Source organism: Chelmon rostratus, chromosome 13 (genome assembly GCF_017976325.1).
Source record: "Chelmon rostratus isolate fCheRos1 chromosome 13, fCheRos1.pri, whole genome shotgun sequence".
NCBI classification, from domain to species: domain Eukaryota; kingdom Metazoa; phylum Chordata; class Actinopteri; order Chaetodontiformes; family Chaetodontidae; genus Chelmon; species Chelmon rostratus.
The window spans coordinates 22,309,723-22,451,328 of record NC_055670.1 but is presented as its reverse complement, the minus strand read 5'-3'; the positions used below and the strand labels follow the sequence as shown (position 1 = coordinate 22,451,328).

Here is a 141,606-nt window from a genome sequence, read left to right as displayed (position 1 = left end):
TTAAACTAAATTTATGATTAAATACATAAGTCGACTAAGGTGGCATTCAATTAGATTTAAATAAATAACATTCCTGCCGATGAACAACAGTTTCTTCATATATTTATATGATTGCATTAGCAATAGCCATTAATTAGCCTGTTTACATGACAACTCAGAGCAAAGTTTTCCTCTTTGTTAAGTTACTCAGTGAAACTGCAGCCATAGTTCTGCAGTATCATAGCAGAAGCCAAAATGCATTTGAAGAATTAAATGGATGCCACTTCTGCCAGACGCTTTGGAAAGAAAGCAAAGACTCCTGAGAGAGCCAGAGGAAACAGGAGACCGGGAGAGTCCTCTGAACGGAAAGATGTGTGTGTGTGGTTGTTTTCCCGCAGCCTGGAGTTTGTTGCACATCATTCAATCAAGGTAACCACAGTCGATCGCTGGGCCTACATCGGCGCTGAGCGTTGGTGCGGCACTTTACATAGTGGACTACGCCAAACTCGCATCTGCCCTGTGGATTCCTGATGGCTGCAGGGATTCAGTCAGCTGAGGGTGGAGCAGTTTAAAAGCATTAATGAATGACAAGATATCAGTGGGTGTCACTCTTCATCTTCAGATCAGTAGACTTCACTGGTTTCCTCCTTTAAAGCTCTGTTTTCTCTGTTCATCCCATCTACTGTTCGGACAGCAGTTGGTCTAGTCTAGAGTGATACACTTGATTAAAAAGAGCACATTAAGCACCAGATGCATTAAAAATACAAAGCACTTAAACTTGTATTTGAACTATCTTTATGTACAAAATGACCATCTGTGAATTATTATGGACCTGAAGAAACCAGACAGTAATTAACTTTGATCAGAAGCTGAATAAGAATTAGTCTTGGCATCAGCGCAGAGACATCTTGCAGAGTTTCACAGTACATGCTGAAGAACATGGACACTTTGCATACAGTTCAGAGGGAGAGTGTAAGATCACAAGCTACTGCAAACCACAGTTAACCTGCTAAACCACACACATCACTCTCTGGCACCCCCGACATTACTCAGGAGTTAACGTAGCCTCACATATCTGCACTGCTTCAATCAACTAGCAGGGAGCACTGCCAGAGCGTCATCTGTGCAGGCCGTGTTTGCCGACGTGCTGGCCCGAGAGTCTGAACAGAGGCCACCTGCAGAGTCATCACTCGCTGGTCTTTGCACAGCGACGACCACTCCCCCTACTCCAGCCCAGATTGAGCCACTCCAGACGCAGCCATGAGCTATTTCCTGATGTACAGATCTATATTTAAAGACAAGTGGGCAGTAAACTCAGAGAGGGAGAGAGAGAGAGTGGCCAACACTTCTACAAAGGCAACAAACTCCAACACTGTGATGCTGCCAAGCCACAGGCAAAGTACGAAGGCAGGAAGCAAAACTGTTTGTCCCACTATCGTTACTAATCACTCACCAACCGAACACAGAATATACACAAGAATATAGAAGATACAAGATAAATATTAAGCATAAATGATCAATCCATGACTGTTCGGCCTCCTCGTCAGGAGAGATGAGAGGACGAGGAGGTTGTCTATGTGGATACCAACAATGTTTCTTTACAGCAGGCATCTCAAACCGATTCCATAAAGGGCCGCGTGGCTGCAGGTTTTCATTACAATCATGGAGGAGCACATCAGGCCAACCAATCAACATCAAGGGATCACTTAGTTATCAGCTGAAGACTGAGATCAGCTGATTAATTGATTCCAGCCAAGTGTGCTCCTCTTGGGTTGGAATGAAAACTTGCAGCCACACGGCCCTTTATGCAATCGGTTTGAGATGCCTGCTTTACAGCATCAATCAAATCAATCAAATAATCACTATTGCTGGCCTGCACCTGTTGTGCGAGTCCCAGAAACGTTAGAAAATCAAACGCTGTCACTCATGGGTTCATAACATCATTCAGATCCATGAATTTCACCACCTTCTCCAGGAGCTGCATCCGGATGAGCGCCACTGACGGCTGACCAGGGCCCAGTTTGATGACCTGTCGGCCTGTTTACCTGTCAGATCAGTACCTGGATTTCTCTAAAGGACAAAAAAACTACAGCCGCTCCGTCTCAGCTGCAGCAGTGTCAGAATTAGTGCGTCAAAATCAATGAATGGATTTGGCTTACTACAGCAGTACGAACCCAAGATCCACTTTCTGTGACTTAATTTTTAAAAAAGGATCAAAAGTTTGCTGATGTATCTACATCATGATGCCGGTTTGTAAAAATAATGAAGTCATGCTGTGTCAGGTCTGTCTGCAAGAGGACGAGCAAACCAAAATGTCTTTTTCTTTCTCTGCTTCTGGGAATTAAATATAAAATATGTGCAATGAACGTTAATGAACAAGAAATAATGAGTGATGTTGCTAATTATGTTTGCTGCTGAGGTATTCATGAGCAACTTCTGTAGCAAGTAGCAGTGTGTTAGCATTGTCATTGTGTTAGCATGTTGACATTAGCATGTAGCTCGAAGCAAGAAGTGTGGCTGTAGAGTGAAGTTCACAAATTTCAAAGCTGTGAAAACCATTAACAAAACTGAACAATTAAAAACTGTTACACCACCACACACAGGTGTGAGACAATGTGTTGATAATAAACTGTGCAATTATGGTGAATTTACTCTTTAACCACTCAACCAATCAATTAAGCTTCTGATAAGTGACTTATTTTGTGTTGTAAAATTAATAAGAATGAAATGATTGCATGTAAAATGCAAAAATAAAGATGGGCTCAAATCTCTTGAGAGGAGGACACACTTCCGTTGCTGCCTCTTCCTGCTCAGACATAAGTGGGACAATAATCGATACCTGCACTCAATGCTCCGATTCAATATTTCCAAAACCACTGAAGGTGAGCAGCTGCTTTAAACCCTCCATCTGTGCAGGGTTGGCCCGTGAAGCGCCATCACTTTACTCTCCTCAGCACATGATTGTTGCTGAGTCATTACTATGTGACCTGATCCACCTCCGGCTCCTGTCTGAACCTGAATCTCACGCTGTTTAACGCGCTCGCGGATGACCTGCAGAGCTTCTGGTCTTCTGATGGAGCGAGGAATCGGAGCTGGTCCTGTTGTGGAGGAGAAACACCGCAGCAGCACAACTGCGACTATTAATACACTACAACCGAGGAGCCACCGCCTCCGGAGCGGTGCTGCTCCACCTGCACACGATGGAGACGTCTCAGCCTCGCAGTGCAGCCCCGCGCCCGCAGACAGCTCCACACCTGCAGGACGCGCTCGGAGGCATCGCTTTGCGCGGCTGCAACCCCCTCTGCTCAGGCACATGCTCGCCTTTGTTGCACAGCAAGTACCCAAACAGCGACTCAGCATCATTTCTGATGCCAGTGCGCAGTTGCCCACTCAGAAGTCGACGCTTCGGCGCCTGCGTCTCCGACCACCGCGATGGTCGCCTTACCTGCGATTTCAGAGAGCAGTCCGGCGGCGGAAAAAACTAGAAGCAAAGGATGCTGCTGACTAAACACGGCAGCAGCAGCAGCAGCAGCAGCGGATCCTGGTCCATGCCGTAACCCAGCGAAGACGCGCCGCGCAGCCTGCTGGATCTGCGAAGGATGCTCGACTCAGAGGACCACGTGACTGTGGAGGACAACCTGCCTGTCTGAAGGCACTGATGGGTGAACAACAACATGCTGTCCAAGCACTGTGGGCTTTGTGTTAGGAAGGAAGGTAGCTGCAATATTTAGATACCATCATCATCATCATCGTTATTATCATCATTAGGATTATTATTAGTATTAATAGTAGTAGCCAAGTGGTAGAAGGAATTCAAGAAGTAGTAGAAGTGGTAGTATTACTTGGAATAGTACAAACACGATTAAAACAGGATTGTGTGTGTGTGTGTGTGTGTGTGTGTGTGTAAGCAGCATGAATCATGAAGAAGCCTGCATCACATGACAAAACAGAAGAACAGGCACAGACTGAAGACTGTGTCTGCATGAAAGGAGAAATGAATTCATCCCACTCAGTATTACAGCTTTATTATTATCGAGGCTTCAGAAGTGAATTTACTGTCAGTGTGTGGCTTCGAATTCAGAGCACAGAGACAGACGCACAACGCTGGGAAACAAACAGGAAACACAACCAAACACAGAAAACACAACCGAAGCAGCACAGTGGACAACAGAAGAACAAGAGAAACAGCTTCTGTTCTGCAGCATCTCTCTAAATGAAGCTGGGGATATTTTTTCAATTTATCATGTGTTATTAGGTATTAGGTTGCAGTGAACTCTCAGGCCCACCATCCCAGACCCCCCATGGGGCCCTAAAGCTTCCAGTTCACCGTTCGTCACTTTTTTGGGAAAATTTGAATGATTTTGTTTGGGCCTTCATTAACATCCTACTGCGTGCTACTTATTGAGGGGCCTCAACTCCTGGCAGTGGACCTTCCAGCCGAGGTGCTGGGGAATGAGGTGAGCTGGTCTCATGGTTCCTGGGTCGATTCTGACCTGTGGCCCCTCTCTGCCCCCTTTCCACCCTGTCACTATCTGTAAGGTCACATGGTTAACACATGCACTGTCACCTCTCTGCAATCAACCTCTGAACAAAGAAAATCAATAAACATGGTTCTTCCATGATGCACATTCCTGAATAAAGAGTGATTGATGAAATTCTGTGAACCTGCGGCGGACAGGAGGGGTTGTTTGCTGGTGCTTCAGGCACATTTCAAAAGACCAGACATTGCAGTTAAAATCTAACTTTAATCTTTGGCTAATTGGCTTGATAGGCTCATGAAACTGTGTGCATTATGTCCTTCTCGTGAAACCACACATGGAGACAGTTCTGACCCCATTGCTTCTCCACAGCTGTCAAACTTATGAACATTTGTGCTGGCTGAAGAAAATGTATTGTCTATTATTATTAATTAATCTGAATCCTGTACGAGCGTGAGACACTCTGCAGTGCAGCTTCAAAAGAATCAAACCTCCAGCTCAGAAATCTTCATATTCACGGTCAGTGGCCTTTCCCCCCCACAAACAGACAAAGTAAATACACAACTTTTCCTTTTTCATAAAAGTATTTATGCTTGAAATGGATTCTTGACAATGCTAACAGGTTAACAGCATGGCTTCACCTTTACTGGCCTAAAAGGACCAAACTGAACCACTCAACTTTCATTCATTAAACCATAAAAAAATGTAGAAATCCAAGCTTGTGGCTAATAATCAAAGTCTTTATTCAACCTTGTGGCTTGCAAAACCAGAAGAAAAAATATTCTCTCATCAGTGAGAGTTTAAGGGTCCAAAACTCAAATAGTTCCCAGTAACAGGTCACTGAAGGGAAACCTGTGTGGCATCGATAAAAACACCCACATTCACAACAGCGTTGCAGGTTAACTGAATGTCTGCTTGTTAAAACACACATCAGGTCATCTTCCATGCAGAGATGTTCAGTCTGCAGAGTTCTGCATTCGTTGATATCATGTTTGTCTGAATTCTTCAGTTCTTTCTGTCCAGACAATACAAACATTACATTTGCTCTACTGCTCCAACTGGAAACGACAGCTGTCCACAGTCAATTATCCTCAAGTCTGTTGTTGATGTTGCATGTTGATGTTCACCAGGTGGTAGAAACCTGCCACGGATGCAGTCTGACAGAACTAGATGAAACACTGTTTAGTATCTCTGTTATCTTTTGGATGAGATTTATTGCTTCTGAAGTTTATACAAAGGAAACCAGAATATCGCAGCTGTACAGTTATATTAATCTTTGTAAGTTATAGGAATGCAGTTGGCAGCTGAGAGAACACTGGAACATCAAGATCATCCAGAGGAAAGTCAGGAAAAGCATTGACGGCTCTCAGTAAATTCACTAAAGCTATGTTTCGATCTCTGTCAGGCTTTGACAGACAATTTATCTTCTTCGCTCTGATCCCTGATTATCATATTTAACCATCCCGACAACTGAAAGCTGTACACAGAAGAGACACGCATCTAATTTACCAAGCATGCATGTTTTAAATACATGGTGTGAGGCACAGTTAAGTTAAAGTAAACACACAGAAACAGATAAAACACATAGAAACAGAGGGGAGGCAGTCTGCGCATTAATGCACTGTTTCTCAAGCCTGGTCCTGGAGTACCACCGCCCTGCATGTTCTAGATGTATCCCTCCTCCAGCACACCTGATTCAAATGAATGGCTCAGGCCTCAGCAGAGCCCAGTAACGAGCTGAGCATTTGAATCAGGTGTGTTGGAAACATCTAAAACATGCAGGGCAGTGGTACTCCAGGACCAGGATTGAGAAACATTGCATTAATGTATGCAGCTACAGATAAACTGGTATGCAGTATGGCTTCACTCCACTAGATGGAGCCCTAATTTTAGATATAAAAAGGCATGACACACTTAAAGAGCTTTGTGCATGGTGTACTGTGTCTCAGCATTATTTCTAAAAAAGTTGTTTAAAAACTCTAGAAATAAAATTAAATACTATAGGAATCTCCTTTGGAATAAGAAGAATAAAGCCTCCAAGAAAATTGAGAACAAACATTAATGTAAATTTTTACATCTGATCCAAATTGATGACAGAACATTTTTTGATTATTCTTAATTCTTCAGTCAGAGCATTTCAAGTGGTTGCACAGACTGCATCATGGTGTCCGGAAACCCTGTTAATGCTTAAAGCTGGGAGTTGTTTAAAATCTGCAGGATGGACGTTTCACCGCTGGAGGATCAGATCACTGTCATTAAAGAGAGGGAGACAGAACACGCTGCATCACTTATTGTGTTCAGATTTCCTGCTGTGAAGTCCTTTCAGTGTGGTGATGAAGATGATTTCACCCTCCCCTGCAGCAGCACCAGACAAACAAGATGAACGCTCTCAAACATGGAGGCAGAGGGCGGGATTTCGAGCCAAAGAAGGAATAGTGGAGATAGTTGTCGCTCACGAGTTGTGAAACTGAGTCAGCTGTGCAAAAAGGCTGAATGCAAAGCTCCTCACAGCACATCTGATGAGCGTACAGGGAGTGTAATCGCTCGCTTAGAGCTCCTTTCCTAATGTGACCTCAGACAGACTTCCTCAGGTGCTCTTACGGGATGTTTCATTTACCTCCGATCTTGAGGCCCAAGGCCAAATTCAGGTGATTACAGGCCTCGCAAAGAGAAATAACACGTCAACACCACCATACGTTTATTTCACTTTGTTCAACACCTCCCTTCTTCTAAAACACAATGACAGCTCAGTTGTATTCTGAAGTGCTGCTGCACTACTTTGTTTCGGTGGAAAAGCTTGTGTATCCATAAAACCAACCTGCGACGGAGTGTAATGAAACCGTGATTCATCATGATGTCCATGAAGGGCGATGATGATGTTCCTGACATGAATGCATGAAACAAACATAAATGGCGTATTTCCAGCACGTTTTCCACATTGTTTTTAGGTTTGACTGGTGCTCCTTTAATTATTCCATCTTGTTTTGCCTTCTTCTTCTTCTTCTGCAGTGGTTTAATGGCACCCAGCTGGAGAATTAGTGCCACAAGCCCTTTATCTCAAAGAACCTTAGAACTTCTTAGAATATCGCAAAGGTAGTGGATGGAAACACAAACTAATTATTTATTTATTTATTCTTTGGCTGATTGTCTTGAAATTCAGTTAAAATTTGCACTATGTGGTACCACATCACCTGGTGTAGAGTACCATGTATGCAGGCTGAGTCCTTACTGCAGCAGCCGGGGTTCGACTCCAGCCTGAGTCCCTTTGCTGCATGTCATCTGTCTCCTTCCTTTCCTGTCTCTCTCCAGCTGTGAATGGAAACCTACCTATGGGGACGAACCCACAGACAATCATCTCTGACATCTCTGGAGCCTTTCAGACAATTTTAGATCATTGTTTTGGTTTTTCTGGCCCGCAACTGTCCTCTGATCAGCATTGTTTCCAGATGCAGTCGGCAGCTGTTTTCATTGACAAAACTCAGTAATAAGTTCACTGCTCTTAGTTATTCCACCACTGGAAATGCAACACGTGTGGATAAGCTGAAAGAAAAAAACTGTGGCAAATAAAAACAACAGAACAGACGTGTTCTTCGTGCCAATGTGCCACAAGAGGGGACTCTTTAAAAAACATCCATCAAGTAAAAATGCCATAAAACAGCTTCTCCAGTGGTTATAATCGGCTTCCTTCGGAATTTGATGGAGTCTATTCATTTATTTCGTGTACAGATTTCCTGTCTGAGAAGCAAGTCTCAGCTCGCTCCTCCACTTCTCTCTGCACCAACTGCATCTTTATGTGTCATTGCATCTCATCCGGTTGGCGATAGAAACAGCAGAACTGCTTTGTGTTACCTGGACGATGGCTCATCAGCACTGTTAGCATGCTAACTGTTTCCCTATTGAAGGTATAAGATGTCATTGAGGATTTTTGAGTTGTAACATAACACTGCACAGATTGTTGACTGTTTGCAGGGTTTAGACTCTGATGCAGGTGATCAGTTTGAGCCCAGTAGTAGTATGAGTAATATGGATTTATTGCTCTCTAATGCTGCAGATTGGTGCCTTTATCAGGGTAACTCAATGTAAAGTATTCCTTTAAGAATGCATTTAAATGAATTGTAAATGGTGATTTGTTGAGAGTAATGCCAGTACATGTCTGTGCTAGAAAATGGTGAAGCCAAAGCAGACATTTTGAAAGGAAGTTGGCAGGATCGGGCCTGCAAATGTGCAGATGATGAAAAGCATGCCCCATGGGAGCCTGGTTCAACAGAGCCGAACATCTTAAAGGCACAGTCCAACATTACGGATGAATTATGTCAGTCATGTCAGTCTGAAGCATCATGAAAGAAAAGACTGCACTAGACTCTGATCTTAAGTGAGGAAAAAAAAACAGGCCGAGTCTTTGTGGGTGAATATATTATCAGTAAATCAAACCAAACCGCTGAAAAAACTATGTGAAGAAGCAGCTCTGAGACAATGACCCAACCCACAACAAGCAGGGGACAAGCTCCCCCTGAGAAGTTAAGGGGAATGTTGTGGTGAGCCACACAATGCAGGGAGTCGAACAGTAGAAGAGACATAATACAACTTCTGACTTAGCAAACAACATCTGTGTTGCCTCAGCTTCCACAAAGACCCAAAGGGTTTGATCGGTCTAACAACAGAACAACTGAGCGCCCTGTTGAATCGTGTAGCTTAACTGTAAGTTATCAGCACAATACTACAAACTAGACCACGGGAAAGCCCACATTTCCCCCTGGAGAGTCTCAAAGTCATACAACATTGCATGTGCACAAGTCTTAATTCTTATTTCTTTTGTGTTGTAACAATAACATCGTCACATGCTAGGCTGAAAAAAGCGAAAGAACAAACAAAAAGGTTTTAGGAAGATTTGTTGTCAGTGCAAAAAGTGAAACAGATCACCAACAACACAAACAACTACAAGTGTGTGTGCAGCCAGAAGTCCTGAACTGCTGAAGGCAAACCAATGCTGACCACACAACAGTTACACGCGATGTGCACACATTGTGAAATTATTAACAGTTTGTATGAACACAGTGTGAAATATGGAGCCCCAAACCCGAGAAAATGTAGTTTAATTGTTCATTATATAATTAAAAGAAATATAAATCTTTATATTTTTCCATTAATCACCAATCAGCTGGTTGGAGGTTAAAACAAATATGTTTTTTTATTAAACTTCAAAACAGTGAAATCCAACCAGAGTGTATATGGCCCCTTTAAATTTCTTTGTATCCATAAAGTAGCTGCTTATGTCAGTTCAGGCTTAACCAGAAACATTTGTTGACCTCTCTATTTTACGAGTGAACCCAAATTGTAGAGGACATTGATGACAAACGCTGAATGCAACTTTAAAGTGCAACTTTTCCCCCACATGTGAGCCATACATCAAGGCGTCTGCTGCATTTTGACAGTTTTTACTGGGACGGCAGTATAAAGGCCTAACTCCTGCGTAAACACAAACCCAGACGCATCTACATGGAGGAAAACATGGCCCGCTGCCAGAGAGGAACTGTGTAAACAGTGTCAAACTAACCCCCATCCAAACGATGTTGTGCACGGCATGGCACAGCCTCCTATATCTGCTCTGGCTAAACAAGGAGTTGAATTACTAGCCTGTAGCCAGAGAAGTCTCAGAACAGCTTGTATTGTCATGTCAGCCAAAGTGCTGAGAAGAATGACAAAAAGAGCCTACACATATGAAGCTGTCACACAAAAGCTGTTCCATTCAAACCCAGGAGGTGCTGCCATGCCCCTAAAATGGACTTTATACTACATCCTACACACACACCCCACGCTAACCTCAAACACTCCAGCTGCACATGTTGGTGATTCAGCAGTTAAACTCCACTTTATAGGGGGTAAAGTGATTCAACCTTCACCAGACTGGGGGAGTCCCAGCCCAGGCCCCTGCATCTCCAGGAAACCAGGATAATTAGCTCAGCCTTTGCAGCCTAATGTGGTGAACAGATCAGAGCACAGAGGTCGTTGTGGAGCATTCATCTTGCATAGGGGGCTTTCTTCTCCGTCCTCTCTGGACCCCTCCCTTCCCTGCACGTGTGAATTCTCAATATTTCTCAAAAGTCTTCACTGCGCAAACTCAGAGTACATAAAAAAAAAAACGTGCATGAGCTGAAATATGATCTGCATTCAGACGAGAAGCTTCTGCAGGCAGTCACTGGGTTTTAAAACTGTGGCAGCATAATTCATCTTTTTTTTAATACAAAAAATGGAACACACTGCAGCTTGTCAGTTTAGAGATACAGAATCATTCCAGGCAGGCTATAAGGAGGCTGCAGTGGGATAACACAACCCAGCTCCTGCATTGTGAAGGGAGAAGCACAAGAAAAGCGAGTTAAGATGTTTGAAGGTGGAAGACACGTCCACTGTGCCTGCAGAGGGATAAAAGGAAAGTTAGCAAAGCTTTTGAAGGCATGAGACCACATTCTAGACCCCAAAAAGGAGAACAGCGGACCTCCAAAAGTAAAAGACTGCATTGTCACATAATGAGCTGTACATATCAAAGAAGTAGTTCTTAAGAAGCACGAAGGATTTTTCCAGAGTTTCAGCCAACTGGCCAGCATTGGTCTTATAAACCACAAACGACGTGTTGATTTCTCAGTTGTGATTTTAAAATGTACAATATATGAGCCACAGTGCATCCGTCTTGGCAGTGGAATCCAAAGTAGTACTGAATGTTCAAGATGTACTATTCTGTTTTTTATCTAAACACACAGCCATAAAGAGCAGCTACAAAAGCGAGCAATATTATCTACAAACATTTATTCTGAATTTTGGCTTTATTTGTCCGATTTGTCCAAATTAAAATCTGTATGTCTGTGTGTGTGTGTATGTGTGTGTGTGTATCAATTTTTTCACATACTTGTGTACATAATTGTCTATCCTTTACCTTTAATTGTTCAGCTTTGTTGTCATCTGTTATGTCTGTTTCTGTCCATTGAGAGCAATGAAAAAAGCAGAGTCGAATTCCTCGTGTGTGTACACAAACTTTACCAATAAAGTTGATTCTGATTCTGTGGGTTTGAACAATTGTTGGCTGCACAACAAGAGTTTGCACTGACTGCCCTGCCAGCAAGACAGTGATATTCAATAGGGTAAGTGCGTGTGCACATGCCTGCAATCGTGGATATGCATGCAAGCATGTGTGCACACAAAAAGTATGACTTTTTCCCCACAGATGCCATACATCTACATTTATGTATGCATGCATGTACGGTACATGTGTAGACTCCTGAGGGTGCATGCATATCTCCATGCATGTATATATTAAAGTTTGTATATGCATAAACCTTTAGATGGTGGGAAGATAGATGTCTCTATTGATTATTAATGTTTGTTATTATTATTTCTTGGGGATTGAGGGATTAAGCAAAATATGCTTATGTGGTATATACAAGTTTCTGTTATGCATCTGTCTGTGAATACGCTCATGCAAAGATTTAATAGAGGATGCTTCATGGTGGCCAAATCAGATTATACTTGTAAACTGAAGAACATGACTTCACTCCAAACTCATTCCAGCAGAACTCACATCAACTGGGAACACACCAGCAATTCAGATGCTGGCTAACATCACACAATGAAGATGAAGGTAATTTTGCTGAAAAATAGATATTTTGTTTATATATATGTCTGAAAATACTGACATTTCTTCTTATCAATCTCATTGATCTGGATACAAGAAAAAACAACTTGCTGAGCTTCTCTCTCTTCACAAGTCAGTACAAGACGAGGAAAGTGTACTCCATGAATTATTGGCAAGCAGACTCTGCACAGCATCAATGCCTCACAGGTAAAAAAAAAAAAAAAAAAAAAAAAAGACACGCACACATGCACACACACATGCACACAGATGACTGTAGGCAGATTCAAGGCAGGCAAACACTTCTTACCTGCACCAACTACAACCTGACACGGTTGAATAAATAGCTTTTTGAAGAGCTGTCATTACTCACCTGTCAGCTATTTGTAACATTACCTGCCTGAGGTGAGCTCTCCTTCTCCATCACTCAGCTCTATAGCAAAGGCGAGCCGTTCTGCTATAAGGCTCCTGTGTAGCGGGGTGTCTGCACAGGCATGCAGCAGGCGTGTTGCAAAGAACACTTCAAGGCAAACAGATACTGTTGTCAAAGGAGTCAAGGGAGGCTGAGGTGATAACTTTAGTACCGCTGCTCCTCCGAACAGCTTCTTTTGTTTTGTACAACCATGATTTACTTGCAGTTTGAGGCTAAGAGGCCATTTCAAGCCCCTGTTTTAGTTTTTCTTCTTGATAGCAAATGTATCACATGATTCGCCGTTTGCATTGATGGTATTTCTACTGCACAAAGGTGGCTTTGTGACGCTGCATTGTGAAATGCTCCACATAGATTTTCTAAACCATGTCTCTTTTTTTCCTGAGGGAATTATACATCTTTCCTCTTGACTCATAGACCTCAGAGTGATAAATTACACTGGCACATTCCAGTTTGGGCTGGAGGAGACCCCCACACACCAGACACACAGGGGTGGTTTACCCATCTGTAGAAGCGACTGGAATATGTGGGCCATTACTTTTTTCCCCCCTCGGCTGTGGAAAAAAAAGGCTCACATCCCAATAAAAGTGTGACATCACCAGAGTGCCTGCATTTGTTTTATACCTAGTGATTATCCCCGTGTTGCAGACTGTAGCTTTCTCATAAGAAAAAAGGCACCGGCTTCTTCCTCTTTCATTTCAAAGTTTTTGGTCTTGGTTTCAGTTAAAAAATCACATTTATGGTTCCGAGACTCTCTTGTTTTTATTTTAATGCTATCAGAATTGAATGTACGTCAGTAGAATGTATATATAGAAAAGTTTACTGCACAAAATGTGTGGAAACATATCTCATTGTGCAGCCATCAAAGTGATGAAGGAGGGTTGTGGTGAGATGCAACGTAGTAGCCCAAGGGGCGATTTTTATTACATTTGGCCATAATTTCCCATATTCGTATTCCCAGGGACTATGAAGTTCCCTTGACCTCACCCTCGGTGCATTGTAAGGAGAGAAGGCTTTATTACCCAAGCTCTATGAGGCCTGGAGCTTTTCTGCCTCCGTATGCAGAATTGCTCCCCAGCTTGTGGTCACAGGGGTTTGGATGAAACCTTCTTCTGCTATTACACCAAATACTCCTAATTGGACCAGTGCTCTGCGCATAGAACGGTTTAAAATGGAAGTGAAAGTTCAAATCGCTCATATTGCAGCGATGAAATGGAATGTATGATCATGTAAAACCAGTTCTGGTGTTTGAGGGTGGATCCCATTCACCACTGTGAGTGGTGATAGCTGGACTCATACAATAGGTGGGTGGAGTAAGTTCTTTCTTGTTTTCTTCTTTTTTTTCTTACCTGATAATGAACTTGAGAACATTTCTGCGCCTACGCACATCATGCTGTCAGATGAAGGCGTCATCACGGGGGTCATATTTGCAGGATTAAAGACAACCAAGTGTTTCTTAGTAGGTGGACAGCAGATGTGCGTATGACAAAGCAGGATGATAGAAGAACACTGCATTTATTAAAGACATACCCAAGAACAGTCCTCATCCTGTCCACCAAGAGCTCTGACATCCAGATGGACCTCAGTGTAGAGCTGCTACGTCTTTGCATTTAAAAAGGAGTAGGTTGAGTTGGTTCGGACTGTCACATGTACGTCCAAGTGGGAGGAGACTAAGCAGCAGGCCCACAACACAGTGGAGACAGTATGCTATATATTCAGTCTGGCCCCAGGAAGCCTTGGGATCCCCCAGGAGGAGCTGGAAGAAGTGACTAGAAAGACGGGCATGACACAGAACCCAATAAGAGAAAATGGCCGGATAGATTTAACTGGCATACAATTCAACTCACTCTTAACTTGCACACTGTTGTCAACTCATATCGGTTCATCGTGTCATTCTGAGTGTCACACTCAGGTCACATACTCGCTTGCCATCTCTGAAGTTTCCCGCAACAGAAAAGGTTTGGCAACACCTTCCCAGCCCCTGCTGCAGTGATTGGCTGAGCAGCCTCACATCCATCAACCAACACTCTATAAGATACGTTAACCAAAAAAGGAAGTGCAAATGCGTAATCACACATAGAAAAAAGTAGCTTTATGACAGACATATCTAAGAAATATACAGGACTTATGCTAAAAAAACAAGAAGCACATTAAGACGTACAGACATCAGGCTACAGCATGCCACATGTCGGCTGAACACTGCACTCTAAATACCAGCAGATTTTATTCTAGGCAAGAGCCAATCCAAATCTTACTTTAGGGCCTCAAGGACACGTGAAATAACACAATGAGAACTGCTGAAATAATAAAGGAACTATGTTATGACAATATGACTGCTTTGTGCTTTTTTGCAACGTGGAGTCACAGACTTTTCCTGATCTGTTGGTACCTTCACATATATTGCGTTTGTTTCTCTCTCACTCTTCCTGTACGTCTAATACCTCCATGCCTTCGGGACATACTGTGTCAGATTAAGATGAAAAGTCACCTTTGAACTCAAGCATTTCTTCATCTCTTCACATCTGAGCCCCTATCAAACATCAGCACACACACAGCAAGTTGCCTGCCAGTTTCCAATCAGCTTGACAGCCGTGCTGCAAGCCCCGAGGACATGCAAAGTTTAAGCCTATATAAAGCCTCTACTGCACTCACAAGCATTCAAGTTCTATCCTGCTCCATGTGAAAGGCTTCTAGCATGATGCTTTGGCTGGAACACTTAAGGCCTTGCAATTTTTTTTAGATTTCTTAAGCTCAAGTGGAATTATTGCAAGAGGAAAGATTGGGAGGTCAGAAAAGAAACAAACAAAAAAAAAACACTCATTAATTCTTCAGGATCATGAAAATCCACCTAACATTTCGCGGAAATCCTAACCCTAACATTTAGAAGTGTTGTGTGATGCAAAGCTGTGGACCGAGTGCTGGGCCTGCTGACTAATGTGTCAATTGCTACACAGCAGGACAAAATACCTGTGGTGTCATAGTTGTCAAACTTTTCATCCTTATGATAATCATAAAACAAAGCTTCTTCAGTGGTGCTAGCAGCTGCAATTAGGCACCATGCTGCTTGGAGCTAAATGCTAACAACAGCATGCTAGCATACTCCCAATGAGTGCTAAGATGCTGATCTTTGGTCGTAATATTGATAAAGTTCACCATTTTAGTTTAGCACGTTAGCATGCTAACATTGTAGAAGTAGGCTGATGGGGATGTCATTAGTTTTGCAGATATTTGGTCATAAAGCAAAAGTGTTGGACATATTCAAATGTCAGCCCGATGATGGCACTAGAGGTAAAGTCAGGGGGATTTGATGACCTTTGACAACTACAAATGCCTGTTCAAACTTTCAGGGCCATCCATCGAATAGTTGTTGAGATATTTCCGCTTGGACCAAACTGACCAATGACCCGACAGATCAGTATTGTCATTCATGCAAGTATCTTAGCTACAAATATCAGTGACATTGTTTCTGGCTATTGCTCAGTTATTTGAAATGGGTGAACACAGGGAGATAATGGATAGCACTTGCAACACAAACACTTTATACTTTCACCATTTATTATATTTTTCTCATTATTAAAGGCGCAGTGTATAAGATTTAGTGGCATCTAGCGGTGAGGTTGCAGATAGCAACCACCTGCCTCACCCTCCCCTACAGTGTTGCTTCCTGACCACACTTAATTACTGAACACATAAATCAGACTAACTTCTGCGATGGCTGGATGGGTGCTATCACTGAGTATCCCCCAACAGGTTTTCCTTCATCAAGTAATTGTTTTGGGGTTTTTTTGTATTTATGAACTGCCTCGTGGTGAAGTGGTCTCGTGGGTCATATACAGCCCGGAGGCCAGAGTTTCCCCACCCATGCACTAAAGAGTTGGATGAGCTCCTGAGATGTAGTCAGAATTTCCCAAACTGATGCGTCTGTTGCATGATCTCATGGTAATGCCATCCATAGACTTAAACCACTGCTTGGAAAAAAAGGAAGAAAATTGTACATATTATATACATTATAGCTTGTTATAAATGAAAATGAATTAGAGGCCATTTTTAATACAGTTACGATAATATCTTCCTATTCTGTTGCACCAAAATGTTTATTTTACATTAATTTGTGTCATTTAATGTCGGCTCAAAGCAACATTGCTGTACAAGGTTCATTGTCTTCCTGCTCTTCAAAGGAAAAGAATGGCCTGAACCGATGCAAAGCAATCTGGTCGGTGATCACGTGAAGCCAAAGCATATGTGTTTTGGCTTCTTTTCATGCACTGTCCAAATTCAAGAGACATTTTAAAAGGAAACCTTAAACGTTCCAGCATCATCTCAATAGTCACTGTAATTGTAAGAATATTTGGAAGCCATTGCTTGCAGCACTGAAATGTGTTAAATGGCGTTTCTGTCCACCATTCCCCCCTTCTTGTGCCTCTCAGCTCCTCTGTCTGGAAAGTAAACAAAAGTCTGAGTCCGGCGCTCAAAGGCAGGACTTCCATCCCCCTCAAAGATAGCTGGCCAATGACTCATGCTCAGTGGCCTCAGTTTTCCTCACATTTTCCACAAGGTGCAAATCATTTCCCCACAACCATGTAAAACCAAATGTACATGTGGTTAGGCATTAGGCCACTCTGAAGACCTTATACCACTGATTTTCACTGGTGGTTCCAGTTCTTTGGTTGTTCCTGGTCATTTAAAGATCCTATCTGAAGCTAGCTTTGGCAGAATAACGAGGCATTCCATCACATTTGTAGGCATGAATGATTGGGATTGTAATATTTCAAAGAAATCTTAGACCATGATAGATTTATGTATTATCATTCTGTCTAACCTCATCAGGTCTCAATCAGTGCCAAAATCACCTCTCTCCACATTGAGTTCAGTGGATTTTCTCAACATCCAAATAGTCCTCATCCATTTTGCAGAGAGAAGGCGGGTTCCTTCATTACCTCTCAATGTAACATCATAAATATGAGGTTGCCATGATGATCTACAGCACATGACGTGATATCCACCCGGAGACTGACACACACTGGGAGAAGGACACGGTTTTCCATAATACTCTGCAGGATTCTCTGAACTTAATTTATTTCTTTTACCATAAATTAGATCCTCTGCGTACTTGCTGCTTCGGTCCTCCCACATTACTGAGGAAATCCCTTCCCCAGATTGCTCGCTGTTTGCCTGGAGGAGCTTGTCGGAGACTGTGACTGATGACTGTTGTGTTATGACTTCGTTTACTCGTTTGTCACCGGGCATTCCGATTGGTTGCTCTGTTTGAGAGGTTTGTCGGGACTTGTTCAGAGAGCTGCTCGACAGTCCATTTAAGAGCATTCATCACCATCACAAAGTCAGAAGTACGGCGGTCAGGAGGGAGGGGGAAACAGAGGTTAAAATGGTTGCTTCTTTTAAGCTAGTTCAGAGGTCCACTCCCTTAAAGGTGTCTAGTGGAAGTTTTACATTTGTCACCAAAACGCACTATGTGTGCACTCTGGAGGTCATAAATGATCCACAGGGCCATAGTATGAAACTGTTAACATGCGAATGTGTATTATATCAACCGCATGACAAAAAGACAAACAAAACAGGAACCCACTGCACTAATCCAAATGTTTATATTATCAATGGATCACAAGGCTGTTGAGGAAGATGTCTGTTGTAGTAGCAGAACCACAGAGAATTATTGCCCAGTTCTGCTGTCATTCACAGCTCTGCTAAACTTTTGAGCCTACTTTCACTCACTGTTTTCACTTCTGAAACTCGTGACCTTTGCTTCCGGGTGTAGCAGACAGCTTTTCCCAGATGAAAAAGTGCTGATAAATCCACTGTACAGTACCTGCCCAGCATCACATGGTATTCAAAGTGAGCCACTGACACAGGAAATTAAAAGGAGAGTGAATATTGGATTTACATTCATCAGGTGGCCCCGGAACACAACTCCAGATGAATGCTGTTGTTGCTCTCTATCCGCTGAATGTATAGAAAGTCTCCTGCTTTTAGCAGCAGAGAGCAACATTAGCGACTAGCCGGTGGAGCATTTTGCAGCTAATGAGCCAGATACGTTTCTGAGGAGTTGGTGGAAACCAAAGCAGAAGCTAAAAGAACAGCAAATAATTTGACACGTAGCTAGAAACATGACTCCCAGTGAATGCTTATGTTTCTTCTGTTTTGTCATCCTGGATGTGCAACTATGCAGCTGTTTGCCAACACGTTCCCCTTGTAATCTCTATAATGTGAATATTCCGATACTCTCATGGGGCCCAAAGTGTGTTACATGTGTTAACTTTAAATTAATCACTGTTCATCCTGTGAAGTTACTGTCTGAAACATAGTCAGTCAAGCACAGAGAAGCTTATTCTCAGCAAGCAAATCCCTCTTTATTCATGACATAATTCATTTCTACACCAAAATAATTGACAAAGGCGATCAGCAGCAATTGTGATGATTCAGTCATCGCGAAGCGTTCCCTCGGCCTGTTTTCCTCAGGATGCTGTGCCCTCACATCTAGAGTTCAGCAGGAAGACTGAGGAAACAATTCATTTCTCTTTGGGGCAAAGGAAGTCACTGCAGCATACGGCGTTCATATGTGGGCAACGAGGAGGGCCCCCGGTGTAGGTTACAACATTCCCTCCACTCATGCTTAAAGGAAATGTGCTTCATGCTATAAACAACATGCCCCTGCAGCCCAGATGAGTGAGGAATTACACAATCAGAGGAGCTAATAGGGTGGGAACAGTGTCATCCTCAATTACAGCGAGAAAATAAGAATTTAATTTTCCAAACAATGAAGTGTGAAAAAGATTTATACTACAAGACTCACTGCAAGCATTTATATTGTTTTTAAATTAAAGTAGTAATACAGCTTTTGTAATATAATATTTATTGAGCCCTAGTGGGTCATTAATCCCACTGGAAAATAGAGGACGAGGATCGTGAATCAGGAGAATAGATCTGTCCTAATCTGTCTGATTGATATTACAAGATGTTCTATCATTTCTGATGACAGGCACGTGGCTGTTGTTTGGCTCACCAGAACAGATTTACAGCACAGAGGAGTTCAGGAAAATCTGGCTTAATATTGTGAATTCTTGTTTGTGTTGGACATTTTGTATGTCAGACGTGCATTTTGTTCTGTTAAGAAAATCAGATGTTCTTGTTTCAAGTTGTCTCCTGTTATTGTCTCTGCTTTACTGGCCTCAAATGTGTTCTGGGTTTCTGGGGGGCGAGGGGGCAGGGTGAGATGACTTTAGCAGATGAGCCAACACCACAAAACTGCATGTTAGGAAAGAGGAGGAAGTCATCACAGCCTTGGCAGTCAGAGACTCAGGCTCAGTTTTGTGTGGAGGGAGGACTGTTGAAGTACAAGTAGGAGATAGCACAGGGGAGATTTTTCCACTGTAGGAAGTCCACTCACAGCTAACGCCGCCTGGGAGAACTCTGTAAAGGCTTTCTGCCCGTCCAGTCAGCTCTTTCAGGAGTTTCACTATCATTGCGACAAAGCACTCGTCTTATGTGATTTTATTGAATACTGGCATCGCCTGGATCAAGTTTAACAACACAAAACTCAAATACAAACACATTTCCACAATGAAATCTTCTCATCTCCTATATGCTTTGAAAAGGAAATTCATGGTTTATCTCAACTCGCCTAAACTAAACCAGCTCTGTTTATTCTAGCAGTTGCTGGAAAACGCTCCCATTTACGACTGGCCCAGAACACAGCAGACGGGTTTTCAGCTGAATTCAGAATTAATTTTATAAGACTCTGCTTATCACATGTGTAGGGGTTGATGGCTTTGCTCCAACCGACATTATGGACTCCTCACACTGGAATGTACCCTTAAGTCTGCCAATAAGTGTCTCCATGAACGTCCAGAACATTCAAAGGGTAATCATGCATTTGTGGTTAGAGCCTCCAAACTCTGGAACAGCCTGCCTGAAGCTATAAGAATAGATTCTTTTACTTTTTTTATGTAGTAGTTGATATAGTAGTATGTTATAAGACAGCCACCAGTACAGATATGACAGGAAATGAGAGGAGGCACAGATGGGGAATGAAATGCAACAAAGGTCCCCAGCCAGACGTCAACCAGGGATGTTGTGGTTCATCGTCACAGCTCGGGTTCCGTGGAGTTTATCCATAATGTAAAAAATAATTGGCACTTAAAGTCATCAGGTGTCTTTCAGAAGCGTCCAATATTGTTCACTTGATGGTCAGCACCCAGTGTTTACTTTCAAAATGTTAACGTTGTATGTCTCCTAATTCTTCTTACTGATGCTCTCTTATGATGTTCTCTAAAAAAGGAAAGTGTTACATAAATAAAGATATTATTACTATGATTATTGTGATAGTGCAGCTGTGTCAAATATTTACAAAAATGTGGGATATATAGGTTTCTTTAATCTTTATGTGATGTTTGACAGCATCATATACTCTGATATAAAACATGGAGGTCTGCATTTTAAAATAGGCTCCATGTGCATTCCATCTGCTCCAACATTTGTCCTGTCCAGTCCAATAGTTTAGTTTACAAGAAAGTAACGGAGGTAAAAGGAATTCTGTCCTGTGGATTAAAATGTCAGCTTTGAGAAACGTAGCTGGAAACAGCATTAGTTCTTGGTTTCTGGCGTCCACTTCGTCCGAAAAATGGTGCTCAAGCTTGCTGATGGTGTGTGAGCTCTGGCTGCGGGGTCTGTTTATTGCAATATTTTGGCAGGCGTAGCCTTGGAGACTTAGACACTGCTAATTATTTCCATTCTCTGTTGCAGTCCAAAGCTGAGGTTATTTGGGATCACATCAAAGAAGCACCCCTACGTCTGTCAATACCATCAGATCCATGTGAACCAGTCTGACAAAGGAGCACAGACTGTGCAGCTGTTGCATGGTTCGTCTGCATGCATCAACCCAAAGACCAAAAATTTATATTCAAAACAATATTCAGAAATGCTAAACATGCTGTGACTGAGCTTTATCTTTTAAAAGTGTTTTTAGGTATTCTAACGGTGACCTGCCTGTATTCAGCATCAGTGCAGCTGATGCAGTCAACACTATTGGCCACAGAGACATTTTAACATCATATTAGAGGAGGAGAATGTGTGAAATATGCTGTGACGCAGTTAAGGCACAGTCCTAGAACAAAAAAAAAAAAAAAAAAAAAAAGCAAATAGGAGGAGTTTAATATGCTGGGAGGAGATGGAGGAGTGAAATGGAAGGTGATGCCAGTTGTACCATTGCAGAGTTTTTCTTAACGACTTCCTTCTACAGCAGCCTCATCAAAATAAAGTCCTTGGATAAGAAAATAGGCTCTGCCTTCTTAAAACTCTACACACCCTGAGACTTGATCTGGCAAATATGGACTTGAACCCTGCAGACACATTTTGTACCAAGGCAAAGTAGAGCTTTTAGACAAGCAGCTGCATATAAGTATCACACTATAATGAACTACATTAAAATCAATAATTTGATACTAAGAACAATAAAGCACAAAGCTGGAATCCATAGAGTTAACTTTCTGAAGAAGAAGAAGAAGAAGAAGAAGAAGAAGAAGAAGAAGAAACCAGGTCATTTTACTGAATGAGTTCAGGCAAAAACAATAAGTTGCAGCATGTACGTTTCATGTTTCTTTGTCATACAGTGTATGTTAATGTTGTACGTAAATAAGCTTTAAAAAGGAAGAAATATTACATTATAAGCATATGTTGGTTAATTCTTGTTTACAAAATATTAAGTTGTGTCCTAAATCAATGTGGCTGCAGGCTAAATGTTCTTCCATTCAGTGAGGTAAATAAACTGATAAATTCTTATCACTGTCCATGCCCAGGTACCTCAGTCTCTATCCTCTTGGCAACACTGATATTTATAACCTTGACCTCATACTCTGTCACATATCTGACCTTCATTCAGTCTGAACAAAAGACTTTTATTTTTCAGTTCAGTAAAACAACCCAACAAACATTTGTGATGTATTAAGGCAGGAAGCAGAGCTGGATGATTATCGGCAATCCCCCCGAAATCTGAATCGAAATAATCCTCCTCTTTTTTGAATTAGTATTAGTGATGACAGCATAATGTTTTTAAATGTGCCTTTCTGTAACAGGAAACCAGAAGTTGTAGATTGATCTGCTGCCTATGAAATAGGATCACCCAAGAACTTCTTGCAAGCAAAACCTTTATATTATGAACAACATTTGAAATGTTTTTTAATTTTGTATGTTACTGTAAAGTAGCAATGCTGATACTACTTAGATAACAGGATTTGACAAACTCAACCCCAAAGCCATTATCATGTTCTTTGTTTGTGCAATGATAAAACTGAAAACTGAGTGAAAGTACTGTATGTACAGACAGTAGTCTAAGAAAAAGAATCCTTGCCATTAAACAGTACTTTATTCCACATTAGGAGAGATAGCTGTCACCAGTGTTTACAGTTCTTGGTAACTGTTGCACTTTTTAAACATATTCCTCATTGGTTGGCTGGTCACCTTGATCTAGAATGAATGTCTCTACAGCTATAAAACGGGTTGCCATGAAGTAGATAACCCTTCTCACTTTGGTGATCTGCTGACCTTTGCTCTAGGAACAATAGAATTGACAGCAACCTGTTCTCATTTCCAGGTCATCAAACATAGAGTATCCATAGTCTTACTTTATTATTAATATTGTTATCATTTTTCAGCGAAAAAGAAAATAATAGCACGTTTTTCCGACCGGTCCCTGAACGCAACACAGCCGTAACGCTTGATATTGCGCCAATGTATCATGGCGCCTGTCAACAAACCGGAAGTAGACACGGAGCGTCGCACTTTCTAACAAAAGTGGACCAACGGTTCTTTTTCGTTGTTGTTGTTGTTGTAGCTGAAGTAAAAGACAAGCCAGTGTGTTTAAAGTTAGTTTGTGAGGACGAGCTCACAGTGATGAAGAAGGCTAATCTCGAGCGTCATTACAGCTACAAACATGCTAATCTGGATTAGCTGCGAGGACAAATGTGCTTAACCAGAATCAGAGCTCTTTGGTGGAGTTTGGATGCGCAAAAAGCAACTTTCTGACAGAGACACTGCCTGCAGACAGGCTTTGTTTGTGAGTGAGCTAATAGCTAAGAAGCTGAAACCTCATTCAGAAGGAGAAGTTGTGAAGTAGAGCCTTGTTGCTGCTGTTGATCTGTTAGCACCAGACAAAGTCAGACTGCTCCAAAGTGTCAGTTTATCTGGAATAATTCATGGAGATGAAGGAGAACTGACCTAGAACTCAGTGATAGCAAGTGTCTGAATGATTTGGCCTTACTACGACCTGCTCACCTACTCTCACTTGGTTCTTCTCAAGATTGACTGACTCAAACCTGGAAAATCAGATGTGAGCATCATCATCATCATCATCATCATCACTACCATCTGACATCAGACGCAGTTCCAGTCAACACAGAGGTTAGTGTGATATATGTTGTCAATAATTTAGTATGGCCAGGGGTGCCACCAAGGGGGGCCCAGGAGTGCCAAGGTCACGCTAATATAATTGCTTGCCCCCCAAATGAACCCCGTCCTCTCCCTAATTGCGTAATAACCTCCTCAGGTGCTGCCCATTCACTAGTGACTGTGGTGACTAGTGACGAAATGTTGCCATTTGACGACCTTGGAATGAAAACGGTGTGTGTACAAAATGAAATATTAGATGGCTTGTCATGAAATTTACAGATATTCAAGGTCAGTTGTGGATAAACTTTCTTGGCTTTGGTGATCCTCTGACTTTTCCTCTTGTGGCACCAGATGGTTAAAGTATTCATAAAGTATCCTAACATCTACTCAATTTTCAGGGCTGTCGGGACTTTTTTTTGTGTACATTTTAAAAACTCAATTATCACAGCAACATAAATTGTTATTAATTGGAATTGGATCAGCCCTAGTACACACATTCATGGTCCCAAGAGGACGAATTTTAATTGGTTTGACCCCTGCTTTTCATCTTGCGGAAGCATTGCATCAGAACTTATTTTTGTCCATTACCTTTGTTATTTACCAAATATCTGCAAAGCTAATGACATTCCCATCAGTTTCAGCTGTACACCGTGTTTAATGCAGTCCAGCAAATGCTAAACGAAGATGGTGAAAATGGTCAAGGATATACACTTTAAACTTCAACATGCTAACATGATCATTGGAAACACGTTAGCGTGCTGACGTTAGCATTTATCTTAAAATCCCACTGTGCTGCTGGCATGGCTACACTCTGAGTCTTGTTTGGTTGTATTGCAGACCAGTTTAGTCTGAGCAGAATCATTATGTATCTTAGTGTACTCCAACAGCTGGAAAATTTATGATGAGATACTTTTTTCTGCAGGTTAAACTTTAAGAGAAAATTATTGTGGTGATATGTATGTTGATATCCAGCTGGAAATAGTCCCCAACAGATGTATACACTTGTGTCCCATTTTTACATCTTAAGTAGGAACACTGGCTTGCAGCTGAGAACTACACACAGGGTGGGTGAAGTCAGAAAGCACTGAGAGATGAACTGCATTGTAGGTTTTGATCTTTGCATGCAATTTGTTGACAATAACAAAACCACAAAATATCACCAGCCCTGTCATTTCAGAAAATGTCAGTCAGTAAATAAATGTTTTTGTCATAGATATACTGCAGCCCACACAGTCTGCACAAATAGCAAGCTGCAGTGGTTCTGAATGCAGAGTAATGCTGTTTACTTTCCAACCAATCAGTTGCAAAGACAGCCTGTATACAGAGCAGCAGGGGACACACCATGATTTACACAAACTGACTCCTAGAGCACCTTCCCTCCCTTTGGCAACATTCACTTTAATGACAAAATCTTTGGCAAACTGCCGATAACTGGCACTATTTGCAGTGCCCTGATGTACCTTTTCCTCCGCTGTTTCAACAGAAAATACAACTGATGCTTCTTGTGGGTCTTGTTTCAGAGGGATTCTGAATTGGCTGACATGGTTTGTGGGCAGGGCCAACAAGAAAACAGCTGTCTTTCTCATTAGCTCTGCTCCGGTCTCTCGAACTGCCCCTCTCTCTCTGTGCACGCACACACACGCACACGCACGCACACACACACACACACCCTGTCTGATGGAAAGCCAATCACCTGATGCTTTTAACACCTTCTGAACATGGCGCACAGCTGTTTCCTGTCATTAGGTTCAGGATTAGCTGTTTGTGGCAAAAAGAAGGTGAAAAACCTTGGTGTCATTTTAATGAGTTGAATACAGATTAAACTTATTTTAAATGAATTTGCAAATAGATTTAAGGATATATATTTAACTTTGTGTTTGGATAGTTTGTTGAGCTACAATTAAAAGCTAACATTGAGGTGTACACAGTTACTGTGTACGATTAGATTACTTATGCAGGATTTCTAATCTCTCTGTTAAGATTTTAAAGTTGATTGTATCCAGAACTTATTGTTCCTGACCACGATTAACCACAACTGAATGAAACAGAGAAAAGTTTCTCCTCGGAGAATCCTTCTGCTGGTCTTTTTTTCCTCATACATCTGTAATTTTCCCACAGATGAATCAATGGCGTCTTTACGAGCCACTTGAGTGACTTAGAGATTTAAACTACAGATTCCTTTATGTCTTTTGGGGCGGGAGAGGAATGGCTCATTCCCAGAAGTCTCATTTGACAGTGACAGACTCAAATTGGCAGTTTAATCAACTTTATGTGTCTGTGGCTTAATCTTGCATCACGTTGGATTTGGCAGTACATGGCGTGTTATGTGTCAACAATGACAGAGAAATGTGCTGGAAATCATGTATTATTGTACTGTATGGATTCATCATTGATGATATTGACGAACACAGTATGCATCGAATAAATCTGGCACTCAGTGATCTAAAATATTGCTCTCTAATCATATGTAAAACTGGTATTAGCACTGTAGGCGGATTCCATGATCTCGCCACAAGTCAAGAGGTGTTGACCTCAGATTTCTTTCTAAATTTACACTCTGGATTCTCTATCATGACCACCTACAATCATGACCACCCACAGTGACTGTCACAAACAGTTTCAGTTTGCATTTTATCTCCCCTTCTACACATTTGACTTACGACAGTGCAACTAAAGAGACACCACCGATTTTATAAGCAAACACATTGACAAGAAACCAAAATCTCTTGACTGCAATTTCTCTTGAAGAAAACAATTGAGTTATAAACTCTATTCTTACTCTTAATTGCCCAGTAAAAAGGGATTCTCAGCTTACTGTGTGTCTTGTTTGGTGCCCCAGAGACAGCAATAAAACAGCACTTTTATGATCTTGCTTAGCAACCACTTCTGAAGAGAGACAAAAATCAGGAGCACTTTCAAACATACAAAGCCATTTTTCCTTATCTGTTCACTGACATCTTTTACCGTGAGTCAAATTTAGGTTTCTTGCATTCAGAGATAGCAAAAGCAAATCACTGGAAAGTATGAGAACTTGCGAACATGGGTGTAGTTCTCCCACAGCCACAAAAGCCTGTGAGAGGATGGTTATGGGAGAGGGCTGACAAAAGGGGGAGGAAAATTAGGCTGGCCAGCATTCTTCTCATTTAAAGCTGTAACTACACAAAAAAGCACTCACGCAGTCTGGGTTGGGTCTGCTTGCTGCTTACAAGGAGGGGTACTCTTGAATTCATGGTGGTGCAGTGATAATCTGAGCATTTTTTTTCCCTTTTTCATCCTTTTTCCCCTCGCTTTGCGCACAAGGAAGGCTCATGTCTTTCTTATAGACATGATGAGCTTTGTGCATTTAAGGACTTTCCTTTTTCTGGTAGTCTCCGTAGCTCAGGTTTTGATTGTCACATGTCAAGATGGGAACAGTGGTAAGTGAACCCCTCTGCTGTTTATTTTAATGCCTAACTGCTGTTTGGTATAATGTGTGAAGGTGGCTGATGGTTGCCTTTTGGACTGACTGAACATTAACTTGCACTTTTTTGTTTAGGCTTGTACAAGCAGTTGGGTTTGGTTGCGCAAATTCTGTGTTTTTATGCAAGTGGTTTTTGACTACTTTAATTGACTACTTTAAGTGTGCTCTCGACTAAGCCAGAGGCTATTATAGATAACACAGATTTGTCAGATGTTGTTAAATTCCCGCGTCCTGTGTGGATTCGCTGTGCCAGAGTGAATTCTCCTTGTGCATGACAACTTCATTTGTTCTCCTGTTTTGTTAAGAGTTGCTGTTTTTTTATTGGATAGCAGCAGGAAACAGTCCTGTGGACATCTGTCAGTGATTGCAAGTGATGTCACCCTCAGGCACTGAAAATGAGCACCTTTGCGGTTTTGCATTACCCCTGGACTGCTCCGCCACTTTGGAACATTCATTAAGTGTTACCACAACCCTTTTCTTCCCCTGTCGCACTACATCATACATCTGCAAAAAGAATTTCAGCACCAGAGCTCACGCAGCACTGAGCGAACACAGGCAGCATGTTAATGCAGAGCAGATGTGAGGAGACATGAGAGGGAGAGATGCTGTTGGATTATTTGAGTCACTCGGTGAACTGTGGGGCCGCTGATGTCTTCAGCCGGCAACAGCGAGAGCTGGAACACCTGAGTGTTCTTGTTTTACTTGAACTGCGCCTGCTCCCACTTTTTTTTTTTTTTTTTTTTGAACTGGAGTGTTTGATCTGTTGTGTCGTCACAGGGACTGTGTTGTTTCTGCACATGATGTCATGGGCCACACTGTGCACTGGAAAGTTCACTTGATGGGCCCCTGATGGAGTGTGGAGTTAAGCAGTGTAGCACAGACAGTATTGTTTATTTTTTTTAAAGCTGTCATTCCCTCTGGATAATTTAAGTTTTTCTTTCATTATGTCATTAGCTAAAATAAGTTGACTTTACTCTTTAAGTCCTTCTTCACACAAGGCGGAGGCAGTGTGTGTTAATGTGGCACAAGATAGAGCACCACCCTGTGGTGAATGCAGCATAGGGCCCAAAACATGCCTCACACTGTGCTTAGCTAAGAATTTAACACTAATAATAATGACAACACTGCAGTTAAATTCATTGTTATTGAATTATATGGACACAGACTTAAAAGGGATACTTTTCCTGACCATGAAAGAAACCCTGTAGCTCTCTGCTGTTCTGACATGACCAGGGAAAAGTACTTTATGTAGATGCATGTTTGTCTCATGTGGTTTAAAAGCTCGTAGAAGCTCTGTTTTAAGCAGTGTCCTTGTTGAGGAACTGTCTCTGTCCATATTTGTGCATGTGAAACAGTACAGGGATCTTGCAGGCTTCTTTCCATGGAATGGTGGTGGGTGAGGCGATTGCTTTTCGACCAAATAAAAACAGTGGAAACTTTATGGTTTTTTGTGGACTCAGGGAAAATGTGGTTCACCAGCACTTTGAGACAATGCACTTGTGTGTTTGCAGGGGCTTTCAAGACTTGTTCCACACAATGACCAGTTAGTATATGAAGGTTTTTTCAATGTGCAGATTTGTTGACATTTTACACTCGGGCTATGTAGCTGTTTGTTTAGCTTGTATGCTTGAGTAGGAAAGATGTCACTCAACAATAAGGAGCTGTAAGAGCAGCACTCAACAATTTATGCATCCAAAACAACCGTCACAAATACTGAGCCGCTCACAGCGCTTACAACATCGAGTGGCACTGGATATTGCATATGGCCATGGCTACAATTACTAGTGTTGCTCCATTTAATTGGGACTTTTATATGGAAAATTGCAACTTCAAATTGAGTGTGGTTGAATGTTGATGAAACTGCATAATTGCAAGCAGACTCATTCTCTCAGTAAACTTTCAACACCATTTTTAGGTCTCTTTTGAAAAATACAAAGAAGTCAGCAAAAGTCTGTGTTGAGGCCATTGAGGCCATTGGAAAGATTTCTGTGGGACCAGATTTTGGTGGAATTTACAAAATCACAAATGGTCCTTTGAAGACTGAAAACACGTTTAAAACAAATGTTGAAGCATTTCAGTCAGTGCAGTTGTTCAGCTCTAGATGAAAGTCATATGGCTGCACATGTGCAGAAAGTTTGCTTTGCAAAAGAACATAAGTTGGCAAATGAGATCAAGGAGCAGACTTTAAGCTCACAATTGGAACTGGTGACGCCAACGTAGATTACCAGGATGAAAATATAGCACATCCCTCGTACAACACCTACAGCCTGTACTGGAAGAAGCAGAAGTGTTCAAATGATATTTGGAGTAGGGTTTGGAGGTTTGAACATGGAAAAAGGGGAAAAAAAAAGAGCAATAGATCACTGACTCCAGTAACAAAAAAACAGTGTGTGTGTGTGTGTGTGTGCGTGTGTGCGTGTGCGTGTGTGCGTGTGCGTGTGTGAGAGAGAGAGAGAGAGAGAGTTGGAGCACTACTCCTCCCAAACGCTGACATAGCTGTAAAACATCTTCAAAGATGCCACTTAGCGCCTTGCATCAAAGAGACTAACCACTCAGACACTGTGGATTTAGTTTGTCTCATCATCACCAGGTATTCAGTGTTCATCACAGCCAAAACGCAAATCAAGTCAAAACGTTTTTCCCTCTGTGAGAGAAACACACGAGCAGAAAGCAAAAATCTGGTATTCCAAATCAACAAACCTACATGAGGTCACTCTGTCTTCTAAATTGGTTCCAGTTGTTGTTGCCACATCACTGACATCGCAACAAATGTGCTGTTTTCTACCAAAGCTGAAACGTCCAAACATGTGAATTCAACCAGGTCCACAGACGGCTTTGATTAGAAACACATGCTGCATTTTTGAGCTATGACTTGATTGCACGCCTCTTTTCTTCCAGAGTTGAGGGGGTCGGGCTCACCAGACTGTACATTGTCTTGAGTTACACCTTTTCGTGGACGTTCTATCAGTTGCCTGATGTGTAGCATCTGGCAGCGTACCAGGAATGTCTTGGTGGCACAGACGATGGGGCTGATAGAGTTTTAATGCAGCTTGTGCCTGTGAGGACTTCTCCATGGGAACTACTTATAAACCAAATTATTGCAGTCAGCAAATGGAGGATTGGGGTGGGGGGATGACTTCCAGATGTTAAAAGAGTCGCTTTGGCAGTATTTGGAAAATATTTAAAAAAAAAAAGTCTTAGCCTTCGAGATAGTTGGAAGGGGAGGACGTTAAACGCCTGATGTAAGACATAACGTGTCAATATTGTTTTAGTATGAGCTGAGCTTGGATAGAAGTGGAGATTCCTGGCTCATGGTTTGCCTAAACAGTTTGAGGGGATGTCATTTCTCCAGGATCTTTACACTGAACCTCTGCAGGTTCAAGTTAAAGTAACTATTTGTTCAAAAACCATGCAATTAGGGCTCAACCTGACAGTTCTCCTGCTCCTTGATTGGCACTTACTCACCAATCTGCCCTGTGATCCTCTCAGCCTGTCCATGTGGGAGGATGACAGGACGCGGCGTAAACACGACGGGCTGGGTTTCCCTAAGCGCTGTAATTTCATTCTCATTAAGAATGTGCCAGAACTGCTGCTCGTGCTAGAGCTCAGCCGCTAAAGTCACACGTGACATGCTGTAATTGAACACATAAAACTAATTTCAGGTTGATATTTGTGTTGTTCACAGTGTTTATTGCAGCCCACCAATGCAGGAAAAAAGTTCAAAATTAAAGGCCAGTTTCACAGTTTCCTGACAGAGGGTACAGTTTACTTGTCAAGAGTCAGGTCAACTTTATTTGTATAGCCCAATATCACAAATCACACATTTGCCTAAATGAGTTTTACAAGCGGACTCAAACACCCTCCATCCTTAGACCCTTGATTTGGACAAGGAAAAACTCCCCCATATTCCATTTTTCCCTTAAACCGGGGAGAAATGGAAGAAACCTCAGGAGAAGACTGTGAAAACAGTGGAAAAATGTCTCTGTGGTTCTGTCGGGAGCTTTCCAAAGTTTGAGAAAATAACCAGTTTTAATGAAAAGTCTGCATGAAAAGAAGTGGGCCTATAGGAGGCAGGGAGGGTCTGAAGTACAGTAAGATGCTATCTTGTTGCATTATGGGAAATCCAGTGTTTCTGTAGCTCAACCATACCAAAGTCTAAAAGCATGTGTCAGCCTCTGCCACTTCAGTTGAACTGTTGTTCCAACTTTATGGAAGTGCAATGCCAAATTGCTGGACCACCTTTTAATTGTTCTTTAAAGCATTGCTAGTTAGTCGATGGGTGATTGTGAGTTGTCATGAAATTTAGACACGCGTCGTCTTTCTCAGCAGTTGAAAAGTAAAACTGTCCATCTCTAAATGCCGAAACTGTCATGTTAATGCCCCCGAGAAGGCCAGCCATCAGTGGTGCACGGCGCGGTCTGCCTGTACAGTGAGTGTTGACACAGCTGGTTGTAGTTTTTCCAGGAGATCAGGAGGACGTTTGCCCTTTGGAGTTTATCCACTGTAGGTTGGCAGGTCTTAGTGTAATATAGCACTCCCCCAGAACATGTTCTCTGTCTCTCCCCTGGTGACTATTTCAAAGGCTGCTGTAATTGGTTCAAATCTTCCAATTTCATGAGATGTTATGTCCCACCTGGGAACCTTTCTCTCTGTGGTCAAGTGCTTTGGGCCAGGTGATGATTCAGCAAAATTAGATGTAAGCTGCTGTTGAGTGAATTTTCTAATTAAGCAAAGAAGACTCTCATTGTCAGAAATTAGCAATGGTTGTCATAATAGGAAATGTGTTTATGAGTCGTTAAGCTTTAGAGAGACCTGAATATGTGAGTGGCAGAAGACTTTGATTTAAATCTCATGTCATTTTAATCACAACTACCACCCATATTTTTTTGAGTGAAACCTTTTCCCCATAAATTCTTAAAAATGTGACAGCGTTGTCTGTCAGATTCTCAAGCGCTGCGCTTCCTCGTTTAAACGAGTCTAAATGCCACAAAATGGCGACTGTCAGCCATAATTGCAGGTTGTGGTCCAACCTAAATTCTAAGTTGTAGCTAGGTTGTGTATATTACAACTGCAGAGGGTGAACAAGTGGAGCTACATGGGTGTCGGTGGGTGACAAGGGTTAGCAATGTGGCCTAAGTTATGTTTAGGCTCTTAACAACTTGTTGGACAGCTGATTGACTTGATGGTGAAATGCCTCATATAAGTGCGGTGAGATGCCTTGAGGTCACTTTTGAGCCCGGGTGGTCCTGTTGTAGTGGAGCTGAAGCAGTGGGAATTACATTGCTGCAGTCGGCTAAAAGTAATAAATTGTATGTTTTCTTAAAAGTGATGATTGTCTAGTTAGGAGGTGAACCAGTGTACTGTGTGTGATTAAAGGTAAAGGAGTTGCATCATTATCAGCGGGCTCAGGCATGCTGTATCAAGGCTTCTCTCAGAAAGAGGCAGAACAGTGGCTTTCTTCTACTCCGGGCTGATTGTGATGGATGCCTTGACTCAGTTGGACCATGTGTATTTTGGACTTCCTGTTCACTGTCAAGACTTGTTTGATGTATCTTTTGTACTCTGGGTTTCTATACCAGTTCAGTGGAATACAGCCTTGAAACAGGGAGGTTCACTGGAAAAATGAATCATGAATTATAATGAATGTACAGCGGTCTTCAATCGTACAAATGTAGACGTTCTCCAAGAGGCTCATGTTCAGGAGGAAAATATGTTAGGTTTAGCGGAGTTCCAACACACATAGCGCTGGAGTCTTTACCGTGCAACGCTGCCAGATCTCAGCAGAGGGTATGATATTTCTTGAAATGTCATTTACTATTAAACTCCTCACTGCATGCAACGCAGATACACGTATTAGCTGGGAACAGCATCAATTCTCTGAAGCGCAAAAGTAAGGCCAAGGAGATTTTCTCGTTGGATCATCGTCTGCTGCATGAAAATAGCCGCAGACTAAAAACATGTCCAGTGTAAGTAAGTTATTCAGCGGAGAGAAGGGTGCATTCTCTTCACACAATACGGGTCTATGCTGCCCTTTGCACAGTGGCCGCAATGTCCAGTCACTGTTCCCGAACAAACACCCCTCACACAGAGCCAGACCAACGAGACGTGGAAATGTCTGCTTGTAGTCTGTGACTCATGGCTGCCGCTGAACCTCGATGATTTCACCAGCTGGGTGAAAATGCAGCTGCAGAGAAGCGCCCGAGAGAGGCGTGGATTTTCGAGAACGAGTTAAAGCCGCAAAGCTGACGTTAAACATCGGACGACTTAGTTTGCATTCAAATTGTCAGCTAGGAGGCTTCACTCGTCAAGCCGTAGCTTTTAATTGTTTACGGTACTTTTGTGGAAAGTTAGAGACATTTCAGCCAGAGGAACAACAAATCCAAATGCTGGCATGGTAATTTACAGTCCGCTAGCTTTAAAATGATATCCATATGAATGACATCAAATACCAGTGCTTTGTGTTTCTCTAAGTATACGTCAGAATTAAAGCAAAGCCACATGTTTTTTTTTTTCCTTAAGAAACACTATCCTGCAGAATACCCTTGTAGTGGCTGTGGTGTGTAGACATTTTGGCTCAGGCTTCAATTCATCAGCCACAGCAGTTCAACACCAGCAGATACCTCCAGTTTACAGAGCGAGAACTGTGCATCAAGTCACTCTTTATTTACCTGGGCTAAATTAAAGCTCTATCTGCAGGCTTCGGTGTTGATTTCTGTTTAATCTGCGGCTCCCTCTTTTTTCCACGGCTGTCACTGATGTGGCCTGGTACTTTAAACATGGGATTAGACTGGAAAGGGGGAAAGTTCATTTCCTCATAATTTTATATCTATTAGGAGAGAACGGGGGGCGGATGGGAAGGAAAGCACAGAGAATGAACAGAGGGCTGAAAGAGGAAGGAGGAGGAAGAGAACAGGGGTGTCGAGGCGGGGAAAGAAGATAAGAGCTGGAATCTATAACGAGAAGAGTGAGAATGTGGTGTGGATGAAGTGGCAACACGGGAAGCCTGTTTGGAAGGACTGTTTGGTACTCGTCATTAAGGCCAAATACTTCTCTCTAATCTCGTTCTCTCCCCCCTGTACTGTACATCGCAGTAGACTCGTCCAGCTCCGGCACAGGAAGTCATATTGAATTGGAATTTCCTCTGAAAAGCACATGTTTCAGCTCTGGTTGTTGTCATTTGTGATTTGCGGTCAAACAATACGACAAACATGAGATCAAAACATAATTGGCTGCCTTCCCCTTTGCTCTCACAAGCAATCAAAATAATAAGTTAACTCAGAACAATGTTATGGACAAAAGTGAGTTAAATGCGCACTGTTGCCAACGCTGCTAGCTGTTAAACATGTTCACTTTGCAAAAGGGCTTTTATTTTTGTAACTGTTGAAATTAGGTCAGCTGGCGATTTGTTAGCCCTCGAGAATTGAGCTATGATCGTAGCCGTTCCTCTGGTAGGACTCTGCCTCTCGGGAAGACATTTCCGAGGCTCACACAGCTGTTGATGACATGTTGAACGAAGTATGCAACTGTTACTGATAGAAGAGAGGAGTTTCAGCAAACAAACTGCCGCAGATCTGCCAAGAAATAATCCTCTGCTCGGCACTGACGACACTGCGAGAACACGCTCAGGATGCCTGAGAAACAGAGCTGCATGGGCTCATGCAGTTTGGTGTTTAGCCATAATGTCACAAGGACATATTGCACTCATACTTCTCTCATTAGAGAAATACAGATTACTGTGTGTGTGATTTAACTACATTTAAATGTGGATTTAATTTCCTTCACAAAAACATGAAATTGTTTGAGGTTATATGGAATTTTATGATTTGATTAGTCATTTTAAAAGTCAGAAAAAAATACGCCAGACTGTGTCCTTGAGCTGTTTATGCACAGCTACATTACATGCAGCTGCATGCAAGCACATCTGATTAAGACCATGATGATCCACCAAATAAAATAATGGCAGAAACATTCAACTCATAAATTACTCACAATTAAAGTGATGGACTAAAACTTATATTGCAACTAAACAGCAGCTCCTTGTGTTATTGTGGACTAGGTTAGTAACCAGATGTGCATCATGTGCTGATGTTTACTTATCGACATGGTTGCCATTGGTTATGTTAAAATTTCATTCACAGTCCTCGCTGTCATCTGATGAGACTGTAACACCACGTGACTCAGATTTAGTCCACGTGGTTCAGTGACCGTACAGCTGCTGGTGGGAATTTGTACGAAACGTCTGCTTTTTTTTGTATGCCAAGCTGCTTATTGTAGAGTGATTCTGGTGGTTTTTAGAGCTTCACGATACTGGGTTTTACAGATACTAATATCAGTATTTGAGAGTTTTTCATAATAACACAGTTTACTTTTCACTTTCAAGGATTGTGACCGAGACATGTACTGTTGAAAGAGTCTCTGCTGGACTAACTGTGCAACAGAGTCGCTGTTTCTGCTTCACAGCTTTTACAAAAGAGCTCCATGTGGCCGCGGCTTTAGGCCTCTGTGGCCTCGCTGAGCATCATAACCGCGGCCTCCTGACCTCATCACCTCTCTCTGTCTGTGTCTGTCTCCAGCATTTGCAAAAATACAGGCCGCAGTAAACTTCAAGGGCTCCATTTAGCATTAAAGAGAAAGTCATAAATTCTGTGAGTCCCCCGGGCCTTCAGCCTGGGTGATGTCACTGCAGTGAGGGGCCTCACAGTGTGGACCCCCTCTCAGGCACTTCCGTGTCAGTAATCTAGCCAGTGTTAACCGCATGCTTACGCTGGCTCCTGGACAGCATGGCCACTGCATTATTTACTTTAAATACAGATGAGTGTTCTAACGGTGGCCTGTAGAGGAGCACAAACAGCCCACGCTGTCATCCCTATATGTTTTTACTTAAGCTCAGCAGACTTTAACTGCTGCTGTTAGAATAATAGCTGATGTGTTGACTATCCAAGCAAAGTAATAATAGATGCCTCCTGCCTGGAAAACTATGAGAACAGTTGATGTAGTTCACCTGGAATTAAGTCATGGTTTCCATTTCAGAGATGATACAGGACTGACGCCAAATCAAGCACATCTCATAATGTTTTGAGGAATTTTGGGCCTAAAACATCTGCTCAGACGCTGTTTTCTTTACGGATTCAGTCTCTGCTTCCAAAGGCCTCTCCATAACACTGGCTTTGTGTCTGAGTTTCAGGACTGTAGCCCATTTATAAAATTGCATCCCTGTAAATACAATCATGTGACATAACTTTCAGTCAGCTATCTCCCAGCAGTCTTTTGGACGGATTGTGATGCAATTTTCTGCATTGAAAAACAATTGTTATGCCATTTATCCCTTAAAATTGTTAAAAGCTGTATTAGTGTGCTCCGGAACTAATGTCAGTAGCTGCGTTTCCATTACAGTTGTTCGCAAAATAAAAGCGATATTTCTGAAATGTCAGCAAAGTTCGAATGCGACTTGCAGGTGTTTCCATTGAACAGTGTTTTGCGAACCAGCCGAACTTCTCGTAAGTTCTTGGACGTCCCACGAGATGTGTGTGTGTGCTGTGCGTCGGTAAAACTTAACACAAAGCCTTACAATTAAAGAGCACATGCTGAAGGTGAAATAAAGAAATTATCTGTTGACTTAGAGATCGCTGATTTTAATGGCCTATTATTGATCACTTTGTTATTACGCGAGGCTCACTCTGACAGCGTCAGCTCGCTCTGACAGCGTCAGTTAATGCTGTGCACGCGTGTCTCCCACATAGCTGAGGTGCACACACTCATCACAAGTTCATCTCACGATTAATGAAAACGGAATGATTAGATTTTGCAAAGTGCGCACAGGACGAGATCAGAATGACAGCTGGAACAGCTGGAGTGTTTTTGTCTGCTACTTATTGAGATCCAGAAAACATACAAACACTACAAAACTGACAAGACGTTATATCTGACTGCATGTGGCCGGCCCGAAACGGGGAGTCGGCTGACCTCGGAGACGTGTAAATTCGAAAAAAGTGTTTCCATTACACTTTTGCGATACACCTAAGTATCGACACGTCTGAAAAACCACCTCATGAGAGCGTAAAAATGTTTTTGCGATATTTGAGAGGATTTTCGAAATTTAGGTGTTTCCATTGCCGTTTTTTTATTGCGATATTTAGGATTTGCGCATTTCTAGGGGCAATGGAAACGCAGCTAGTGACAGGGGGGCTTGTGTGCACACGCTAACTAGCTTGTTTAAAAGGAGTCCTATAGTGGTACTAATCGCTCATGATGTAGTCAGTGTTGGAATTTTAACTTATCATTTTGACATTTTAGGATATTTTAGAGAAAAGCATCACCTAAAACTCACAATCTAGTGTAAATATAAATAATGTCAAGCTTGTGACCTCACACTTTGCAGTCCAGCTGAAAATGTAAATATTTATGGGAAACATCCTTTGCCTGAGTGGCTGCGCAGATGATGCGGTGCGCGCTGGCGTCGTGGCCTAGCAGTCGCATCACTTCTCCGAGCCTTTAATGATGAGCGAGATAACAGGAGCAAGGGGGAAAGAAATGAAGAATAAATACGTACAAATAGGCACAATAGGAAAAGAGAAGCAAAAAGTACAGAGCAGAAAGGGGGAAAAAAACAGAGGAGTGTGGAGGAAAAGTCCAAAAGGAGACGGCGTGCTTTGATAGGGATAAGGGGAAAGAAAAGGAGATTGGAGAGCTTGACGGGGATATGAGAAAACACAGGCTAATGCGGAAGATTTAAAAAGGAGCCTGAGGCAGCCATTTGGTTTTGGGGAGGGGATGCAGCATCCTGAAACTGCTGTAGCACTGAGGTCAGACTAAATGTGGAGGCAATAAGTCTCGCTTGCCTTTGGGGTTGCTCCTCACCACAACTATAGGACACCCCATTAAACAACTGAAAACCCTCCCCCCACTTGACAAATGATCATGGTTGAACATGTGTGTTCCATCTTTTGGCCTTTAGAAGTCAGCTTTTAGATCATTAGAAATGTTTGAAACTAAAGTTGTGGTGATATGCTGTACTCGCTGTGTACTTCATGACACTCGATTGTGTTACACTTGTTGGATTTCTGTGACTTAAGCTGCGACTTTGTGCATGATGGTGTTCTCCCATGAGTGCGATGGCGCTGCTGTGAGGATTCAGAAAGCTACAAGACTGCACAAGGGAAATGGTTAACAAGATGATGTGTTAATGCAACCACATGCGATTATGTTCCTGTATGACATATTCAAAGCTAAATGAAAAGGCAGAAGGAGACAGAGAGGCTGTATTTGAAAAGGCCAACAGATGTGTAAAGCACTGATGTGAGCTGCAGACAGTTTGGTTAACAGTGCAGGGTATGCATCTGTATGCTTTGAACTGTTGGTTGACCCCCTAAAAAGAAACACTCACAAAAAAATCAGATTTTCTCATTTATTCTTGTAACTATCTGGCCATGCTCATCATTTCAGAAATCATGCTGAGCTTATGAGAAAATTAGTGTCAAAGCCTTCTGCCACAAACTCAACATAATGACGGCAAATGGAAGCGTTTTTGTGCATCAAAAAATGATTGAATTTAAAATTTTTCTTTCCAAAAACTGTGTCCTCAGTTCTCTGGATAATCTGCAGAGCCCGCTGTCAGCGACGAAAACTGTCGACTTTGAGGTCTGTGGACTATCAGGAGGAACTGGGACACTGTTTCTTTCCTTCCTTTGAAAAAACAGCAAGCAACACTTAATTCGCCTCCATTTTATCAGATTTTCTAAGGACTGAGACCATGAAACCTCAAGAGTTGATGAGAAATGATTTGGTGATTTTTATTGACCTGAAACAACATGTGGTGGTTTTGTTGTTGCGTTGCGTAGCTGAAAGCTGACACATGACCAGTGCATAAGCAATCCTTTTATTTTGATTTTGATAATCAGACATTTTTTTCCACAGTTGGTAGGATCTTAAGTTGTAACAGATGCGTCAAGCTGTTGGTGGAACAAAGCTCAGAATGCAGAAGATGTGTTGAGAAGACACGGCAGATACATCTACAGAATTCTTCTTCATGTCCACATATTATATTTCACTTGCATTTGTTTTTTTAAGTACAACGGCCAGGAACACTGGGTTTCATTGTATTTCTCTGCGTTTCAGTCACGCAGCTAGAGCGTATTGCGCTGGAAACAGCTTGCCTCTGAGCTCCTCAGTGTACAGAATCCACAGTTTATTCTTTCACATCTGGCTATGTGCTCAGTTGATGTAAAACACCAGGACGCTCTGACCCCTTGTATATGTTAACGCTCTGCTCTGGTAAACTGGAATCTTTGACGTCATCCATCCTTTTACTGCATAGCTGCTTTTACGTGGACCGGCCGAACGTAAAGTTGTAAATTGATATAAAGTTTATCAGAATCTTGTGAGTGTGTCAGTGGAGATCAGATAATGGTTGTGTATCCTACACTGATTGTGCACATCTATATTTGTGCTCTAGGTCGCACCAACAGGAAAAGCCATACAGTACCTTTTGTGTGCAAGCTACATTTCGTACAGTAAAGGGGAGACAGGCGGTGCAGCACTTTGTCCACGTTCAGTGTCAGTGCGTGTTATTCAGCTTGATCAATGTGCGCTGGAACCATCTTAAGAGGATATGAAAACCACATGTTTGACAGTTTACCAGGACTTTGTGTAAGATTTGATTTCAAATCAAACAGCTCCACCTGGTAAAGTTAAACAGTTATTTCTGGTGCTTTGCTCTCAGAGGTAATTTCACATTAACGTACAAGCAAAAAACCTCATGTTCCTCCATGCAGTTATACACTCTCATCTTTTTATATTTTATGAAATGTAAAGTTTTTGTGTTACAGAAGTCACTTTACAGTGAAACTGATGAAAGTCATCAGACCGATAACTGTGCTTTCCTATAGTTGTTTAAGAAAGTTTAAGAAAGAGAAGATGGATTGTACAGTTTAAACATAATTCTTTCTGTTCCACTTTTGTTATAATGCAGTCTTGCAGAGTATGATGATGATATTTACTGGACAGCAGTCTACTGTAGTCACGTGTCTGCAACATACTTGATGCAGAAAAGCAGAGAAAACCAAACAAACATGAGGTAACCTAAACTCTATCCACCATAAAGCCACACTGTTAATAAAGTGTATAAAACAAAGAGAGACCAGCAGAACAATGGCCTGGGAAACGTGTTGAATCAGTGTGTAGACCTTGTCTTCTCTGCAGTAGTTTTTCACATGAAGTTCATTCTGAGCACATTTGATGCCCGACCAGGAAACATCCCCCACGCTTTTGAACTCTGACCCTGCCCTTGGTGAGCGCCTCAGGCCAGGCCAAAGAGACCCAGCCTTTGACGTATGCAGTGGAAAACATTGACAGTTTAGTAGCTTCGCACTCTCATTTCAACAGCTTGTGTTTTCTAATTATCTAATTACGGCAAATTATCCGTTTTAGAGCACGCCATCTGTCGTACACCATATTTACTTCATAATGTGTACAAGCACATGCTGTAAATTGCGTTTTCCATGTGGCGTGAAGACGCAGAACCTGTTTGATTGGTCCAACAGTAAGCACGAAGGATCGCTCTTTCAGCTGTCACAGTATTTTATGACAATGGCGGCGAAGGATGCTTGAGAATATGAGGCCGCAGGCACGATCCTTTAAAATCGATCTTTTAAATGCCTGTTTTTGCCTCTAACGGCTGATTCATTTGAACTCATAAAGGTTCTGTTGTAGGTTCCATGTTACAATGCAGATCCAGACTACAACAACCAGTTCTACTGTAAAACTTATAAGATGGCGATGAATCAACTCCAAGGCAGCAGAAAGCAAAGAGCCAGTCAGCCAGATAGATAAAGAGTGGAGGAGGGGGGATGTGTAATTTGGCAGGACCACAATCCTCCCAGGGCTGAACATGGGATGGGAACAGCTCATAACTGTGGTTGCCTCTTTAAAGGAAGACCCGTTGGAGATGGGGCCTGTTGATGGAAAAGCCTAGACATGTAATCAGCAAGCTACTTATTCATTTCAACTTTCCTGGCCCGAGCTTCCTACCCCTCCCTCGAGATACTGAGCCTCGTTTGTGGAAGCTAAGGTGAAGAGCATGTTCAAACTGGAGCGTTATTACAGATTTCAAGCTCTGTCAGCGTAATACAGTAAATCCTTCAGAATATTAAACAGACAGATCCTTTTTTTTGATATTGAAAAAGCAGAAAGGTTGAGGGATAATCACCTGGTGTTGATTCACATTGAAGCAAAACAGTGTGTTGACGTGCTTTTGACCCATTAGAACTCAGGCTTTGGGCTGATAGGGCAAGTGCCTTGTCTGATGTTTATGGAGCGGCTGCTTTTATGGACAACGTCGGTGGACCAATCCCAGGTTGAGCTAAAGGTCCTTTACAGAGGGAAGATTTATGTTTGGCCATGACACCGAGGGTTTTAGAGCAGGAAAGTGCAGCTGCTGCAGAGCCACCCCTCAGCAGCTGTAACTCATCTGCATCTGGACTGTGAATCAGGCTGCGTCCTCACGGTATTAACCATGTCAGCCAGAGCGAGTCTGTCTCACTGCAGTGAGGAACACGAGTGGAAACAAACGTCATTTCATAAACTCATCATCCAGTGGGCACTGTCTTTGTGAAGATTAGACCACGGTGGGGCCGTCATTGTGGGTCCGCACTTGGACCCACTCATCTTTTTTTTTTTTTTTTTCCATAAGGGAAATGAGAATTCCAGTTTTATGTGACTCATTGTTTCCATAAGGTCATTTTCTAACCCCTCGGCTTGTTGCTACAGTAGATTCTCCCCAAAGACAAAATGCTATGAGTATTTCCATATTAGCCAAGGAAAATCCATAAACTATCTACCTTTTTTTGTCTCCTCACATTTGCCAGCTACATTACATTCCTGGCGAGGTAAAAGTAGGTTTCCCAGGTTTTTCCTGGTTGGGACGTGTGCCACGACTAAACAGAGAGGATGTTCGGTTCTTTGTTATCTGGCTGATGTCTGGTGAACTGTACTTAATGATAAATGGTTCAGAGTAGACACATGAGTCATGTTGAAGAGCTCCAGACTCCATGTTTTAAACCAGGAGAGGAAACCGTCTGCCCTCTTAGCTGACTAGTGGAAAATCCAGACCCAGCAGCCACCGTCGGGAAGGGAGCATGCCTTCTCGCCGTTGTCACGATTAAACTGCTTTTACGGCGTCTGTGGAAAAGTGTGGAACCTGCAATGAATTAGCTGAGAGGAGGGGAAAAAGTGAACGTCCCTCTCCCCTTCCTCCTCCTCAAGGCCTGCGGTGGTTTTTTTTTTTTTAAGACAGCTCAGAAAACCACACTTCTCTCCCAGTGAATTTCAAACTCTCCCAACACGCAGCGCTTGAAACCTCTCAAAACCCAACAGGAAGAAAGGCTCTCCAGCTATGTGGCCGGCGGCTCGACCAGACATCCCCGGTGTGACGTTTTCATGTCTCAGCAGTGAAAAGGACTAAAGTAACACGCAGTTTAGCGCCTGTAAAGGTTACCTGAATGAGATGCCAGCAAGAGATATCGTGTAGCAGCGTGTTTAAAGCTGAGGAAACAGCACAAGGACATATCAACAAGAATGTAAATGCAGCCAGTATGAAAGCATTTCTAAGAGAGCAGCTAACCTTGTTCTTGTGAAACAGAAAAAAAACAGATCACTGTAGTAGAAAAAAGGAGTTTGCTCTCCAAAGATTAAGATTCATGGCTATAATGATTCCAAGTGTTCCCACAAATGAAGAGAAATGCACTCTTTCGCTCCTCGGAGTGCTGGTGTTCATTTCAGCTTAGACAGTGTGATTTTACTGGCTGTTAAAAGGCAGGAAATGTCATTGCTGAAATACGTGCGTTTAATGGCTTAAAATACTCTGCGGCTGACAGAACAAGGAAGGCTGAGAAAGTCTACCTGCGGGGTTGTATTTGCTAGTTGGAGTGTTGATCTTCTAAAATATACACAGATAAAAGCTGAAGTCCTCAGCCAACAGAGCTGGTTGGGACGGGTGTGGAGATAAGAGTCGATGTTAAAGTCAGGCTTCTGGTTTATGTCAAAGGGTCATTTTCCATTGTGGTCTTCTGTGTGGGTGACTGTGACTGTGTGACGATGTGTGCAGCATGTTAATGTCTGCAAAGTAAAAATCCCAGAATGCTTAAAAATCCAGTATATGCACATTTCTTGAACATGGAGAGGTTGCACAACGATGTGCAAAAAGACCTACTGAAGTTTCAACAGAAGTGCTAATGCTAATGTTCAGCATTATGGACATCATTTAGGTGTTTTATTAGCATGTTTTTTTATACTTTATTGCATAAGAAGATATCAGTATTCAAACATTCTTAACGTTTGTATCGTGAATGATGAAAAAGGAAAGATAGAAAAGAAAAAAAAACTTGATTCTCTAAGTTTTTTGTACATGCGTGTCTTCCACGCCATTGTCTGCGGTATTACCCAAATCACAGCTAATCACACTTGAGATTAGATGTAATGAGTTTAGGAGTGTCTGATTACATGGTGCATTTGTGCAGCATCCAAGCCTCCAGTTTCCTGTAATTCGAGGTATTTCAGAAGTCTGTGGTGTCTTGTTAAGGCAAGTTTAAATGTAACTTATCACTCACACCGACGTTCGTCTCTGCATTAGCTTTCTTTGAACATGTACCAAGAGGTTTGACGTATTTTACCTGTTTTGTCAGATTTCACAAACTCTAGGGGCCTTTTATTTCATCACTGAATATTAGATCTGTGAATATTATTCATATTTACAGCCCAGGTGTCTGAAATAGGAATGACTTAAAACTTTGTTCGCTCATTATCGATCACTTAATAAAGTTATTGAGTAATTCAAAGGGTCATCGAGGGTGCTTTGGTGTATGACAGTTTTTTGTGCTACTACCAAAGGGGGGCGCCAGAGTTAAACTTTTTTATAGTTAATTTTCATTTATTTTTCTCAAGGTGTTGCATTATATACATTGTAGCTGTTAATGATTATTGCTAAGCTTCAGATTATTTTGCCTCAGTACATATCTTCTTACGGTGTAATTTTCAATAAACACATTTTAAGTACCCTTGACAGAAAATGTTGTTTTTATTATATTTATGTAAAAATATATTGTTATGAGACTTTTTTTGTTTTACTCTCAAGTAATGACATTGGTGCTTATAAAATTCAGTACAGATCAAGTTTTAACCTACACCATGCTATGCTAATGGTGATATATCTATCGTGGGGCATATTAGCTCTGAACACTTAGATGTGGAAAGATATGTACATACAACACAGAGCAGCTAAGATCATCTCCAAATCATACATGCTGTACATGATAGCCTTCTGTGTGTTATATTTAAGCTTGTTTATGTTACCGTTTGCTTAAATTCTCTCTGTACATTTGTCCCGCACATTCAAAGCAGAGCGTATAACCACTCTGAGAGCTTCTGAAAAGCAGTTATATTCCTTGTATGTGTCATCAAACTGATTCTGACCTTTGCTTAAACATCTTAAAGTTACTTCTCAGTTTCTTGTTACAGCTGACTGATCAGGTTTGTTTAGCGCCTGTCAGAATTCTTACAGTCACATCTTTTCATCTGAGTCACAAATGAAATGTAAACAACTGCCCAGCGTTATTTACAGCTGCTTCCTGTCCCAGGCTTGTCTAATACAAACATGAATATGGGATTGAGCCATGTTAAGACACGTTGTCTTGTTGCATCAGGCCTCAGTATTAGCAGACCTGCCCTTTTACCTGATTGTTGCTTCTGTTGTTGACTTTTCGCTTTAAACATTTTGGAACCATCCCCGTGCACAGGTTTGAGATAGTATTCTCCCACTCTAGTTCTTTTGAAATAATCCAAAATTATATGAATCTCCATCGGCAGTTAGTGCTCCTCTCTGCAACTGCCTTTCTCCTGTAGCTGGTTTACCTGACTTTACCTGCAGTGTGAAGCTCAGAGCTGCCACCTGCTGTTTATATCAGGAACAGGTGAAGACATCAGAACCTTGTCTCTGCAGACCTGGGAGAGGTGGGCTCAGATTTCCTTTACATACAGAACTCATGTTAGTATCAGGAACAACCCACAAAGGCCTGGAGCCTCCTTCTAATGTAAATTCACATCTTAGTTCATGTTCATAAACTCTATGCACGTTGAATTTAGCTATTTATCAATATTTTCTGTTGACATTAGTGTAAGGTACCATGGGCCACATTATTCTATGTTGAGTTATTTGTGGTGTACACATTGAACAAAGTCAACTTTCAGCAGTTGCTCCACAGGTGGCTGCAGGTTTGCTGTTTAGAACATGAGTCAAGTTTTGGAGACGCTGCCTCAGGAGGAAATGATCTCATGTCTAACGGCTGGAGACTTCGCTATGAGAAAACGCTTTTCCAGACCTGACAGCGTGTGCAGAAAACATTACACTGCGAAACTAATCGAACAGCGCAGAGAAAGCATAAGTTTGTTTGTGTGGTACTTTGCTGCACACAGCATTGCTTTTTTTTTTTTTTTTTAGATTTGTTTGTTTGGATTATTTATTTCCTGGTAAGAGCAAACCTGACACTGTGGCTTTTTCAGCATTAAAAATGTATAATTTCTTTGGCGATCATGATGCCCTGCAGTGTAATCAAACAGGATTGTAACTCTGCAACTATTCTCCCCGAGGCAGCTGCTCCAAGGAAGAATAAATACATTTCAGGGTGCCTCGTGGTTTAGTGATTCCTCACCTTGCCTCATGGAGAAAAGGCGCTCTCTGAGGTATTCTCAATGGTTTTTGGGGTGAATGTGTCAACCCCGCAAGCTTTACTTTGTGTGCAGTGCATACCAGAATAGGCCTCAGCCCGTTTGACCCTACACAGAAAAAAGGGACCAGAGACAAGAAAAGAGAGGAAGAAAGGGAATAGAAGATGGCTGAATGAATGTTAATGTTCTGATTACCTGGTTGGATCAAGAACATGTGTTTCCTTGCTTGTGATCTTCACTGTTCAGTTCTTTCTGTATGTTGGCACGTGTTCAGTTCATGTTTGATGCTGGCTTAGTATGAACGCTTTGACAAAAAGTACATTTTGTCCTGTCTTGTCTGCACATTCTCTTTAAATTGGCGAATGTTTCACAAGGATCATAATAGAGAGCAGGTGTGTTTGGCAAGCCTTCAGGGGATTGACAAAGGTTTAGAAAATCACTAACAATTAGCCGGTTTTGCTTTTTAATACATTTGGCACAAAGTTGATAAATTAAGCGTGTCCTCCACCCGTGTGTTCCAGGAGATGATGTGAGCTGCACGGCGGACGGCCAGGTGTACACCAACAGGGACATCTGGAAGCCAGAGCCATGCCGGATCTGTGTTTGCGACAACGGTCAGGTCCTGTGCGACGAAATCCAGTGCGATGAGCTGACTAACTGCGAGAAGATGGTCATCCCTGACGGCGAGTGCTGCCCCGTCTGTCAGTCTGACACATCCAGCAGCGGCGGCCAGGGCAGTTTCGGTGAGCAAGCAGCCGCTCTCTGCCGTCATTTGTCACGTTGGGAAGTGGAAAAACGTGTCAGTGCTTGGAAATATGTTCAGTTTGCTGCTTTACATTGTAGGTGGAGGCGCAGCAAAGGACTTCACACACTCACTTTTAACACTGATGAAAGAATGTACTGTAGAGTCACAATTCAGGACGTGAAAAAGAGAGAAAGAAGAAGAGTGTTCACATTTGGAATCAATAATACTAATGATGTCATCACCATGAAATATGTTTTAGCTTTGTCAGGTCTGTGTGTTGCCAGTGAAATAATCTATTTATCTGTCAAAGGCAATGAACAAATGACTTCCATTATCAAGCTGTTGCACATCAATAGACTCATGCTAAGAATGAGTGGCGATTGTGTTAATTGACTGTTTTGCCTTTGTTTACCTTGACTGACCTGCATAATGATGACAAATGAATCTCATTAAAACTGCTTCCTGACACACTCACGATGAATTACGATAGGATGAACAAATAATGTGATCTTTCATGCTTTTTCCTCGATGTAGGTGGGGGCAGGATCTATAAGGTAGGCCACAGTTTTGTGATATTTGCTGATATAATGTTTGCTGATGTCATGGACGATGAGTTTGAAAGGTTTTGCCATCTGTCTGTTTATTCAGGGTCAGAAGGGAGAGCCCGGGGATGTCCCAATTGTGAGTGTTCAGATATAAACCTTTTAAACTGGCTGGTAATATAGTTAAAAAAAGGCACAGTCTAAATGCTGGTAATGACTGTTTGATGATATCCCTGCAGGTGACTGGTATTAGAGGCCGCCCTGGACCTATGGTGAGCATCCTGCTACTTTGTTTTACCCATAGCATCCTCTTTTCACAATTTCATGAAAGCTTGTGGTGTGAATGTTGAGCTACCTGAACTGACACTAGATGGCATAAGAGGACAGCTACCTCCAGCAGAACCTCACCTTAAAAGGACTTCAGCACAGTGGGCTAGTCCCCTGACTCGCTATGACATTTAAAGCACCTCTGTGACATATTTATGTGATCGCAATATCACCACTCTCACACTTTTATTGCTTCATTTTGTTCATCACAACAGGGACCTCCCGGCTCTTCAGGAGAAAGAGGACCTCGTGGACACAAAGGAAGGCCTGTATGTCACATCCACAAGCCTCCACACACAAAAGCACAATTTTAATCATGACTTTAAACCAGATTATACTCAAAGTTTCACACATTAACAAGAGTAGAGTGATCACCATCGCACCTTCTCACCTGGTTTCGCTTAATGTTAGAAATATCAATGATGAATTCAAATGTTGTATTGTTTAATATTTAATTAGGGACTTTTAGAGGGTGTATGGTTTTTATAAACTCAGATATTGTAAAATCATGTGTAAGTTTCTTTGTATTTGAAATCAGCAGCAATATTGTGGGCTGGATTTTCTCATCATGTGACTTCATTACTCAGACTGACATATTCATAGTTATTTTTTTATATATTCTGATTAAATAGCTGGTTTTATAAATATCATCAGGTCTACATAATCCAGTTGACGCTCACTCTGTGCTCTTAAAACAAGCTTTCACTTGACATCGTGACCCGACTTTCTTGCTGGAGCCGTGAGAGTGACTTCTCATTACTCCCCATTCTGTCAAAGTAGCCAAAGCGGTCAAAATAAAAGAAAATACTGCACTGTGTATATATATATATATATGCAGTGTATATCTATGTTTTCACTTCAAGGGCAAGAGACAGAGAGTCAAAGTATAATGTTATGTGGCAAGTTGATGTATAATGTGCTCTGCAAGCAAAAACGAGCAGGTTGATGAATGAATGCGCTCCTCTTGGTGGAGTTACAATCCAGTCGAGAGCAGCATTTCAGCGGTGATTTATTAGTAAATATCCAATAGGTTTCCTGCTGCACTTTACAGCTAATGGTTCATAAACAAACAAAAATGGAGCTGCATCATTTGTATCGAAGGGGAATGACAGGTTCCGCTGGACGTCTTGGCAAAGCAAAGTATCTCAGCTACAGAGACTGATCAATCTATATTTCAGTCTTTGAAAACCCAATAAAAAGTGTTTCACACCAAGTGTTTTCACAGCCACAGAATAATGAATCAATGCCAGACTGAGCATAGTTATAAAATGGTTTTCAACCGATTGAATCATCTCCCTCTCTCGACTCTCTAGGGACTGCGGGGCCCTGCAGGTTATGATGGAGAGCCTGGTGTACCAGGTCAGCCCGGTGAACCAGGACCTCCAGGACATCCAGCACACCCAGGAGTGAGTTGTGCAGGGCGTGCTCTCACAAGCTGCAAGCACAAGTGTTCACCTACATGCATGTGCTAACATGTACAGGAAGAGCAAACACAAGACAGACTACCCTGAAGGATGCGTTGTTGACCAGAATCACCGCTCACACACCCTAAAAGACACATATGAAACCACTTTGTTGTGATGTAGTCATCCTTACACCTTTGCACATGTTGGGATTTTAGGTAAATCATATTTTAGCAGAAACTTCAGCTAGGCTGTGTGACAGAGAGCAGATAATACACACAGAGCCACATCAATGCGTAGAAAACTGATAACGTCTTACCTTGAAAACCTGAATCAGTACTTGTCCTCGCACTCACTTCATGTACGTGTACTGGTGCAGTTAATTTCCCATAATTCTACCTGCATTTCACGCATTTTGTTGTGTGTCACTTGTATCCAGATTTGCTTTTCATTTGTGCCTATTTGCCACACTGATGAATGGCAAATGCATACTGATTAAACACAGTGAACCTGAACCAAAGGGTGTCTGCTTCACCTGCAGGGCCTGGGATCCCAGATGGCTGGAGGGTTTGATGGAAAATCAGGACCTCAAGGCATGTTAAGTGGCTCAAGGGTAAGAGGACGTTAGCAAAAATATTTATAATTTTCTGCCTGTAGCTGTGGCTGAGAACAGTGGCAGCCCACAGGAACATGATTGAGCCTGTTTGCACTGGTTTCATAAAACTTCTACATCTTTAACCAAAGCTCTGAGGAGGGTTGTCAATAAAGTTAACTTGATTTGATTAGCAAACTATGTGCATGAGAGGTTTGGTATTTAAATGTGTTCAGATGTCATAATGCAACTTAATGCATCATCTCTTAATCCTACCCCGTAACGCAGGCTTTCTGTTTTACATTTGTAGTCTCCCAAGCCTTAGTTAATGTGACCCCGATGACGTCACAAGGGTTATTTCTTTAACACTCTCTCCAGAGCTGCAGATGTTTCACAGTTTGAATGGTTCTCCTCATGACGATATTTTTTGGTTTATGTTCAGCCCTCGAAGGAACTTAAACCATCTTGTTTTTAGTTTTATAGCTTGTTAGCTACTGACCTCATATTAAGATGAGTTTACTCTGGTTTTAATTAGAAAGTACATTTTACTTTTTCATTAGCGAGTACACAACAACAGCACATTGGCAGACTTTTGAAATCCATCTATGCCTCTAATTCCATTAGCATGAGGCCAATAAAGACATGAAGAGATGAGTAATCTGGTTTAACTTGTTCGATTGTTTGTACATACACAACAGTCATGGGAAACTTCTTGGTAGTTTTTCTGATATTTACTAAAATAGACTGTTGCAGCCTTTGCTTGTAGTAAGCAAACACATATTTAGTAACATCACATCATCTTGGAATGTTTTATTGTTGTTGAAGATCATTCAGGTGGAGAATGGGCCAGTAATTAAAGCACTATTGTCTGTGCTTTGGCAGACGTCTTCTCATGGATTCATTGAGTCTCTCCATTAAAAATTAATCCACATAATGAATCCGGACTTTGTCTTAGAGACTATAAATCAGTTTAGCTCTTCCCTCCATTGTTGCTCTAACCCCAGTCAGCATGTTTAATTATTTCTGGCGTTTTTTGTGGCTGAATTCTGTGTCATGTTTCTTTTAGGGAGAGGCTGGAACAAGAGGACCTCCTGGGCCAAGCGGCTCACCTGTAAGTCCACAACGTCTTCAACAAGCTTTGACTGACACTGTGCAGTAAACACTGACACTGCTCCATATTTTATTTTAATTTCCTCTCTGTTTATCTTTTAAATGTTTTGTCTTTTTTCCTCACTCCACCAAGGGTCAATCTGGACCGCAAGGACCTCCTGGAGATGTTGGTGATCCAGGGCATATGGTATAACATAATTTTCCTGCACAGTTTGTGTGTCTGGTCTGGTTTAGCTTGTCACAGTGAATTCTTCTGTGATGGATTTCAGAAGGATGGTTTGTGACGGGGTGTTTACAATCTGTGTTTTTCAGGGTTCACCTGGGCAGAGGGGGCCCGAGGGCCCTCAAGGGAAACCAGGTGAAGATGTAAGTCAGCTCTGGGACACTTTATCTCACTGAAACCAGGTTTAAAGTGAAAGGCCACCACACCAGCATTCACTCTTACACCTCTGTTACACATACTGCTTATTCAGCTACAGTAAGACTGTAATCAGCAGGTATGTTCTGTAATCATGAGTGAGTCTGTCCTACAGTTAAACAGGCCTGGCAGCTTTCAGAACAGTGTGAAGTAGAAGATCCTGGAGATGTTTGATGATTAGAAGGGGACAGACACCCGCTGACCTGCACACACTTTGTTTTCCATGCCAGTTTGACAGAAGGCTGAGTCTCCCTTTAATCCACAAAACACGTTTTGAAGCATTTTCCTTTGCCTTTTTTCATTTTTTTTAGTAAAGACAAAATAAAACACTACATGTCAGTGGCATAATGAAAGAACTGGCGTCCTACAAGAAGCTAACAATATGTGTCTGTTTCCAAACATCTCGATAAGTAAAAACAACACATGAAGTGAAAAACAGACTCCAGCTCTGCACCTCAGCGCCTCAGTGTGTGATTAGAGGCTGCTTGTTTAACACAAAGAGAGAGAAGAGATGTGATTTGGTGGCAATTCTTTAAGTTTCACTGCTAAACTTTCTGCAGCCAGATAAGTTTGAAGCGTATAAATGTCATGTCCTCTCGCAGGGAGAAGCAGGCAAACCAGGAAATTCTGGAGAAGTTGGATTCCCTGGATCAGCAGTAAGTTTCTAGACCTCCATCACTTACCTGCACACTCTGAGTGTTTCATTGAGATTACACAGGATGCGAGCCCATGGTGTATGCTGGTAGTAAATGTTCACGTATAACTGACAGTGGCGTTCAATGTCACTTATTTCAGGGATCCAGAGGGTTTCCAGGTACACCTGGGCCTCCTGGACTAAAGGGTCACAGGGTGAGTATAACTTCTCTGAAGCAGTTATGGACATGTTGCTGAGTTAAACTATGATGGACATGTGCTCTTTACCTCTGGCTTAGTGAATTGGATTTTCTCCTTTTCTACATGCTTGATAAAGAATACATGACACACAGAGATAAACGGTTGTATTTCCTGTCTTTGTGAACAGGGCCACAGTGGACTGATTGGCCAGAAAGGTGAAACTGGAGCTGTTGGATCAAAGGTATCAATGATGTGAAATTAAAGGATCTTGAATTTTCTGTTTGGTTGATTGGTTTAATAGCCGATTTTAGTTGGTTAAGTGACACCTGTTTGACTAAAAGGCCTGTAAAACACACTATCCTATAGCAGGGCTACAACCAATCAAGAGCTTTTTCTGTGGTTTTCTAGGGTGCTACAGGCCCCTCTGGTCCAATGGGAGCGCCTGGACCCATGGTAAGTTATATTCTCTAAGTTGAATCTTCTACTGCTTTTGTTTGAAGGTCTCAGTATAGCTAGTGAATGCTTAAGGAGGTCTGACACTCATATGTTACACCCAGCCAGATTATACAGTTCATTATGTTCATGAGTGTACGTGGACTGCAGAACACGCATTGCTCTGATTTCGCTGCCTGCTTTTATCTTGACTGAGGCAAGGCTGTGTCCAGTAGTGTGCTGTAAATAACCGTCTGAGCTTCTTAACTTTAAACTTTTGCTCTGAATGGAGGACAGCTGTAATTTATCACTGCCTGTGTGTTACAGGGTCCTGCTGGGATGCCAGGGGAGAGGGGACGCTCTGGACCCAGCGGTATACCAGTAAGGATGTTATGACTGTGCATCAGAAACGTCTGCTTCCGCGATAGTGTTTTTCTCTCTGTCACAGCTTTTAGAAGTGACAGCATGTCTTTTACTGATATGTGTATTATTTGTTTCTTCAGTGTCGAAACAGAGCTTTTACAAACAGAGTGCCTGACATCTGTGTTTAACTGATTTGTACGTCAGAGTGATCTGATTTTGTTCTTTTAGGGTAAGCGTGGTTCACCTGGTAACATCGGAAAATCCGGTCCAATGGTAAGTCTGCATTCACAGTGTTATACATTACTCTATACATTACATTATCCTTGTGGATTTACTGTAGGCTTCACTGACTATTTAACATACAGTAGTTTAACACAGACAACAATGTTAATGTGGATTTGAGTGGAGCTTAAACTTTGACTAATGTTTGTACATTTGTTGTGTGAATGCACATTTTAGATGTTTGTCTCTAATAATTGCAATTGTTGTTGGTTTAACAGGGCCCCTTGGGTCTCAGTGGCCCACCTGGATATCCAGGAACTCCAGGAATGAAGGTAGAGTAAAACACCTCCTCCTCCTCCAGCCCTATGCTTATATTAAACATCTATTTTTACGACTTTCTCATGATCAAATCAGTCATTTGCCCTTCATGTTCTTATTTGTTGTTCCTGTTTGCTGTTATTTTATTACCTGCTTTTGTTTGAGAGCTCTGTGCTGCGGATAAACTGAACTGCCAGCAAATGATTGTATCAGTGTCACATTTCTAATTATTACCTGCTGATTGTCCTCCACAGGGTCAAGCTGGCCCCACAGGAGTCCGGGGTCCAGAGGGCCCTCAGGGACAGAGAGGAGAGACCGGTCACCAAGGCAGAGCTGGACCAGTTGGCCTCAGGGTTAATGTCTTTGCTTTACACATCACATCCAGCATGTCAATAGGAAGTAATTAATGAGGCTTCTTTTTGATCGGCTGTGATTGAATACATCGGATAGTTGCTTTCACAGGATAGCAGCATATCAAGGCTAACATGTCAGCATGCTCCTCAGTGCTTTGCTTTACTGAGCTTATTGGATACGTTTTGTGTTCAAAGGGACCCATGGGTACAGATGGTGGTCATGGTACCAAAGGACCAGTGGTATGTACAGCAACTTATTCACTTCTTCTAAGGACACACAAAGGTCAAAGGGTAACTGACTCTTTGACTCTTCATAGGGTAATCTTGGTCCACAAGGTCCAGGAGGCCATAGCGGACCCCCAGGCCCACCAGGACCTCAGGGAAGCACTGGTCAGCCTGGTATTAAAGGACAACTGGTAAAGATTTAAAGATTCTGGCTTTTTATGGCTTTTTTAATACTATATAAACAGTGACGGCTGCTTGATGTGAAGGAGACTCACATTTTTTGTGTTACAGGGAGATGTTGGTGTTCCAGGATTTAAAGGAGAGGCTGGACCTAAAGGAGAACCTGTAAGCTTCAGTTACATCTATAGAAAAAACATTAATTCTGCTCCATGAGACACAGAATTTGTATGTTCAGTTAAATATGCATTCGCACTTTAATAAAACCAAAATTCATGTGTTCAATTGGATGTTTTTGGACAAAGACGTGCAATTCAAGTCAAACGGAATAAGTGAGACTTGACTTCATGGCATTTTCTGGCTCATGTGTCAACTCTATAGGGTCCGCCAGGCTCCCAGGGAGTGATTGGACCTCAAGGTGAAGAAGGCAAGCGAGGACAACGTGGAGACCCCGGCTCTGTCGGCCCTCAAGGTCCCGTCGGTGAGAGAGTAAGTCATGGTTCTGCCTCCTACTGTAGCCTTCATCAGTCAGAGAGGCACTGGAAGGACAGGGGTCATCTAAGTGGATGAGAGAAAGAAAAATTAATTACTTAGGGGAAAAAAAAACTGAGACACCATGAATCACTTTCAGGAAGTGAGTGAGTGTGTGAAAGTGGAAATGCTCCCATTTATGCAGGGAATATATTGACTCATGGAAAGAGGCAAATTGCACCATCACCTCAAAGCAAGAAGGTTGTGGGTTTGAATCCAGTCAAAGGGACTGCAAGGAGTCTGCATGTTCTTCTCATGTCTGTTTGGGTTTCCTCTTGGTGTTCTGGCCCCCGGCCACAGGCTGAAACAGGTGAACTGAAGAATCTAATCTGCCCATAAACTGGTGGCTACCTCCGAGTGACCTGCACAAAACAAAACCAGAGTAGAAGATGGATGGACGGTGGTTTTATTTGGGAGAAACATCCAGATGCAAAATTTTCTGTTTATTTCATGTAGTAGTCATTCGAGTTCATGTAGTTTAGTCCTTACGAGCATCAGTAGAGAATCTGTTCATGGTTTGTTTAAGCCGTTTTTCTGATTGTATACACCTGTGACCCATGTTTTGTGTAAGACGAAAATACGGACAAGATGTCGACTCTCACCGTTGATCTTCTTTTCAGGGAGCTCCTGGTAACAGAGGATTCCCTGGAGCTGATGGGCTGCCAGGACCTAAGGTACAGGATGTTTCATACATGTTGTCTCATTGGTCTGCTGCTGTATATTCTAGCAATGATTCATACAAATGTGACAAGATTTATTTATAGCAGCACAGTAGCTGAAGTTTTCATCTTTTCACACGTTTCAATCAGAAAGCTGAAAGTCTTAACATCATTTCTGTTTCTAAAGGGTGCTCAAGGAGATCGTGGAACGTCTGGACCACCAGGGCCGAAAGGCTCTCTAGGAGACCCTGGGCGTACAGGAGAACCTGGTCTACCAGGTGCAAGGGTAACACTGCAGAGCTTGGCTTTCCAATTTTGATATATTGTAGCATTACTCGTCATCATTATTCACTAAGTATATGTTCAGACCCACATTTCTATTGTTTACATGTTTTATCTCTTCATCAAAGGGTCTTACTGGTACCCCTGGAGTCCAGGGAGCAGAGGGCAAGCCAGGACCACTGGTAGGTTATAGTGCTCAATCACATTCATGACTGGACATCAGAGTTAGCTTTAAGGTTATAATAAATTATAAGACATTGAGTCAGAGTGTGGTTTACCTTTGTTTAGGGAGCCCCAGGTGAAGATGGTCGTCCAGGCCCCGCAGGCTCCATTGGAAACAGAGGGCCCGCAGGAATCATGGGAGTGTCAGGCCCCAAGGGCTTCAATGTAAGGCTGCAGAGTCACTGTGAACTTTGCATTAATAGTCAGTCATATCGGTTGTTTGTCTCCTGTTCAAAACATGTTTTTTTTTATACTCAAAGGGGGACCCAGGAAAGACAGGCGAACAAGGATCTCCAGGGGTGGCAGGTCAAAGAGTAAGTACTGTCTATGAATGAAAAACTGTGTGGTAAACTTAGTTTTATCATCAGCATGGCACCTCTTAAACACAAAACATGCAGGTGACTCATAGATCTTTATAGCAAGAATCCAGAACATATTAGAATAATAAGAATTCTGTCTGTTCTATTGGCTTCAATACTTACTGCATTTCTGCATTGTTTTCTGTATTATATTTCTTTTTTGTAATTCCACAATGATCCACGGAGGTCATTTGTTGGGTAATTCAAAGTTAAAAGCCAGGCTCACCTTTAGAAAATCAAGCGTACTGGTCCCAGCCAGATGTGTAACGGGCAGGTTTGTTAATTGTCACTTTGTCTTCAGGGTCCTCCTGGGAAAGATGGAGAAGTTGGCCCTGCTGGCCCCCCTGGTCCATCTGTAAGTGTCTGATTTCTCTGTTGTTGCTTTAATTTAATTTTTTTGTCCAGCCATCACACATGACCGAGACGTTTCTGTTTCCTCTCAAAGGGTGTCGCAGGAGACAGAGGAGAGCAGGGACCTCCAGGTGTGAATGGATTCCAGGTGTGTAATTGTTTCTGGCTGGCAGTAAGATTTGAGAATGTATCAAAAGAGTGAACCAACGCTGGCTTTGATACAGCAGATAAGAGAAGATGTGGCAGTATTAAAGATGATTAGACCTCAGTCTGTGCTGAAGAAGTGCTCAAGTGTTCATACTTGACTGTGTTCTTAGGGTTTGCCTGGAAATCAAGGCCCTCCTGGAGAATCTGGAAAACCAGGCGACCTGGTGAGTGTGACAGAAGCTGCTTTGGTCTAAATTACCCATGACTGAAGCATCTTTTTTGTAACTTACTTTTTATTATTGCTGCTGTTCACTCAGTTTGGACTCAGCATAAAGAAAACCGTTGTTTGTTTCTTTCAGGGTATCCCAGGAGAACTCGGTGCTGTGGGTCAAATTGGACCAAGGGTAAGTGAATTTCACTACGCTGACTACTTAGGCGGTTAGTGAAGTTGAAAACCCGAATCAGACTGAAACTAATGCTTTTGCTTCCCCAGGGAGAGCGTGGGATCCCTGGGGAGAGAGGAGAGCTGGGTCCCACTGGTCTGCAGGGACCTAAGGGTATCCCCGGTGCACCTGGCCCAGATGGACCAAAGGTACTGTGCAGAGACATGACCTGCATGTTCAGCACATATTTCTGACCATGTGATAGTGAAAGCAGGAAAATGCCACTGAGTGCAGAACAATTAAACGCTTTGTCAGACAGATGCGGTGGAAAAGACCTGGATGAATATTCTGATATGATAAAGAGATATTAGCTTCTTATATGACCCAGTGGTTATTTGGTGTTTAGTGTTTTAGGGAAATACACTCTTTAATGTTTGTAAGTAACAAACCTGCTAACCTTGGGGTTTGTCACTGAAGGGTAGCCCTGGTCCTCCTGGTGCGCTTGGTGACGTGGGTCCTCCAGGTCTTCAGGGAATGCCAGGAGAGAGGGGCATCTCTGGCCCCCCTGGCCCTAAAGGTGACAGAGTAAGTTCATCATTATCTTCTTTTTTTATGCCATTCTTACATATAAAAATAACAAGAAATATAATTTCAGTACACATGCTTGACTACAAAATGGTGCTGGTGGAAATATGCCCGGTAACCTTTGGAGGATGGGATGCGCTCCTAAGATGTGATCAGTATAAGCTGTCAGTCAAGTTCGAACTGAGTGTCACTCCAGAATGTTTCCAACTTGAGTGCTGATGCCTGCATATAACAGTAAAAGAAGGAGCCTCACACATGTTTTGCTGTTTGTATACAGGGCACAGTTGGTGAGAAAGGATCAGAAGGTACAGCTGGAAACGATGGTGCAAGAGTAAGTACAGTATCTTTCACACACTGTAACACATCCTGTCCCAGTGAAACCATCATCACGAAGGTTTAGTTGACACTTGTAGGACAGCAAAACAAAACAACTGATGGTGTGTGAGTGCAAATTGGAAACTTGTCACAGCTTGTTCAGAGAAAAGTGTCCACTGACTCGACTGCAACAGTTTGTGGTTACAGCGATGAGCGGAGATTCCAACCAGATTTGTTTTCTGTCAACAGGGAGCCCCCGGTCCTGTCGGCCCGCTAGGACCTGCTGGACCCAGCGGTGAGAAGGTAGAGTCTTTCTCTTCTTTCTAACACAGAGTTCGGTTTTAGGACAGCATCAGATCCCAGGATGCTGTTCACCCTTCTGCTTCTTATTTGCTCAGCTGCATCTGATAGCATCTTCCAGCTTGTTAAGCACAGTCTTTAGCTTCTATTGTCTTTGCAAAAACAAATAAATACTGGAGTTGTGGGACGGTACAGGCTCAACTAATACTTGTAGAAATGATTGTCAGCAAACATGTGCTGTCTTTGCAGGGAGAACCTGGACCCAGAGGACCACATGGACCCCCAGGATCCAGAGGAATGCCAGTAAGTAGACCTGTTCAGTGACTGTTCAGACCATGTTTATAGTAGTGATAGAGAGTGGCTGGTGGTTATTAGAGTGCTTAAATGTAATAATTGATGTCCTATGATAGGGATCAAGAGGTGACCCTGGTCCCATTGGTGCAGTTGGATTTGCTGGACCTCCTGTAAGTAGCCATTTGTTGTCACGTTGCTGTATTTTATTTCCTAACAATGATTTACGGCTCTACGATACTCAGCTAGTTTAAATGAATTCTTTAAAATATTACCATCATTTTTACAGGGTCCTGATGGCCAACCTGGAGTCAAGGGAGAAGTTGGAGAACCAGGCCAGAAAGGAGATGCTGGATCCCCAGGACCCCAAGGCTTGGCCGGCGCTCACGGACCTCCTGTGAGTTGCACTCGTAAAGATACCAGATGAAAAATTCTCTTGAGAAATTTGTTTACGCATAGTTGCCCTGATACTTTTTTTGACAGGCTACTACTACTACTGAACAGTGTCATCGTTCGTTTCTGTAATTTAAATTTTAGTGTTTTAATTCCTGCAAAACCATTTATCATCTGTGCACTGGATGTCTTTAAAGCTCCAGAGATGTTAGCTTTCAATTCTTGCAAATGTGCTGCATATAAATGCTTTTCTAATGAAGTTTGTTTTTTGTAGGGGCCAATTGGCGTTGCTGGACTGAAAGGCGGAAGAGGAACACAGGGCGCACCGGTAAGATATTTCCATAATTCATAAGTTACATGAAAAGGTGAAACTAGACTCATTAAGAATTATTCTGTGAGCACAGGCAGGTAAATCACACCTGAATAGTTACTTCAAACACTATATTCTCTTATGTTTTATTGCTTTCTGTTTTATAACTTTGTGTAATGTTCTGCTTCCAGGGCCCCACTGGTTTCCCTGGATCTGCAGGAAGAGTCGGCCCACCAGGCCCAACTGTAAGTATATATTATGTATATGTACATAACCATGCTGTGTCACTTTTTTCCTTTTTCAAACCTGGTGATTTTATGGCTTATATTTTGCTACCTTTATGAAGCAGTTTGTAACCTGGATTTTGTAAAGCGCTTTATATATGAGTTCAAATGAAACATGCTGAGACCTTAAAGCCACATGCTGCTCTCTCATGACCACTTTCATTCCTGCCAGGGTCCAGTTGGAGAACCCGGACCCCTTGGCGCTCCAGGGAAAGAGGGTCCTGCTGGTCTTCGTGGAGACCATGGACCCCCTGGAAAACAAGGAGAGCGGGGACCAGCAGGACCGCCCGGCAGCCCAGGAGACAAAGGAGACTCTGGAGAGGACGGACCAACGGTAAACTGATGTTATTCTTATATGACATTACATTTCATCTGCCAGATTAATTTACACCTAAACCACAAATTAAATCTAGTCTAAACTGGCGTTTTGTTAGCAGTCAGTATCTGATGTAGCTACTTTACTAAAACTGGTGAAATTATTCTGTAGGTAAACAATATAAAATAACGTTATGATGAAGAAAAAAAGTTTTGTAATTGAGGTTCCTGATCAAAACTATACTGACTCCTCTTAAAGACTTGAAATACGTTGTAAGGATGTTGATCAATGTGGCGTTACTGCAGACCAGACATTGCATCATGAACTCCCCCATCTAAATTATCTGTGCGCTGCTGTCGGCTTTAGGGTCCTGATGGTCCTCCAGGCCCAGCTGGAACTACAGGACAGAGAGGCATTGTGGGTCTTCCTGGTCAGAGGGGAGAGCGAGGAATGCCTGGACTTCCAGGACCTGCGGTCTGTATCATTTAAGTCCTGATTCTGACGCATATGAACCTTTTTCTTGTCATGAGTTTGAACACAAATCATATTAAATTTTGACTTCTTCTGTAATCAGGAAGTTTGACTTCAGTTTCTCTACAGTGACAGTTCATCTATATTTTGATGAGTGTGTGTTATGGTCCTTTCAGTGCTGCATTGTGAGTTGGCTGTTTCTTTTTTTGTAGGGTCCACCAGGAAAACAGGGATCCGCAGGACAACCTGGAGATAAAGGACCCCCAGGTCCAGTTGGTGTTCCTGGTGCTAATGGACCTCGTGGTGATCCTGGTCCCGATGTAAGTACAAGTCATGGTTCTGAAATGATCATTACCCAAAAGTGTCTCTGATGTTGACACTTGTCTTAATGTTTTCTGTCTGGTCCACAGGGCCCTGCAGGATCTGATGGCCCACCAGGCAAAGACGGTGTTCTTGGACAAAGGGTAAGAGACAAAGAGAATGAAGATGAGACTCGTGTGTTGTTTTACATTTTGCATGTGACTGACAGGTGTTACTTTTCTAGGGAGACCGAGGAGACTCCGGTCCAGAGGGTTTGGTCGGTCCTCAGGGACTTCCTGGCCCTCCGGGTCCTGTCGGTGCCCCAGGTGGTGCTGGAAGGAGAGGAGACGCTGTAAGTGGACTCCTTTGATCTTTGCTCCTCAAAGAAGTGTGTGTTCTGTGTTTTAGTCTGTGTGTCAGTCCATCAGCAGGCTGAGGCTGAGACCATGTGATTAGATTCAAACCCAGAGGGCGAGTTTGGAACGTGAATGAAGTTAATATTAAATGACAGCAATGATGCGTTTGGGTGTAACAAGGAGCTCGGGAGTTTTTTAGTGCTGGCAGTGGTCTTTGTTCCCTAAGGGCCCTCTAACGATTTGACCTATTTTTAGGGCTCAAGAGGACCTGTTGGTCCACCTGGCTCAGCTGGAAAGAGAGGATTAGTGGTGAGTCTTCAACTGAGAACATCTTGTGGTCATACAGTAAACTAACATACCCAAACACATCGTAGACTTTTTCTATTTTCTTATAATTTTGGTGAACATTACAGCTGATTTAAGCTTATAACCACACTGCAAATGTCCTCATTTCATGTGTTAAATCTGTGTAATTCAGGGACCCCAAGGACCGAGGGGAGATAAGGGTGACCTGGGTGATCATGGAGAGAGAGGCCAGAAGGGACATCGAGGCTTCACCGGTTTGCAGGGTCTTCCTGGTCCTCCAGTAAGTTAAAGTGGAGCCTGATAATCCAAACTCAACCTGTGGATGCAGCTTTACTCCACTGTTCAAACGCATTCACTTGACTGTTAATGGTTTCTGGATCTTTAAACACGTTTTTTCAGCTAGCCACTAGCCACACGTGCATTATCTCTGTTTCACCTCGTCTCAAAACTTTGCCTTTTGCTTCTAAACTTGTATCTAAATGGACAGAAAGCATATTTCCTATTCTATATTATACACTGTATAATATAGAATAGGCACATAAACAGAAGTCAGATTGTGTTTAATGGAGAAATGGTCTCCTGCTGTATGTAAACCTTTAAATTTAAAGTGCAAGTTATACATAAGAGACTCATGAATATTTACTTGTTGCTTTTAGGGTACAACAGGTGAGCAGGGCGCTCCAGGAATCTTTGGACCAAGTGGGCCGAGGGTAAATACTACAGTTCACTTTGTTTCAGGAGGAAAACATGATTTCCTCTAGTGTGTCTTTTTGTAATAATACAATAATACACTGATTACAAAACGCACTGAAGGCTAACCGTCTTTCCTGGAATGTGATTCAGGGTCCTCCTGGACCTATCGGACCTCCTGGAAAGGAAGGATACATCGGACAGCCAGGGCCGATGGGACCTCCTGGAACTCGTGGACTCAGTGGAGAAATTGGACCAGAGGTATTCTGAACTTTAAGTGAATTGAGCTACTAAAAAGATTGCAGGATGTTTAGTTAAAATCAGTCAGTAGAACATCCGGCTGTTAAAGTCTTTCAGACAGATGTTTGTTAAGAAGGGAACCAGGTGCAGCTTCTGTCTTATTGTCTGTACAGAATTTTGATCAGTAAAGAAAAACAAAAAACTCTAAACACACAGGGCCCTCCAGGAGAGCCTGGACCCGCAGGCCCCCCTGGTCCCCCAGGACCTCCCATGGCTGCTATGGATGACCTCTTTGGCGGCCCTCAGGATTACGACTCCGGCCCTCCTCCTCCTCCTGAGTTTAGTGAGGACGAAGCTCTGCCCAACAGCAACTCCTCCACCATCGTGCCGGTGGACCCCGGCGTTCTGGCCACCCTGAAGGCCCTCAGCAGCCAAATCGACAGCATGAAGAGCCCCGACGGCAGCAGGAAACATCCTGCCAGGACCTGTGACGACCTGAAGAGATGCTACCCCATGAAGAAGAGCGGTGAGTGCCGGTGAAAACCACTGAGCGAGAGGAATGTTCGGGAAGATTTCACACAGCTGCAAGAGGCAGAAAATGTCTTGCATGTGTGCAGAATGAATCTTCATCACACCCTTCTCTATCTTTGTCCTCTAGTTTATTCTGTTCATTTTCCCAGCGCTTCTCTTTAACCTGATAAATCTAGAAATACAATCAGAGCACGATGCAGCTGAACTGTACCTGATTTATCCTGCTGCTGCAGTCATAGCAGCAGTAGAATACATCAATCACATCCTGATCATTCTCTTGTGCAGGGGAATACTGGGTGGATCCAAACCAAGGCAGTGTGGAAGACGCCATCAAAGTACACTGCAACATGGACACCGGAGAGACCTGCATCTCTGCCAACCCGCCCAGCATACCTCGTAAAGTGTGGTGGAGCTCTTCCAGGAACAAACCTGTGTGGTTCGGCGCTGACATCAACAGAGGAACACATGTGAGCCACTACATTTTTAATGATGGGAGAGAGGGCGAAGCAGGCGCAGAGAGGTTTTTAATGACAGAAAGAGAATCTGGTAAACAATATGTTGTGGTAATTGAAACACTAAGACAGACTGGGTGAGAAAGGTGTCTGCAGAAAAAGCAAATGTTGGCATAAAAACTGTGAAGAGCTCTTGTATTGTCAGTATTCTCAGTAGTGCATCTGGTCTTGCTGCTAAGTTTCGTGAGGCTCTGTCCTGATTGCCTTATTTGTTTCTCCAGTTCGCTTACGGCAACAAAGACCAGCCAACGAACTCCGTCACAGTTCAGATGACTTTCATCCGCCTGCTCTCCAAAGAGGCATCTCAGACCATCACCTACCACTGCAAGAACTCTGTGGGCTATAAGGACGAGAAGAATGGCAACTTTAAGAAAGCTGTAATCCTCAAGGGCTCCAACGATCTGGAACTCAAAGCAGAGGGAAACAACCGCTTCAGATACACAGTGGTGGAGGACTCCTGCTCAGTAAGTCCCCACATTTCAACAGTGACGTAGCTGTTTTACACGATCATTCATCATTAACTGCAGCAAATCCCATGAAATGAACAAAACCAGCAATGAGTTAGCCTTCCTTCAACACCTTCTGAGATGTAAACCTTTAAAAAAATTGGTCACATAGTTTCATTTAAAGTCGCTGTACTGTTGTTTTTAGCCAACAAAGCTGCTCTTTCAGCTCTTTGTTTTGGTTTTATTGCCAACAGCTTTACTGTTTTACGTCACTCTCACCGCTCTCATCAGTTTCAAGCAACAACGATCGTATCTGAGAGCCCGACTGTGCGCTACCTGGATGGCACACAGACAAAGTTAGCGATTAGCTGGTGAACATAGTGAAGCATTTAGCAGGTAAAGAGCCACATATTTCCCTCAGGAGCTGGTGGAGACCAAAAGGGGACACCAAGACAAATTATGTTTGAATGTAATCAGTGCCGATGTCGTGCCGTCTGTTATGTTAAGCTCAGACTCGCTGATGAGGTTTTAATAGTTTCTGGACAACAATGGAGCTCTATGGTGCAGAGCAATAAGATGTATCATGATTTTGATACACAGACAATACTTCCAGAAGAGTTGTGGTGCTGTGTGTGGTCACTTGGGGGCAGTGTAACAACCTACGAATGTAACATTGACATGTTATCACATTATTAAGTCGATACGGAAAATGTGATAGCCAGCTCTACTTTTAGCTGTTTCTGTCTCCACCAACTCTTAAGGGAAATATCTGTCTCTTTTGCAGGTAAATGCTTCACTAAGTTCCCCAGCTGGTTGCTAACTTTAGTGGACGCTGTGTAAAACATAAATCAGGCATGTCAAACTCATTCCATAAAGGGCCGTGTGGCTGCAGGTTTTTGTTCCAACCAAGGAGGAGCACACCAGGCCAACCAATCAACATCAAGAGATCACTTAGTTATCAGCTGAAGACTGAGATCAGCTGATTAATTGATTCCAGCCAGGTGTGCTCCTCCTTGGTTGGAACAAAAACCTGCAGCCACAGGAATGAGTTTGACATGCCTGACATAAATAAAGCAGAGTGTGATAACTTGCTGATAACATCTACTCAACAGAAAACAGCACAAAGACAATATATTTAATGTTTGAGCTCATCTGCTTCATTGATTTTTGTAAATATCTACTTATTCTGAATTTGATGCAGCATTAGTTTCAAACGTTGGGACAGGAGCAACAAAAGACTGGGAAAGATGTGGAACATTCCACAGGTAAACAGGTTGATTGGTAACAGGTGATAGTATCATGATTGGGTATGAATCATCCCGGAAAGGCTCAGTGGTTCACAGCGAGGATGGCGGGAGGTTCAACACTTTGTGAACACATGATTGGATAAAAGAGATTAACACATGAGCTCAGGAACACTTTGTGAAACTTGTCGGTAAACAGTCGGTTTGCAGACGACGGTGTGGCTCAGAGTTGACATCAACAGAGAAACACATGTGAGCTGTTCCGTTTTTAATGAGGCCCACAACCGGGTCGTTTGCCAGTGATTCATTCTGCTTTTATTGAAGCTTCACACAGCATCCCAGCTTTTTGGGAATTGGGGCTGTGGGATAAATTCATTGTTGGTTTTGGTCTTTTCTTGGGATTTGTCGACTATAAGAAAAATATAAAACAAATGCAGAGTGTCTGAAGTTACTATGCAAAGAAGTCAGTGTCTAGATGAGATTAATACCACACATAGCAAAGTCATTAAAGTACTGTTTACCGTTTCACTGTGTTGCTCTTTATTATAGAGAACAATAATGTTTGTCACTGAACTGCTTTTTGTTTATCTTTTACAGCAAGCAAATGGCAACTGGGGCAAGACAGTGTTTGAGTACAGGACACAGAAAACAGCAAGACTTCCTATTGTAGACATTGCCCCTGTGGACATTGGTGGCCCTGATCAAGAGTTCGGCGTCGATATCGGGCCAGTGTGCTTCTTGTAAAATCGTCAGCAGGGATGCATCGAGGAGAATCCTGAGACTATTGAACTGACAGCTGACCCGATCAGCCACGTTGTACATACGAGTACTGAGGACATTTCTGGCCCTGTGGCAAGATATTTATTGTGCCTTTCGACCCAGTTCAAGACATCGAAGAATTGTAAGTTAGAATGAATGTTTGGAATTTGCATAAAAAAATTGGTAAAATCAGAATCATTCCTGTCTTTTGTATGTTTGACTTCAAGCTTGATGCATTTCGAGGCTCGCTGTGGTGCAGTTTGGTCCAACGAGACCCTTTCATTTTATTTTAAGACACATTACCCAAAGATTTAATTATAACTGCTGTTTATAGGCCCAGAAAAATCCCGCTGAAGCTACATCAAATGTCCTTCCACTACTACCTTTTACAGATTTGTCTATTCATTTTTTGTTTTAAATGTTTGAATATAAAACAACATTGTGGTGCTATTGAGGAACCAAATACAGCCGATGATGCGTTTGCTGGCGCAGGTATTTTCTTGAGACAGTTTTGATGAACCTAACGTCTGTATCCAGTTATTCTGAACTCTGTACCGACCACGTGCAACATTAAAGTCACGTTAAGACTGTCGATTCCTCAGTGTTAGCTACCTCGTCACCGAAACTGAGAAACAATGACACTACATGTAAATCTTTTTTCACAGGTGCTGTTTTGTACGTAGTGTGATCCTTGTGCACTTCTCCGGCTGCACGGTAGGGCAGGGTTTGGGGATACCAATAAAGATCTTTCCGTCAACGGCGGAGAGACGAATGAGGTGTCATGCGAGTGGTGATTTGTAACATTTTTTTTTCCTTCGATTTCAGTATCGTACAGTAAAAAGGTAGCACAGAATATTCTATTTTTTATGCATGTCAGTTCCCCCTTTTCAGTATCCTGGACTTATATGCTCTTGAAATCCTTTTTTATAATCAGTTTTATAGAATACGGTGGCTGTGAGTGCCTGTTTGCTTTGTATTTCTTGCTATGCAACAAATTAAACAAAATGCTTCTTAATCCCCCCAAGTTCTTGTCATATTAATTCAGGTTTAGTCAGGTCCTGTATGTTTGTCATTTTTCACGCAAACTCATTTTTAGACATATTTTCTAGTTTACAAAAACATTTCTGTACTGAACACTCAGTTGTTTCAAATGTAAGCTGTTTTGAATTTTCATGAATGTGCTTTCAGGTAATGTTATTGTGACCATTTGGTTCATATTTGAGTATATTTATTATAGAGTTGTAACTTTTGCGTGGCTTGACTGCCTGCTAACACACCCGAGGCAGAGAGGAGGAGGAGGAGGAGGAGGAAGGGGCTTTCCACACTGGAAGCAGATGCGTTTCATCCTTTGAAAATAAATATTGAAAATACTTCTCTCTGCCTGTTCTTGTTTCAGACGAGTCCCTTAAAATCTTTGTACTGTAATGATTTCAGCCTCAACAGGCTGTTAAGCTCGCAGGCAAAAAACGCAGAAAATTGAAGATGAAGGTGAGAAAATGTGATGTCGGACCACAAATTTAACAAATGTTAAGTGAAGAAACTGCTGACAGCTGCACTTTCCACTAAAAGCCAAAAAATAAATACAATTCCAAATCACACAAGTATCCACAGCATGACTGAGTACATGCCATGCTGGTCCCTCTGTACGGCTGTGTTTAGCCACAGCAATGCTAACATGCTGATGTTTAGCAGGTAGAATTTGCTATCATAATAACATAGCTAATTAGCTCTTGAGACATAGGCGTCACAGGGTTCTGCAGGAATGAACCAACGTATTGGACAAGTTAAATGTTTGACCTGATGATGGCGCTACATGAAAAGCCAGGGGATCACCACAGTTATTCAGTTCAGCCTGGGGGGAATATACATGTGTGTGCCAAATTACATAGCAACGCAGCCATTCAGATATTTCAGTCTGGACAGGTCGACCAATGAGCTTACAGCGTGGCCAACAACAAAGTCTCTGAGTTAAAGAGAAAAGATTTCAAAACAGAAAAACTACAACAGCAGCTGAGACAAACACAAACATCATGACAATCAATGACAGAATCGGCGAGCAGCATTTTTCTGCGGTCAGATTTTCTTTAATAACTGTAACAGCAAAGTCAAAGCAACCAAAAGTAAAATAATAGGAATAGACTGTATATGGACAGAGGCTGTCCAAAAACAAAAAAACAAAAAAGTGCCTTCTGGTGCAAGAAAAGCAGACTAAAATGATGACAAAGTTAAAATACGACACGTAAATACTGAAATGGCAAATGCAAAAAAACAAACAACAACAAACAACTCAAAAACAGTGGAAAGGTCAGTAAGCCAACGATATCAGAATGAATTAATGTTGAGTAAAATAAGCTACATATATGATGTTATGGGCAAGCTGTGTTAATGATACAGATTCCATTTATTTTCTGCGCCAGCTTGTGTTCGGCATACAAACAGGAATGTGTTAACAATACAGAATTCAAATGGTGCATACACACAAACCGTCTCATAGGAAAATTCTGTGTACCATTGGACATATTCGACTATTTACATCTCTCGTTGCCTGTGCAAGCAAAGGTACTCAAAACTACTCCTTCCATAAGTTTGTTTTTCTTTTACAAAAATAGTTGTTTTTCTATAATGGATCTGAGTTTACCTTGAAATATCGAAAAACCAATCTAAATGCAAATGCATATAAACCCCAAGATGAAAACTGTGACATCTTGACTCAACCGTGGAGTGGATTTTGGCACTTCTTCATACAAACGAGTTAAAAGTACGCGACAAAGAGCATCTTCTTGGCATCAGCAGCGGCTGTCGAGCGGGTCCAAAGAGAAGACGGTGCCCTCTAAGGTTAGTCCCATTTTGAACCCCTCCTGGAAGACAAGCCAGACAAGGCACACAGACGTGGTCTCTGTGAGATTACATGTCCCAGAGCTGCTGGATGAACAGGAGGTCTGAGTAATGTCTAGATTGGAGCCAATGGGAGACAGTTGAGAAAGCTCTGAGGGTAGCAGGAATGAAATGCTGAACAGAACAGATCAAAGCGCTGTTGTCCTGTCATGCTTGGTCATGCGTTATGTGCAAGATCACAAGCTCAAGCAGGAACGAGTCATGCAGATAATGGACGAAGCACTGGTGGAGCTCATTTCTATCAAAAATCAAAAGCAATTTTATTGAGAAAACTGCAAAAAATCTGGTGGAAATGTGGCCATACTGCATTTGTAGTGTGCACTGTTATATAGATGCACAATTTTCTATGAAATGTGATATTGGTTCCTAAAACTATAGTGTTCTTCAAAGCAGTAAATGCCTGAAAATCGACATCTTAGAGAAAAAAAGTGCGTGCTAGCTCTCATTAATTGATGAATCGCAGTCTGAGACGAGCATCTCATCAACGGCAGAGCAAAAGAGCCGAGAAATCAAAACTGCCACTCAAAGACATCAAGGCCTGAACGCGATGTACTGGATCTCTGCTCAGAGACACATGGAACAGTTCGAGGGCGATGGCAGCAGCGCATTCACATCACAAAGCGTGCAGCATGCTCCAAACATGCAAAGCCAAGACACAAACCACAGCACAGACAGAAGCTAACCCAGAGCAAAGAGTACGAACCATCTCTGACGCTACAAGTGGAGAGGACAAGAGACGAGTTCAGTCGCTCAGAGTTAAGAAGAGGAGGAAACTGAAGCAAACTAAGAACAATCGTATCAGTGCAACATCGCCTCCTACTGGCAACTCGCTGCTGAAACTCTGATTTTGCAAACAATCACAGAAGCTGCAGCTGATTTTCAGTCCCAGAAGTCATTGTTTTCTTATCATACCATCATTCAGAACCTTGTAATCGAAAGCTTTACACAGACTGATTGCTGTGCATGAACTGTATTTGTAATGATGTGTCTGATTGCCTGTCAGCTCGAGCTGCAGCAGTGGTTCTCAAACCTTTTCTCATAACCTCGTACTCTCTAATATCCTCTAAACCGACTTAGCTGTTTTCATGCATTAACAATATGTAATAACATTACTAAGAACATGAACAGTCTGATTCTATTAGCTTCTCTCTGAGTTTAAACACATCGTTTTAGGTTTAATTAAATCAATTAATTATATTATCAAGTCTTTTCGTCCTTTTTCACCATGAGGCTTCTTGCAATGGCTCCTGGGAGACCACAGTTTGAGAACCACTGAGCCACTGCAATGATATCTGATGCCTCGAGAGAAAGCGACGCAATATGAACGAGCTTTAACCAAAAACTGCTCAGTCACACTTCAGGACAGCGGGAGCTAATTTTGTGTTTTCCTGATGAGCCACAATCATCGATTTTCTTCATTTCTAACAGTGAGACTCAGCACGGCCACATAAAAAATGTTCTGCTGTGATATTAAGACGTTTTTACTGAATGCTGGGAACGTTTTCGCCTCATTGAAATTCATAAAGGAACATGAAAACAAAACAAAGTGATAAACAAAATATGGTTTATTAATGATTTCTAATTTAAAATGGTTTCATGTCCCTGATATATCCAAATACAGAAGCTCATTAAAAACCTCATTGTGCTCAGCTTTTTCAAGAACATAAACAGGAAGCTGGAATTAGGTAATCCCTCACGTCTGCTCGTTTTACTGCTCCGTGCACAGCAGTGTGACAAACTTGATGCATTTTAACTTTCATCATTTTAATAAATGAGCCACTGGAGCTCGTTCAGAGGCCAATTAGGACCAAACTGTCCAGAAATGACTCAGCAGAGGTGTCCTCCTCTGAGGCATCAGCCATGGTGCACAAAGCCTTTGTTCACATAAACAAGAGAGGATTTGAATTTAAAAAGTGCTGATAGTGATGATAAGTCAGACAGGCGGTGCTGGGTTTCAGCCTAGCCAGCTCTTTCAAACACAAAGTGGTGGAATCAGACGCAGACAGGCGCTCACCTGCATCTCATCCAGCTTTGACTGAATATCTGGAGGGAAGTCAGCTGCCCCGCAGGTGAACGGATCAAATGGCTCAGCACCAAACAGGTCTTTCCCTGCAAACACAGGCAGCGGATAAACATCCCACGGACCAGCCTCGGCGGGCAGTGAAGCAAACATTAGCATGAACAGAGAATGATTTCTGCTATAAATATTTAAGCAAAGTGTATTTCTAACAACTGCAGCTCTTCAGTTCTGCGGGATAAATCTATGAGGAGCTGGAGAACTAATAAAAACGTGTGAATCTTCTGATCAGAAGTTGATCCTCACTTATGTCTGGCGGTAATGTGGTGGGCGGAGGTGGTGGGCAGCCGTTGCTGGCCAGTGTGGGCACCAGCGGCGTCACCGGGGAGAAGGGAACCATGTCGAAAACGTCTGTAGACTGTGGCTTCATGGAGATGCTCCCCGCCTGCATGAAAAGTGGAAACGATTAAGCCAAAGACAGACTTGTGCAGACAGACACTACACAGCTACGTCAATGCAAAGGCGGAAACAGGCAAAAGACAGACAAAAGCAGGAGATATTAATGCCTGAGGGGCAGTGACGGAGCAGAAAGAGAGAAAAAGCAGGGTGTTTACGCGAGGCCGCGGGATGCTGCATCCCTCGGGGGGCTTAGGAGGAAGGAGAGCGGGTTTGGCAGGCGGAGGAGTTAGTAGCCCGGCGGACAGGTTGGACTCCGGCGAGCTCATGGGAGTGAGCGTGACGGAGGAGATTTCCAGACAGGAGAGCGACTTGATGCTGTGACACCAGAAGAGAGAGGAGGGCCTCTGCAGCATGTACGCTTCATTAGCTGCGTTTATGTGCAGCGGCTGGGAAAAGATGGCACACAGAAAGTGACCAGAGAGGAGCAGCGTTAGTCGGCCTCACAGAGTGGGAGAGGCGCGGGTAATTGCATTCGCAGGAGGCTGTCACAAGTACTGGCATTCGGCCCAATTAGACGGTAATGTATCACATTCCTCATCAGACCGATCAGGTGTGTAATTGCTTCGCTTCAGACACAGCTTAGACCCCCGCGACTCCCCTCCAGACAGGTTTGGCCATTCCAGACTTCAGGTTGAGGTCGTGCATTTAATCAGAGAAGCAATATCAGCAAACCCAGCTGTCCTTAAAAACACTTTTTTTTTTGGAGCTTAAAGTTGATCAACTTTCATAATTAAAAGATCCCAAATGACTGAACTGTGTTGCTTAGGAAGGCTGTTTTAGCTCTTCTACAGTCACTGCAGTTAAAGTGAGACTATGTGACCTCTGAAATGAGAAAAAACACAGTTTTGGTCTTAGTCAGCAGCCTTTGGCGGCTAATGTTAGCTGATGTAGCTGATTAGACGTCACCCTTAGTTTAAGCATATAACTCTTTCTGTTAATTGAGGCCACAGTTGCTGTTGTTCAGAATAAGCTACACAGACCTGCTTTAATATGCAGAATCTAAATGTTTAGTGTCTAAACTGAGGAGTGTTTGTGCAGTTTGTCCTTACTGGTGGCACATGAGCGATCATCAGCTGTTCCTCAAGATCCTGAAGCTGCTGCTTCAGCTCAGAGTTTTCTGTTTCCAGTTCTTGAATCTGAGTGAAGACAAGAGAAGTTCAGCCGAGGTGAATTAAAGCCTAAATGGTCTGCAGTCCGGTGTCTGATGTTAAAGCATCAGCTGCGAAAACCCAGTTTACCTGCACAGTTTTACACAAATTATCATACAATTATTATTTTTCATGATGCCAAAGATCCAATTTCAATGTTTTCATTAGTGTGTAATCACAGTTGTGTTTTTGTTTAGTCAAAATGAGCTTGCTGACAAACCAAACAGTGACTCTAGAAAGAGCCCATGTTCTCCGACATGCTTGGAAGGAGATGGTGCGTTGTTGGATGCAGTGAGCCATGTCACCACTAGATGCCACTAAATCCCACATGCTGGACCTTTAATCCTTCATTTTTATCTGGAAAAACTATAAGTAACCACGTTTGGAAATACATGGTGTGATACATAGTATACATGACACTGGACAATTTGTAATTTTACATTCAAAGCCTTTCTCAGACTTTTATAAACTGGTCTTCATGACATCTGTTAGGACTTCTTGTCCATGCTGCAAGTCCAACAAGCGCTCTGGATGAAACGATAAGAGCTACAACATAAACTTGAGCAATCTTAATCCACGGATGAAGACGGTGTGATACAGTCGAAAGCTCTGGAGTTCAGATTGTTCTGTCAAAGTACCGTTTCTAAGGTCGACAATGAACTGTGATGTTTGAACGTGTGATCTGACCTTTGACTGTAAAGTCCGGATACATTTTCACTGAATGCAAAGTTCACTTTACTGTTTGTGTGAAAATGTGTTGGTTCGTAAGCACACATCATATTTCGTTTTACAGGAAGAAAACATGATTGGATGTTGATATAAGAATATAAAGAAATTGTTTTTTTCGGCATATAGTGTTAAATATGTGCAGAATATGACCGGAGATGTGATCTGAGAGGGTTAATACATGTCACGGTGGTGTTTAGCGACCTTATCCTGTCTGTCATTTAATCAAGTTCTTGCCAATGTTTTAACAAATCACCATCTATATAAAACCACTGAGAGAGTGCCACAGCTTCAGCAGGGTGCACAATAATTCAATTTCAGATTGGCTCTTTAAAAACAGAGCTTACGATCATTAATATTCATTATTGACACTTTTCATCAACGCGGCTTAATTGTCCACACTGGATCTCTTAAAACAATCAATAGAAACAAGCTGTGCATTAATTAATACAAATATCAATGTGTCAGCATGGTGATACAAGTCTTCAAAGTTAATTAAAGTCTATGCCAGAGCAAAACAAAGACTCACTCTTTTCTGCAGGCTTCCGATCTGTTTCCTGGTTTCCACGTCTTTGCCTCCAGACTCCAGGAACTTCTTGTAGGCCAAGTCGAAGGCCTGACCGATAGTTAGAGTTATCTCTTCTGCCTGCAGCAGGGGGAGAAGACTCGATCACATCTACCTGAACGTCACTATGGCTCATTTACAGGTGAAAGAGCCGCTGATAGTTAACTACAAGATGTCAAAATACCCAAAAACTGAGACCAATCCCTGCATAGAACATGCACAAGGATTCCACATTCTGCCAAACGTGCTGTTTCAATTAAAAGGAGGCAGGAGACACTTACACACTTTTCACTGTCAAACACGTAGCATAGGTGTTTGTTAGATTCTGAGTCTTTGCAGATAAAAGTGAATATCCTTTTATCTGTTTTGTCATCTGCACAGAAGGATATCCGATGTAACTGACAGTTATGCTGCACATCCTGGAAAACAAACACAACGTGTTCATTATTTACTGACAACAAACCGCTTCTCCCTCTACAAGGTGCTTGTTGTCATACAACTCCAGGTGTCGTGTACAGTGTCAACGGAGCTGCAGAACAACAAGATTAAAATGTTTGCGCTCACTTTTGTCTTGGGATCTAGTATCTTCACGCCGTAAATGGAGATCTGCAATTCCACTTTGGGGATCTTCTGTCCCTCTGACTTCTTGATATGTCTCTGAAACTGCCAATGAGAGAGGACACAAAGGTCACAAGGAAAGCTTGATGCTGCCAATCAATCACAGACACGCATCAGCATTCATCCGAAGTCGTACATCTGGTCATCGAAGTCCAATATTCACCCTCCGTTAGCTCTGTTTTGGTCTCCACCATCTCCCGAGTACAATGTCTGGCTCTTCAGCTGCTAAACGCTTCACTGTGTTCACCAGCTAGTTGCTTTAAATCCGTCTGGCGCTGAGCAGATAGAGTGTTTATCAGAGCTTTTTGATGGAAAACAGCTGCCTCCTGCAGCTGGAAGTTATTCCTAATCAGAGAGGTAACCCCGAAATGTCATCAGATCAGCTAAATGTGAGCAAGTTCACAACACAAGGCAGAGATAAAGCTTCTGATATGCACCTGGTGGGGTTTCAGGGTCAGACTGAACCAAAGCAGGAAGTTTGCTGGTTATAAAAACCAAACAACGGGCTAAACAAGGCGAAACGTTTTTGTCGAGCAGAGCTGAACTGCGTCATGAGACAATCCTCTGCGGGTTGGTCTCTTAAAAATGGTAATCTGATCTATTGTCAGTATAAAAATATTGATTAGCGCAGCTTTAAAAACATTAATCACACAACTGGAAGCAGCATGTCATCCTGAATGAGAATTTGTTCAAGAAAATATAATCAAAGTTAAGTGTTTCACAGAAGATTAACGAGGAAACTGAACTAATCTGTGATTCATCCGGTGGGTCACTCTTTCAAACTCTGCCAAAAAACAATTTAAGTCTTCTTCGCTGTTATTTTGCCAACTGACATAAATACTAACAGCACTTGGCAGTCAGTTAAAAGTGTGTTAAAAGGGGAGTGAATACTGTCACTGTATCGTTACACGAAGGACACTTGCTGGTAACACCCTATGACTATTTCCAATTTTAAAACATGTTGCACACCCCAGAATGAGAGAAGATGGAGCTCTGACATTTGCCTGATTTCGCTTTCAACATGAAACCGTGTGAAGACTGAGAATGTGTGTGTGTGTTTGTCTCAATAAGATGCAGCATTTTTACAGCCTCTAACATCGCAGCTTCCAGCAAAATGATGAATTCAGCTGTGATCAAACCCTCGTAAGGCCTTGAGTTAAGCCTCTATAATTTAAGACGTTTACTCTTCAGGAGCTTGCAGACACAAACAAGGAGAGAAGAGGGACACACACACACTGGTATTCTAACTGATATATAAGAGTACAGTTCTTGACATAAACTGGCCACATGCCTCCCAGGGCCGTCTCTTAATCCTCATTTTTGCTCGACCAACAATTTCTTTCCGTCACACGATCTTTGGAGCGATAAGCCTGTCCTAAATGCCGGAGTATCTGGGCGAGTAACCATGGAGCCTTGGTCTCCAAACAGGCCTCCGAGATCAAATGCAGTGTAACAATAGAGGTATGGGTTTGGGAAAACAGTCCTCCCCCACAAGTGGCCTCACAGATTCAACTGTTGGCAGGAGAAGACAGGGGAGAGGCCAGCAGGGAGCGAGCGAGCGCAGCCACATTACCAAGACGCTGTGAGAAAGGAGAGCGTCTCCGGGTGCTGTTCCCATGCATAAAGGCTAGGGCTGCTAGTTTAGTTAAAGCTGATGAATGCTGAGGAGTGTGTGATTGAAAGGAGGTTAAGTGTCATTCACTGAGGAAGTTTAATGAAACCGTGCCCGAATAAGAGAAAACCCAAAGCCGAAATGACAAAAACGTCTGTTTGTCAGTGATTTCCAAAATGATCCGCTGAGCATTTTCTGGAAAGAAGACTTCTTAGTTCAGGAAAGATGTTTTTAAAAGGTAACCAACACTGATTGTTGGTAATGTAATGGGAGGTGAATCCTGGTCTCAAGCCCTTCATATCCGGAGTTCAAGTTGGTCTTTGCTGCACAACCTTAATCCTTAAATACATAACCGGGACTATGAGACCCTGCTGGACCTCATTTCATCCAATTAAGCAACTACAAGTTCTAAAAGCCGCTGTTGTTGTCTCATTGTTGTTTTCTGCTTTATGCAAATGACAGAGAAAGATGAAGCAACATTCTTTCCTGTTGAGCAACTGTTTCTTTGATGTTAGAGGGTTTTGATGACAGCAGCTCTGGAAATGAAGATGCGCCCGAGGCTACTGATGATGAGGAATCTGTTTTCATGCCATCTGGGTATCAGATCATTTAAAAGCAGAACTAGAGCCTGGGAATGACAAAGCCAGGCTGGACTGCATGAGATCTCAACGAGACAACGGTCGAGAAAACAGAATGCAGAAGTGTCGCAGCTCCCTGGAAAGCTTTGGCCTTTGGCTGCTGTGGCTGGAGAAACATCCCATCCACTGCAGAACAGTGGAAGTATACGTGCAGTGCACGCATTTATGTGCAGGAGTGAGTATAATACTTACTGACGGGTTTGATGGTTGGCAGTTTATGGAAAGTTACAGTAGTCTACGTGTAAGATGCTACTGTATAATGATGAAATATAACAGGCTGTGCTGAAATATATGAAAAAAAATTCTTTATTCTTTACATAAAAAAGTTAAAAGTATTTTCTATTAATGATGCAATGACTGGGTGTCATCTGTGTGTCCTTTTAGCGCTGCTCTGCTCATTGCTTTGGTTTATTCATCTAAAACTGGACTGTTTTGATTCAGTCTCACGGCTTTCGTCAGCACTGTTTCATCAGTGTTGCTCCTGTCACAATTCGCTTGACACGTGTTGCTGCATCAAATTCAGTATAAGGAGATATTTAAAAAAAAAATCAATGAAGCTGATGAGGTCAAACATTAAATAAACTGTTTTTGTACTGTTTTCAGTTGAGTAGATGTTAAAAAGGATTAATAAATGATCACATTCTGCTTTTTTTTATATTCTACACAGCGTCTCTGCTTTTTTAGAATCGGTGTTCAGCACAAAATGACAACGTTAGCAACCAGCTGGTGAATTTAGTGAAACATTTACCTGCAAAATATATTTCCCAAAGGAGTTGGTGGAGACTAAAACAGAGTTAAAAGTAGAGGTAGCACACCAGCTATGTAATGTGATAATATGTCAATGTTTACAGCTCGTTACGCTGCCCCCTAGTGACCAAAATAACCAATGCAGGTTTGGAGCAGTCTGAAGAAGGAAATTATGTTACAGACGACAGTAACAAAATAATGAAAAATGTATAAATAAATAAAGAAACTGCAATGATTAACTGGGGTAGTTACAGGAAACAGTTAGGCATTGACATATCTAGCAGAGACAGAGTTGGGTTTCTGGCCACATCATCTATATAATCCAACATTCACTCTCCTTTCAGCTCTGTACAGCTCTGTGTTTATCAGCGCTTCGATGCAGGAAACAAGGTTCACGAGAGAGGAACCTGTGGGCTAAAAATACAGAACAATGAGCTACTAGAGACTGAAATACTCCACAGAGCTGAAGGGAAATTCTCTAAGTGACACCTTTCACATTACAGACAGTAATTTAAGCCATTGTTAACACATGATTAGTGCAGCCTGTATCAACGGATTAATTATCAAATCATATTATAGCACTTTTGTGTTTACATGAGTGGTATTAACAGTCATAGTCTAAGTGAGCATTAAAGGATTATATTGTTTCAAGAAATCTTTTTTTCCCCCTCATTAATATGCAAATTTAGGCTGCAGCATCTAATAAGATCATGTAGTTCATATGCGGAACCAGTGGTGGGGAATATTAAGTGTCAAGACATTTCATGATGTGTCACTGAGTTCTGTCAGGGTTTATTAAAGCACCTGCGCTTTAATAAAGTGACTTATTAAATACAAAGCCTGTGTTGGTATATCAAGGAAAAGTGTTACGGCTGGAGGATTGGAGCTCGGGCTGACAAACCAGCAGGTTTCATGGCGGATAAATATCCGTTTTATTGAATTGTGCGTGCAGCCGGGAGAGGTTGACGGAGCAAACTGCTGTGCTTATCCAGCAGTTATAGGCATCCACACGCGGGAGCGGGAAAAACTCCAAGGGCACCTTGCTGGGAACTGATGAGGGAGGGGAGCATTTGTCACTCACTCCCACCTCCCCTGCTCCAAGTCTCCAATCCAATCCGGTCACTCAGAAACACTCTTCTATCCTTCAGGCTATGGCTTGCTCTGAGGGCTTGCTTTACCTTTAGCTTTCTGACAGCATCCTTTACGACTTCTGTGCCTTTCGGGGCTTCAACCTCTGTGTTTCCAAGGAACTGGAAAGAGAAGAGGAACGGCATTCAGATGTGATGTGACGGCAACACAACAAAGATTTGTATGACCCTGGATAAAAGCAAGTACATAAAGAAAGATGCTTTAACGCAACATGATAAACAACGCTTTCATAAATCAGGCCTGTAGGAATGTAAACTGTGTAATGGTCATAAAGTGCAGGAGAGCAGATGTCTATCTTCATACAGAATGAACTCCTTTACATTAGCAAAACAATCACATACGACATTTGAGTTAATATCATCTGGTATTGATTATTCTAAGCTCAAATGCTTGGCATCAAATTATCCGAGTACCAAAGCACATGCCTTGTACATGAGAGGAATGCATGTACGCAAATGCACACACGCTCGTAGGCGGACACAGACATGCTTGGGGCAGCACTTCTGCCACTCTCCAACAGATGGCGCCATTAACCTTTGTGCCTGAGCGTCATGTTTTCCATCTGGCAGCGGCAGCAGCAGCAGTAATTGTTCCAGTCACACACTCTGCTTCAGTGCCTCCTGAGCTTAATGTGTGGAGCCTGTTCCAATATCAGACTTCATAAACACTGGTGTCAGCTCCTTAAAGGTTGGGAAAAACAAAATAACAATGTGTCCCGCTGGAGCCGAGCAAACAGCTCAGACAGACATGGATCGTCTCCACGACACGGCAAAATCTGTGTGAAGCTTTCCATGACTTGGCTTTGCTAATGTCCTTTGTCCTTGTATTCACTTTGAATGGAATGATGCTGCACTCTATAACTGTCCATCCTGCACACTTTCATTTAGGGCGTTTAATGAACTTGGCAGTCCGTCACGATTATTCTGGCATTTCCTTCATGCCGACATAAAAAAATCCTTTTAATGATGCTTAACAGAAAAGAGAAAGAAAAAGGAGTTTATTTCTGAAACGTGACCATTTAAACATGCAATATCATTCATTAGCAACAGCCAGTCACCAAAGTGGCACTTCTCAACAGAGCCAGAAAACAGACTGAGGCCTCTTTATATGAAAGTGTCAGCACTGTGTGCCAATGTGACAAATGTAGTCTACACACTTAAGGACATGTCTGAGAGCGCCGCTGACAGATGCCCAGAATAGAATGGAGAAGCTCTTGTTCCTGACCAGTGCATTCTGGGTGCGACTGGGGAGGTTTCACAAGGTGGACCAGGCTCGGAGGCTCATCCATCAACCGGTGCATACAACTGAAAAACGAACCGCCCCTGGCCCTCATTCCCCACAGTCAGGATGCGCAGTTAAAGGGACTGCGCACCATATCACACCGAATCTGCACAGAGAAATCACACAAATGTTCCGAGCCCACGGCAGCTGTGAAAAGTTCGCTGAGACGAGAAGGCCGCGCTCAGAGCTCCCCCTCATTGTCAATGCACAGCTCGCTCCTCATCCAGAAGGGTCTCTCATATCTCGAAAGGGCAGGATCTGCGTCATGTGCAATTTAAGCGACTTCTGGATGTGATTGGATGTGATCACGCTGATCCCAGCAGCTCAGAAATTCACCTCTCGACATCTTCTTTCCTCCCGCAGTCCAGGGGTCAATAACAGCTGTTGATTAGTGAGGTCAGCAGAAACTCAGCTCTGCACAGTGCATGGAGACATCTCAGGGCAGAGACGGGGCACAGCACTGAAACAGATGGGCTATAAAAGCAGATGACAGTCTCCACTGTCACCTCACCAGAACATCAAGCTAATTAAATTCATAAAAGGAAAATGCCACCTGGACTGACAAACCCTGGTTGTTGTGGTGACTTTCTGATGACATGAACTGCAGATCTGTCTTGCTTCGGTGAATGCAGAGGCTGCTGGTGTTGTTGGAAGGTGTCTTGACACACAAGTGGCCCCTCGTGTTTCGATTAGGGCTGCAACTAACGATTATTTCCTCCGTTAATCGTTTTGTCGACAAAATGTCAGTAAACGGTGAAAAAAGCCCAGCCCAGCCATGTGAAAAGCAGCAAAAGACACAAAAATGATTCAGTTATCGAAACAGTTGCTGATTAATTGTCTGTCAATCGACTCATCGATTAATTGACTAATCGTTGTAACTCTAGTATCAATGAAACGTCACTGAAACACAGCAGCGTACCTGGACACCTGGGAGAGGCCTTTCAAACAGAGTCATAGCAAAGCTTTAAAAGTGCTGAGGTCATAGCTCTCAAGTATCCAACCAGCTCCTTTATTTGATCTCTCGATTATTTGAATTTGATTCGTTCAATTCAATTACATTTTCTACAAGTTTCAATTAAAAAAGCCGTTCCTGCGAGGTAACTTCTACCTAAACAAAAATAAAAGTCTCAGAAATGTAACTCTAATTTCCCCAAAATTGGTATAAAATACATCGTTCTTTCCATGAAGCTTCGTAGAAGGGGAGGGGGAAATTACAGACGTGTGAAATGAAACATTAGTTGATTGATTGTCCAAAAATTGCAGCTTCAGCAGGTCAAGGATTTGCTTCTTTTATCAGTTTTAGATGCTTGAAAATTAAATTTTTTTGGGCTTTGTTTGAAGTTTAGGATGTTACCTTGGGCTTTGGGAAACTAACGATGAATGTTTTTTTCACTATTTTCTGACATTTTATAGACTAAATCACAGTTTGGTTGAAAAAGCAAAAAAAAGAATCAGTCATTAAAGCATAGCTGTCACTTCCCGACATGAAGATGCTTAACGCTGTTTATACGAATAAAACCGGTAATACTGAATTCTTTGCTCGTCTCTTGTTCTAGTTCAAAATCAACCAGATAAGTATACAAATAAATCAAAAGTTGTGGATTGTAAAAGCCACAAACTGCCATAAAAATACAAACATTATGATCTGAGTGTTCTTGTTAGAAGCTACAGCTCTGCTTCCTCCTGCAGGACTTTGTGTCCCATCCCAATATTTCAGCTTAGGTTCAGTCCCAGAGAGCCTGGAAGAGGAAAACAATTTGGGGTGAAGAGAAGAGAGAAATACTGCAGGTGGTTTAGTCCTGCCATCAGATCCAAATGATCGAGACACAAATGATTTCTTTGTGAGATTGGATCCTTCTCTGTTCTAACTAGCCGGACGACGGGACAGCAGATTGCTAACTGAGCTTATTTTCAACAGTTCTGAGTGCTTGAAACTCGGGAGAAAAGGCCAAGATCAGTCTCAGCACTTTGGCTGTCTCATTCCCTCCAATTCCTTCAGTGATGAGTGGTGCACTCAGATCTCAGCAAATTCAGCCAGACGGCAGCTCATCAGTGAACGCTGACAATATGCTTTGATTTCAGAGCTGTGGCCTCTTCCAGCCCCCCCTCTTTCCTTCACACGGTGACGGAGCTTGGGCGCAGAGTTTTGGACTTCCGCCTCGGTTGGATCAGAACATTTGTGAAGCTCAGGACGGCGGCTGACAGATTCAGGAGAGAAACTTGTTGTCAGGGAACCAGTCTGATAGGGGAGTGTTCTCCACGTGAGACGGCCGTCCTGCGAGATGGGTTTGTACGACTCATTCCAGTCCAGACCGTGCGAAGTTAAACACTCTTAAACACGGAGAAAACTTTGAAATTGAAGTTTGACAGGGACCATTTTCCCCGTCGCAGCAGCTGCTCTGCAAGATAAACACTCGAATACGCATTTTTTGACAGATCATACTTGTGCTGTGGTGGCATCCAAATGAAATCACCCACTATAAAATATCCAAATCATCGCTGTCACATCATTCTTACATGCGGTACCTTAACTAACCAACAGGTGCAAACAGGAAAAAAAAAAGATAAGGCCCTCAGTGAAAGGCCGGGCTGTCTCAGGAGAAATGCATCATGGAACAGGAGGTTGAAGAGGTGTCGCTCTGATAGGTCAAACAGAGAGCGAGCAAATGAAGGTGGGAGTCTGGAAACTATAAAACCACAACCTCTCTGGTCTCTATATAGTGGATTTTTTAATCATTTTACAGTCATGAATCTCTCAGCAGGCTGATGGTGAAACATACCTTGGCATTGTAGGGTATGTAATGCTTGGCCAGTGCCTCCGGGGTGTGCATCCATGATTTATCTGAAAAGACACGAGCAGAAGTGGTTAAATCTCAGACAAAAACAAGTCGACGCGCGAGGTGTGAATATTACTCAGCAAAGAGCTGAACGCACCAACAAAAACAACGAGAAACATCGAGCATTTTTTCCAGCTCATCCGTATTTTATTTCTTCAATCTTTATTTTACTTATTTCCACCTATCCACCACCCATCAACAGCATATGAAACGCAGCGATGACCCAAGAAGACGGCGGTGAAACAGCAGACTGCAAGCTATGAAAGATGTAAACACTGCACCGTTTAAAATATTCAAAACTTCAGCTTTGCAGGCGCTTCAGGAGGAATCCAGCACGTCTGTCACTGATGTTTTGGTGGGAAACCCTGAATGTAAACACTACTTTTTGTTTTGTTTGCAGGAAAACTCCACCGGGCATCTTAAGGGTGGAGGTGAATCCTCAGAAAGTCTTAACTCTGTGTTTGTTGACGGTATAAAAAAGGAGGCGCTGGGAGGATGAAACGGAAAGTCTGGACTCGGGTTCCTAGAAAGTTTTAAGATCGGTGAGAGTCACAAACAGACAGCGAGGTCGTCGTGTGCACGTCCCATCGTCTCTTCAGGAAAACAGGCTCAACGAAACTCTTTTCTGGGAGCTTCCAGGCATACAGAAACACTCCACACACACCTGGTCAGAGTGTGTGTTGCTGGCTAATTACAGCTAACGCCTGTACAGATGCTACACTGGCTGTTTGCCAACAACAAACAGCTAATGTACTGAGTCCAGCAGTCAAATCTAGGCAGAATGAAAGGAGGCTAAAAACTCGCTTTGCAAAGAATCTGAACAAACCTCGAACCTGCTTCCATGACTGATGCTTGATTTAATGAGTTTGAGGTGTGACAGCTGTTAAAAAACACCCCTATGTGCCCCACTTAAACAATGACTAATGAATACACATATACAATTAATGCAGTAACTGCAAGCGCAATAAGAGGAGATTTGGAGCCTTTTTGAAGCTGCTTTGTCTGTTTTTAAGCAGACATACTGCAGCTTTAGAGAAAGCTTTATTTTATCTTGCAAAGAATTGAAGGCTTTCCACTAATTTTCTGCGAAACTGGCTTCATTATCTTATTGCAGAGCTATTGATCTGTCAAACATATCTAAATTGAACTGGCTAATTCAGGCCTATTGGACTGAGAGTTAGTCGACTCGAAGTTGTTGGGAGAAAGTGGTTAGAAGGCCATTATTAGCTGACTTGGATTGCAGACCTGGTATGAAATAACACTGACATTCAACAGGAGGAACATTGTGTTTTCGAAACAATTTCACAGAGTTAATAGAATTAGAAATGCACATCACCAGTGTTTCTCATATATTATCAACACTGAGCAGCACATATTGATTTTTCCCTTTTTTTTACGACTTCAAATGGGTAAAATCTTGAGTCGTTGCAGAGCTGGGCGCGGTGCATTCATTCGCTCAGCCCATCCTCGCCGCTCTCTCTCACAAACACAGTGACAAAGGAGCAGCCTGTGAACAGTTGCTCCTCGACACACGCAACCAAACCATGATCATGCGTCACAGGAAGGACCGTCGTTGGCTTTTTCCTGCAGAGAAGACGGCTGGTCGAATTCAGTCCGGAGCTCTGTACAGTATGCTGTTACTGTTGTTGTAAAAGTACTTGACAATTAAAATATCTGCAGTGAAACATCTTACATTTGGCATTATTTAATAATTAATTACAGCTACCACCACAACTAGGCTGAAATCCTGTAGCAAACACTGACCGCTTACATTTCAGCTTGATTTTTGACACAATGTCACACATTAGTGTTTGTGCAGCTAATGACTTACTTAAAACTGACCATGGAGACTGTCTTTGAAGGTCACATCAACACAAAATGAGCAGCAGATCAGAGGACATAATGGCTCATTGATGGTTTTCAGCATTTCCTAATCATCCACTGATTAAGCATCCTTTAATTTCTTCATTTCCCATTCCCATGAGCAGCTTATCGGCCTGTTAATGGATCTTGTGACAGAAGATGCATGACTGTGACCTCGGGGCACTCGGCTTCTGTAGGTTGGCTGTGTTAATCAGGACTCTGCCAGGTGCAAACGATGTGCATCAACTTTAGCATGTCCTCTGCACAAGTATGCTAATGACTTTGTTTGCATTGATGTTGTTGGCTAAGTGGCTTGATGGATTCAAAGTCTCTTCTAATTAGTGTTAATTTGGTGCTCCACATTTGCCTAATTGTGACTGCTTATGTTTGCTAATCTACCATATTATTTACAAGGAAAGTAACAGGCAAATTCTTGACTTGCAACGAAAGTCATGTTTTATTCTTCTGGAAATTAGCTTGATGGCAGGAAATAAGTGATGCGGGGAAAACAGCCGCTGCCACACGAAGACAGTGAACACTTTCCAGACACTGCACGATAAACTGGGAAACTTTTCCTTTACTTGTCCTCCTTTTAAGTTTACTTAACAGCTGTGCAATGAGATTATCCGCTGCTTGCACCTTGCAACAGTCTCCTCCAAAGTGCAATCAATTTCCAAGTGGAACTGTTGAATGAAAGTTGATAGAAGGACAATGTATCACCTCCTTTCTTGTAAAGCTGAGGAGGTGAAGAAACTGTGAATTCCAAGAGAGAGGAAGGAGGAGGAAGGAGGAGGAGGAGGAGGAGGAGGAGGAGAGGGCTGACACGGCAGCATGGCAGGTAGGCTGACATTTTTTCAAGGCGTCAGCACACACTGTTCTGATTAAAGGAGGGAAGGGTGCGGGCATACTTTTTTCTCTGTCTTCGCTGCATAAAACGGAAACTTTGTGAGCACACCAAAAGTCGCAAAAGTCACAAGTGCTCTCCGGGTCGCCAAAAGGGAAGATTAACTGTTGGGGCGGAAGGATGAGTCGTGGCGTCTGAAGGTCACTGTGTGGCTGAGTTGTCAGGTGTTGGATGAAGATGACAGCCTGAAAAGTGTCAATGCATCTCTATCACACTGCAGTGTGCTGCATACAGATCTCTGGAGACGAGGGGGTACACTGCTTCTGCAGAGCCAGTTAGCACATGTGAAAAGCAGAAAGGTCACGAGTCCTTCATGCATGTTGCACTCCGGCAACGACTGCTACCAGCAGTAGCTGGCTTCATATTTCCCCTGACACATCATTGGGTCCTTCTCAAAGAGGGTATTTTAGCATTTTCCATTCCCCCATATGTATGTATACTATATATGCACTGCACTTTCACCACATACTCTATATCACATTTCTATAAAGTGAAAAAAATGGAAAATATATAGAGAAAAGTAATGAATTTATTAGTTATTACTTATTTTAGTGTTTATTATCACCTTGATCCGAAACTTAACGATCCTGTTATCCTGATGTTTAACACGGTGCTTTTGTTATCCAAAAGTTGAATCCGACTTGTTTAAAACTAACTTGATCTATTGGCAAGCGTGTGGACAACAGCCCGCAATCCTGCCCACAGACACCTGCTCTAATTAAACAGAGTAGACAGATATAAATGGTTAATCGTTTGGGAGACACACACACAAAAAAAGAAAAGAGACAACGTGTACCTCAGCTAACAATATAGGTTCCCTCCTTAGCAATAGACATGAAGAGTGTTCGCAGATTAAACAAATCAAATGCTGCAACATGTTACTGTATTAACATCCTGTGGCCACAGTTCACATGAGCAGCAGATTCCAAAATTAATTTTAAGAAAGCTATGAGTCAGACACTGACAGTGTTCCTTGAATGTAATTCCTCTTTAAATCAACAATAGATTTTATTGTGGGAAAAACTGCAGATCTAACAAGCTTTTGTGTTGTGGTGCAACGAGACAAAACACGTTGCACAGAAAGAAGTCCAGAACACTTTGGCACTATTGACGATTTGATCTATTAGACCTTTACCACAAAGCATCTCACCTTATCTACAAGCTAACAGCTGTATGACCCTTTATCTCACCCTTCTTTATCTCATATTCTACTGTGAATCCAGGCAATGAGGTGAGAAAGGGCCTACACAGTCTTTGATGTCAATGAGATATGAGGTATGCACTCAAAGAAAACTGGAACACATCCTTCTTCAACTTTAAAAACGCTGCAAGTGTGGAAAAGGATTTTATTTCACTTAAAAAGATCAGCCTCGGATAGAAGAAGCCTTTAAAGACCAGAACCTGAGCACCTCTGATCTCAGAGCAGCTACACTGCCTAAGAAATATGTGTGGCATCCTCCAAATTAACCAACAAATTCATTAAAAAACAAGACTTTTTTGCATATTGTCTTACTTGTTCTGTGTTTTCAGATGCTTTCTTTGCAGCACTTTGCATCTTGCTATGTAAAGCATGAAAGGAGCAAGTTAGAATACAAAAAAAGCTTCTATTATTAATAGCGACATATTATTATTTCTATTAATTTCTCATATTATAAGTCTTACCACCATCTCTCTTAGCTCGATCCTTTCAGAGCCTGAGTGCTGCACAGTAGCTGCACAGTGTTTCTATGGGGCCACAAGTGGCGAGCAGGCAATAGCCTAATTCACTGCAGTGCTCAATCAATGACACACAATGAATTTGCTGGGTATGCACAGTTCTCCATCACGCAAAAGACAATTTCAAAATGGGCTCCACGGAGAAAGGACCTCCACCACATTTCTACTGAGGCCCAGCAGGACAGCGCTACCTTGAGATAAAGCATTTTAAACTGTACGATTGATGTGTGCACAAAAATCCATCTGCTTCCACACGTCAACCGCTGCCTGGCGTAAAGGATGATGCTGGGGTAAAACGCAAAGAAGGCTGTGCAAAGACACAGAAGGAGTGACGGCGTGTCCTCTGAGAGAATCTCACTTGAGGTTTTGTCTGCACCATATGCAGTACATGTGGGTAAATGGGCCAAAAAGTATAACAAGCTCCCTGTGATTTAATGCAATTCAACAATATAACGCAACGTTCACGCACAGCCTGACAAACTGAACTTCTGTTCATGCTTTATTTCAACCCTGCAGTTCATGTAATGCCACTTCTCGACTACACTGAAAAGCACTTGAGAGGATTGATTCAACTTAATGCGAAGACCAAATGCAGAAACTACTTTCCCTTCACATGGCCGTGTCCTTCCAGCACAACATTATCAGACATGAATCAATTACATTTATTTGTCCTCTTAACATTTATAAACCATTAATGATGGCTCGCGTAATGGTTGCATCACTTAGGCTGATTTTTATATTGACTAGTGATTTAGCTAACATGGCCATGAGGAAATTAAAAAGCTTTGTATCCTGAGCATCTAATTTTCTGTATGAGTGCTTTTTGTGGATTCGATCATAATGATGGATGGAGGACATCTGACCTTAATAATAAAAAAAAAACAGCTTAGAAATGACCCGAATATCACAATTCAGATGAATGACTGCCTGCTACCACGCCAGCATGCTCCCTGTTTGGCTGCACAAGCTAATGCGAGAAAAGAAACATGCACACATATGCAGTCAGGACACATTCATTGTGACTGTGCACATAATTAAGTAAACTCAAGAAAATGTGTGTCCCTAAAACAGTGAAGCAGCTCTGGATCCCACCGCTGTGTGAGAATGTAGGGCAAACGGTGCGCTGTCAGAACGGGATACTCTTCTGCACTAGCATGACTAATCTTCAGCTACCATCTGTTGCTATGGCAGAACTGTAATATTGCTGCAGTCAGTCGGCTCAGATATGATGCACTGCCTACAATGATCTGCAATATTAACCCCGATTTTTTTTACACACACTGTGGGTTCAGGGTGTGTTTCCAGTCGCTGACAGAATAAAGTTTGTGCATCACCAGGACATTGTGACATTGTAACTGGACGGTTTTCCATTTATTTCATTTCATTCATTTGCTAACTGTGAAAATCCGCAGCTGCTATATCACGTTTGCATGTTGGGGCCAGTCGCCTCCATGCTCTGGCGGCGTAAAAAAAAAAAAGACGATTTCTACGCTGCATTCTAAATATTATGTCGTTAAAATCCACCTTCACTGACCTTCACGGTGCAGAATGATGCATGTGCAGAGTTTGACACTAAGGGGCAGTTTTCACCTTCGCCTGCTGAAGGAGGAAAGTTTCTCTGTGCTCACCTTGAATCACGGTGTAACACCTGTGATGTTGTGACATCACAACAAGTCTGAAAGCCAATCATGGCTCATTATGAAACTGAGAACAAATGTGATGGTGAAACGTGAAGCCTCCAGGGCTCACACACTGAGAATTGACTGCTCAGTGGAGTAAAGGAATTGATTTTTTAAATTAGATTAATTGAGAGGGGATTATAAAGTTATTCAAGCAAACGCTGAAAGTATAAAATTACAGATATAAGTAGTACAACCCTGATTCCCCAAAGGAGTTGGGATGCTGTGTGAAACATGAAAAAAGTAGAATGTGATAACCTGTTAATGCTTTTTGACATAAACTCAATTAAAAACAGCACAAAGACAATAAAATTAATGTTTGACCTCATCAGCTTCACTGATTTTTGTAAATATCTGCTTATTCTGAATTTGATGCAGCAACACGTTACAAACACGTTGTGACAGGAGCAACAAAAGACTGGGAAAGTCCAAAAACACCTGTTTGGAACATTCCACAGGTAAACAGGTTGTTTGGTATCATGATTGGGTATGAATCATCCTGGAAAGGCTCAGTGGTTCACAGAGAGGATGGAGTGAGGTTCAACACTTTGTAAACACATGATTGAGATTAATACATGGACTCAGGGTCATCTGCAAATGACTGCACTCTGCACGTTTTACAAACACAGTCCAGATTTTTTTGCAATCAGGGTTGTAGGTAATTTAAGTAACTTATCTAACACTGTCTTTATTCTATTTTCACTGTTATTTTTATCTTCTTGTTATCAAGTGGGTTTTATTCTCCATCATATTTTACAACAATTTTCTATCCTTTATTTGATGTTAATTCTATATCTATTTTTTATATGAAGCACTTGGTGGATGTGATTATGAAATATTATGCAGCTTTGTTCAACAGGTGACAGTTTGGCTAACCGCCCAAACCGTCACAGCATGGAAGTCATGGTCTCATTGAATGATGCAGAACCAAAGTTCACAAGCATGAGTTCTGCCTGAAAACTATCAGCTTTATGCTGTTAGCAACACGTGCTGAGGTTAGAACAACCATCTGATTGGTGTGTGAGTTAGTCACATGACGATGAGCACGAATGAAGTGGCGGAGCTGGAAGACCTGCCTGCGTCCTTTAAATCAGCTGTTTGGGTTCCCGGTCAGCTACAACAGCAGCTGAGACCACCGTTGTATCGTTGTTGGGTATATTCACATTCAACACCACCCATATGAAACGAGGCATATCCTGTCTTATCCCTTTTATCCTCCAGCCATCAGAAACTGAACATTATAAGGTTCATGAAGGGAGGATTTGTTGCAGGCCTGTTGTGTTCGACTGCATTTATTTTAGCAAACTTTAGCTAATAAACTGAAAACAGTGTGTAAATACAATGCAGCATTTACAAGGTCATCAGCTGCCAAGTCAGGACGTCACTGTAAAGAGTCAGAGTAGGTCCCATTACTGCTACGGTACACCACATGTGAGGTAAGTTATGTGTTCCAAACTGCTGCTCTGCGGCCCACCAGAAAGGTGCACATGAAATCTGTAGAGTCCAACTATTCAGTGCCGGTCACGTCCAAGAGTAATAAACATGGGAGATAAAAATGATCAAGATCCCTGTTGGCATTACCTGCTAGACGTGATCAAGTCTACAAAACACAGCCAGAGCCGGAGATAAAGGCGGAGGTAAATCAGCCGAGTGGGCTGGATGTCAGCGCCAGCCTTCACTCTCGCAGCCAAAAGAAGCAGAAGCACAAGAAAATAGAAGGAAATAAAGAGTCATACACGCTTCTGATGACTTTTCAGATGTTCTTTAAAGCAGAACTATTACCAATTAAGACGTGAAAGAAAACGATGAGACGAGCCGTAACCTTCGTGCAAAGCACCCTCGCAGACAAATCAATAAATCAGAAAAAGTTAGAAAATGATAATGAAAGGGGGGAAATGTTAACAGCGACAACAACACAAGGCAATTATCTTCTCAGACACATTGAGAGTTCAGCAGACAACTGGCTGGAAATCACTGGCAAATAAACCTTTGTTCCAGCCATGTGGGAGGACGTCAGCTGCAGATGAAATGTCGAATATCAGATGATTTTTCCAATTGATGGGAACTTTTCATCCATAACCGAAGTCGAATTTGGCAAGAAATTGAAAAGGTCATGCTTTCAAAGGATTAAAATCACTGCATAATGAAACAAGGCTGTTTTAAATCTGTTGTAATATGGTTCAAAGTCCTACCCAGAGGAGCGATGCTGCGCTGTGCGTCTCCTTATCTGCCTCATCACAGACTTTTCATTAAGAACAGCTCAACGTTCAGCTAATTCAAACCACAGTTCAAACCTCATGAAGGCCGTCATTCAGATATTTCTAATATGATCTTTAGAGGATGAACTTTTTAATCTGCTCATCAACATTCGCTTTGTTTGGCGACAGGAATATTGAGGTCCACTGAGCGCGCAAGTAAAACAACTTTGCACACACATGAACGGCTCCAGATATTTTTTGTATATTATGGTTCACGCTCTCGAATAAAAAGGTTTTATCGTTCTGGGAGGGGAAGGCTTTCATTAGACTATCTGATGTGGACCCTTTGGCACCATTTGCCTCAGACTGATGGTAATAACTTTTGTAGAAATTAAAGTGCATCTGTCTGCGTTCAGATGTAACGGTGCGTGGTTCCTTAGTGAAAAGGCTTTATGGCAGACGGGTGAAGGGATGCACGGTCTGCAGCTCGTTGCGGTTTCAAAGAATCGAACTGCCCGCCTGTTCGGCAGCGTTTGTCGGGAGAACTGTTTGCTGTCTGTTTAGCCGTCCTGTTTGCAGGGGCCCTCATTATCTGTCGGCTGCCGAAGCCAACTTTAAGATTGTGCCTTGTTTCGGCTCACTTGTTCCCAACATGCCCCCACAGTGCAGACACAGGCGCAAACGTACGACTGAATTTCACAGAAATGAAATCCCATTTAAAATGAAAGGAATGAGGCTGCATTTCCATTACAAGCAATCAAAGGTGAGTTTAATGTGAGGCGCTGCCCTCCCTGATTACCATCTTCGGCTCCTAAAATAGAAGACCTAATGGGAAAAAGTGAATTATAACACCCAAATATCATTAAAGCCCGGCGCACCACCTGGGCCCCGGACTCTTTCCCCAGCACCGTCCAAGGTTCCTCCAGGTCTGCTGATGCACACCAGAGGGAGTGGGCCAGATGGTGCTAAACACATCAAGCTGTTTGCAAAATGCAGTCCCAGATATCCTTCCCTCCACGTTTGGGCAGGGTCACCTCAACACTCTGCAATGCTGCGCAGCCACCTTAACTGTCTACTCTCTCACATGCATGGCTGGACGTGCACACAGTCCTTATGACTGTTGTGTCTCGTCCAATTTGTATTCTGCTCGTGTTGACAGCTTCGTTGTCCTTCGTGGCTTCGTGGAAATGAGTCATTTTATGTTTGGGCTGTTTTATTGCAACCAGTGTCAGTCAAAGTGCCTTTATAGTCGCACCAGCAGAGGATTTTTATCTCAAACGTCATTTCATCAGCCCAAATAACAAACGTAAACATTACACGGTTTCGTTTTTTTATTTTTTCTCTTGGAGCTTTCCAGTGTGAAGACTTTTACAGGCCTGCCAAACTGATGAATTGCATGGGGCTGAAATTAAGAGGACCACTCCAATCCTCGAGTGCAGACACGGCAGTTTTTGCACTCGCTCAGATTTGCTGAGCACATTTGTGAGATGTAGCCTAGAGCTTTCCAAGACAACAACACAAAACTAATCTTGATGAAGATACGAGGAAACCAGCATTGAGCGAGCGCCTCACCTTCATCCTTTCGCTTTGTTTAACTCTTTGTCTCGGCATGTACAGAAACGTCATTATAGTTCTTTAGAAATATGTAATATCTTAAAGGGGCACTCCAGAGCTGTGGTACTGCACTTCCAAAAGGTTGGGACACTCGCAAGGGACAGAACAGACACCCACATATCCTGGCTTTTTAGCCTCCAGAATGGGTTAAGCTCCAACAACACTTGATCCAACATTTCCCATAATGCAACTGGACAACATCTTTCAAGCATCTTCCAAAATGCTTACTCCTTTCAAACCCCGCACTTCCAGCTTGTACCGCCAACTCTCCTCAAGCCAAGAACACTAAACTGTCCACTAACACATAGCTTGCAGAACACACCAGTGTAACAGTCTTGATTATTCAGGCCTGTATGATTTCCTCGATGCAGAAAACACATGTGGAGTCACAGATTTTGATGACAAAAACGTCCCATTTGAATGCTTCGTCTCTCAGACGTGCGTGCAGCCTGTGGCACCGCTGAGGCTAAAACAGGCTCTGCTGAAGTCCATAAGCTAAACGAGCATTAGTTATTTCTGCTCACCTTTTTTCCTGTTGAAGGCGCGGTTCATAGTGGAAAATGTACGTCTCCGGGGTCCCTCCTGAGCGGCTGACAATATTCCACCTGGAAAAGCAGCAGGGAGAAGTTGAGTTAAAAATGGCTTTGACCTCAAGCCTTCACTAAGAGGCAGAATGTCTAAAAACAAACAGTCTGAAGTTCTCTTCTGCAAAAACCAAAAAAAAAATCCCCACCCACCGAGTGTGAGGCAACGTTTAGCTGTCATGTGTTCACGTTAAAGTCCCAGTCCCTCTGCATTACATCTGTTTACCACTGGGCCACATCTTACTCATCTTACGGAGGCTGTAATTCTAATGTTGTGGTGTTGCTGATTACATGCTTACTGTCCGTGCTGTTCTACAGTAAGGACGTGTCTAAGAATGGTGATTTCTATCAAAGGCAAGAGCTGCACAGAAAAATGCAGCATTGTTTACTATAATCTCCTGCCGCAGTCAGTGGAATTATCCTAATCTTTCCAACAGAACTGAACAGGGAATGTTTTTCTGTCTGCATGCTACATTCAGCTGTATCATTGATGCATATTCAGCTACACACACACACACACACACACTCACAGAACCTGAAACCAAATCCAAGTTTAGTCATCACAGGAGAGCCGAACACTGACCTTCGGCGTTTTTTTTCTAATCATCTCCGGGTTTCTCTCCGTAATAAAATTATCTCACACAATAACAACACTGGTAGACGCCATTATTCTACCTGTGCTGACTTACTGCACATGAAGCAAGAGACGAATGTGGGCTGTGATCAAAGTTTTTCTTCTCTCTTTGAATTTACTGTGGTGTAGCTGTGCAGCTCAGCTGTGCCATAACGCACAAACTGGTGCACTGACACTGTGCAATGCTGCAGCAAAAAGGAGCCATTTGTTTTGCAAATGCAAAACGTCCAGCGTGTCTAAAGTCCGACACTTTGCCTTGACTGCTTTCAGACCTTTGCATCAATTCCCCACGAGAGCTCAGCAATCTAGAGGACTGCGGGGACAAACTGTCCAGGACTAGGTAGCTGTCAGCCTGCTTCACAATCAATATTCTTTACTCTTTTACTGACGGAAAATATGCAAGGCCTGCCGCATACCAGCCGCTTCGATCCTTGCCTCTGCAAACAAATTAACTTGTGCTCGGGCAATTTAGAAAATGAATTGGAGTTTTCCATCTTTAGCATTTTCCACTTATCGAGGGAAGCTTGAGCTATTATAAGTTTTTAGTGAATGGAAAAATAAATCCCGCTGCTTGGAACCAAACTTCCAACATGGTGCATCATACCAAACTGTTTCAGAAACATGGCTGATGTGTGAAAACTTTGATGACATGAACATCTTAGAAGATCCACTGGATCCGGGTAGTCACAAAAAAAAAAAAAAAAATGCATCAACAATATACAAGAAACCAGGTATGTTTAAAACGAAAAATTGTAGAGAGCGAGATAAATCATGCAACATTTATCTAAATCATGATAGCAAGTTTCACATGAAGTCATACATGGATTAGACGTCTTAACTGGTCCAAGATTTCAACTTCAAACACTTGTGCAACGTGCATAAATTAATTTTCATAAAACAGGCCTGAACCAAAAGAGACCCGAGGCCAGTCAGACCTGATTCAACGAGACCTGTGGAGCCAACAGATCTAAACACAGAGACAACACCAACACTTGCAGCATCTTCATGCGACACAAGTTAGCAAGCTAAGTCGAAGGAGCAGAAATGCGTGTCCTTCTTGTCCTGTGATGACTTTTATACACCACGTGATCACAGCTCAGGTGTCTCACGTACTGAAGCACACACCCAGGACAATTCAGCAGATCCCTACCTGACCAGATTTAACTGAGTATACGCTGGACTCGGCCCAGCTTGGGTACCTGGTCAGGTCTCTCTGCCATGGAGTACTGTAGTGTATATATCACTTCAGTGACTTCTACACATATCAGCACTTAACGTTGATGCACTGGGTTACTTTGGTCAAATTTAACTGACCAATAAGACCACATTTTAAATGCCTGGTGCTGCAGCCTTCCTCTCATGCTGTTGGTGCCTCTCACAACGTCCCCCAATAAATTTTGTCTTGTTTGCTGCGTATCAGCTTGTACGATGCACAAACAGCAATTGTGAGAGCGGCATAAATGATGCCATTCAGAAAATAAGCTTTTATGATAAGGCATTATCAACGAACTGTCCTTGGGGCTGAGAAATAACATAAAAAGTGAAGTATGCAAAAATGAATCGATCAGTGTAACATGGGAGGGTAATGGGTCATTAGCTTTGACTGAATAGCAGTGAGGAGCTATGCTATTGAGTCAGATATCTTTATTGCTGCTGGGAGGAGCTGATGACAAACAAACACGCCATCCTTAAAAAAAAGAAAGACACATCTCTGACAGAGTGCCAATTATTACTGAATTTGCATCAAACATGTTTTATGGTGATAAGCAACTGTCTCCTCAAAATGGAAAAATGAAAAGCCCTTAGCTGTAGTCTACATAATAAAGGCACATAATGATATGTGGCACATAATTGAGGGAACTGTATCTTGCAGGGGCAAACACAATGTATGTGGGCTCTCACAGTAAGGGGATATTTTACTGCAACGGAGGCCCTGGAAAGGGCTGGAGAAATTTTTAAATGGAACAAGCTTTAGGGTGGGGACTGGGACATTCCTTCGTCTGCCAAAATATCTGTGCAGCTGAAAAAGACAACTTGTGTTCCTTATTTACAGGTCTAATATGCTGACGGTGAAAACACTGCACGGGCAAGTGACCAAGGACACTACTATTGTTTACATTTCACCCAAGATGTGGAGAGCGGATTCTGCAGATCTCAGCACCAAACAGCTCTGCAGTATCTGGACTGCCAACTCAAGACCTTGGCAGTGGTGGCCTTGGTATTTCCCTTATCCTCAAAGCAAGTTAGATATGCTTTTGCTGTGAAATAGAGCTGCATTAAGAAAATCAAGCTTCCCCTCACTGGTGTCTGATTTTTAAATTTTTCTGTATTTATTGTGTATATGTTTTATATCTTTTATAAAATCTTGAGAGAGAGAAAAGCATAAATGGGGATCTTTTATGGCAGGAAGTATAAATACATATATCTGATATCGTAGTTGGTGTTGTTCCTACATCATAATTATACTAATCCCAATTATCACGATGTTGCTCCATCACTGAAACTGACCAAAGTCCTCACAGGGACTAGGTGGATGAATGGGTGAACCTGGTAGAAAGGGGTTCATTTCCTGCTTATTAATATATTGTCAACTTATTATTTCTAGACTTAATTCTGTTTTTTTTTTCAGTTTTCTGGAACAGTTTAATTACCTTTAGGCAACAAAATGACTTGCTTAGGAAAAGATGATGGTTTGGGCTAAAATAGACCCTTTCACAACATAAATCACTTGCTAGAAAGGCCAGCTATGGTGTTGTTAGAGCAACACGGTGATATCAGATCGTGCCATTTGAGCGGCCTCCCTATTTTTAACCAAAATCAGCAGTCTAGAGATGTGGTGCACCTGAGAAATGCATCTAAAATAGGCCTGCTTTTACAAAATTAAAGGAACTCCCACTGAATCTGTGTACCAGTGTTTTAAACATGGATACTGAGGCATGTTTGACAGCTGGTATTATCAGAGAAAAATAGGTGACAACAAACAAAGGATTGGAAATTGATTAGACTTTTTATATCCGATGCTGATTCATTGAAAAAATGCCTAATTAGGCCTAATCCTAATCCTAAGAACATCCCTAAAAATCACCACGAGTGCTATAAATTCTCGAAGCAAAGACCGATCTGTGGAAAAGGTCTGCCAGCAGACAAAGCCGGGCTACCATTTCTGTTTGTTTGTGACATACTGAGGTGTAATGTGATCCTTCGCCTGACACCTGACTGTGATGTCACTCATCCTGATTGACGGCTGCAGTGTTCGGCCTGTTTTAATAGCTTCCTGTCTGGTGATTCAACAGCACCCCCTTGGGAGAACTGTCGATCCCAGGACACACACACACACACACACACACACACACACACACACACACACACACACACACACACACACACACACACACACACACACACACACACACACACACAGACTTAACACTGGGCTGCAAACTTCCTCAGTCTCCCCTCAATGTTTACCAGCGGCAGTGGAAGCAGCAGGTCAGATCTGTTCAGTTCCTCACCAGAAGAGTGTGTGACTGTCTACATACACACATGCAAAAACCCACCCACCCACACACACACACACACAGACTGCACACATGAAATGTGCTCACAGCCTCTCAACAGCACAGTCCAAATGTGTCGTACAATATACTCAACGGACTGATTAATGCCCCATTAATAGGAATGCTTCAACATTATTAGTCCTAATAATGAAAGTCAATGAGCACACCAACCCCAATCAAACAGTAATTAAAACAACAGAATGCTGTTACAGGCTACGATGGTCAAACAGGACACTGAAACACAGTCTGAACATGAGAGTAAAAAAATCCCTCCTGAAAAAAGCTTGTGAAAAAACACTTGAACAGGTCACATTTAGCTGCAGAACTCCTCATACAGACGCAACATGTCGTCTGAATTGATTTTCTGAACTTTAGGTAAAAAGAGTCGAAAAGCTGAAGCGACACTTCACTTACTTAGAACATCATCCTCCAAAACGCTCAGCGAAAACCATGTCCAGGGTTGAACAATTCACCTTCAGTGACTCAAACATTTGGAATTTAGCTCGGGAAAGACTTTCTGGAAATGAGGGCGACCTACTTTGACCCTGCGGAGCCCTCCCTCCAGCCCAAACAACAACCTCAAAATGAGAAATAATCCGAATATAGAAGTTTGATAAAAGTTCCTGCTTAAAAAGGCTTATTCAAAACAAAAAAAAAAGGAAGAAAGAAAGTTGAGGTCCCTTTTCTGAACGCCTCTCCGCCAGTCACTAATCTGACCCATATGCACCAAAAAGGCAGCAGGCTTGAACACTGAATAGAAGCAGAGCGTGCACTGTGGTCCCAACATAATGCCTCAGAAAAGAAAATCAACAAAGATCCTTTGTTTTCCTCACTTTGCTCTCACCCCGGCTCTGGAATCTTGCTGGCAAAGCGCAGAACGTAAGACATCGCAACTACAATCTCTTCATGAATTTAGTCCCAGAATTCCTCAGTCGAATCAGCCGCGGTGTGTAAAAGCCAGACGTGCTCTCTCACAGCCCGTCACTTAAACTCCCGCGGATCAAATGCAGCGCTCTGACATAGTTTATCAAGGAAAAGCACGGCAACCTTTTACAAGCAGAAGCAAACTAAAAGATCTATGGAGGGAAACATGCAAACAACAACAGAGCTGAGATAAAAGCTACTTACTTGCCTTCAGACTGTGGAGGAATAGTAAAGAGGAAGTTCCAGAGGATCTTAATAGTTTTCAGCTGTGGGCCAGATGGTGGTACACTAAGGACTGCAGTAAGGAGAGATGATGGGGTTTGCAAACTCAACAAGAAGCTTTTGCCCGGACACATGATACTTGACATTCAAACCAAACTTCCTCCGCCCACAGTTAGTGCAGAAGAAGTGTTTTGGAGTTTTGCATGAGCAAAAAAAAAAAAGAGACCCCCTTTTCGACGGGAACTGTTTCACTGAGATGACCTATAAAAGCCAACATGCGAGAGGCTGCAGTCTGACCCTTTCGTAGCATGTGATTCATCATCACGCTATGTGCACTGGCAACAGCCTCGGGTCAACATCTTGGCATCAATCAAAAGAGCAATACGGCCCAAACATTATGAAGTAAAAGTCACGATATCTTTCCAACACAAAGCCCTGAAAGCCTCCCTGTGAGATTATGTCAACTTAATAACACCCTTTCCTTTTCTACTGCACTCCAGAAACATTTCAGGCTCAAGGGTTTGAATCCCTGCGGCTAAAATTGGGCTTAAAAACCTGACACTCGATTGTCCTCTTCATCACAAAGCGATGAACTGTCTGGGACACCCTCAAAGTGGAGAGCAGAAGGTGGAGGGGGCGCAGTGCTGCAACTGCCAAACACCTGAAAGTGAGGCCCAAGTGCTCTGCTTTTTGAGAGCTTGTTCTTTTTGTTTTAAACCTCATTGAAATGCCTCTGTGGGGTCTAATCAGGAAGCTGTCTGCTGTCAGCATTTTTAGTGTCTCAGTAAAGTGCAACCAGTAAAGGAAGGGCAACCGACCACTATCTGACGAGCATGAAAGGATTTAAAAGGCAGCGACAGACTGAAAGACAATGGAATTCCATTAAGAAAGGAAGAAAAGGAAGTTACATAAACTCTAATAAACAAATGAATCACACGTCTTCATAAAAACGTCGGGGATGCACAGCTGTCTGTGGTCAGGAACTAAAGTGGAATTTTAAATATCGGGCTTTAGCTGCTTTCACAACAATGGGGACATTCATCCAAATGTAATGAGTGTACTTTGGAGCCAGATGAATTTGCGTCTGAATTAGCATTGATGTGAATGCGTAAGTGCTGAGAGTGCACGTACACGGACTTCAAAGAGCTGCTGCAAAATGTTGCAGGAAAAGTAGCTTCAGAGAATTCATGTTTTGGGAAATAATCAGCATTTTATTTATTTTTTTTTTTTCAAATAATCAGAAGACAAAAAAAAAAAGGTCACAAACAGTTGCCTGCCAATTTGCAAAGGTCATTCAAATCCATGGAAGGCGTTTCTTGTTCTTTGAATCGCATCTGCTTAGAGATTCAGCTCGGTCAGGGCCTTGGATGGCGCCGTGTTTTTGCTGGCCGGTGGACCTTTGGTTTCTGCCTGAGAGAGCATTTAAAGCAGGGAGGGTCTCAGGATTTGGCCTGTTCTGTTCACACTTTATTTTTCTAGGGTTTTCTTTGCCCTGCCCCGCATCATTTCATGTATTGCATCTTGTATGAACAGCTGCGGCGGGGTAAGGGAAGTGGCTGGCCCAGACACTTTCCGGGAAAGTGGGGCCCTTTATGCTACACAGATGCGGATAAAACTGGGCAAAAGAAGTGAAGAAAAAAAGCCTCTGTGATACAGACGAAGTGGAAAAGTTGAAGCTATCACCGATGATATATGTAACACTCTTTTTCGCTCATCTGTCTGCACCATCTAACTGTATGGCTGCCTCTGCTGCAGTTAATGAAGAGTGTCAAGGATCCGAAATTAAAACAGATCGACTCAGCAGTGCATATCATCTAATGAAAGACAAGTTCAGCTCAGCAGCCAAGAAGCATGACAGACACAACAGCTCGAACGCATCTAGGTCGGCAGTTTAAAACAACGTCGGTGAGTCATCTTTTCAGATTTTGTTTAGTAACTAGGCTACAGCACCATAGCTTTTTTTTTTTTCATATTTCATGTTCAATAAGAAAATGTACAAAGAGAAAAATCAAGGTGGACAACAGGAAACAGTACAACAACTAAATATACAGCAGATTTAAAGAGGAATCATCTTGTTTCCAGCTACGTCTGCACTAATGTTTACAGTCCTTATTGTATGCAGTTACAGAGTCCAATTATTTCACTCCTCGCCTGGGATGTGTGTGTGTTTGTGTGTGTTTGTGTGTGTGTGGGAGTGGGGGGTGGGTGGAGAAGCAGGAATGTGCATCTCAATGAGAAGCATCTCAGTGGATTTTCATTGAGATCTGCAGCCTCCACATGATTTGTGTTCCATCAAAGCAGCAATGCAAAGCAGAAATGTGCGATAGCGGCGGCGTGTTTTCCGTTGACGCGGCTGGTGAAAGCCCCTGCACCACTCGCTGCAAAGCAATCGTTTCCATCCACGACTACACCAAGCTGCGCAGTCTGCACAACATTAACACAAGCACATGCTGAGTGATGACTCGTGTCCAACCTGCCCTCGAAGCCTAATACAGCAGGCAGGAATGAGGTTTTGGCGAGACCGCGAAATAAGAAGAATTAAAAACAAAACTCCTGCAGATCAAATGCAGCAATTAACACTGATGTCTTAATTTGCCAAAAGCATAAACACAGCAGCTCCCAACTTCTTGTTTTTTCAGAAAAAGTTGTGATGCTGCGAAAAACATAAATAAAACAGAACGTGATCATTTGCTAATCCTTTTTAACATAGACAGAAAATATATTTAATGTTTGACCTCATCAGCTTCATTGATTTTTGTAAATATCTGCTTATTCTGAATCTGATGCAGCAACACGTTTCAGACAAGTTGGGACAGGAGCAACAAAAGACTGGGAAAGTTGTGGAACGCTCCAAAAACACCTGTTTGGATCATTCCACAGGTAAACAGGTTGATTGATAGGTGATAGTATCATGATTGGGTATGAAAGGAGCATCCTCGAAGGATGGAGCGAGGTTCACCACTTTGTGATCACATGATTGGATACAGGATGTTACTACATGGGCTCAGGAACACTTCAGAAAACTGTTGTCAGTAAACACAGTTTTGTTTGCTAATGACTGAATTCTGGTTTTATTGAAGTTTCAGTTCCAACTGTTTTGGAATCAAGGTTATATTTTCAGCTGAAGTTAGTGAAACCAGACCTGAGAGCAGCAGAAGCACCGTCGTCTTACATGAATCAAGGTCAACACAGGCTGTATCATTTCATTCTGTCCACTGGAGATTTTCACATTCAAATATTAAAGCTAGGATTCATAAGTATTCGTAAGTAAGTAACAAAAACACATAAAAGGTGTATTGAAGACAACATTAAACATGAGTACCAGACTATCACCCTATCGGCTCTGCGAGGCTGTGCTTACCTGTGTGGTACAGCTGAGGCTGATAGGAATATAATTAGATTTATATGTATTTGCTCTTTAAACAAAGTATTGAATAGATTAAATCTAGACCTGATGACGGTGCTCGAAGTTATTGTAATTCATCCTGAGGGGAACATGAATGCCTCTGCAAAATTATGTCAATCCATCCAAGAGCTTTTGAGCCACATCACATAAAAGCTTGAAATGTCAATCTGCTGACGGTGCAAGAAGAAAGTCAGGAGATCAGCGAAGTCATTACAAATTCATCCTCCGGGGACCATGAACAACAGTAATGGGAACATATTGTACAATCATCCTCTAGGAAAGCATTAAAGTGCTCATTAGTCAACAGTTTAGCCGTCACATGTCCATCACAGTTTTCCCTAACAAACATCCAAACCTTAAAGCATTCAAAAGCAAGCAACAAGGGAACGTTTGTCAGTTCTGAAGAATGAGGTGAAATACTTTCTGTCGATTGACTAATCATTTTATCAACCCATCACCCTAATTTCTTTTTTATTCTAGTTCTTCATTTCTGCAGCACAAAGGAGAGGCCTCACCCAAAAACAAGAATACAGCTCTCCATACAACTCCACCTGTTCAGAAACTAATAAACAACAATAAATCTGAAGTCATATGATATCTGAAGGCAACCACCGCAGCTAAGTGCTCGGCTGCTCCAGGAGTCCTTGTAGTTCCTCTGGCAGCCACTAGATGTCTATAAGAAAACTCAGCCTGTATTGAAGATTGAGAGAACCTCAAACTTCTTCTTTAAAATACAATAAGTCAGTAAATGGTTTACTGCTGCGATTTCAACAACTAGAATATCTTGAATATTTATTGGTCAAAATGCTGTTTTATTTTAGAATTGGGTCTGTGGTCCCACACCAGGACTACTGCTGTGAAACTTAGCACTAGGTGAGGCGACGCGAGGCCATATAACAGATATGACGTGTTTGTTTTACAGTGGGGAATATAAATTAGCTGCTAACACAAGTGTCCTCCATTTATTCAATCTTCATGAAGACGCTCCACATGACCTCTTCTGTATGGATGTTTATCATGCCTCTGTGGTGAGGGTGGGCGGAGGGGGTATGCAACGAGGGGGTGTCAGCAAGAACAAGTGGAGTACTTGTGCATACACTCACATTAGAGTTTCAACTGCCAAAATGTAAACTAGCATGCTACACTACCCAGTTATATCTCATTTATCTAAAGCTTTGATTTTTTTAATCAATAATTTAATAATAATGTACCATCGACATAAAAATCACAGCAAAAAAACAATTATTTCGGTGACACCGAGGTTTTTAACGCAAGAAAAACATGTTCTCACTTGTGATGTTCTCGTCCAGTCGCAAAAAGTTGCTGGTGGGCAACAACAAGCCTCCAAGTGCATTAAAATTAATTTTTTAAAAAGGAACAGAGCACAAGGAAATCAATTTACCTCCAAACTGTACAACAGAAAAAGTCAATAGGTCATGAAATAACCTTTTTTTGCTGAATCTACACTTGGAAGCTAATTAAAAGAGACAAGCCGTGTATTATCCCGAGGTACACGGTAAAAGCGGGAAGGTGTCTACTGTTCCTGTCGCTGCAGAGCTACACGCTTGCTCTAGACAGCTGCAAAGGTCATGTTATGTCTGTTGCTATGCTGTACTATTGATAGGAATAAATTAACTATTTTGGTTTCATTCAACTGTTCATAATTCACCTTCAGTCTCAGCAGGAGGAAATCTATGAGACTAAATCCTCAGGGATATGAGAGACAAAAGGACCCAACAGCACCAAGTGAGTGGAGGTGCTCATTTTAGTTCTGATGGATTCTGCATCATTAGTCACAAAGACATGAAACCTGAAGCCAACGTATCCGCTGAACAGTATTTTCAGGAAGATTCATGTCCACTATAAATTACCGTTTCTGCTGGCAGTCTTGTTGTTCTTCATCCTTTTCTTTTCTTTAGTTTTAATGACTCAAAACTTGTTTGGCACAATTACTTTTGCAAGCGTCACAGCAGGCAGCTGCTTTCAGCAAACGAGCCCACTGAGTGCTACCGACACACAGAATTAGCGACTAGCGGGTGATAAAAGTTTGTCATTTAGCAGCTGAACAGTCAAATTTCCCTCAGCAGTTGGTAGAGACCAAAAACAGAGCTAAAAGAGAGCGAATATTGAACTCGTTCATCAGGCCGATGGAAACATGATTTTAAATTAATGCTTACGCGACTGTAAAAAAAAAAGTCAAAGAAGTCATGACTTCATGAATCTCATGTCATTGATCTGATATAAAATGCAGCTTTGTTCTATAGAAGTCATATTCTTATCACAAGTGTCAATGCACTATTTCAGTGTGACTGATCTCAGGTGTGCAGGAATACAAACATGTTTCTCAGTGTAGTGTTTTCCTTTGAATTTCAATCCACCAGATACATTGAGATTTTGTGAATCCACATAATCTTTTCTTCAAATCCTCCCACTTTTTACCGAAGTCAATACAACAGAAACTTCGAGGCATGTCAGATGGTCGAAGGCCTGCGCAGGTTGTGCTTGCTGGCTGAGTTCATGCGTTCATATGGAGCCATAAGGCAGAAAGATGACAGCAACTGACAGCACGAGTCAAACATCAGAACGAGCTTAAAGGCCAACTCCCAACATGCAGTTTCTGTAACTTTACAAATATCAATGCTTTGTGATGTTTCCTTCCCTGAGAAATCTTATGTAGCGCGCGCACACACACACACACACACACACACACACACACACACACACACACACACACACACACACACACACACACACACACACACACACACACACACACACACACACACACACACTACATTATGCACACTTAGTGCATTCTAGCACAGAATTACCATTAATTAACTGCAACTTAAGAAATCTGCAGGCAACAGTGATCGCTCCATCTGAGGAAACTCATGGTGACTCATGCTGAATGTGAGTGATGCACGTCATTTCTGAGATATTTGCTCGAGACCGATCCGTATTTTCAGGTACAAAAGGAATGCGACAGGATTATTTGTGATTTCATCAAATCCTGCCAATATATGACTGATTAATTAATTCACAGATCAGAAACGTATCACCATGGTTTGAAAAGCACAGCTGTACTTTGGACATTAATACAATAACTGTCTGTCAAACCAAACTAACTTTAAACACCTGCTCTCACCACTACTCTTATACATACACGTGTTCAGAGAGCAGTGAGCCATTCAGCCACTTCTTACCAACCTTGAATGCCAGTCATTTGTAGGTGAATCCACTTTGTAGAAAAAATTATTTCATGCTAATCACACTTTTCATATCTATATAAACAGTTGTATGGAACCCTTAACGACAATCACTTTAATATTTTACAGGCCAAGAACGAAGTGGAATTGATTATCCCTTAAAATTACAGTAAAACTTGACAAGTTATGATACGTCTGAGTTACTGTCGCCTCTTTAAGCAGAGTTCAAATATGCCTCAGAAACAGTGCTGCACGGATGCACAGCCACAGCTGAGCTCCAAACTGTGCCTTACAGGATGAGAATATAGACTACATGTAGAAATAGACATGTGTGCATGAAGATATTTACGCACACACACACATGAATCTATCCTCAGTGCATTTTAAAAAACCCTTAAATCAAACTCAACCGGAAATGAATCCTGTGAATATGAAATCTTATGAGTCATGTTATACCACACCTACACCAGGAGGAGGAGTGTCATCCGTAGTGATCAGAGTCCCACTGAGCAGCAGAAGTCATGGAAAATTCTATGGCCGTCAATAATCTATGCTTTTCTGTGTGAGACAGGATACAACGTGGCCATATTCCATGTTGTCTCTATCCCACAAGCTGTTAGGAGGTTCATGAATTGCACCAAACGTCTCTTTACCAGATTACTTATTATCATTATTATTATTTATTATTATAAGCATTGCCATCATTGCCATCATCAATAATGATGATAATAATAAAAGTTATGGTGGGAGGGAACAGGGAGCAGTGAACACAAATTTAATGCAACCAAACCGGCTGTTAGCAGCTGTATAATCCGTATGAATGTGTACATTTCCACTTCAGGACACATTTACAACCTGGTCCCACTGACATTAAGATTTCACAGGCTTGAGACATGCTCGTAGCACCTGAGTCTCAAACCTCAGTGGATGCTGCTTTCAGATACAGCAGATGGAAAGTCATCTTAAATGCAGATCTGTGGAAAAATCCCACTTTTGCCTCAAACGTTTGTGGCTGCAGCTCGCTGATATTTGCTGGTAAAGGGTAGATCTCTTCAGAACGTGTCAGACCATTTCAAAGATAGCTGCACTTTAGTGTATCCTTCAGACGGTTCTCCAGATAGGAGGGATCGGGAGGACTAGAAATATCTTTTGAATGGCACATATGAAATGTGTTTCAGCCTTCTGACTCTGCCCTGATTACCTCTTTGGGATCTCTGTGTAAGAGCTGATGGTAGACTCACTTGTTCTCAAGTACTTTGCCTTTTTTAAGGCAGTTTACAGGCATGCATTGCACCACAGGCTCTTTGCCTAAACAATTCCCTTTGACAGCCTGTGACAAAAGAATCGTATGAAGCCAAACCCTCAACATCATATTTAAGAACCGTGGTGCAGCTTACTTCTATTAGCCGAGGAAAAAATCCCCCACAGAAAGCAATTCTTCAGCAGTTTTTAAACCTTAGAGAATGACCTTTTTTACATTCAATACTTATTATTACATAACTCTGTTCAGTATCTTATTATATTTTCCATGCTTGTTAGGCTATAACAGAATAACCCCAATGAACCGTGTTGAAAGTTGTGCACTGAAGCTAAAAAACAGTCCCAGTTGGAACAGAAAGTGAACTTTTGGGAAGTTGTCCTTTGAGAGTGTCTGGCAGCTGAAATCTATGGAGCTCTGGGCTGCAATCTGAAATCATGACATCTTTTATTCCTTCTTGATGGTGATCATTAGGGATTCAATCTGTGACAAAGCTGCGTCTTGATAACTTCACGAGGAAAGTAACTGTGTGCTGATGAATCTTTTGCCAAATCTGACTTTTTTTTAAATGAGAACCTCACATTTGCATCATGAGTCAAGTTTATTTATCTTGTTCCTGATCACATTCACAGGCTAAAGTGGTCTCACAGTGTCTCCAGGACTCTCCAGAGAATCTGCCACCAAAACCTAATTAAGATAAGTACCTCAATCAAGACAAAAAGAAAAAAAACTACTGAGAAAAAGAGGTGCTAAACCTGAAGGCTTCAGAAAGAGAAATCCCATTACAATTACTGCAATAAAGACCCTTTCAATGGTGTGGTTTCCACTTTCAAAGCATCCCAAACCTAATAAGAATCTTAACTGCAATGCCAAACCTTTAGCTAATTGGCAATTGCATGAAGTTGAAACCATTTCCTGGCACTTTTTTTTAACAATGTGTCTACCAGGATCTCAGTATTACAGCTGATTTTTTTGTTTTTGTTTATCCTCATTATGTCTGTGAAGCATAAAATTGAAAAACTAAGGGAACTTTTCTTTGGCAAACCACAGCTGGGTGCAGTGCTTGCACGCAAAGGAAAATATGGAAGATTCTACCCTGAAAACCTAAATTACTTTAAAAGCAAATGTGTAGCTTCAGCAACAGCCCTCGATGTTCTTAATGTTCGTGTCAGCCATCAGTATTTGGATAATGACTGTACAGATTTGTCAAGGGCCATCATCTGAAGCCGTCCGAGACAGCAAGTAACAAGCATGGCCGCTGCCTTCTCAATCTCAAGCAGCAGTCATTTCTAAATGATTTCTCCTTCAATCCCTCCGGGCACACCCTTCGCTAACTCGTTAAATAAAACGAGGTCTCAAGCTGTAAACAAGGTAGTTTCTAAAAAGAATTGAGAGATCAAGATCTTTAGCATCAGTAAGACAGAAACTAGAACTGGGTGATGTGGTGCATAATGGCAGGTTCCCATTACATTTTCAACTGCCTCAGGACTGCAGACATGTTTCATGGGAAATACAAATGCAGCTTTAACTGGGGAGACACTCTCATAAATCTTAAAAAAAAAAGATTTCAATGGCCCATTTGTGCCCCAAATCTACCTTAATAATTTACTTCCAATCTGCACTCCTGTTTCTGCATGATAAGACATTCCCCAGCTTCAACATAAAATCTGGCCAAAGTCATTTATACAAGGCCGTATTTTACTGTCGGCAGGTGTTTTACATGTACAGTTCTCACTACACTGCAGAGGCAGGCCAGCTCTATGTTCAAAAGATATATGAAAAGACTTTTCAGGTCATGTTTACTCTGATTGACACTCAATTATACAAGAAGTGCACGAGGAGCAGAGCGGGCACTCGGCACAAGCCCAAAAAGGTGCACAGAAGCTCAGATGGGACTTGCATGATAAAAGACCTCCTGCGACCGTACAAACTGTCCTCTTTTAAATGGTAAGCAAGGTGCTGCTACAGAGGCACACCACTCTATGTGAAGTCCAGCCAAAAAAAAAAAAAACTTTGATCACATTTTCTACGACGCTGCCATTCTCAATGGAAGAAAACATCAAAGCTTCAACTTTATAGCATAGCGCTCTCCTTTTCTCTGCCTCTTTATCACTCTGCGTCCTGACTGTGCCTCTGAGATAATGCCTCAGACACACAGTGTTGTGTATTTCTACCTGACAAAAGCACGTCTGTGATCTGGGCCACAGAGAGCGAGGAAGTCTGTGATAACTGATGTTTTCCTTTTCATCACTTATTTACTCATTTAATAATTGATCTTTAGTGAAGACAGCGCCAGAATATGAATGTTCAACAACGATGCAGAATTGACATATTAGAATACCCATGCAGTACACTGCTTGACCTGCACACTTGCATGTGCATATACATGCTGTATACATGTACACGCATCTTGACGCTGCAAGTGTCAAAGGCAATGCAGCTGAGCCCAGTGGAATTACATCATGTTAAAGCTCAAGATACATCTTGAGACAAAGCACCTCTTTAGCTTGCAAAGATATTAAATATTTCAAGCAACTAAGTCAATGAAAAACAGAAGCTTTTGTTTTTTGTCCTTGAAAGCCAGAAATGTGAGCAAATTTTACTTTTGAACCACATGAAAGCATGTTATAAACAGCATACTTAACTAATTGTTAAATGTGTATTTCAAGTCCAATATCTAACAAAAAGCAGCAAAGCAACATAAAGCAGCTGGCTCCTTTTTTTTATGATACTTCACTTACTACTGATATCAGTTCATATATATCATGTGACAGGAGTGTACATGATGAAAACTAACCCACTATGAAGAGGGTTCATAAAGAAACACAGAAATCATAAAGTCCACCACCACTGCTGAGATATTTAGCAGGAGAGGTGGGAATCACAGAGTAACTCACAACACAATACTATCACGATATGTTTCCCACATTAACAACGGTATCACAATACAGCAATTCTGCTATACTTTGTGCAATTTCAGTCAGTTTCACAGATTTTGACAACTGAGATTAAACAAAGTTCATGTCCACGTATGGTATCTTAAATTGGAATGGGTATCAGTTAAAATATCGATATTTGGCCCTAATGTACCGATAATGTATCGCAAAAGGAAGTAATCCGATATATTCTCGTATCGTATATTTTTTATTCCAACCCAGAGCCCGGCATGTCATCCCTAAGCAGCAGCCTCCAGGGCTGAAAAATGAAGCCAAAGCCGAAGTGCCAAAAACTACAGTTCCTCGAATGGCCACTTGAGACTTGTTCCAAAGGCGAGTCAATCCCCATAGACCCCCGTATTAAAATGCCAAACTTTACAGCAGAAATAAACATGTTTACAGCCTGCTTTTGGTCTCTAAAGCTAATTTCCTCATTCATGAAAACTGTGCAGGGGATGAATTTCTATTTAACCCACTCCTTTACATTATATCAAGGCTTAGAGTTCATGCAGAATTGTTGGCATGGCCTCTTTGACTGACAGCTAGCCTCTCGCTTTCAACAACCAAGCCTCATTCAGCCCATCTCAGCTCCACCCACGCTCCACCTCTTTGCCCACTTTTGGATTAGCTGGGACTTTGGTGGAGCCAGGCGCTGCCAAGATGGTGACGGCCGGAGCCGCTGTCGCTGAGCTTCACAATGGCTCTTCAGAAACCTGTGGGTGACATCACGTCCATGTTTTAGACAGGCTACAGTCATCCCCACTCTCTCCCCCGCTTCCTGTCTCTCCAGCTGTACTGGCAAATAGGGGCAAAAAATAAAAAAGACAAAAAAATAGCTCTGAGAAAATAAACAGCATGGCATCAAAATGTCACCTTCGTCTTTGTTAAATCACAAAGCAAAGAAAACCTGGCAAGAAGATGCACGGCTGAATACGGCGCCAGAGCTGAACCACATGCCACAATGTTCAGATCACCAAGCAGGTTTTATGTGCATGAGGAGGATCCTGGTTGAGGGGGATGTGAAGTAGGAGGTGTAACTATGTAATGACACTGATATATAATGATAACTTCACAGCCAGCTCTGGAGTGTGCATAATAGGAGATATGGAGCCTTACTGTTACTGTGGACTGTTGCTGTTCAGGTTTCTTTGTTGTGCCTCACTCATCTACAGGCTGCTGGGTGCTCATTAGTGCAGCATCTTCTGTGGGCAGCGAGAGACAAGAAAAAAAAAACATTCAAGAATCAAGCTTTCAGAGATGAACGAGCGCTGCTGCACGTCAGCTCTCTGTAGGGATTACATAAAGCAATTTAACACAATCTACACAGTTATCTGTCTGAAAGCTATTAATTCAGCTCAATGTGAGAAAATTCATTTGTTTGATTTAAAGCGTTTCAGCTGACGTTAAGGCTGTGACAGATAAAGAAAAGCGTTTTTTTTTTTTCTGTTTACGCCATCAAAGTGATACAGAGATTTCTCTGCTGAACTACGTCGACCTCAAACTGAGAAGAGGAGGAACGGTACGTCGAAGCTTACAAGGTGACACACGTTCCCTGTCAATCCTGTCAGCTTCCTTAAAGGGTTCGAAGTCCATGGATCAGAGAACAGGAAGTGGAAATGAACACAACACAACAGTAGAAAAAGAGTATATTCAAGCACAGCAGTGGCATTAATGTGTGCTTGAAGACTGCGGCACATGAGAAATATGTTTTTACTCACGCACCATAAATGTGCCTTCTTTCCACTACTATAAAGCATTTTTTTCCCATCAGAAGCTGTGAAATTTATAGCTGCGTGTCAGCCATGTAGATTTGTGAGCTGTCTGTTTTTATTCATAGTTTAAAGAAAGCAAACGCATTGATCAATCACTCTGAAAAGCACAGTGTTGAAAAGACAAAAATCAATGAAATGCTTCTCTGGCAAATCTGAAATCGAAAAGCATTCAGTCCCATTCACTTGAACGCTACGTCTCTTTTGTCTTTACAAGACCTTCAGTCTCTCAACTTTCCTCCCACGTGACTCCTGGTTTAATATTTCAGAACCGAGCAGATTCTTCTAAATCATCAGCGCATTTTGGCCGCTATCAGAATGATATCTGAGAAGTTCATATTAGCACTTTAAAAAAAAAGGAGTCAATCCTTGCGAGACTGAAGTGGTTGTCCTCACTTGATAAATGAGGGCTAAAGTTTTCTATTATAGCTTACCCTGTAGTACTGCACAGTTATCACGAGAGTGCCTGAGGAATCGGTGGAAGTGACATTCAGAGATAGATGCAAAGGGCAAAGAGTGTGCATTAATAAGGGCTGGGAGAGTACAGCGTGCAGGATTTTGTTGATACGTGCTGCTGAATATTAACCGTGCACACACAAATTTGGAAAATTTCAAAATGTGAGGCATTAGAGACACAATAACATGTCAGTGGGTAGCGTTCAGTTTAAATTCATAATATTTATTGCTTTGTCCTGCAGGTTCATGGTGCTAGCACTGTTAGAAATGGCACCAAAGTCAAATTCATCAGCAAAACGCCACAGAAAGAAAGATGAGAGGGCAGATGATTAGAAAAAGTGTTAAGCAACTCTGTTTAATTCAGATCTAAGAGACTGAACCTGCTTCTCATTATTTATTGAAAATAAATGTTCTCCAAATCTCAAATCCTTTAATTCCCAAAGCTGACATGATCAACTTCCTATTCCTATCTCCATCTGAGGAATAATGTAGGATGGATTTTCTCTCAGGGATAGATCTGTTCATGTGGGTGCCTTCTGGCATCTCACAGGACATATCATGCTGAATAATGTAGGAGAATAGATAAACAAGCAACTGCCATTTTAATCTCCCCTCAAGCAACAAAGTTTAGGTTTCAGAAATTTGGTTTTACATCATAGATCTTTGCAAAACAAACAGCTGTTTTGGATGCTGTGCAAACTGAGGAACAAACATTTATTACACCTGAGATATAAACAATTCCAACATGTGAATCAATAATAGTTTGGTAGGAAATAGTGGGCAGGAAACCAACTGCTGCATTATTTGTCCATGTGTTAAGTGCACGTTGGAAAAATACATGAACGTTGACATACATTTATCCTGTTCCTCCTAATCAGTGAAAGCCAATCACCCAAAAATCATAATTCAGATACACTGCCAATGAGGAGCTGGAAGTCCCGAGGACAGGGGTGGGTTACTCATCATGAAGGAGGGAGGTCTACTGGATTAGCCTTCTTAGGCAAGTTCTGTCAGTTCAAAGAAACAGGCCTTCATAAAATATTCCGAGTCAAGTCAGGTTTATTTGTATGGTTCAACATCAAATGTGACTCGAAGGGATTTACGGGCCTAAACCATGAACCCGGCTCAAGATCTCCAGGACAACAGAAAGCTCCCAAAAATCTGCAAAGTACAGACCTCATCCAGCCAGACCTGCAGCAGAGGAACTGTTACAACCACTAATAGTACAAGAAGATGGCTGTCGCAGAAAACTTATAAAAGGTCTAATATTAATGTAGTAAATCCAGTATAAGACAGCTGAGTCCAAGATATACGTCCAGGGAAGGGGGAGATGACTAATTAGTGAAATCCGTTCTTCACATTGCTCCAGGTGCAGGAGGGAGGGGTCCGGGGTTCGCGTCACAGGACGGAGCAGTCGTGGGGAATTTAATGTGTCTGAACGGATGAGGTCACGGCGGGCGGCACCTTCCACCGCACACTCCCATATAATAATCCTCATTAAAACATGAAGTTTACTTCCCCCTGGGCTCCGAATCACGAGCTCCCTGATAACGCGGGCGGCAGCACAGATCCAGGACGCGGCGCGCTGGAAGTGGTAGATAAGAGCGAGGGGACACACAGATAGCACCGGACTGGCTCCGACCCATCGTGCTTCCTGAGGGGGAGGACCCGGCCTGCGTCGGGCAGATGTCAGGTTTGTGTACAAAAAGGTACGAGCTGGCATCTTAAAACCTGCAGCGTCCGCGCCTGCACGGACAAACGAAGGCCGTCACGATGCATCAGCCTTGAGAGATTTGAGAAAATAGGTTGTTCAGAATAACTGGACTGGACAGTTGAAGCGAAGAATAATTCTACTTTTAAAGCGTTTAACTACTCGATCGCTGTTAATCCCGATGGTGGAAAACTCGTTATTTTACAAGCCACGTCTTGTTGTTCATGGCTGACGTTTGAGGCGAAAACTATGATCAAAACACCTCAATTACAAGAACCGCTATTAGTACGATTGTCAAGGTTTCCTATGAATGAAACTTTATTAACAACATCCTATGGTCCATTTAGCAGCTGTTCTGGAGCTTTCAACAAGCACAACACAGATGAAATGTCCTTAAAGTGCTCAACCAGAAATGCAAATCTCCTTCTGCTGATGAGGATCATGTGATTTGACTGAAAGCTCAGGAAACGCTGCTTGTGGCGATATTGTTTTCTCGACTGCTGTTTCAGAAGACACAATTCAGAGTCCCAGCTTTGATGTGGATGAGAGGTCCTTAAAGTGCACAGAAAATATGGGAATCTGAACATCCATAAATCCACGACAACTCAACAGACTCCATCTGCCGAAACATCATATGATATGATCGAAAGCTCCAGAACAGCGACTGAACTGACAGTGAGCTAATGTTAACTAATGTTAATAATAATGTTACATACTTGGAAAATCACAAAAATGTTGATTCACCGACAACATTTTTCATTTGTTTTCCATCAAAATTGCTAATCTTGCAATGCACAATCCACTCATAGCGACCACGGCATTATGGCGCTTATGTTCAGGCACTGACAGCAAAGATTATGACCTCTTCTAATACAGAACAAGTCAGCAGTGACTTGAAGACACAAGATTATTTTATTAATGAAGGATCTTTCCCTAAACTTAACCAAAGTGCTTTTGCTGCCTTAACTTCAATCACAACATGGATTCTGAACATTGTGTACCTCCCAGACTACCTCCCTGCGGCTCCAGCATGGGACATAAAATGTAGTGTTTCATTCAAAGAAACTTTGTCTCCAATCATTATCCAGGCAGTAATTATGTTTCGCCGCAGAATAACTGTGAATGCAAATTAGCTGTACATGAATGCACTTTCCATGCAGGGTTGGCGCTACATCATATAAACCGCAAACCCTACAGACATTGTAAACATGCATCCATGTAGCCAGATGTTCACGGGGGAGTGCATGAACCCATATCCAACACGTGGTCTGGGTGGAGACTCGTGCATCAGAAACACACGACGTGTCGATCAACGCTTCTTTTAATCACAGCTTTGTGCTTTAAAATCATTCTTGTTTACTTTCCTTATTCGTCTGCAGCCTCGGATCCAAGCAATGCGGTTATTGGGGAAAGAGGTTAGCTAGGGAGATTTTCAAAAATAAGATCCGGGAGGCAGAAAATAAAATGATGTTTCCATCACCTGGGTTTGGAGATGAGAGGCGGGCGCCCTTCAGCATACAAGCACATAGGGAGGAGAAAATTGAGTTGGACATCTAATGAATAAAATAAGGTCTGAATAGTTCTACTGAAAAGCTGAGAAATAGGTAAGAAGTGCAAATGCTGTTTATTTAGTGTCATAAAATGCATCTCAGTAGACTAGAAATATGGACACACACACACACACAGAGACGATACAGATATGATACTGCAAACCCCGCCTGCATCTCCCTCGCTGCGCTTTAGAAGAAAATGGAACTTTAATGCAGCTTTAATGTACAACCTGACCCACTTTAAACACTAACTGATATTCCATGTCAGCTTCAGTCAAGCTAGGTTGAACCGTCATTCCATACGAGCGAGGCAGAATTAATCAGGTTCTCACCGAGTGTGTGCAGAGCAAGACCGTCGTCTGACGAGCACATGCATGGGGATTTGTATTATTGATGAAACGTTAGCAGCGCGCCTCCTCGAAACGCCTCTGTACTGTGCACATCTGTGCCGCCGCTGAGCCGGGCTGACCGTGTACGATAAACATTTTCACTTCCAAAGTGTGTAAGTGAATTCTGCTGTTTCCTCATGTGGTTTGAGAGACTCGACAGACAACAAATACCCCCGGCTGAGCGCTACACTCAAAGCCGAGGGAGCGTTTCTCCCTTTTGTTGTGGTGTTGACACTTCCTCCAGCAGCTACCTGAGAGAGTCAGCGGCAGTGCTTCTGCTTCGCCATTGCTCCCATTTCTTCTCAAAAATATCCTGATTTTAAAAGGCATGAAAATATGTAATGGCAGGAAGCCTGAGTCACAGTGCAACTTGCTTCTGACCGGCCACTGACGTCACCCCTCATCACGTCTTCCATCGACATGAACCCAAAATCAAGACCAAACTGATGTGGCCATTTGCTGGTTCTTTTGTTTGGCCGCTCCTAGCTTCAGTTTGTGTCGTTTTTACGATTTTACCATGAACAACAATGACGAAAAACAAAATAATAATTGCCATAAACGCAGGAGCATGTATGGATGAGACCGAAGCAGCTATGCAGGTTGCTGTGAGTCGATTTAGGGAAATAACAGCACATTTCTTCAACAGTAATTACTCCCGGCTACCACGAACCGCTTATATCGACTGCATTGACAGAGCGGTTACGTGACTCACTGCTGATTGGCTGTTCAGTCTTATTATGGGGCTCACAAAATCCATCCAACTGCCCGTGATGTAATAGTCCATGTAGGTGCTAACGACTAAAGGCTCAGACAGTCGGCTGAGCTCCGGCAGGATTTTGACTCTCGCTGAGACAGTTCTGATCCTGGAGACTTTCTTTAGTTTATCTTGGCCGGCTCTTGCTCAGAGGACTGGCTGTGAGGATTTCAGCGTTCATTCGTGAACCTGATTAGGTTACTGTGCCCTTAATTCAGAATGCAACAGGCAAATTTTTAACAAGAGTGAAAACATCATGTGAGGAACCTGGCCTCAGATCATGGCACTGACTGCCTGGTAATTTTCAGAATTGATTACAAAATTGGATTTATTGTCCAGAAAGCCCTGGACGGCCTCGCACTGCAGCCGCTCTGACAGGCTTCTCAGAAACGAGTCAGACCTCGCAGATCCTCCGGCACGGGGTGTTCAGAGGGTTTCGGCAAAAGCTGATGAAGCTGCTTTTAGTTTTAATGATCCCAGTTGTTTGTGTTCGCTGCCAGATTAGATCTGCATCACGCTCATTAAACGTAGATCAGACTTGCTCTAATTCTAAGAATTTACTCTTTTTTCTCCTACACATTTGATTAGCTTTGCATTGTGGCGGATGTGTCGTTTTATTGTATTTAGTTGCAGCAATTAGCACAAAAAAAAACACTTCTTCTCTGTGAAGCTGCATTTCCCTTCAAACAAAACGTACAATACACGTGAAGCTTTGCTGTGTCTGCTCGCGGTCACGCTCACATACAAACTGCCGCCTCTACGTTAACAAATTCTTTTCTACTGAACGGATTGAAAAACAGTTCACTTCGGTTGCCTTCAAGTCAAAATCTCTCCATTTCCCCACATGACTCCTGGGGCCCACTTGCCAATCCAGCACTGCAGGGGCTCCACTTTGGTCAACCCTGCTTCCTGAAAATCCTCTCATCTCAGCTCAGAACATTCCTTTGAAGCACTCTTCTGCAACAAACTCCCAGCGCCACAAGTTTTTAGGCTTGTTTCAAGAATGGTTTGTTGAGTAATTATTGTTTTATTGATCTGTCCTATAGGAGCAGAGAAGAGTCGAACTCAATGAATAGCTGATGGCTGCATAATCCGCAATGTTCTGCAATGTAGAAGTGGGAGATTTGATCAGTTCTCAAAACTGTCAGGAAACTCAGAGCTGAGAGGTGAGGCCCGGGTGAAGAGTCAGACAGGTCCACTGACGGCTGCTGCCTTCGAGGAAGCACTCAGGGAGAAATGTCACAACTGATTAGAACAGCCTAAATCTTAAGGTGAGCGAAACTATACATATATTCATTATTTCTATTTTGGAAACCAAACATGAGCGCTTGGACTCGATTCAGTGTCAGAAAAGTTAAAGTGCACTTCAGTGAGTTGAATCAGCGCAGTGTCACCGAGAGGCGCAGCTTCATTTTTAACACCCGCGCATTATTCACTCAGAAGACTTTCGCATTCACACTTGTTGCCCTCTCTTGAGGTTAAACTGCTTTCTACTCAGATCCTTCTAAATCTATCTGGGGACCTTCTCAGCCTGTTGACCTTCGTAAGCGTCGTCGCAGCTGTGAAGAGTCAACAGCCGGCTTCGTTTTTGATTTTGAGTTTGGCAGGAACGTGCTACGCGGCAGGTGATGGGGAGTCATCGGTTTTCATTATCTTTATTGTCGACGCTGTAGGAGAGAGCAGGAGTAGTGTAAAGTGTGCCGCCCTAAAGATAGACGACAATGAGAAAACTGACACAGCACAAGTGTTTGGAGACTCAGAAGTGGGACAAAGGAAGACGATAAGATGGATTACAGTTTGTGATGGTGACGCTGCTTAGAAGATGGGCTGCGCCATATGACCTGAAATCCACATCACACCTTCTCCTTCAAGTCATCTGTGAGCTGGACTGATCACTAAATAGGAAACCACTGATCACAGCTGAGAAGCATTATCAGGCATTTGTTCGCTAAAACAGTAAAAAGGTTAAAAACAGGCTCTTATGCTAAATATATTGTAGACTGAATTATTCAAAATTATATAAAAAAAACCCACAAGGCCTCCGTTATCTCATTCTATCTGGGGGCTGTTTTAGTTTAGAGAGTGGCATTAGCAGATACTAAAGCAATGGAGTGCTTTGTCTGAAATGTGCCCTGAGCAACTGGTGGATTTTCTGCCTTTACATTATAATAACATCATCTTAATTCTTTTGTGCACCATGTTTACATAAGTTTAACCCCGTTTACAACCGGTGTTAATCTGCTGTCATCTGCATCTGGATGGGTTATCCGAATAATAAATGATCTGATCCTGCCTTCGCGTTTACGCCTGGTATTTTTAATTGGCTCTCGTTGTCCTCTGCATCTGTTTGACCGAAGCCAGCTGAACTACAAACAAACACACACACAAAACCTCGAGAGCAAATCCTGTGTGTGAGTTATTTAAGGTGCCGACAAATCAGCCCCAGACTCCCTTAAAAAAAATCTGAGTTTTGTGAGTTGTTGAGTTTGGGGAAACTTTATAAACTTTTTGAAACACAGCCTACAAAAAAAACCTGAATTATTTCTCCCCTCTTGTAAATTCGGTAAATGTATTAAATTATTTCTTCCTTTGCCTATAAAACTATTATAAACATGTGTGTGTTTGTCCTGGCGTGTGGCAGAGACAGCGTGCAGGCTTCTCTGTGATGAGATAAATTATATGCCTTGTTAACAGCAGATCAGCTGCACAGATGAGTGCAGGGCACAAAGTGAAACACACAGTTATTTCTTATTGTTTATCATTCATTTCCCACCAGACTGCTTTCATTCTCCACGCAGTTCTGTTGAATAACACGTTTCTGCGCTTTAAAAGGCACAGAACAAACATATAAGCAGAAATTACATTCATCCCTTTCAGCCTTCCTGCTTGTACGCTTGCTGAAAACAAACATCTGTATCGGCGCTCTGTATCGTGTCTCTACCTAAGATCTGAGCACAAAGTGAGCCAGACGAGCTCCAGATGTGGTCAGGCAGACCTGATCACATTCTGATCTGAATGCATTAACGTGTCTGTGTCTGGATACAGTGTGCATGTTAATACCAGGTGAAAATGGCTTCCCGTACCAGCTCTTCCTCATCTGCGCCCTCAACCCCACCTGCAGCTTCTCCAGCTTTTGAGTCACTTTCTCTGTTCTTGGCACTGAAGGCTAATTACACACTGACTGACAGCCATAGCAGTTTGCACTGAGGATTAGATGTGACTGGTCGCTGTGCGTTCAGGTGCATAAAACGGTTTAACTACAATTAACCTGTCTAAACAGACTGAACAGGCCGATGCGTTCAGGGGACTGAGACGCTCAGATTATCAGTTTGAGCATATTTCCGGCCGACGTGGGCGACTCGTGAACTGAACTTCGCCGGAGTGGATTCCACTCACACAAAGAGAGACAGACCTCGTGCCAGCTCTAAAGTTCAATGCATGTATGGGCCAGTGGCCAAAACAATCTGCCGAGGGGCTATCCTTCTCTGTCAGCGTACAGAGTAGCCGTGACAGGAAGCGGCCTTGGGGGGGGTAACTAAGCAAGCGAGACGCATCTTCAGACTCCTTCCAGCTCATCTTGATTTAGCGGTTCAGCTCTGAGGTCAGGATTCCTCAGTTCTTAGGCAGGAGTTCAAACTCCCGGTGGGACAGAATAAGAGCATCTAAACCGAGTGAAAATCATTCTTCCGCTGCTGAAACTGCATTAAGCTTCCACTTGGAGAGACATTGTCATCACGTGCACATTTATAGCATCTCGTGGATGCATGCATTTGGCATATGGTGGGTGGGCCAGCTACATCATTCACTATGATACACAGTATTTATCACACTCCAGATAACCTTGCAGCAGCGAAGGACAGCTGCCCCGCTAACATTGTACGGTTGCTGCGATCAGACGACTAAAACAATATTTACAGATTTTGTGCCCTTGCAGTAGATGTAGCCTCTCAGACAATAAAGCTGCAGCTTATTTCTGCTTTTGTACATTTTGCGGCATAATTTTGGTGCCATGTTGGTAGGCATGTGGGAGATGATGCAGACGACTGAATGTGATTCTGAGACGAATTTGTTCAAATAGTGACTTTAAAGTACCCTCTCTTTAAAATGTTATGTCGTTCAAAAATAGGACACAGTTCTAGCATTATTCTAGACCAGCCCACATATGAACGAATGGGCAATCTCTTTGACAGCGCTGCTACAATTCATATTCATCACTCGTCATTTTCATGCCAAAATGAATCAGCCTTCAGGAATAAAAAAAGCAGAGCAACAGCGGCAGCTTTCCAGAGGAACGGTCGCTACTGACTCAACGTGAAGCTCTAATGTGGAGTGAGTTTCAGGTCAAGACACTTCAAGTCCAGATTTACCAGCTCAGACAGAACACAAGCCAGAGTTCACGGACTGGATCTCACAACTGACCACAACCCGGAACAAGCTGCCTTCATTTGTCCCATAATCACTGCACAGCACTCACAATCCCACAATCCACTGCTGAGGGGTCAGCTGTCCATGGCGATGTTCAGAAAACTCTACATTTCAAAGGCAGAGCTCTGTTTTGGAGAACTGTATTGTTCTCAGTTTCTCCAAACAAGACAAAACTAAACAAAAGGACAGGAAAAGAAAAGAAAAAAGCAGACGACTGATCATTAGCATGTTGCTCTGGTTCTGACAAGGAAATGTTTTTCATTTAGACATCAACCGTCTGTCGGGATGTATATTTACTGTACGTCAAGGTCAATAGGGGTCAGGAAATAGATCGACAACAACTATTCTGTTCCAGCCATAGCATCATTATTCCAGTTTAATTGTGAGGATTTGATGCTTTTATTGTCTTGTGTCAGATTTGAAGATGGGACTGTTGGTTGGACAACAAAAGACATATATGAAGACAATTCATCCATTAATAATTATAAAAAAAAATCTGCAGATTCATTGTTTAAAAAAAGAATTGCTACTTGCAGTTCTACATTTCTATTATTTGGTTCGCAGGCTAGACAACCCAAAACAAGAAAGGTCAAAGGCTGTTGAAGTCCGCACCACTCTGGATAATTGTTTTTGTCTTTCAGACTACAGAACTCAAATCCAGCTGAATTGGTTTTTGTTTTCAGTTTCTAGAAGAAACTCAGTCACCACTCAGTCCTCAGTCTGACAGGGTTGACGCTCTCCATCAAATACTGACATGTGGGTGATTTTCATTAATATTTAATTGCTTGAAATATTTCCTGACAAAGGAGTCCAGCAGCTCATTACTGAAAATGGATTTCTGAATTCCGAACCAGGACCAGAGAAGCACTTATCAGGCACAGTGCATTGTTTAGTGTGATGCTATTTCTGCTTCTGTTCTCGGCTTTTTGCCAAAATGTATTAGGGAGCAAACGAAATGCACAAAGCAAATGTTAACCTCAACGTTTCAGAAACATCAGAACTCATGTTCCTTAACCAAATAACTCAAAGTTAAAGGTGCGCTGTGCAGGATTTGTACGAGTCTATACACTGTTTTCCTTCAATCCTTCATTTTATACCTTTAACGTCACAGAAGGTTTCGGGAATTGGTTTTGGGTTGATCCCATTTTTTATAGTTTGTGAAGCACGAAGCATAATCAGCAGCCCAGGATTATTCCAAGCCACCATCATAAGCAACAAACCACAGCAATAAACACAACAAGGCCATCTGTGCAAACAAACACGACACGAGGCCTGCCACCATCAAAGTGGCTATTTTGAGGTAGCTTCATCGAGAGACCTCTCTGCTCAGCACCTCATCTTTTATCAAAGGAAAGAAATATTCAGGCCACAAAAAGATCAGTACTGGATAGTTTTGAGATTCTGTAAAGTGTTTCCGGTTCACCAACATTTTATAAATAGCAGAGGGTGAAAGTTCACCTAGTATTTCACATCAGAGAGAAAGCTAAAGGAAATCATGTACTTTTAGTTTGAGCTCAACCAAAATGTGCTACAGGATTATTACTAACAGTGACAATGGTGTCAGAAAGGAGGAGAGCAGCTCATTTATTCATAGGCAAGCAGAGGGGAAGCCTGGGCTGAGCTTGTTGACTAGGCGGTGGGGTGGATGGGCACACAGGCAGAGTGATTAGCATCCATCACTGTCGGCCGGTCTACGACAGCGAGAGCGCCGTGACAGATGAAGGGGACACAATCAGGGGCGAAACAGCAAAGCGCGGCGGCAGAAAGAAGCCTGGGAGGGAAGAGGACACGAGCCTGGCCCGCAGAAGCCAATGACAAAGTTAGGACTCCGGCTTTTAAAGGTCAAAATGAGGATAGGAAAAAAGCGAGCTTTGTGAGGATGACAGGAGTCTGAATGCGCATTGTTCGTGTGTGAGAGAGCTAGAGAGCGTGCATTAGTAAAATCTGCAAACTGTACGCTGCAGGTAGAATCTTAATATACGCCCATTATGAGAAACTGTCAGTGAAGACAAACATCAGTCCGGAGGGCATTCCCACGTCTTCACACAGGCTATAATGCATCTGGAGTGACAGACGAGCGACGGCGCAGCCAGCAGAGAGATCAAAAAACATGACCATGCAAATGTAGGTGTTCGCACTTAGAGCAGGGCTGCAGAGCGTGTCCATTTCCTTATGTCTTCTTTTCTCCCCCAAGTAGTGGCACTCCTTTGGCCACATTACTGCAACTTCACCTCAGCTAAGTGTCTGCAGCTTCCGACTTCTAATTTTCCTCATGACAAGGAAAGTTTGAAAGCAGTGTTTCGGGCTTCTAAAGTGATTAAAGATCGGGCTGCTTCCGGTAAATGACAGTCCATTATAGAAAGACAAAAGCTGTGAGAGCTCTATTTGCTACTGCTGGCATTTTTTCATTCCACAAAACAAACCACTCTGCCAGTATTTAATCAAAAATTCAGAGCAACAGCGAATCAATGCGTGTCAGATGCCAGTTATAGGGCGGAGACCCGACCCGAGCCTGCCAGGACTGACGGGTCAAACATTTAGAGATGATGTCGGGGTTCAGGTTGGGTTTGGTCTAGTCGGTTGGGTTTACCTGCTTCACACGGTGCAATCACTAATGGTGAAACTGAAATTCTATTATATTTATAACCACTGATGACTTGTATGAATGTGTGTGCATGTGTGAGTTAAAAACATCGACCTACAATCAGTATAAAACAATGCCCTTTGACCTTTAACAATGCCCATTTACAATGTGCCTGCACGTGTGTAATCAGGGTAAATAGGCAAGCTGTAACCGTGGCAACAGCAATTGCATGACAGGATAACACAACCTGCATTAACGGCATCAGGCTCGGTCATGAAAAGCAGAATGTTATGATGTTTTGAAATTTCAGCACCTGCTTTATAATCTAATTATCTTCACTATTCAGTCATTACCTTCAAGCTTTGTTCAGTCCTCTCTGACATGAGGCAAAGGTCTGTTGACTGACATGTCTGTCTACACCATCTGCCTTTAGGTGGATTCACTGGCATGACCACAGTGTGTGGATTAGCTTCACCTGTGTGTCATGTTATGTTCGCACACCACGGTAAGCGGTGTCCAAATTCGTCTGAAGGAGAGCTGGTTTTGAACGAAGGCAGGCTGAGAAGCCGCGGCCCACAGAGAGGAGCGACACCTGATAACTGTTCAAAGATGGCCGCGCTGTCAGTCTTTCCTCGAAGACGCAGTGTCGCACACATCTGTACAAACCAAAAGCGACAGAAGAGACTGAAAAAGAAGTTTTAAGCCTGTTTGCTTTCTCACCTCCGCACCTGTGGCCAGTCCCCATGTGAAGTCAGCTACTTGTTGGATCATTGATTTTGCAAAGTTATGGAAATTGCCGGATGCAGCTCTGCCAGTCTTGATATCAGAAAGCTGTAAGTGAGGAGGCGTCAGACGCCGGTCAAACATCTGACAAGCACTTTGTCTGACGCATACTGATGCCCGCGTGGACAGACTCCGGTTGAGCCGAGACATCACTTCTGATTTCAACAGGTCAGGTTTATTTATCCGTGAGGAGCTGCTCATTTCCTGTGACCTGACCACATTATGAATGGATAAATGCATTCTGACTTCACCTTTTATTTTGTCAAACATATCTTTCCAAGCGATTATAATGGATTTGAGTTTTAACCTCTTCAGGCAACTCTTCACGGTGCTCTAGGCTTTCACCTGCAGCCACATGCTGGAAATGCTTGTGGCACTCATTCAACAGGATCTGGAGGCTTGCAGAATCAGGTGATAATGACTTGTGCAGTCATGAACATGCGAATTCTGACACCTGACAAGGATACAGCCGTCTAATCATGAAGACGGCAACAATGTGGCTCAGGAGGCAGAGCGGGTCGCCCACTAATCAGACGGTTAGTGGTACGATCCCCGGTCCCTTGAATCTGCATCTCAAAGTGTCCTTGAGAAAGATAATGACACTTTCCTCGGTGCACCATCAGCCCATAGACTGGAAAAGTGCAGTATAAATGCAGTCCATTTACCATTTGACACATACAGCTGTACACATAAGTGGATCGAGAATAATGTGGTCTTTGTACTTTAAATTAATTTCATATTGCAGCTACTGTGTTGCTAAGAGCTCTTGATGCAGTTGTCAGAAAGCTGCCATACAACATGTATTGCAAGCTTCCATATAATTTTGTTATTTGTCAACTGAACTCGGGTTTTTTATGGCCAAATCTGCCCCCGTTAACACGCTATCGGCTGCTAACAGTGGGCCAATATCACACACAACCAGATCAGTCTGGAAGTCTGATCCGACAGGCTTCCATGGTACAGATTGCTATAGCTGATGCACAGCTGGCAGCACAATCTCCCCCCCTCATAGAAAAAAAACAGCAGTTTGAATTTGGTGACTAAGACGGAGACAGAATCGAACAGGGGAGAAGTAATTATATCTGGAGTCGTGAGTGTGAGGGAGGCAAAGCACATAATTCAGCTGCAAATTTCATTTTATAATTCTCTCTGGAGAATGGCCTCGGCGGCTGTGGCGGCGGGCCACAGAGTCTCTATCCAGTCAAGCTCACATCCACGGTCTCTGAGGAGTCACCCTCCAGGTCGGTATCTCTGCTCCTGCACAAAGAGCTAACCCGGACTGCTGTTAGTGCCGCAATTACACACTAGATTTCCTCACTGGCCTCATTTTTGGCCATACTGACAGAAAAGCTTTCCAGCAACCACTGACCAAGCTGGAGAGCCGGATACAGCAAAAAGACAGAAGGACTGAGACTGAAAACAATCTCCATTTAAATCAGGGGATGCTGGGTTCTTTCTTTCTTTCTTTCTTTCTGCGGGGAATTAAAATGAGCCTTCACACTTTGTCACGTTGTCCATGATCCTAAAAAGCAAACTCAGACCTGATTCAGGTGGAAATTCAGATGCCATGTTACTATTATTGTTACTCTGGGTGAATCTGGAAGCTGGTTGTGGGCGCTCTTGCCTCTTAACCGCGGTTAGAGGGCAGACTTGATTTTTGCACTTGATGATTCCCAATCAAAATATTATTTTCAAATTCATTTCATTCTTATTAAATCTTGTATTTGATTGCATTTGTGATTGGAGAGTTAACGTGCAATTAATATGTTAATGGGGGGGTCATGCTGTTTTACTTTGTCACAGACTATAATAAGCTTTTGCTGTCCTTTTCCCTGCTGGTAATATTGATGTATTAATGCAGTACACTGCTGTATTGTTATGATTAAGCTCGCCTGTATAAAACACAATGTGGTAGGTTGCTATGACAATGCATCAACATCGAAAATGTCCAGAACAGAAGCTTTTTTTTTATGTGAAATGTTAAAGGTGTCACTCATTGTGACAAGCCCACAGAGAAATATCGCACAACTCTTTTATGACGCACAGCTTTACCGCTTTGGTTCACTCTCGCTGCTCTCATCGCTGTCACTTCCTGCCACAGCAGGCAGCCACTATCAGCAAAAAAAGCTCCACAAACCCACCGTACGCGACCCGCTCAGCTCCAAGCAGCAGACAGACGCAGTTGGCAACTAGCTGGATGACATAGCGGAGCGTTCAGCAGCTAAAAAGCCAGATATTTCCCTCGGGAGACAAAAACAGAACTAAAGGGAGAGCTGAAATTAGACTGAGAGCCAAACACAAGATCAAATGAGTACTCATGTGTCTCTGTGTCTGTTAGATGTGTAAAAACATAAGTGTTTGCAGCCCGGTCTCGTTCCCAGGTTGTCAAATATCGATGCTTTGTCACGCCCTGCTGCGTCTCATACAGATGCACGAGGTACCCTTTAGTATCTGTATGAGACACACCAGGCTAACAACTAACTGTGTGAGGAGACGAGGGCCGAGACGGCGTGGTGGTACCCGCAGACAGATCGGTGCTTCCGAATAAGTTAGAGAAGGAAGTGCGTCAGCCCTGTGTCTGCAGCTTGTTTCTGCTGCCACCAAGTGGCCAAAAAAATCTGTTAGTGCTGGTTAAAAGACACACTCCATACTGTGTGACAAAAACATTTACATCTCAACTTTTAACCAGCAGGTCTGCACATACATCTGTGAAGATTCTCACTCATCCAGGTGGTGAAACTGCTTTCCAATGATCCTGCAAGAGCATAAACGCCTGGGACTCCCCACCAGTCAGTCAGAAATGAAGAAGCGTCATGGACAAGGGGCGAAACGTCTCCTAGAACCACAAGAAAATCCAGCTGCCTATGGAAAGAACGTAGTTCATGAAGTTCCACGTAGAAGGTCTTCATATATGTACCATAAATGATTTGCATCACTTGAGCAATCAAAGTCAAATTGGTGAACAACAGTAAATCCTGCAGACCTGATAGTATACTACTATCACCTTGTTAAAGTTGGCCATATTTAAATCATCTACAGCTTAAACAAAATACTGAAATTTGTGTAATCCGCTTAAAATAGTTTTTGTCTTGTAGCTACTTTCCTCCAGCAGCCGACAGTTACGGTGCTAATACTGCTGCAATAAGACAAGATACGAGGTTATCTCACTTTGTTTGTTGTTTTCCTTCATCTTTTGTGCTCGTTGGCTCTGGACACAAGCCCCATTATGTAAAGCACCTGAGAAAAGAAGTTAGTGGTTTATTTGTTGTCAAAGTACCGATGCTTTTTATTTTCCTTCTTCCTTTAAGTCTATAGAAAATGTACAACTGAAAGGACAGAAGAAGGAAAAAAAACTCAAGACGACTATTAGAACATAGAAGGAATGATCTGTTCACTGTTTTTTCACTGCATGCAAAAGAAAACTGTGCACAGGTCGACATCAGAAAATAATTATTTGCTTTTTTTTGTTTCTGTGACAAAACTAAGACGGCCAAGTATACGTCAAAGAGATAAAAAAGAAAGGTTTATGCCGCAGTCGACAAACAGCAACAAGGGAACGACACTGAAATCCTGACTGTTTGCACAGGGAGGCGGCATTGCAACGAGCCCAAATAAATCTAATTAGCTTTAATGTGAATGATCTTTATGGAGGAAGCTTCCAGGCTGATAGTGTGGAAGAAAATAAATAATGTGCTTGAGAAGGATAAGTAGTTTACTTCAGACTGCAGCCTTGGCAAAACATCTAGCACGCAAAAATAGCCATTGAGGCCTGCGAGGATGAGATATGCAGCATGCTCTGAGACTGAACAGAGAAATCAGCCTCCCAACTAAAGTGCTAAACAATTCCAATAAAACACACATAACTCCTGCCAATTCATTACCAGGAGGAGGGCAATGCAGTCATGTTGTCTCAAGCGGATAAAAAAAAATGCCAGCTGCAAAGCACTGAGGCCAGCCCATTGAAATTAATGGTACTCATGAAGAAATAAAAGAGCCATAAAAAGTGGTCTGTTTTCGCCCACAATGGGATGACTTCTTGAATTAACTGGGGACGCCTTAGACAGGCGTATGCCAGTGATTTCTTTGGAGGTGCTGGATCAAGTAGACGTGCGCTCTAAAGCCTCAGCCAAATTGGAACACCAATAGCGACAGTGTTGGTCTGTCTCCCTGCCTGATTTGCTCAGAGCCATCAGCTCTAAATGCCGCTTGTCAGCTCCACAAATGCCGAACACGATCTGTGACGGCAGGATGAAGTGCACATATCTGAAGCCTTCATCTACACTGTGCTTTCCTGTAATGCGACTAAACAAGAGATGCAGGGCGGCACGCAGAGGGGCCGGATCAAATTTCTATATGGTTGGGATCCCCAGGCTTTGCGCTCCTTCAAAAAACAGAAATGTCACAGCACAATGTTTGCACAAAGCACATTATGCAACTGTCACCTGCAACTCCTCGTCTATCCACTTGACTGTCGCAGCATCTGCTGCTGCATTACAGTCCTGTGATATTTAAATCTGGTCCACAGGCACCAGAAAGTACAGAAGATGTGCATGTTTTGATGAACTTCAACCAGGGGCCAGATGCAGCAGAAACTATACAACCACACAGAAACCATGCACACGACACTGCCACACATGACCTGGTATGTATAAAAGAAGAATGTGCTCACTCCATGCACGCTTCAAACCAGGCGTACGCTTGGTTTTTTCAGGGATGGCTGTGGGTGATAATGAGGAGGTGGCCCCTCAAATATATGAGAGACGTAACCTTGCACTTGGTAATTTCACAAATTGTGTTATTATTCTTGAAGTCTTCACAGCATTCTGTAAAGTGTTACTCAGAGGTGCAACTATATATATAAATATATAAATATAGAAGTAGTGGTGTGCAGTGACAGCTGCTGTGGGGCTGTTGGAGGTTCTTCTTGCTGTTGCTTCTCATTGACAGGCCTAATGTGGTGAAGCAGGCACAAGTATCCATATGCAAACTGATTTAAAAGGTGTTTCTTCATCCATTTAAGGTAAACTGGGAATGAGGCTCATGCATGTGCAGGCAGTTCCACGATGACTGACATTTATAAAGCACATCCATGTGTGTGGCTTCATAAATGTGACAGATTAACTGGTGAATCGACAGAGTTTTATGCATCTGGGCCCAGCTGTTGGTCAAAACCTCAGCGATGAAAGCTCCCCTTACAGATTTTAATAATATATTGATATTTGGAAAACAAACGATGACAATATATGGGCCGCTGATTTATTTATTTTTTTAATATAAATACATACATTAACATTTCTTATAAGGAATCTTGATATTTTATTTACTAAGTTATACTTGATATGTCAACTAAAACCTGTACTGAGCGAGACTTTTTACAGTTTAAAAATACACTTGTCAGAGCTGGGGACAGACTATTTAATGGCAACACTGTTTCTGAGTCTTCAACATATCTGAATTTTTAAAATGTTACCTTCAATAAGCTAAAATTTCTGGATAATATGGTCAGGTTTATGTAACTATTCACTTAAAAATATATATATTATCTTGTTTCTAACTTGTGTGGGTGTTTCATAGTTCATCAGGTGTTGAGGGAGTCATTCTAAATCTCTCAGTGCTACAGGGAATCAGTTATAATAGTCAGTGCAAAAATGTCCAGCTTAGTAGTGCTACAAAGCCACGTGTTCCCTGAATGCAGCGAGAATAAAGTTCCCGTTTTCAAACGCCACCACAACCTCTTGCTACCATCCTTCATCAGCACAGCGGTCCACTGGGCATAGCATATCACAAGATTATAACCACGCACTGTGATTTAAGAGCAAAGCACTCTCGTTGTGCACGTGTGTGTGTGCACATGGGTGGACGGTGCATTTGAAGGATGGTCGACTAGTTGAAAAGCTGATCCCTAATTTTCCATGTGTTGGTTAAGGTCTATTTTTCCAAGAAAAGCTGCAGGAAGTGATCAGCTGACATTACAGCTTAAACAGAGCGGCAGACTTCGTTACAGCAAAGCAAAGAAAAACAGACAGCAGTGAAGCTGCTGTCTCTGAGGTGGAGGTGGGAACAGAAGCACAGCAGTGAAAAAGAACTTTAAAGCACCGCGGCTCTTTTGTTTACCTTTCGAAAGATGAACATAGACCCACACTGAGCCCGTCAAAGTGAAGGCACAGCTGGGCTACGCTGGCCTGGCTTGGCACAGCTCCCGTGCAGGACGGCAGTTTCGGGAGTGAGGTGTGCGGCTGCGATACTGTCTTCAAATAGAGCAACTTTTTTAAACTTTTACTTGAGCAGACCTGGGTTGGAAAGGATAGTTTTTAACATGAGTAGTTTTAATCTAACACAGTAATGTAACAGCTCTTGTACTAGAGTAGGACATGCTGGTCCTCTCTCCACTGCTGCTGAAGCCATGAGTGTAAAGTGGATGGGAGCTGGTATACTTTCCATACGTACTGTATTACTGCTGTAGCATACGCTTTAGCCTTCTGACAGAGATGTCTGTCCTGTGTGTGTGTGCTCACAGCTGGGTAAAGACAACAAAAAGCCATCTTTGCTTCTCACTAGATGTCTCAGATGTTTTGTGCAGCCCCTTTGTTTTAATTGGTTTCAATGACTTATTCTGCGGTGCATTTCCTTTTAGCCAGCACTGAACGCCTGAGTGAAAGAGTGAATTTGTGCATTCCCGTCTGAGCGGAGAGCTTATTCTGCACTACTGTATGGGTGAGCCATGAGTCAAATAAGCTGCCACGGGGTCTTGATCATGCACAGAGCTGCGGGGAATACAAATTTAATCCTGAGCGAACAATACGCATCACCCCCGTGGCCATTTAACAAGTCTGATTCCCACAACAAATTAAAGGTCACGTCCTGCGAACATGCACGGGAGCTCGCTGTCAAGATAAGGACGAAGGTGTGAGGAATGATGCAAAACAGCAAACCGATTTAGCATTCAGTCCGCGCATCCGCTGTGTCTACTTATAGTTACCGTAACTATCAAATTTTGATAGCCATGAGCGCTAATTGCGAGGGGCCATGTTTCTCACCCCATTTGCTTATCTCTTACAAAGCCATAACACATTCATCAGGAAATTACTTTCATTAATCAAAATGTACTATGACAAGCATTGACATTCAGCTGTGGCCCACCCTTCAATGACACAAAAACATGGTCACAGGTTCACCTTACTATATATAAACATTGCACTGTATCAACACAGACACACGTTCAGGGTGTCATCACACACTCTAAGAATAAAGCAAACAAACAGCTAAACATCTGCAAATGCACATCTGATTTCAGTTTTTCAGGGAACTTCAGCATCACAAATGCCACACAGTGGATTCATGCAAGACGGGTGAGAAAGCGTCGCAGGGCGAGGCAGAAGCAGCACACAGCAGGCGGCGCCGCACACAGACGCATTAAACCAAATCAGCGGCCGTGATTTGCCTCAAATCAGAGGAAGTCTAAAGTCACAGTTTGAAAGCAATAACATAATGAGGCTGATGGGAGCTCGCTTCTCATTTTCTCCCATCGACAGCTTCCCTGGTCTCAGCTGCGATTCACTTACAAGATCAATCTGACCTATTCTGGAGACAGTGAAATACATTTCGTCCAAATGTCAATGGACAACTGACGGTGAGGAATACAAAAGCTCCTTTTTGTATTTGTCCACCTTTTGTCTGTTTTAGCAAGTAATGCTTAAAGGGCTGTGGGGAGAGATTATACGAGGACTCACACTGGACTCGAGAGAACTGCACATAAATCAAATATTACTCCGAACTACTGCCAGTTAGAAATTTCAAGTAACAGGTCAACTGTCAGGAAATCCATCTTCAATAATAATCAAGAAATCCTGGGAGTCCCTTTTCAAGCAAAAGAAACAAACATCCTTCAGTTTGTTTCTTAAACGTGAGGATTTTCTGCTTTTATTCGAAACTGGCGATCTTGAAAATAATCATTATCTGCCTTCGGACTCTGTTGCAGCTGACTGACAGCAACGCAATTTTAATCTCAGTCATGTAATTGTTAGCTGAAACAGAACCATCTTCATCATCAGTCTGCTGACTTTGGTTTAACATTTCACAAATTATCACATTTCTTTATTTCTTATTATCTATCAAGTCATTTAGTTAATTTTTGTTTTGTTAGTAGCATAAATGGATGTCATCTACCCTCCTGTTATACAGCCCTGTGTTGATGATAAATAAATGAACATCGTATCTTCCTACATTTGAGTAAATATTTTGCCAGCAGAATCAAAGTGTTTGCAGGATATTCAGCCTTGATATTATTGGCACACACTTCTGTCTATGGAGGGATTATGTAATGCAGACTGTCCATGAACAGATATGAATTTACACTTATTTATGATTCATTCTCTCCATTAAGGAGCTCTACATCAGCGTGTGTAGTTATGTTTGACCTGTGGTTCTACCTGTGGTAATACTCTTTGACTTCTTCACTGAATGTTTTGTTTGTGCGCCCCCTGGTGTTTCGGAGAATACTGCAACAGATAGCACATCGAGCAATTCTGCATGCTCATAGCTCAGCCGCCGTCTGCAGAGGCAAAAGCAAAGGCATAAACAAAACTTAAAAGCCTCCTGAGGATGTAATGAGGACTGTTCACACCTATCAATTCTCAAAGAAATGGGGAAACTCCAACACAGAACCGACCAATGACATAAATTCATCACTCAGGTCAGGGACAGACTTTTATGTTTATAGGGCTGGCCCCACTTTGCTGCTGTCCAGCCAAAAATAGAGCATTTGTCTTGTTTTTTTTTTACCATTAATGCATAAATTAGATTTTACATTTCAAGTCAGGATGCCTTAAAAGAATTAACACCACTGTTTATCTAATGAGCAGGAAATTCTACAGGTCGAAATGATATTCCAGCATTGTCGATAATATCAGCCAGCAACATTATAATTACTGTCGTTCTACCTCAGTGTGGTTTATTCCTTAAGAAACTATTTTATATTTGATATGCATGTTTCAAACTCGCATGTACATGCAGGGTGACAAGACTCTTAGACGTTTTAGCATGATGATGACTACCAGCCTTTTTCCTCTGCTCGCAGGGAACAACAACAGAATGTATGGAAAGCGATTTCTCGTGTCACTAAACACAGTTCATGAATATGACGACAGTAAAATCCCAGGGGTCTGGCAACAAGCCGCGCTTACACAGAGGCCACGCTCAAACATCTTCAAAATGAAATGACTTGGTTCCTCAATAGTACTGGGTTACATAATGCACATGTTCATATTTAATAAGATTATCTTTCAAACTCAAATGAATATAAATGCGTCAGCCTGTGATTGGAGGACCGCTATGACAGTGCGATCTCAAAAACTAAATGCAGGAAATTAAAAGCTTTGTTTAAAGCAAACAGGCCTCCGACATGACACAGACGATATTCTCCATGAAGCACATGTGAAGGTTCGGTCATATCATCAATATCAAAACACACCTGCACTGACTGACCTTCTGTGTCCAGTGTCAGGCTGCTGCTGCCCACCTGTGTGTCAGCGCTACTCTTGACAATTTCACTTGCCATATTTGCATCTGACCTGTCAAAGCGCTACCGACGAGGTCAACGCTGTGCATGGCACAAGCAGGCACTGTGAAGAAATCATAACTCGAAAAACATATCGCAACCATGGGTGGAGAAGTATTGCAACACTGGGAGAGTAAATGCTGATCTTGTATGGACACCTTGAGGCACAACTATGGGGAGCAGAGAAAGGCCATTTCTATTCCAGTCTGTGATGTGGCATCTTAGGAGCAAGGCCAATAAGACGGTTCATTTATCACCCTGAAAGTTTTCATTAGGACGAGCGCCTTGTTTCTTTCACTTATTTGGCAGATTTATTTACCCTTGACTAATTTGGCTTTTTAAGGGAGGAGGTTCAGCTGCTGTAAACGCTGTGTCCAGACGAAAAAAAGTCCCCCGATACCGGCTCATTTAACCTACATTTTCAATAGTTCTATTTTCTGATTGGTACACATTAAAGTATTACGTCAACTCCAAAAATTTCGTATTGAGAAAATTGGCAACGGTGTGAGTCCAGCTCAACCCAACTGTGTTTACACCCCAGGTAAAGCTCTGTGTAAAGAACACTTATTAAGAAGTCTCATTAACAAGCGTCATATCCAGCAAGGTGTGTGTGTGTGTGTGTGTGTGTGTGTGTGTGTGTGTGTGTGTGTGTTTGGGAGGGGTCATTTCATTTGCTGCATGTCACTCTACAGTGCAGCTAAAATCGAGTCAACACGCTCCAACGGCAGATCATCCAGTTTCCTGAGCTGACACAGTAAACGCCTTGTTGGCGAAATTTTATAGACAATACTCTGACGTCCCGTTCCCCTGAAGGCATCACGAAGCTGAGCAACAGAAAGCTGACAGAAACTTACGCGTTGTTGCTATGGAAACGATACACCATCTCGTCGAACTGCATTGGCAAAGTTGTCAGCGTACTCAAGGCTACATTTTGTCCAATACAAGATACAAAAGATGTTGATTGATCAATGATGGACCTAACTTTAGACTAAACCAAACCCTTCTAAGTTCCAAACAAATATTTTTTCAAATTCTCTCAATACGTCAGAAAATTGTGAAAAACAAATGCTTTCACAGAATTAATTTCCCAAAGCTGAAGGTAACATCTTCAATGGTTCACCAACACCGACATTATCAAGTAGATCAAACATCAGAGAGGACTTAATAAAACCACATTTAATATTTTTTCTTCTAGTTTTTTTTAGTGTTGTTTTGAAATTCAGTTCTGCCATCAGTCTCTGTACATTCAGTCATATTAGGCTGCCAGATTCTTCAAGTCAGCAAAAAATAGAGCACTAGTAAGAGATCAGCACTTGGTGTTAGCCGGATGAGCTAATGCCAAGTATCAGAATCAGTACGTCCCAACTGACACACCATGTTTCAGGTTTGTCACGTGTCAAGAGATCCAACTAAACCTGAGGTCAATAAACAAATGTGTTTAGATTCATTTCTACAGCTAGAAATACACAATCTTTTGTTTGTTTCATTGAACTGAAACATCTGTCCAGCAATGTTTCATACAAATCTTTCAACCATCACACATTACTGCACTATCTTTTTGTTTGCGGGTCCTTTAAAAATTATTTATGCTGAAGAAAGAAGCACCAAAGTGTTATTTTCAGTCCAAACATCAAAGCTCTGAATGTAAAATATACCTTTTTAAGTGCCTGGGACTGACGTTATATTAATTTATTTTCCTCCTAGTGCGTCTTAACATACTTCCAGAATGACACATGATATGAACAACAAAGAGGATCCATTACTGCTGGAAAGGAGCCTCTGTTTCAAGAAACAATACCAGCCTCCTCCAAGAAAAGGCAAGACAAAAGAACGGGGACAGGAGTATGGAAACCAGGCAGCGCCATGCAAAGGCTCAAGGCTCCCTCAGCTGTCTCATCTGCAAAAGCCCGTGATTAATTGAGATGTATAATAAATGCTGAGAGGATTAATTCTATCACAGAGATGGCGAGACAGAAGGCTTTGACATTTGCGGGAGTCAACACCTTAGACCAGCAAGACAAAAATATCAATTATCTTGACTTAGGCAAGTCACCGGCGTGGTTTCAGCCCATAAGAAGGATTTCGTTTTGACACAGACGTGACGACGATAAGAAAATCGAGCCAGCAATAAGCATCCGTGTAATCTTCCTGCTCAGTTTTGATTCCTGAGGTAACGGCTGCAGCAGTCATAGCGGATGAAAAGCTGCTTGATGTCTCCGACGGCGCGTGAGGCTGAAGTCGCTTCAGCGTTTCAGCGATCTGACAACAAACGGCTCTGGGTGGGAAGATGAACTTGTTGTAATAGAGATTTCGGCGACAGTGAGGAAGGGGGGGAGCAGGGGCTAGTAGTAATGATGTTATCAGTCACTGTGTGATCCCGCGCTGATGGATGAAGTGTCTGCTGAACCCTCTGAAGGCAGGCTGCGACTGGTAAACATGAGTGCTGTCAGCATTACAGGAGCGGGATGCAGATTTTCACAACTGCCTACACAACGTGCAGAGAGGTCATCGCTTCCCAGATGCCATCAATCGACTCATTACTGGAATCAGAATCACTATTTCCTGCACTAACAAACTGTGTGACAGACAAGCAGATGACACTCTAAGTGTATTCAGCAGACGTGATTATTCTTGATGCATGATGCAAACTACTACGTCAACAAAACACAAAGTCATAATAAACATCCAACAGAAAACAGAAGAAATGAGGAGTGCAGCAGCACACAGTCACAGTCCAGGAGCCCCAAACTGAGGCAGAAGGGTGATCAGATCAAACATGCATTAGCATGTTCGATGTGTTTTCATTCACTTGGCCTACAATGGCGGAGCAACACTGCTGCACCATCCTCATCTTTCCCACAACTCTGCTGCCCCTGCCGTCGTAGCTGACCAGGAGCCTAAACGGTTCCAAAACAGCTGATTTGAGAGGATGCAGACGGGTCTTCCAGCTCCGCTGCTTCACCTGCGCCCGCCATAGTTTAACTGACCTGCAATCAGCTTGTTGTTCTAACTTCAGCACCTGTTGTTAACAGCGTACAGCTAAAAGTTTCCAACCAATCACATGGCTCGTAGAAACAAACGTCATCCAGGTGTGTTACACAGTGTTTCCCGCAGCATTTTACAGTGGAGGCGCCCTGCCTTGTTGCCTCTAACTTTTAATATTAGTGGTATTCTGCCGATTATTGTTTAATTAAACAAATAATTACTAGTCTGGAAAATATCCCCAAAAAAGGTGACATGTTAAAATGTCTTGTTTCAGTTCACAATGATGAATAAGAAAGAAAAGCAGCAAATATTTAAAATGATTGAAAGGATAAATTAATAATCCAAACAGATTATTTCATCAATTACTAATGTCTGCTCCAAATATGAGGTTTATTAAGCTTCAGGGGAAACGAGCAGCGGTGCCACCTCAAACAGCAAAGGCCACATATTTAATAAGTGAGGCTACTGTTAAACAAACATCATCTAGCACCCACAATGAAAACAGGACGTGTCAGGACGTGTCTGATTCAGATCAGCAGGTGACTGATTGCGCTCAACACCTCAAATTGCCGACTTCCTAGAAGAGTCCCGACCACGTCAGCGTCTGTGACACGTGTGTCTGTTGTATGTGCTGAACGCGTCATGGGTGTACTGCTGGACTCACACTGTCCACTGAGCATGAACGCCACAAATCTGCTGAGGAATCCAATCCAAGTGATGCACCTGATGACTTTCCATGTTGCTGTGAGCATAATGTTAAGAAACAGGGGCTAAACAAGCTCACTCCACGACAACCTAATACTTCCTGTTTACATCATTTAAAGCATATATTCATTCCAAAGAAACAGCAAATGAGAGGACTGACAAAACAGAGAAGATTAGCTCTTTGTTTGTGTGGTTGTTTATACAAAACAGACACATTTTGCCATCGGTAAGGCACGTAATGTCCCGTCAAAATCATTCTTACATCTTTTGTACACTGACACTATTTATCCAGTCACATACAGATGAACAACATGTTGAAAGCCAAAAAATCCATATCCGCATGTCATAATGAGCCAAACGACGCCTGAAAATGACAGCATGACGTGGCGAGCCAAGACATGGCGACACCATAACAAAAGCCTGTAAACAAAAGCAGAGAGAGGACTGAAGAGAGCTCAGAGTTCAGAGGGTTAACACTGATCTGACATCAGAGGGACCTACATTATATTTCAGATGCACCTGGATGGACGGCACCTGGAGCCAAATGACAGCAGACTGCACGCAACAAACACACAGGGAGGTGGTCAAGGCTGCTTAAGCCAAATAAGACTGTCAAATAATTTACACGACCTTTATTTAACTTTGCTTGAAATCTGATCTTCACCACCACCTCCTTCTAGTCCTGGCAGACAAGTGGGAAGAAGATAAACTGCTCCCATGCGTTGCAATTTGTGAAATACTAATTCATGCTGATTTTCACAGCATATGAGCCACTTGAAGAGCAGCTACTCAATTACTGCTGCCAGTGGCTGAAAGACCAGAGCCTGTTCAACGGATGTCACACCATCAGCCCGTTAAAAGGCAGAAAACACAGCGTCCATTACTGCTGACTTCAACAAGTCTGCAAAATTTTCTATTTCACAACCACAAGGAAAGAAATGGTGACTCCTCAGCCACGAAATGAGAAGTGAGAGACAAGAAACCAGAAGTACAACATAATCAGATCCATCCTCAAGGTGAGGGCTGGATCCGGTGCGTTAGTTATTAATATCTCACAGCGCACAACGGGAAGCAATAAGGCAGGCAGAATATCTGGCAAGTGGGGATGAAAGGGAAAAAGCCGTCTAATGGATCCTGGAGTGTCAATCAAAGCGACACAGCAAAGACACGAACCCAAACTCTGCAGCTGCGCCTCAGGACATGTTTCAGACCAGATCACTGGCCAGCAGCACATGTGCGGGAAGAAAGGCGGGTCAGGCCGGGTCGCGCTCTCTCGTTTGCGCACACAGGCAGTGGAAGAAGTGGCATTTCTGCTTGTGTCTCCATCATTTCCCACAACGACGCAGGGAAATCTCCAGCCTCTTGTTTATCTGTTTGCAAACAGTCGAGTGACAACAACAAACAGCGTCAAAAGTCTCAACTCGTGCAAGATTCTCGACCAAGACCGAGAGACGGACTCGACCGCTCGGAGTCCACCTTGCACGGACTTGCGCAACAAAGTTTCCCGTTAGCTCGGGAGTGATTTTAACACGGAAACACAAACGCAGCGCGTTTCGTGGCCGACACAAACACGAGAACGTGAAGCTCGAAGCTCCGCAGCCGCGGAGCCAACTTCGGCGCACAGCAAGCCGCTCGGACGAGCTCGGCTGCACCGATTCGCGAAAGAGTGCAGGCAGCAGCCGAGAAACTCGCCATCTGAAGTCCGAACTGCGCCGATCGAAGCTGGGGAAGGAGAAGAGGAGCGCCTTTACTTACACTGCGAGTGGAAGAAGGAGAAGTCCGAACAGTCCCGCAGACAGGAAGGAAAAAAAGCAGTCCGCGATCCTCAGCAGCCAGAGCTCCACATCCAGCGGTCTTCATTCCCTCTCCTCCTCCTCCTCCTCCTCAGCTCGCCTCCTCTACAGCTGCTGGATAAGTTTGCTGACGTCAACAAGCACTCGGTCTCAGCAGCTCTTTGGTGTTTGGTCGCAACTTGAATAATACATGGAAAAGGAGGGGAGGACGCGACCGGAAAGAATCAGGGAGGCACCGCATTAGAGGAGACCCTTTCACCACAAGGGCTATATTAATTAAAAAAAAAAGAAAGAAAGAAAAAAAAGAAATGGAAAATGTTTTTAATCTGTGAAAATGTGAATAAATTGCACACATTTACTCGCATTTGCATTGGGAAAGTTTGGTGGGATCTTCCTCAGAGGAAAGTGGCCGCACATGTCAAATAATGGTCAGTTTAGTTTTCTCCGGAGGCAAAGACTGTGGCACAAACAGCCACAAAGTGACGCAGCTGAGCTACATTCATTTAAACCAGTGGAGGGCTCAGGCTGCGCGTGGCGGGGCACCAAAGTCCTGATGCGTTCAGGGTGAAACGGTTCCAATTTATATGTTTCAATGAGGGACTCTGATTTAAAGTGTTACTCTGGATTAAATAGACACAACTCTCTAAAGACATGTAGAGGCAGTTCATTGGCAGTCCATATTAAGGCACCCATTAGTGGTCAACATCACATTTTCTCCACTAGAGAGACCTTCATCATACCTTACTTACTCCCTTGTGTCCAGCAGTTACTCAAATATAATGACCGTCACAACAGCTGGATTTAGTTAAATCAGTAATTTTCTGCTAATTAGCTAGCTGATAGCAAATAAGTACCTCTTCTTACCTTTGCATGTAGCCTGTCTTTGCCAGCAGGTCAACTTCTTCAAAGCATTAGCTAGTGTAATGCTAGCTGGCTAGCAAACATTGTGTTTCTTGTCCAAAACCACACACATGTAAGCAAACAGACTATTGATTATTTTATGCTGTTTAGTTCTTTCCAAATTCTATCGCTATGTAAATTAATAAACAGGGAATTAGTTAGGAAAACAACTAAATTTTGAGGGAGTTTCCAAAATGTATGGAAAGTTTTCGAGGAGCATCTTTTTTAAGTGTTTAATTTTCACAAACGATGCGGTTCAGTGGGCTTCGTCCTAAACCCAACCTTCAAATTCAGGAGGTGAAATATGTTTCCATTTCAAAATAATAAGACGTCCAGCCATCTTCACATTGGTGAAATCTACGGCCCATTGCAATATGACAGGAGGACTCTAATCATCGGGCATTGCTGTAAATGTGTTGTGAATAATTGTGGGGTTAAAATCAATAATTGCGTTAAAAGCATTTTGCAACATTTCAAATATTTTGGTCCAACAGTCGAGTACTTTGGGACGAGACCCAAACATGTGTGTTGGTGTGGGAGATAAAAGCACCATCATGTTTAGGAGACATTTTTGCCAATTTGGCATTAGTGTAATTCATTTTAAATTAGTTTTAGTATTACCGGACTGCCAGGAAAATCTCTCTGTATTTCATAGTTTTTAACATGGAGTCTGTGGTGGTGTTCCTACGCTGCCGCACCAGTATTGATGTGGTTTATGTCAATGATTGGTTTGCCAGAGCTGAAGGGGGGAGCTACCATAGCGACGGATCAGGCCACGGGAGTTATGCGTGTGCCAAATCTTAAGAGTTTGTGTAATTACTCTCACTGCCAGAGGGGGGCGACAAAAAGTTCCTCACTGCACATTTAAGCCTTTGCACGCTTGCACGATAGAGTCCACCACATGGAGCACATGTTCCCATTTTTCAGGAGCGATTTTGGTACCAAGTTCCTCTTTTCATACAAAACTTATATGAGAGTGCCAAAATCAATAAATTGAAAACATGTATGATGGGAATCATAAGATATAAAAAAAAGAAACGTGTATATTAGGTAACCCCAGCTGATTAGACAGTTATGTAAAGCATGAAAATATCCACTAACTATAAAAGTCATTTACGGGATTAACTGAAAAACTATATTGATAAGATATAATATCAAAAGATATGGCCCCATGTTTTTCTATGTTTTAAATCATGATATTGGGACAGAGGTCGTCTAAAAGGTTTTCCGCAGCCTGGCAGTCCAGACTGAGGGGCATTGTAGCTTCCGTACCACTATGTGACATCTGTGAGGTACAGAGCTGCTACTGTCTGCCACAGGAAGACAGGGTCATGCTAATCGTTCTTTGGTTTAGAGTCTTTGTGCAGTACCTGAAAGTTTCTGACTCGTGTCTCTGAGGTGACGTATAAAACAAAACACTGTGCCAGAGCACATGCTGCTCTCAGCTGCTCTTAATGTTCTGCAGTGGCCGTTGTACCATGCTCAGTGTCCCCGGCGACTTAGTCAGCGGACTATCGTGTTTTGATTTGTGTCCCACGTAGTTAAATTCAACCTTATTGTGGAAACAAACTGTTACTCAAACTTCAGGCAGGAAAACTTGAAGGAGCCCATTTATTAATCCACACTTACACCTCAGCCCGTTCCATTACCGACTCCATGCTCGAGTTATACTCTTTATAGTTCCAGCGCTGTCATGTCACACTTTCAGAAACTTGTATTGATCCAAAACCACACTGACTTCTCAACACCTTCATCAGCACCATGCTGCCCAGATCTTACTGCCTGTGTGCACTAATAGCTACATGACAGCATTATCACCTGTTCTAAGCTACAATAAAATAACTGTACACTAACATAATAGCAATAGCATAATAGAAATAGAAGCATAACCTTAGCATAAAATATGCATTGACTATTGTATAAAATCAAAATCATAACTACATATTTACCACTTAAGGATATTTACTTCAGTGGCTGTTACAATCACAGTGGCCTTGTGTGGCTAACCTGTTGATTAATTTGTTAGAAAGGGAGCAGTATGTGCTGTGCTTCAGTCATGCCGTGTGAAAGGGATGAGACAACTCTTCTGTGACTCTGCGCTTTTGAACTTCATCAGCGCTTCAAGGA

General features: G+C 42.5%; 2 protein-coding genes across 8 annotated transcripts; one reads left to right on the top strand and one right to left on the bottom strand.

Annotated features, from left to right (window-relative positions):
• Nucleotides 1-27,065: 27,065 nt before the first annotated feature.
• col5a2a (collagen, type V, alpha 2a) lies at nt 27,066-67,034 on the top strand. Its single transcript, XM_041950607.1, has 54 exons — nt 27,066-27,321; nt 46,601-46,822; nt 47,359-47,378; nt 47,473-47,505; nt 47,606-47,638; nt 47,909-47,962; nt 49,007-49,099; nt 49,638-49,709; nt 50,755-50,799; nt 50,932-50,985; nt 51,111-51,164; nt 51,819-51,872; nt 52,012-52,065; nt 52,238-52,291; nt 52,459-52,503; nt 52,810-52,863; nt 53,074-53,118; nt 53,346-53,399; nt 53,640-53,738; nt 53,934-53,978; nt 54,056-54,154; nt 54,255-54,308; nt 54,522-54,629; nt 55,292-55,345; nt 55,518-55,616; nt 55,741-55,794; nt 55,901-55,999; nt 56,095-56,148; nt 56,495-56,548; nt 56,639-56,692; nt 56,862-56,915; nt 57,051-57,095; nt 57,185-57,283; nt 57,552-57,659; nt 57,937-57,990; nt 58,224-58,277; nt 58,524-58,577; nt 58,685-58,738; nt 58,855-58,962; nt 59,233-59,286; nt 59,460-59,513; nt 59,725-59,886; nt 60,235-60,342; nt 60,552-60,659; nt 60,750-60,803; nt 60,884-60,991; nt 61,251-61,304; nt 61,474-61,581; nt 61,958-62,011; nt 62,145-62,252; nt 62,448-62,757; nt 63,048-63,229; nt 63,496-63,738; nt 65,562-67,034. Exons 1-54 carry the CDS (start codon nt 27,231-27,233, stop codon nt 65,706-65,708), a joined length of 4,488 nt encoding a protein of 1,495 aa, XP_041806541.1. The 5' UTR covers nt 27,066-27,230; the 3' UTR covers nt 65,709-67,034.
• Nucleotides 67,035-67,801: 767 nt separating this feature from the next.
• Nucleotides 67,802-138,664, bottom strand: gulp1a (GULP PTB domain containing engulfment adaptor 1a). Of its 7 annotated transcripts, XM_041950523.1 has the most exons (13): nt 138,542-138,664; nt 110,236-110,321; nt 92,914-92,994; nt 82,359-82,420; nt 78,327-78,398; nt 74,098-74,196; nt 73,815-73,952; nt 73,498-73,614; nt 72,144-72,230; nt 71,250-71,480; nt 70,942-71,080; nt 70,633-70,727; nt 67,802-68,581 (listed from the first exon to the last, which is right to left on the bottom strand). In XM_041950523.1, exons 3-13 carry the CDS (start codon nt 92,939-92,941, stop codon nt 68,510-68,512), a joined length of 1,140 nt encoding a protein of 379 aa, XP_041806457.1. In that variant the 5' UTR covers nt 92,942-92,994; nt 110,236-110,321; nt 138,542-138,664; the 3' UTR covers nt 67,802-68,509. The 7 variants fall into 7 exon arrangements, with proteins under 7 accessions (XP_041806457.1, XP_041806451.1, XP_041806452.1 ...); XM_041950517.1 differs by lacking the exon at nt 71,250-71,480 and having other exon boundaries at nt 67,804-68,581; XM_041950518.1 differs by lacking the exon at nt 71,250-71,480 and having other exon boundaries at nt 67,804-68,581; nt 110,236-110,318; nt 138,542-138,558.
• Nucleotides 138,665-141,606: the final 2,942 nt, after the last annotated feature.

Coding starts and splice junctions, on each gene's coding strand:
- gulp1a (XM_041950523.1), bottom strand. CDS start 92,941: ATGAACCGCGCCTTCAACAGGAAAAAAG. Junction 82,421..92,913: donor CGCCTTCAACAGGAAAAAAG/GTGAGCAGAAAT, acceptor GTGTCTTTTCAG/ATAAATCATGGATGCACACC. Junction 74,197..78,326: donor ATGCTGTCAGAAAGCTAAAG/GTAAAGCAAGCC, acceptor TCTCATTGGCAG/TTTCAGAGACATATCAAGAA.
- col5a2a (XM_041950607.1), top strand. CDS start 27,231: ATGATGAGCTTTGTGCATTTAAGGACTTTCCTTTTTCTGGTAGTCTCC. Junction 47,963..49,006: donor GTGGACACAAAGGAAGGCCT/GTATGTCACATC, acceptor TCGACTCTCTAG/GGACTGCGGGGCCCTGCAGG. Junction 53,979..54,055: donor ATGGTACCAAAGGACCAGTG/GTATGTACAGCA, acceptor GACTCTTCATAG/GGTAATCTTGGTCCACAAGG.